This window comes from Diadema antillarum, unplaced genomic scaffold, assembly GCF_040938485.1.
Source record: "Diadema antillarum isolate AM-2024a unplaced genomic scaffold, OU_Dant_1.0 seq00000821_RagTag, whole genome shotgun sequence".
Lineage (NCBI taxonomy): Eukaryota > Metazoa > Echinodermata > Echinoidea > Diadematoida > Diadematidae > Diadema > Diadema antillarum.
This window is the reverse complement of record NW_027271698.1, coordinates 1042248-1186426: the sequence shown is the minus strand read 5'-3', so window position 1 is coordinate 1186426 and position 144179 is coordinate 1042248. Positions and strand designations below refer to the sequence as shown.

Here is a 144179-nt window from a genome sequence, read left to right as displayed (position 1 = left end):
GTTATCCGAGGGATGCGTCTTGAGTTTTCAGGAAAAAGACAAAAAATGTGAAAATTAAGCCTCCTTCCTACCCACTCACCTTTTTGGGCATCCCTTCATCTGTCATTGTAAACTTGAGCCTACATCATGCATTAACTGTATTTACAGTACGATCACCATAAAGATGCTATGGCCAAGTTTGGTGAAAATTCGTCATAGATTTTTCAAGAAGATGGAGAAAATTTTGAAAATCCTCCTCCTCCCTCTGGTTACTTTCTCGTTGTTCCGAAGGTTCGTTATTCCGAGGCTCTTTATTCCTAAGATTCGTTATTCCGAAGGTTCATTGTTCCGAATTTCATTTACGGATTAACCAGTCTTCGGAATAACGAACCTTCGGAATAACGCCACAAAATTTCGGATTAACGAACCCTTTTTCATTTTCGGAATAACGAACCTCTAGGTATAGGGACTTTGCGTATTTCGGATTAACGACCCTTTGGAATAACGTACCTTCGGAACAGCGAACCTTCGGAATAACGAACAGCACCCCCTCCCCCTCATCCTCACCTACCCCGATCAGAGCACCCCTAGACCCGCCGTAATCAAACATGAGATTTCGATCATTAATGTCTTTACAGCACTAACTTTTTCGGTTCGACAGAAGTAAAAAACCAATCAAGAGAATAGGGACTCTGAGGGTTCAACCCCCCCCCCCCCCCCTCCTCGTCGGCGGGGGGAGGGGGGGGGGGAGGGGGATCAATTGAAAAAAAAATTAAGATCGAATCACCATAAATATACTATCTGCCAAGTTTGGTAAAAATCCGTCATACATTTTACAAGACTATGCAGAAAATGTGGAAAATCCCCCTCACACCCCTTATCAGCGCACATCCTGGACCCGTCATAATCAAACCTGAAATTTTAGTAACTGTAGTGTCTTCATATAAAGTACAATGTAGTTCCATATTCTTCGGTAGATTCCAGAGTTTAGGGGACCTAAAACTTCAACTCCTCCTCCCCCCCCCCCCCCCCCCCCCCTTGGCGGTGGGAGGGGGTGGAGCTCATTTTACCATATAAGACCATATCACCGTAAAGATGGTATCTGCCAAGTTTGGTGAAAATCCTTCTTGGGATTTATCAAGAAGATGCAGTAAATGTGGACAATCCCCCTCCTCTCCATCACTTCCCCTCCCTCCACCCCAATCAGGGCACCCCTGGATCTGCCATAATCAAACATGAAATTTCAGTCATGCAAGGCACTAACTTAGCTCTATCTTTTTTTTGTTCGACAGAAAAAGATTTTTAAAAACCCAGAGTTTAGGGACTCTGAGGCTTCAACTCCCCCCCCCCCTTTTCGGCGGGGGTGGGGGTGGGAGGAGGATTGGGGGCTAATTCATAGAGATCATATCACCGTAATGAGGCTATCTGACAAGTTTCGTGAAAATCTGTCCTAGACTTTTCAAGAAGATACTGACAATGTAGAAAATCCCCCGCGATCCGGACACCCCTGGATCCTTCATAATCAAACATGCAATTTCAGTCATTAATGTCTTCATAGCACTAGTTTAGGGACTCTGAGGCTTCATTTGAAGACTCCTCCCCACTTATGGCTCCGTGCCCTGCATCCCTGGATCTGCCATTAAACGTGAACTCCTGTCATCAATATCTTTAACCCTAAAGGGCGGGGGGGGGGGGAATCCGCCCCCCCCCTCGACGTTTCGCGCTATAAATCTGAAACGCGAAAGGCCTCGTCGCGAGGCTTCTTGACTTTCTTCGTTCAAGTCTCGCGCAACTTTTGAGACCAAATTTGCAACGTCCGCGCATACTTTTGCGAAGCCACGCCCATTTTTGTAACGTAATGTCGCTCCAAAACGGGCACAATTTTGTGATTTTGTGTACATTTCCTATGGAAAACAATGTTCTGTCATGAAAGTCATAAAAACCTGATTTTTTTACAATGAATCACTTTCATTTATTAATTTCGTGCTGATTATGGTAGAAGAGTGGTCAGTGACAATTTCCAATGAAAAAACAAAGAAAAAACAAAAGTTTAAAAGCAAGGAAATACATAAGAAATTCTGAAAACAATGAAATACATGAGAATTGAATGAGTTTTGGAAGTTTTTGTGATGTACAATTGTTGAATATGCAAAAAAGATTTACAGATCAAAAATTAGACTCTCAATGCTTTTAATTAGGCTAAAATATCATCTTGAGTTTAATTTGCATAATTAATTAACTAAAATTAGAAATTGATTGTTTCAAAAAAAATCTTATGACACAATCTTGTAGATTATGACGGCGGTGGGTCTCACGCATGCGAAATTTCATCGCGATCGCACCACCAATGGCCGAGATCTCATGGGGGGGGGGGGGGGCGGAATCCATTCCCCCCCCCCCCCCCCCCCCCTGTCTGAGCATAGCCAAAAAAGCCCGGCCCCTTTAGCGTTAAAGAACCATCCTAGCTCATTCTTATTTGGTTATATAATACATTAATGGTGAAGAATTTCGATAATACCGTAGTTCTGGTATAGGGGACTTAATTGAGCCCCCTCCCCTTTTTCGGGGGGGGGGGGGGGTGGCTACTATATAAACAAATTGAGATCCCATTGCCATAATCGTGCTACCTGCCAATTTTGTTGAAAATCTGTCCAGGATTTCATTAAGAAAATCTAAATGGTGGAAGTTCATGGGCAGTTTTGATAAGGAGTTTATCTACTATCTTTATACACAATATCGCTAAAGTAAATGATTTGCACATTTCCCGGCGACGTTTTGCACATTTCCCGGCAAAATTGAACTTTTGCACATTTCCCGGCGTCATGTTTGCACATTTCCCGTTGATGAAATTTGCACATTTCCCGGCGAGACGTTTGCACATTTCCCGGCGTTTGCACATTTCCTGGCAAGACGTTTGCACATTTCCCGGCGTTTGCACATTTCCTGGCAAGACGTTTGCACATTTCCCGGCGTTTGCACATTTCCCGGCGTTTGCACATTTCCCGGCTCCACAGGCCGTCGCATCTTATAGTGGTGTTGTATAACGACAGTAAAGAAGAGGCGGTAGACGTTGCTCACTGAGCTGCCATCCTAGCATACACACAACACCTCACTGCAGCACGCCTAACTCCAATCACCATCCTTAATGTTTCGGTTCCCCACAACCGGCTGCCAACTGACTGCCGGCATGTAACCAGGCCAAATGTGAACTGTGCATCTCACATCTCTTGATAAAGGGCAGAGCCCGAAAGCTCGAAGTAAAATCAAAGTGTGAGGATTCAATAGCAACGTCTACCGCCTCTTCTTTGCTCTCGTTATGTACATATATATATATATATATATATCCGCTAGCGTTGAGCGTAAATCTTTAAGTGAATGTGATATTTTAACAGATGATCAATTCGGGTTCCGGAATCCCCCCCCCCCCCCCTCCGAAAAAAACAAAAACAAAAACAAAACAAAACAAAACAAAACAAAACAAAACAAAAAAACATGCAACCATCCATACTTGATTATAACTGGCTGAGAAAGTTGCGAAAGCTACAGACACAAAGTTGCACACAGTCGGTCTGTTTCTGGACTACTCCAAGGCCTTTGACACAGTAGATCACGAAATTCTTCTGTACAAACTAAATCAATATACGGTATTTGTGGAAAGGCCTTGGAGTGGTTCAGAAGTTCTCTTACTGGAAGAAATCAATTTGTTACAGTGAATGATCATGGCTCTGAAATAAACTTGATTTGCTGTGGTGTTCAAAAGGGCTCCCTCTTAGGTCCTCTTTTATTTATTCTATATCAATGACTTCAGCAACTCATCCTCTGATGTATTTTCTTCTGTTCGCAGATGATACAAGCCTTTCTTATTCTCACTCAGATCCTCATGTATTGCTCGATTCCTTGAATAATGAACTGCAATTGATATTTAAGTTGATTCAGGAGCATTAATTATCGCTCAAGATAAATAAGACTAATCACATGGTTTTCAGTAACACATTAATGTATCTTCCAGGTTTAGTATCAGTGAATGGATTGCACCTAAATCAAACAAATTCAACAAAATTTTTCGGTATGTATATTGATAGTAATCTTTCATGGAAGGTTCATGTTGATTATCTATGTATGTTGTGTAAAAATGTTGGAGTTAAATGCAAGAGAATATTAAGAAGAGGGGTGAAGGTTGAGATTTGAATTTTCTTCAGTTTGTCTCCCTCTACCAAATGAAATTTGTAAGATCGCAACTGCTGATCTGTAATTTAACAAACATGTCGGAAAAAGGGAACTACAGGACTCGAACCTGTCATCTACTGCTTTCCAGGCAGCGACACTATCACCAGGCTATCCCTGGTTGCCGGCAGTGACACGATGAACTTACACGATAAACACGATGAAAAAAAAAATAGCTTATTCACAATGATGCCTCGCTCGGGTGACTTCATTTGTTTGATCAAATTGCCATTTTATTTAGCATTGGTGCCTTAAGTTTTATCATGAGCATTACAATATTTTGTACATTCCGTAGATTATACTTTCATCTCGACATATTGTATCATTGCATGTTTAGTCATCTTTCGTAATTAGCATATTGTACTCAATGCTTACATTATAACTTTGGAACCTACATCCTATTTAAAGCCTTACTTTTTCGTAGATTCCTCATATTACACATCATTTATATGTCCTTAACATTTGTGCAATTTCATCTCAAATTGACTGTTGTAATAAACATTTTTTTTTTGGGGGGGGAATCAAATGGAATATATAATTTGTACGTAATGTGGAATTTTATTATGGAACAAGAATCTTTAAAATGAAGAATTAAGTACCTTTATTACCAATGATTACACTTTGAAAATAAGATATTCAAATCTTTTGTGAATTACTTATATTGTTTGACTTACTAATACCAAAAAGTCATGGAATTAATGGAAACAGAAATTGTGCACATTCGTAGGTGACTAAGAATTCTCTGAGATACACTCAAGGGAATATACGTGAAATTTATGCATGAAGTAGTCTGTAGACAATGGAACAGTTAATTTACAACTAACAATACTGCAAAGATACAGGTCTAGGTAAAATTTAGTTTAGACTCATAGTCCAAGGCAATTAGCCTCGGCTATGTCCTACTTTTCCACATTTACACAACACTCAAAAAGTAATAAGATCAATGTTAGATGGCCAGACAACATAATCATGTATTGCTGTCTGAGAATCTAACTTGTTACAACAGTAATAATATTACTGTTATACTATAGTCGAGATATAACTGTGTTATAGTCGAGATAAAGGGAACATTCATAACATGACAGGCCTAACGTTAGTTCACTATTATTATACCAATATGTTGAAATTCCGAACGGGTCCTAATTCTGTCTACAAGAATCTGAGGCAGACCTAACCAGAATAATGATAGTATTAATAATAATGATAATGAGAAGAAGAAGGAGAAGAAGAAGAAGAAGAAGAAGAAGAAGAAGAAGAAAAAGGAAGGAGAAGGAGAACTCCAAATGCGCATCCTTGTTATAGACGAAACCCACCCAAAAAATGAATAAACTTCAAAAGAAAGAGATTAATATTCCCTACAGAACAATACAGAAATGACGAAAATCGGATAAGAAATAAGAAAGATAGGATGATTTAAAATTTCACATTTTTTCAGAAAACATTTCTTGACCAGTCCTTATGAAAATTCAAATCAGCAAGTTGACAATGTCATGCTCTCACAATTTCTTATTTATAAATATAAAACTTGCCCTAAAACCACCCAAAATTACAAAAAAAGACCAATGTTAACTCTGATATATGTTGGTATGGGAACATGCTTTTACTTGTATTATAGCTAAGAGTAACAGATTTTGTAAATGTCATATATAACATAAATGAAAAATTGAGAGGGTATGACATCATCAACTCGCTCATTTGAATATTCATAAGGACTGGTCAAGAAATATTTTCCGGAAAAATGTGAAATTTCAAAATATCATATCTTCTTTTAATATTTCTTATCCGATTTTTGTCATTTTTGTATCATTCGGTAGGGGGACACTTTTCTCTTTCTTTTGTAGTTTATCCCTTTTGGGGTGGATTTCTTCTTTGAAATTAAAATTCACGTTTTGTGAAAATTTTTTCACTCTCTTTTCACACAATTAAGTCTTAAATGTATGAAAAACGTACTTTGATAATTTTAGTGATATTCGGTGTAAGGGCCCTAAAAGTAGAATCAGACAGCAAACACTCCAAAGTCTAAAATATTAAATTGATCAAAAATACAACCCCTTTCCTAGTTGACACATTATTACCTAGTTGTTCAGACAGCTTAAAGATATTATAGATTAGACAATTTTAAACAGCCATAAAAAGAAAAATGTTTACATGCAAAAACTCTTCATTTTTTGGCACAAATGTTAGACAATATCAGAGAGAACAATAAGTATTGATCACGATTAGCACTAATGAATGCATACTTTTTGTTAATCCAAAGACACACACAAAAAGGCGGCTTCATTTTTGTTACGCATCCGGGCATCGTATATTAGTATTCGCCATCCTTACGTTTGATAGATCTAGAAATCTACATGTAACGTGAATGATGAAACACATTTCTCACTTTCCTGGATCTTTTGGAAATTGGAATAATGATAAACCTGCTGATGATTTGGTGTAGTTATTGGTGCAGTTAATGCACTGCTACAATCTTTAGATTTACTCATGATTCTTTACAGAAAATTCCTTCTTTCTTGTCTTAGCCGGTCTAGACCGTCTTGGTCTCCACAGATGAATGCAAACATATAGGGAAAGTACAGCTCACCTGGAAACTTTAACTGCTGACCGCTAGTTGGCGCACTCCTTCAAATTCCCACAACTCCAAGCGTTTCAATTTTCGACTGAGAGTTGACCATAATGCTGCGTGTAGGATCTTTGATATGTATGGTAACAGTATACTTTTGTTATATTTTTACCTCAATGTATTGGTCCAAATAGACATCCGTGCTCCACATTTCCCTGAAAACCTAATTCTATTCTGCATGGGACCTATGATTAAACAAACTTGTTTTATGTAACCCACCGTTCGCGTCAATTAGAGCAACTTTGTTTACTTTTTTTTTTGGGGGGGGGGGGTATCTCAGTCATTTCAAAACCGATTTTCATCGAATAATCGTTGGATTCCTCTTAAAATTGTACCCTCTTTGATATTTCATCTAAGTGGTTTCTGACTATCTCACAAAAAGCTAAAACTTGAATCCCGCTTTCAACCAAATCTATATTACCATCCCTTTAAGGTTTCACCTATACAGGTACTTTGTAACTTTGTATTGTATAATTGTAATTTTTTAATGACATTTTTGAGAAGTATGAAAATACATTGAAATTGAGGTATGTATATATATATATATATATATATATATATATATATATGTGTGTGTGTGTGTGTGTGTGTGTGTGTTTGTGTGTGTGTGTGTGTGTCTTGATAGACAAATATCTAAATCGCGTGAGGAAGACCGAAAAAAGAGGGTGAGATTGGTTGAGGGTGAAAGCGAAAGATAGAGAAGCAAACTAGATGGAGAGGGGAGAGATTTTCTACTTGTTTTAACACTCCCAGGTTTGCCAACTCTGCATGCTATAGCCTTTGAGTACAGGCAGGCGGCCGGTGTAAGTGAAAGGGTTAAGGTAAGAGATTAATTTCATACAGAAATATATATAAGTACTTCGCAAGCATGAAACGAGAAGTACAACCACTCAAGCTCGAGTGATTCAGCCTACAGTCTTTTTCTTTCCTAATGTACACTTCACGCTACGCATCATAATGATCTTTACCACTTGACATCAAGAACAACAGAATCTCAATGCTTAAGTAAATACTTTGTCCGAAGTTGAACACATGCAGGGTTCGTATTGCAAGGGTATATTGACACCCACCCCCCCCCCCTCCCCGACTTGGACATATATATGGAGTAGAACGAGTATAGGGCGCCTGAAGAAAGCCTATCAGCTCACATGATTTAATAATGGGCACCGTGTTCGAATAAGTCGGCTTACGAATCGTATTGCTTTAATCAGGGAGGTGAGTTCACCTCCCTGCTTTAACTTGATAGTTCCTACTGACTGTGAGCTCACGCCTGATGATACAGACGGCAGCGTCCAATTGAATTAGTCTGTGATATATACATTTCCTTTTATACACCCCAGTCCTTTCATTGCGCCGATGCCGAACGGTGTAATCGTTGAGCGGCCACTTTTATCTAAACAAAAGGGAAAGGAAAACAACAACAACGACAACAAATGTCCTATCATTCCAGTGAATCACATGTGTGTGCACCGACTAACTTGTCCGTGGCGCCTATTTGCCTTTGCGAGTGACGTGATATGTGATACCGAGCACAGATAGCTCGCGAGTGGAAAGCCGCGAGTGCATCCGAGCAACGTGTTCGACCGGTGTACTATTGGGAGTTTTAGCTATGTTCTGTTCCTTCAGTATCCAATTACTCAAGGCGAATATGTAATACAGCCCCGCAGAGGCCTAGTGCGATTTCGCTTCTGTGTAATTAGTGTGCGTGTGTGTAATCAATGTGTAATGAATGATCTTGCGAATGGAAAATTGCCGTAGGAACCTATTCCACACTATGGTAGAGGTTTTTACATAAACATACACGCACACACAGATGACATATATCTACTATCTCTCTAATTCTCTATATTTTTCTAATGTATTTATTGTCTATCTGTCTGTCTGTCTTTATGTTTAGATATCATAAAACATGTAGGGCCTATGTGTAGCTACATTTAATCTTTCTTAAACGAAATTCGATGTTACTATTTTCATGCCTGCCTTATTTATTGTTACTGATGTCTTTGTTGTGCATTTTATGAAGTATTACCAAATAGCTTTGCGTAGATAAATAATTCATAGATAGTTCTTTTAATGTGTTTTAGGAGAACTCACCAAATTTGCACAAAGCAAAAATGTGTCAATTGTTGAACTACAGCCAAGTTTATATCCGGGATGTATAGTATGTTGTTCTGTGAAATAGAGATGATAATCTAATGCGCTCAATCTTGTTTCAGGATTAAAGAAAATGATTATATACCTAGATACCAGATTTAGATTCAAACATTCTGTTTTGCTCAGTATCTGCTCAGAAGCGAGACACATAATCCGAGTTTATGTTTTCTTCTCACATCAATCATCTGCAAATTGATATGTTTTTTCTTTTGCTTAAAGGGACAGTGTCACTTGTGCAAGGCAACCTTTGAGAGATGATCAGAAGTGTATGAGTATGTTCTGATGAACTGTAGGTTGCAAGAGAGCATTAACATGGAGAGAATATTAATGTCTCGTCATTCGACTGGGCTGTGGAACGTTTTTAGTGTGTGTGTGGGGGGGGGGGGGGGGAGGGGGGATGAAGCCCCCACCCTGTCCCCATCCGCTCCCTTGCACGAGGTGTTCTCATTTTCGTGAGCAATGTCAACGCCACGCGAGCTCGTGTGCCTTGTGTTACAGATCGAGTTGGGCCTCGTTATCAATTCGTTTGGTGGCGACCTCGTAATGATATATATTCATCTTTCTGAATGAAAATGCAATTTAGACGAGACATGAAAACTCGTCACATTGAGGACGAGTTAGGTGATACGCTTGTGGTCATCAGATGACAGTCATCTGTGATCGACAAAGAAAAGAATGTGATATAGGCACCTTGAAGTTATATTGAGCGTGCATGCGAAACCGTTTCTGTAACCACTCGGCCACGGGTCATCCACGGAAATGGTAAGACAAAAAAAAAAAAAACAATGTATAGATATAACAGGGGGAAAGTCAATGCCCACTCAACTAACGTGGCCGTGTGAACATCTATTGCATTGCTAGACGGAAAAGCGGCCTTGTAACGACTGAGGTCGCTATGCCATTTCTGGCAACTTGGGAAAAATACGTCCCGCAGACATAAAACCTATAATCGGCTGGTTTTGATACCTTGCCTTTAATCACAATTTTCAGTGTAATGACGTCATCAAATTACAAAACAATGACATCGTCTTGAAAGACAATTGTTCAAAGTACAACACCTCAGTCGTCGTCATTACATACTATGATCGGTTTGACAAAGTCAACCTGCAAAATGTTGCTGTGCCAGTCGAAGCAATGTGGTCTCCAACACACAAAAAAGAGGGATATGGCGTGTGTGTGTGTCTGTGTGTGTGTATAGGTGCGTTTATATACGAACGTGATTTCTACATGGACGAATATATAATACAAATTGAAGAAAAAAAAGTAAAATAAAAAAAAATTGTTTCGTGATCTTGTGGGGTTCGAACCCGCAACCTCACGTCTCTGAGACGGCGCCTTTAACCACTCGGCCATACGTCTCGACGAGAAAATATGGGGAACGTAAACTTATGTATATGAAAGATACATGAGGAATCGTTTTGTCCACATTCCATTTTCATTTTCAGTTTTAAACTGCAAAATTGTCAATCTGATGAGGAGATTTCAAAGAATAAAATGCATGATTACTGCAGCTTATTGTCTCAGCTACAACATACTAAAGTTTCAGAGGAAATGAAGCAAAATCAGCTGAGATAAAGGTGCTTAAACGTTGTTAAGTCAATGCATGCTTTTAAAAAAAATCACCTCCCATAGACATAACACGTAAACTTGTCCGATTTTGCATCTTTACTTTTAATCACAATTTAAAGTATGATGACGTCATCAAATTTCAAAACCATGACATGGACTTGAAAGGCAAATGTTTAAAGGACAACATATGTGAATTTGGGATAATATTGAGCTTAAACAACAGAGATACGAGCAAATGAATGTCAGAAACAGTACCTCAAAAAAATCAATTCCACTTTTTTTATTCAAAATGACGATATGATCACTTCATCGCGTTTTCCTGGCAATATTGATACTAGGAATGTTATTTACAATTCATATGCTTTTGTAATATGCAATAGAAATATCGGGTCAACGGACGATTTAAAGAGCTATGGCGAAATAAACAAAGACATGTTTTTTCACTATATTTGCAGAAAGACGCGCGCGCGGAATTTCAACTTTGACGCCAGTGCATTCCTTTGTTATAGGTCAACATCGATCGGAAATCAGTGGATATTGTTACTCAAAGTATCAGGAATCCAAATCAGTCAAAAAAATTGCATTTTCATGTTGGTTACGCCCTCTGCGCGTGAAATTGCGCGGACGGACGCGCACGCGAGAAAATGTTTGAAACGCTTAAAATTGTCTGAAACTTCGAGATTTCCCATTGGGAAGTCGTTTTGAGCCTTTTAAAATTTTGACGCGCGCGTAGGCGCGCGTAATGAAGACCTGGGTAACTAGCGTTAAAAAGTAAGATAGAGCGTGACCTGAACTTTATGTCCACCGAAAATGATGCAGAAATGACATCTAGTTATGAAGTTATGATCGATCATGTGACAAGGTCCGAAAATCACAAAATGGCGCCTAGATGACGTCATAGATATGTTACTGTCATGAAAACCTTATTGTGGCTAGATATTGTTATGAGACATGTTGACTGAAAATTTCATGTCATTCCGTAATGTCATTGTTGAGATATTGACGACACAAAATTGTCCAGAAAGAAAGAAGAATAAAAAAAAATAAAGAGAGATTTTGACAATCACAATAGGTGATACGCTGATAGCGTATCACCTAATTAGTATTCCCAGGTTACAATCGAGGTGATGTCAATTTCGTATGCTATTGAGAGCGAGAGGTCGAGACAAAAAGAAAAAGGAGCAGTGGAAACCATGTGGAGGTTTGATCGCTTATCAGAATTGAAATTAGATTGTGTACTAAATGATCTTGTCATCGTGGAAAAGCATACGCATATAACTGTAGCATATTAGTTCAATATTCGATTACGAAGAGCAATAATTATGCTAAATTACACCCATAACCGCCTTCTCATCTAATGTGCACTTTATTTAGGGTATTTACACGAAGTTTAAAAAATATAGAAATGAGAAGAGTTGAATATTTTATTTCGATTTTTATTTCAATCTATTTTTTTTTCTCAATGAAAAAATGCATGAAATATAACAAAATGATACATAATATCCAGCTTGGATATAGCTAACGTTGACAATATCATCAGAGTTTCAATCTAAGTAAAAATACTATAGAATATGATTTTATTCCCATTTCAGTATTATTTGAATATATGAATATAGATACTAGAATATATAGAATATATAGATAGAATATAGATTATTCCATTCAAAATGCATATCATTTTACGTCTTATGTCATATATAATGAGATAAAAAGTGTAATGGGAAATGGGTATACACATTTTAATGTATATTTGACTTGACATCACCACATCAAAATCATCATATCTCAAAATAATTTTTGTTAGACGTCATGTCACATAATGCAGTTACAGGTAACCCAGAATACCAGTAATTGTGTTTTGTAATTGGATATCTATATAAATTGTAATTCAATGTATGTTGTGCTATTATAGACAACGAATTAAATGCATTTGTATCTCTAATATGGAATGCGTATGAAACAGATGTATGTGTGTAGTAAGGGTGCAATGTTCTCTGAAATCTTTCATCCTTCCTATTAAAAAACAAACAAACACACAAACAAATAATAACAATTTCAACACATCCTATCATATCGCACTCATTACACCCAACAACATCAAAGAATGCTTGTATCTATGTCAATCGTGAGCATTTCTAAGATTAATATTGACTTACATGTTTCAATTGCTTTGCAATTTACATGAAGGTTGTTGCACTGAAAGAAATGTGGTCGACTGTCACTGTATATTGTTCGTATCATGGAGACAATATAGCTGGAACTGGGTGATCTATTGAGGAATGGGTCGCCCTTTACAGTATAATAAATACCCACATGGCTGTTGACGCACAACTCTCGAAATCTCTGTTATGAGTACAACCGAAACATATCCCCTCGGTTGTAAGTATTTAGGTTGACAAATGACTGAGGGGGAAACATCCTTCACGTCATGCTTTATATCACAGACTTAAAGTGTAACTTTTAGCGAATGAATTGTTTGGGATAATTTCCACATTTAGGAATATTGCAAATGTACCTAATCTGACCCCGGCGTTCTTTGAAGGTGCATATTGCAGGTGTATATTCACAGGGGAATGTTATTATCATTATTATCATTATTGTTATCATTATCTATTCCACCAAAAACAATGCAGTATATCAGTACATCTAGAATACAATACTGATACAATATAATATAATACACTTCATGAGACATGTATTGATACAGTATATACACGCAAATTTGTATTTAATGGTCTAGTATTGATGCATAGAGCTAGGACGGTTAAAGATCATGTCAAACAATCATTCTTTTCTTTCTTTTTGTTTCAATTTCAATTTCTATCACAGTAGGCAGGACAGTTACAAGGGAATGGCATTCATGCCATGTATATAGTACTTTTAAACTTCCGCTGCTGTATAGAATGCCTTCTATCAAATAAGGCAATATAATCTCAAACGGCACCGTTCAAGTCGAAATGAATATCTAGATAATTACATAGAGGTGTCGATACGTAAATGGTGTGATTAACATCAAACTGGTCTTTCCCTATTGCAGAGCCTGTAAAGTACCCCTTTAATTACTCGCATACTCTTGCAATGTCAAGAAGGCGCTTATACAATTTCCCCGATTGCAACCCCGTGCATCCCCCACATTAGCGGAATCATTCCGACGTAATATTTCGCATATATGATCATTACTCAGTACTCTCGGACATGCATGATGAGTGTATGGTTATACCCATCGGATGTATTCTTGCATTCTGTGGTGGGGGTGGATGTCGTCCATGCAGACTCGATCAGCTGAAGAGGGTTGAGCGAGCTGGGGCAAGAGATCACAACGCCAGCTCGAATTTCTCGCTAATTGCGCCGTAAACTTGTCGAGAGGCGATCCGGTTTTTCTCCGTCCCAACATTTCCGAGAGCGAATGCATTTATGGATGAACCCGGGTGACCACCGCACTGTTCAATCTACTTTTACCACTGTGGTAGTGAATATTACATGAAACTTTCAAATGAAGGGAAGGAAGGACAGGGACGTAAACAGATGGAATTATCAAATCAAGCTTTGCAGAGATAGATTGAGAGATAAATTGATAGATAGATAGGTAGGTAGATTGATAGATAGATAGATAGATACATACATACATACATACATACATACAATGAAGATAGATAGATAGATAGATAGATAGACATTGGTAGATAGATAGATAAATAGATAGATAGATAGATAAATAGATAGATAGATAGATAGATAGATAGATAGATAGATAAATAGATAAAAAGATAGGATTAAAAGAGAGATGGAGATAATGTAAATCACCTGAGCACTTTCAGCTGTGTTGCTGCAATACGAAGGTCAAATGTGTCAATGATTATCTTACCCCTATAATTGTTTTTGTACGTCATGTTGCTTTTGTGCTTTACAGTTGTCGTAATCTCCAGAAAGCCAAAATTACTTTATTAAAAAAAAATGTTATGAACAAGCTCCTCTCTTCACCCTGTACAAAAAAAAAAACGTAAGTGAGTTAAGGTTAACTTTAGACACTTGAGAAATATAGAAGAAGGAGGAAAGGGGATGTGTATTTTCAGACGAAAATCACAAGCGATAATCCAATTTATCAATATTTCTTTCAGATCTGTTCATTTTTGAATATCATTGACAATTGCATATATTCTCTATGATGACCCTTATATCGTAAAAGAATATGATAACCGATACGTTTGAAATGACAAGATAAAAATTACATAGAGCGTTTGGACACAATGATACAATAAATGATGGACTCATCCTGAAAAAAATTCTAAAAATCTGGTTGATTCCAAACTTGAACTAGATATATCGCTACGGCGACTGATATGCCTCCGCCATAATGCATGGTTCTCCTAATAGGTCTATAGTACAATGTCTTGACAATGTGTGATGACAGTTTCACACAATTGGCAAATATTAAAATGACAGGTGTGACACAATGGTGCTGAATGTTCACTTTCCTAGAACTAGGTTCAATTGAATGAATGATTAAAATGTCAGAGTGCAGGTATTTGGGGAACTGATGATTTTTACTTGACTTTTGACCCTTTTATAAGTTTATGCATTGAATAATTTTCAAGGTATTGAGAAAAAGTATAATTTCAGTATCAAATGGGAAAAAAGCATTATCTAAACCTGGCCTTTGACCTTTGACCTCACAGTTCCAAAGAGCATCACTGTTAGGTTGAACATGCATAAATATGTAAGTTTCATGATGATACCTTGAGTAACTTTTGAAATATGGAGGAAAAAGTGCAATTCAGCACTTTCACTTGGCCTTTGACCTTTTGACCTTTGACCTTTTGGCAAGAAACTTCCCACAGAATATATATTGGGTAATACATGTATACATCATGTTTAAAAAAAAAACCTTCAGGCATTGCATAAATATAAGGAAAGTAGTGATATTTTGAGGAGTTGACCTTGACCTTTGACCCCCTGACCTTTGAACCATGACCCCCAACTTCCCTAGATAATCACTGCCCATTGGAATAAGCATAATAAGTTCCATGAAGATAACTTGAACCATTTGCGAGATATGGAGAAAAACATGAATTTTCAACCTTTTTTTCACAAAATAATCTGTGACCTTTGACCTTTGACCCCGTGACCCTAAAATCCAAACAAAGTATTATCCCCCCAGGATATACCCTCATACCAAGTTTGATGTAAAACCACCACACGGTTCTTGAGATATCGACAAAAACAAAACGGGACGGACGTACATACGGACGGACGGACGGACGGACGGACGACCCGAAAACATAATGCCTCCGGCCACTTCGTTGGCGGAGGCATAAAAAGAAGAAATGAAAAGAATTGATCAGTTTGAGATTTAAGCAGATTAGCAGGATTGAAGAAATAAGAACGTTGTTATTGCACCATAGATTAGACAAGATGAGGATATTGATTTCATATCAACGGCAAGCCGTGTACAGATATAATTCATTTTGATAAAGAGAGTAAAATCCCACAACATATCGGTATAAATTTTGTAAAAACATAAAACTCTTGTTATGTATTCCTGTCCTATTCATTTCCAATCCTGATGAAACTTCAGTTTCTTGGGGCGCTCTTCTCAATGTTATGATATAACACCAAGAACCACATGTTTAAGATGATTGCATAATACATTATATAGAGTCATCTTAAAAATGGCGTATGGTACACGTGTATAACACTTGGACAGCCGAATTACAGCCATAGGATCACAGGTATCATGAACGCTGGTCATGTGTTCGTAATGACACGTTGGATGTCTTGAATCATTGTCTGAAGTTAGAGATGATAATTGGCAGACGTCGATTCGGCCTCGTTGCCAAATTTGTGCCTAGGGTTCATTACAACTGATTGACACTGGAGAATGAACGACTACAATTCATAGATCAGTTTTAAGTCGAACTAATCACTCTCAAGGAAAGTCTATTTAAAACTACATTGTAAATTAGATGAAGATCTGAAATGAAGACGTGATAAGTATTGTTTAATGATGAGATCATGATCTGTGCAATTGCTTGCAAATTACTCCGATTCCATTGACATTGCAACACATGTGACCCAGACAGTGATGTGTATACGTCTTCACGTTCCTTATTAAATTCATATTCTATAAATAGTGTTTTCTTCTGGATCATGCACACACAACTAAAATTTTTCTTCCACAAATTATAAATTTATAAGAGAATTACAAATGATCTTGAGTACACATTCATCCACTGCAAAGTGAAAATTAAAAATGATTAAGGAATTGAAAGCATTATAATAGCTTCAAATATAATAACTTGTTGCATTATCAATGTTCTTTTAAAAAAAAGACAACTGAAGGATTAAAAAAAAAAGGTATTCTTCTTGTAAAGGTTCCAGATTTAAAAAGATTATATCATGTGAAACTTGATCAACAAAAATTCCTTTTAAAATAATCCAAGTGTAGCAGTGAAGCAGTTACAGTTTAATAAGTTGGACTAGCGAAGGTAATTGATTGCCTTTGAATTTATCAGTACGTCATGCGTGACATTTAACAACGATTAAAGGTATTGCTGACTGTGTAGGTTGTAATGAATGTAACATTATGTATTTCTTTACCAAGACAGTTGACCATGAAAGTTTTCAGGACAGGAAAATGGTTGACGATATCTCCAGAATCAAATCAAAGTAATAATTTAAAGCTCAATGTGTCGAATCAGCTGATGTTAGGGAGAAATTGATATCTCCCCAAAAGGATGATAAAACATTCCTCAAGATCTGTTTACATACAACGCGTTTAAACCTTGCTCATTGCACTCCGGAAATATTTTGAAGTCCAAGATTATGAAAATCATTTTCTTCTTTTCTTTTTATAGACACAGATGGAACATTTTATTGACTCAAATGACCCCTGCTATTTTAGACTGTCTACTAAGTTTTCCATATAGGGAATATTCCACTATTCTGCAGGTGTTTTGCAGAGAGGTAGACTCTGAATGTACAAGATGATAATAGACCACTATCTGATTATAAAGTCAGCAACAATTACAAATGTTTCGTTGATTATTCGGAAACGTTGGATTATATTCCCTTTTGATGGTAATCTCTACCAATTATGACTTCCGTGTCATATGATCGGGGTTTCCATTTTTAACCGTCACTAAAAGGTACATGAAAATCCATCGCAATCGCCCAGTTGACCTTAAGTTGTTGTTTTTCATGTGGACATTGTATTTACTCAAATCAATCACTGATTTTCTCGGAGTTAAACACACTTACGCACACAAAACACACACACACTCACAGAATTTCTCGAAATATCTTTCTCTACAATTTTACAAGATTAATCTCTTGTAGGTTGTAACATGCATATCTTTCTAGCAGGAACGAGCAAATCTGGTTTGAGAGGTCGGCACGTGGTCGGTACACAACTCGGATGCCAGAGTTAATACACCGATCACGACACATAATATCCGCCTGGCGATATAAGAGATATCAGTTTCAAAGAATTTGCCACTTCAGTTCTGTTTTCCTTGCATTATAGTTCTTTCAATCCCATTGCACCCATATGAAACACTTTATATTTCGGAATATCGGAAAGTATACGCACGACTTTCCTGACATCTTTTTTTTTCCTTCTTCTCTTTCTTTTTTAATGTTGGCAGCCCCGAGGATGACCAAAATCAATTTCACATGACACTATGTGTGTGTGTTGGTGTTGGTGTTGGTGTTTGTGAACGCGTGTTTATTTCATGCACACCTCTGGGTTAGACTGGGTATAAGAGAAAAACCCGACACACAGGCTACAATAGTGCAACCTCCTTCAAACACGTCCACCCCTAAGCATCAGCGTCATACCACCATCTCTCACTGTCATCCATCATGAAAGCAATATCATGGAAAGGGACAGCACCGGACAGTGTGAATGTCACCCTATATTCTTATTGCCCGAAAACAGATTTCAAAAAAAAGAAAAACACATGAAGAAATGAGATCAAACTATATCCGCGCTATACGCCTAAATTTCAATGGAATCATTGTCTAAGGTTTCTCTGCATGTTTGGCAGATGTTTTATCCGCACTCTATTGAGGAATTTAACTTTCCCCAATTCCCTTCGCTTTTACACTCAAACAAAGTTTTCGTCATACCGCATTCATTCCTTTTCAAGATGTGACGTAAGGACAGCTAGGCAACGAACATGCTTACTTTAGTCGTTTTTCCTATATCATTGCTGGTTAGCTGAGTTTGTGCTGGAGAAATAAAACCCTTTGTCAAGCAACCGGCATCACGGTGATTAGTGCATGGTAATGAACTTACTTTCAAAATACTATACAACAGGGTCATTCGTCCGTTTTGGGTACCCTATCCTGAATTCTTTATCCCTTGAGAGTACTCGTTTCTGCCATATTATATTCCCCTTTGTTGTCCTCCTCGGCTAAATGATGTTGAAAATACCCGAAGTTCAGGTTGTTTAATTGTGAGTGTGTGTTTGTTTCTTCATTTAAAATAAGGGACAATTATGAAGATACAATTATCTCACAGAGGCCATGATTCTAGTCAAGTAGACTGCTTATCGATAACGGTCTCCACACTCTGGTGTTTGATACCAGAAAATAGATTACGATGAAATGAAATGGATGTTTATTTTACTATACACGTAATCATATCTATTTCTTTTATGTACCCTTGTTCCATTTTGATATGAACATTGTTCATTTTGTCATAATGATTTATTTTTGCCAGTGAAGGAATAAAACAAACTGAAACTGAAATCATTTCATTTCCAGACCCCCTCCCCTTCCATCGCTCTCTCTTTATATAATATCGTCCCGAAACACAAAGATGCGATTTTCCACAACCATTTTTTAAAAATGCAATGAATTGATATTTGAACAAAAGAAGTAAAAGTAAACTTGAATTATTTATCAGAAGGTTACTACTTTTGTATTCATTTATTATTATTACTGATTTAAAATAATGAACGTGAACGGTGTTGAAGTAAACACAAAGGGTAATATCGTTGCCATAAACAGTGCGGTTGCGGGTGATTATCATTTTAAGCGCGAGACACTACTATTTCTTGCCCTATCGAATGCAACTTTGTGGTGAAAGTCGCGGTAAATATAGTACCTCAACCTTGATTCGAAAACCATCCTTACTCCTATGTCTTCTTTTTTTTTGGGGGGGGGGGGGGACGGAGGTGGTGAGGAGGATATAGTTACAGGATCTTGTCAGTACCCCGGTAGCCTGTACGTTGCGGTTGCTACCTATCCTTGCCACATAATGGAAGTTAACAAAATTATCAAACTTTCGCATTCCACGTTTGCACTTTTTAGTGCCTTGTATATCTGTTCTTAGGCTTCGTGCACAGTCTGATGAGATATTTTAAGATCAGATACGGGAAATGACACTTATGCCTATGATCGAATCATAACTTATTTTATTAATGTTATTTTTATAATCATTTATATCGTAACTGTAGGGCCTACATTATCAATAAAGTGATTGGAATTAGTTTGCCTATAGAACGGTATTTATAGTCATGCGAGTTGTGAATATAGTAATAGTGATAGTAATAGTAATAGTAATAGTAATAACAGTAGTAAAGGTGGTAGTTAGTAGTAGGTACAGTGGTGGTATAGTTGTAGTAGTATGTGGTAGTAGTACATGTAATAGTAGTAGTAGTAGTATAAGTAGTAGTAGCATTAGTTTGTTCAACCCCATTTCGATTTCGACCAGTTATCATAACAATTTGCTGTGTTATTACCATGTACATTGTTTTTTGCACACATTGTTGACAAGGTAAAAGAATTTGTACTATTATTTCTGATATAATATTCATAAATGAGAAGTATGAAAATAGATGAAATGAATCGAATTGAATTGAATATAGGGCCTGTATAACACCTATTGTTCTGTCATTATTTGTTTTATTATATAATTATTGCTAAAGACACCTTCATCATTTTGGCCTGACATTATAGTAATGTACGTTGCCGTTGATCATGTTCATCCTCATTATCATTAAGATCTCTATAATGTCAAGTGTAGATAGACTTATGAATTCTCTTCCAGTCCGTTTTATGTGAGAGAACTAGAATCAGAATCATATCTAAATTTGATAATTGACATAATCTTATGCTTCATGAAGATTTCGAAATGACATCTTAAATTTTCATGAAACCATGGTTTTCTAAATTCCTTCAGTGACCATCAGCGCGGGAGTTTAAACCACGCCAAATATTACCAATCTGCATATTGAACACACGTACTCTTAATTGAGTGATTACCGCAAATTTAATGCAGCGAATAACCTTATAATCATATAGTGCGCTGTTTCGGCAGTGACGTGAAATATATCATAATACATGCCGCTATACTCTTGCCTACACAAAGAGCCACTGTACTGAACACGTGGAACCGAAGTTCTGCTTGTTGCTGTAACACAAGCAAAGCTATTCTTTATTTTCTTTTTTTAAACAATCATCACTTATCATTAACATGATAATAATAACAATAATTATTATTAATATTATTATTAGTAGTAGTAGTAGATGTGCATTGGGTATAATTTTTTTCATTTTTCAATTTCATTTTTTTTTCAGTTTCAATTGAATTTCTTATTTCTCGGTGAAAAAAGAATACATCAGATATAACAAAAGAAATAATATATGATATCCAGCTAGGAAGCATAAAAGAATAGAAAGTTGGAATCCAAGAAGAAATGCTGAAGTAATATGATTGAAGAGCAAGTTTGTCTCGACAAACTATTGGTCATCCATGTTCATGCACTCTTATTGTTCATGTTTAGGCCTACTTTTGTGATTATTGTCTTTTCATTGATAAAGCATTTAAAAAATAGAACTGCGGCAGCAGACCAGAAATATCTGCAGCCATCTGAAGATAAGCTTCATGCACCTTTTTATTATGAATAACATTATTATCTGAGCCAACAGTTGCAGAGTCAGTTTGGCGTGCTGAGCGAACGTTGCCAAGCTTTTTTATTACATGTATTATTATTTTACTGCATAATGAAACAATAACGGCACTCGTGACTCATCAATAGCCTGATAAAAATGGAGCACGGACATAATTATGGCCTGTTTATTGTGTATATGGCATCATTGTTTTTTCTAAGATCATGTGTGTGTGTATGTGTGTGTGTGTGTGCGCGCGCGCGCGTGCGTGTGTGTGTGTGTGTGTGTGTGTGTGTACGCAGAAAAGAAAAGAAAACAATGTCTTACACCTGATATGGACGATGGAAAAACACGACGCGCGCAACAAAATTCTAGATTTTGTTGATGCAAAATGTGCACGTCTATACATGATTAACTCAACCGATCATTCCTTTCTTCCCTCCTTCTTTTATTCATTCCTTCTCTCTCTCTCTCTCTCTCTCTCTCTCTCTCTCTCCCTCTCTCTCTCTTTGCCCCTTCCCATTGTTTTTTTATTGTTTGTCCTGTCTTTGTGTCCCCAAACAACTGTTATCACGTGTGTGCGTGTTCTTCTGTGTGTTTCCATTACTTTACTCTCTTTTTTTTTCTATAGTAAATTCCTTTAATTGAGTGGCCCACATCTCTACAAGTTTGTCTTTAACGTGGGCTTTACCTTACCAATAATACCATGATTGTAAACAAACTAAATAGTGTCATATTATGTATGCTGATATATTTTTGTATTCCTTTTTTTTTGTAACTGTTTCGGATTTAAAAAAAAAAATATTGGCAATAAAATTTGATCTGAATTTGAATCTATCATGAACGAGCCCACCTCAGTGAATCCTTTCTCTCTCCCTGTCTGTCTGTCTGTCTGTTTGTCTGTCTGTCTATCTCGGTCTCATTTTCTTATTTTGTTTTTCTTTCTTCTTTTTTCTTGGGGGGGGGGTCAGCTGTATCCTTCTTGTCTGGAAATCTCAAATTCAACGAATTTTTAGTGAGATATTTGTATACCCGCTCGTCATTGACTGTGTCACAATGAGAGACTTACAAGCGTCATGCTTATTTTGTCAATTTCAATAAACGGATAACAATTCATTTACACCGTATATGAATTTGCTTAAAACGCATTCCAGTAGCTTTCGTTTCACTGTGTTTAAAAAAAAAACTAAATTGTGTGTAAAAGAATCTTGATGTCTACAAACACCTTCTGCCCCATTCTCGTTGACAGGTCAACTCAACACCAAACATCGGGCTTATGTAGGTTAATAACCTCGGAACTGCCTGGCTAGTTCAACAAGCAGGCCGCCAGGGCCACTGGGCCCACGGAGCGTTGATGACATTGCTCTCGAGTGGTTTCCTGATGGGAAGCACTTGGTTGCAGTGAATGGAGACCCTGACAGCAGCGCCCATTTTCTGGACGAGTTTTTACTCAGGTTTGGGTATAAGACAGGGAGTACGGCAGTATGCCAAGTTGTTCGTTTGCGATGTAGGTCATTGACAGCAGTTCAACATCTACCGAATTCAAATCGAGCGACTCAAACACTTACAGAGGGGACAAACAAAGACTTTGAGTCTCTGTATATTATACGCTCAGAATGATTTCTCTTATAGCTGCTGACTCTAAAGATAATCACTCACTGACGGAAATCCACCACCTTGCGTTGCTCATTTCCACGGGATAAATTTATCCAGGGAGGTGGAAGATTCCATGCACCTCCCTGATTTATCTGCGTCTAGCATTTTTAGCTACAGTGCATTACGTTTTATGTCTTCTAACTGCACTTTTTGCTCTGTCTACGGTCATGATTAACACCTGTACGCAGTTTTATTGGGAACGGACAGGTTTCTAAAGAGATGTGCTAAAATAATATCGTAACAGCAGCTGACACAGTAGCTTCCCTTTAATTGAACGCTCACGTGGACGTGGATGGAGTCACCCTGATTTCGCCGTAGCTCTGCAGAGTGATGCTGATAATAAACGCGATGGTTCTACTCAGCGCAGTCACGAATTGCTCACAGAATATTGGGGAAACTTTCATCAGTTGGGTACGTTTGTAAATGCGTCAGTACAGACCATTACGTGTCCGTGCCAGCAGCCTATCAAATAATCACTTTAGTACCTCAGGTCTGAATTTAATTAGTGAAATCCGCGAGAGGGAGTGTAGGTGTGTCGCTTGCGAACCGAATCAGAATAATCTAACTTGTATCTGCGGTCAGGCGAAGCATATCTCGGGGTATTAAAACGTTTAAGTCTGTCCATCCGAATCATAATCGGTCGTTATCCAGTAGTAACCCTTATTCCTTCTATCCGCCCTGTATTAGACTGTTCGAGCTGGCGAGAAAGCTTGCAGCACGTGCCGCGAGGTAAACGCACGCGCCGCACGTGTTAGGTCAACGCAAGGTCCCAGAAGTCGTCGTCTGCGTAGGAACGCGGTAATCGTTTCGAGCGTTTCGAGGATAGAATCGTAGAACGAAATTTATGGTAGCAGACGACATCTTCAGGATACCTTACGCTCGAGTTCAGAGAGCTGCTGCCTTATGTACGTGTTCTTAACATTCATAACGGGAATCCTGGAATGATAACGACATGAGTTTGTGCGGCAACCCGAGATATTAGTCATCATTCGTTTCCTAGTCGGAATAAACGGATTTATGCCATCACCGACCATTCTGCGTGATGTGTTGTGGAGATTCTTCTCAGGTTGACATTGTGTGACTAACGCGGGAAAAGTCTGTAGAGAGCGGTAGCTTGTTCGCGGATAACAATTCTCTACCCAGCCTTCTTGCGGTCCCGGGCTGGGGATCGGACCGCGTCTTGTAGGGTTGCTGTCACGATGATCGGCGACGCCACATCTCATATTCCATGTACGGCATTTGGCGGGTTCAAATCCACTCTAGCAACATATCGAAATTACTTCAGCATGTTCCCCAGTAGTACACCACTCTTCAGCTCCAAGCACCGGAAAAGCAAAGCAGGTAAGTAATCCAATTATTGTCTGAATTATTTCAATAGCAACATCGCTCGAAGTCTCCGATGTAACAGCTATTTCGTTTGTTTTCTATATGAAATTACTAGCTATAGGGACTGCAGGGTTCTACATGAACTATACACAACACGTTGTAGCGGTTCGGTTCGACACTCGACAGTAGCATAACAATGTTACGAATGCACGTCAAATATTTATGAGTGGCTCTGGCTGGTATAGGGATCATTTAATCGTACGTGACATTTACAGTCCCATACGTACGATTCGTCGTAAATCTTGTTGCGATTATGAGGGAGAGACGGGACTGACATAAGTCATTAAACATGATTCAATGATATGTCACGTTATATTACATATCTTCACCTCTCTGCCTCGCTTTACGATGTTGCATTTACGAGATAGACAACAGTCAAATCATATAGCATAGGCCTGTCATGCGGACGGAAAATATTGATTTTCAAGGCGTCTTTAAAATTCTCACAAAATATGACAGACAGATGATTCAAAGTAAATGTCCGTACGTGAAAAATTGTTATTCATTGATTTATTATTATGCATGAGTTAAGTTCATTTTATAGGTCTACCTTGCATGCAATTATTACAATATCGTTTCCTATACATGATATCATGCTTTCCCAATGAACAGTGGAATAAATGTCATCGTAAACGCCAATACGTAATGATAATCATATTCCGATATTCGCATGCTTACATAACTCACCTTGTAAATATCACACGCGTTCATCATTATTTCATCCCATATACTCCTGAAGGGGAAAAACCTATTTAATAAGGCGCAGGGAATTTAATGAGATATCCGTGCTAAATTCTACAGATGATGCAATCTATGTATGTGATAGTAACTGTATGGATATTGATTAACACCTCGCAGTGATTTTTTTCTGTCAGAACATCCTAATGATATAGATAAGATAAGATCCTGTTTAGCACTCCACGAGAAAGTCTATGCCAATGCTAATCATGTCATTGGCACCCAGCACCTACTGAAACTATCATTGCTAAATCTCCATGTTATCATCAATCATTGGCATCTAAACCGCGTAAAAGATATCGAACGAATTATAGCAGTCATACCAAATCTTCTATCACAGTAACATTATGCCACCACTTAGCCATATTCCATTTCCCTGATTACAGTTTTGTTGTTTTTGCCGTCAAGGGAAGATAGAATTTCCTGTTTCGCTTCGGTATAGCTCACTGCTTGAATTCACTTGTGGTTGACCAAAAGAAAGAATAGAGCCAGAAACTGATCTTTAACTCCTTGTAGCCCTCTCATTCCCTACTCTCTTTTATTTTTCTTTTCTGAGCGCCAAAGTGCACCATCATTGTAGGACAAAAGGGAAGAGAGAAAAGGATTATAGTATTGAACATACAATATAACACACAGACGTCCAAACGTGAAATTTATTATACGACGGCGGGAACGTGACTGTATGTCGCATGATATTTCCCCCATTCCAGTTTACAATTGCATCTGGCTGCGTTTTGCTGTAACTCGGTTACTCAAGAGGACGTTAATTCCAGACTACATTATCCCTTACGAACCTTATAAAATTCTATTTATGACGACTTATTTTTGACGATTACATCAGGGAAGAGATCATGGCATTGTGGATGAGACTCATGACTTTCAATCGTAGGTCCCGAGTTCGATTCCCGCCCAGTGCTTACGGTCCTTGGGCAAGATGTTTTACCAGGGAGGTGGGTCTCTTCCCACCTCCCTGCTTTTACCCACCATGTCCCTCTCGACCCAGGTGTACAAATGGGTACCTAACAACGCTGCAGGGATGATAATAATTGCAGGGCCTTCTGGTAGAGAAATGGCAACACTGAATAGGCTGAAGACCCTGGATAAAAACATTCAAGTATATTATTCTAAAAATTTTAATGATCATACCCGTTACGCAACACGTGTATAGCCATTGATAATTAAAAAAAAAGGAGAAAATGATGCAAAATTAGAATAAAACAAAGTAAGCGGTCATCTTAACTGATCATGAACATTTCATGACATGCGTCAACATGATTGAATTTAGGCTTGATCAGCTTGAGCAGCCTTACTTGCAGCAGTATCCCTTTTTAAAATACATTGTACATAAAAAAAAGGTTTGAGAGGTGTGTTTTTATAGAAAGAAAAACCCTGCTAATTTTACAAGGTCCTGGTCTATTCGTAGCTTGATAACTTCCTTTCGTCGATGGCAACGATCGATATTCACGATAAGGTGGTCGTTGACTTTACAGATCTGCACGATCTTACAAACATAGAACAACAAGGCTCAGTTTCGTGACTAGGCGCGAAGCACGTGGGTAATTGAGTCACGTGGCTTTACCATGCACCTGGCGACTTTCATAACTGTCACTACTTTTTTTTCTGGCTCGCCCTGGAAATTGCGGGCTTAAAAATAGACAATTCTTATGCCATAATGGTGTCATCCTTCATTCATCGAACACTAACATGGGAAGGTATCAATCTAAATGAGCTTATTTTAACGGTTCGGCGCATTGTGGTAGAAATGTAAAGATAAAGACGATGATGATGATGTTGATGATGATAATGATGGTAACAATGATTATGTATAAATGATGACAGTGATAACAAAACATTGTAGGGCCTACTGGTCATAACAATGATAACACTGATATTGACAGTAATGATAACTATTGTGATAATAGTTATCATTACGACGACTTATGTAATGTTAAACGCTATATCCATACAACTGTATTCCTATCCCGTAAATTGTGCTCACAATCATTGCATATCTACCATTCACGTGAGAAAAATAAAACACTACAATTAAAAAAATGAAACGTTATTCAATAATGGATCACTTTTGCTATTGGACAAATGAATAGTTCGGGTAGACTGCCAAACAAGAATAGTAACTTAGACTATCAACAGGGGAAACGTGACAGCGTTGGTGAAGTGACCAATTTGATATTTCAGCTGTGACTGCACAAAAATACGTAAAGTAATCATATCCGCTCATTTCTTGTGGTTTGTATTCATAATCCAGTCATTTGTATAATTATGTCATGATCCGGTTTTGACACAATGAAAATATCGTTCGAAAAACAAACAGGCTAAATACCGCGCCACTACATCACATGCATATTTAATGTGACACACAGCATGTTGCCATGTTTTTACACGATTACGTGTAAAGATTAGCCAGCGCTAATTAATGTATGCACAATAACCAGAATTAATGTAATGCAATGTCACGAGTCCAGACGATATATTCCGATGTAATTCATCAACCACCATCGTCAGCTAAACTGCTAAAGTAAATAATAGTGCAGTGTCCTTCTCAAGGGATAAGGAAGCAATAACGGAAAACGTTGGGAAAGTGTTCCTGTTCACTACACTGCAAACAAGCCGACAACATGATCTCCATGTCCTTGAAATATCAATCTGTTGTGGATGGAGATCTGGTATGAGTATTGTATCAAAAGTGCATTGCATATTTCTTTTCCAAGATATACGTGTATGTGACACCGTGTAGATGATGATTAATTCTGCTCATTCTACTCATAATTCTCTATACTTACCGGTATACCATTAGATTCATGTAGCACTCTTCATTTAATTTTGTTTTCCTTTTATCCCATTTATTTCATTTCCAACCAACAAAAGTACAATTACAGTATATAGGACATTTGATATGCATGATTGCACATAATCAACACAACATTGAAATGCGGGAAGATACAATGAAATGAAGTAAAATAAATGCGACTTTTTGACGATAAAAATAAATACAAAAGATCCCAACTTCCCTCCCGATTTTGTTTGTATCCTCTTCGTCACGAAGGAAGAAGAAGAGAGAACGAGAAAGAGTAGGGGGAGACGTAGGGGAGGTCACGGGGAAAGAGAAATTGTAGGGTCATCTGAAATAAATGCATTTAGACGAGCAGCAGACGTGTATTTAGGTTATCTCCCCCGACACCTTCTTGACAGAGGTGGAGTCGACATCTCAACTTCAGCTGCGCATGATTCACAGGTGTTACGTAAAGCGCCACGGCGACGACTCGGATGAGCGTTCGGCCCGTCATAGACGAATGCGTCGTTGTATTATGCATCGAATTGTGGGTGAGCGCCGCACACGTCACAGAAACGCGCAGACGAAGTTAATGAGTTCTCCGTTCATCCATGTGGTATCATGTACAACGTCATTCAAACATGATTAAACGTTTCACAAACATGTTAAAGGTACTCTTTCATGTGAGATTTTCTGTCTTTAAAGGGATCGTATAGTTTTGGTTGAGACCTAACTTAAGGGGCCCGTCGCATAAAAGTTACAATTATGGTAACTTTGCCATCCACTGGTAACTACCATGGCAACAGTACTCATCAGCCAATCAAAATCAAGAATTCCATGGAAGTTACTATTGGATGGCAAAGTTACCATAATTGTAACTTTTATGCAACGGGCCCCGGGTTTCTAACATTTTTTGGTGAAATAGAGAGAAACCTCATATGAAATATGAAAGAGTATGTAATTTCACTAGGAATTCAACTTTTATTTCATGAAAATTGGTTTTGTAATGGCTGAGATATCCAAAACAGAGCAGTCGTAATAAAATGTGGGACCCACCTTTTTACGATCGCTTTGTTTTACTCTTTTTTTTATATGCTTCAGCCATTCCAAAACCATTTTTTTTTTCAAATAAACTTTGAATTCCTCTTAAATTACTATGCTCTGTACTATTTCATAAGTGGTTTCTTGGTGTCTCACAAAAAGTTTAAAGCCCACTTTTCGTCTCCACCAATACTATACCATCCCTTTAATCAAGGCTTAACATCGTAATCAATAGCGTCACAGTTTGTTAAGTAGCTCCACATTGTACCTACTAATAACATTTTATGATATCACTCTAATAGATTGAAGTTAGATTAACACGAATGAAATGTTTTGATATTTGGGGGAATTGCCTTGAGATGATTTTTGTTATTGCAGGAAGCAAACTATCTCCCAAAATAAACTCTTAACCACAATTATCAACTTTAACAGTTGATATTAAGCACGAACATAAATTATTAATCAGATATATACCACCCGGAGGTACATGTATACCAATAACCATAAGACACGGATGAGAGGATTCACAAATAGTAATTTGCGTCTTTATTTCTCACACGTAATAACCTTATATGCGTGAAAGTCCCTAATTTCACATAATTCATTTGCATATGATAAGTTGGAGGCAAGGTAATATTTCAGATCAAATCGCAAAAAACAAGAACAAAAACAGCAACAAACAAACAAGCATTATTTGAATTTGTGTATTCTTAGAAGTGACGAGAAGTCTTCACGTCACTCTTGGTGTGTGTTGTTAATTTTTTTTTCATTATTCTAGTGGTGTTAGATGACTTTTACATAAATATTCTTCCAATCCTCAATGACAGTTGGCCTATTCATATTATACAGATCCCGCTTCATTCATTCATCGCAAAGAGCAGGGTGTTTAACCCGGTGAAGTGGTCCCACCTCACATCCAACTGGACCCCATAGAAGACCAGCTTAACGTAGCTGAATATGGGCTATCCATCCATCTTCTCAGATTGAAAATGAACAAACAAACAACAAACAAACAATACACGTCATACAAAAACGCTCTGCCTTTTCAAAGTTTCTAAACTGATAACATATATGGAGAAACGGGAGCTTCGCAAAATAAAAGGTCATTATGAAGCAAGATGGAAAAGAAAGTGCCAAAATTATCTATGATGTTAAGCAAACTAGGGTAATATATACATTATTTACATCCGTGATATATCGTCGGAAGACATGGACGAGAAGAGCATGGAAGTGGAGAAGAAAATTACAAGCATGATTGACATTTGACCTTTGCATCATAGGACAGCTGAATCGTGGTTACGAAGTCTTGCATGATCTAAATTTCATCGAAATGTCATCGTGCGTCAATTTGTATTTTTGTTTTTGAACCATATATCATAGCTATACTATTCCAGAATCCCAAGACTTCCACAATATTGTATTCTTGCTTTTACCTGACAGTATATTTTCTTTATGAAATGCCTAGAAGTGAAATTACCTTTCATGTTCAAGTTGGCCTCAACACATACTGTAAGATCAAGCAAACATCGTGGTTAGAGTTTTTTTTAATCCAAAGCAGACAAAGATAAAAATCTTTGTCTACAATGTCTACATTAAACGATGCATGTGATATCATTTGTTGGAATCACAAATGCAAATTAGCTGAAAGATGTCTCTCATTAACCTGAAAACAAAATCTTCCCTAAAATGAAGAAACACAGAAAAATAGATCTTTAGCATGTAATAATCTAGTCTGCCAATAATGCCTGTTGAAGATGATAATTGTAGTTGCTAAATAATCAACCAAAACATGATTTTCATTTTTTTTTAAAGTATGATTTAAGCTTTAGTGCTAAAATGTGAGTTAGGAACATGCAGAAACAATCAATGTAAAAATGTTAATCAGTATTATCAATGTTAAGTATTATCAAATAGACAAAATGTGAACTATAGTTATATAAAATTGTTTATAGAATAAACCGTCGACAGTTATGGTTTATTGAGAAAAATATTGATATCTCCTTATATTTTGGGATTTATCGCAAATTTTTTGTATATGGTAGGATATTTTGTTATACAACTGTTGACCTACATACACATCAAAATGTGATTACTTGAGCAGTTTAAAATCACTACTCCCAGTGGTAAACAAAACTCTTTAAACCAATGAGATATCAGTGAAGTGATAATATTTTTACGACTATCTGTTTCATGAAAACATTCTGATATGCTATACTTCAATTACTTTCTTTTCTTGTGCCCGATTTTGATGAAACTTCTGTCATTTTTTTTTTGTTAGATTTTACCTTTTTTTTTCAAAGTCATCCCAAGGGGATGGTAGTTTTGGTTGAGATGGGGAATTCAAATTTTAACTTTTTGCGAGATAATTAGAAGCCACTAGAAATACGAAAGAGCATGTAATGCAATTTAGATTCTAGGAGGAATAAATTTATTCAAAGTTTATTTGATGAAAATTAGTTTTTAAGTGACTAAGATATCCCAAAACAAAGTGGTCCCAATGAAAGGTGGGTCCCGCACCTGTTGTTAGGACCTCTTTGTTTTGTGGATATCTCAGCCATTTCAAAGACAATTTTTCATGAAAATAAACTTTGAATTCTTCTTAAAATTGTATGCTATTTCATATTTCATAAGTGGTTTCTCATTTTCTCAAAAAAAAGTTGCAATCCTGAAGCACTATCTCAACAAAAACTTTCCTATCCCTTTTAAATGGTGAGGAATTTTGTGTAAATTTGACACTTCATCAGAGCAATCAGTTAGGCAATCAGTTAGGCTTCCTTCTCTATCTATCTTACATCTATTTATATATCTTCTTTTTTTGTCTCTCCTTTCTTTGAGCGGACATGTTTTGATAATTTAGATGTGTTGCCTGCTGATTTTGTTTGTTCTCAGAACAGAACTTCAATTATGAAGATTAAAGGGATGATGTATTATAGTTTTGGTTGAGATGGGGCTTCAGTTTCCACCTATTTTGTGAGATGATATAATGAAAAACCTCTTATGAAATATGAAAGAGCATACAATTCTCTGGGGGATTCAAGTTTATCTGATGAAAATTGATTTTGAAATGCCTGAGATATCCAAAGACAAAAAGATCCTAATAAAAAGTGGGACCCATCTTTTATTAGGACCACTTGTTTTACTTTGGGGTTTTTTCTATCTCAGTCATTTCAAAACCGATAGTCATCAAATAAACTCTGAATTCCGCTTAGAATAACTGTATGCTCTTTCATATTTTATATAAGTGGTTTCTAATTATCTCACAAAAAAATAAGATCTGAATCCCCATCTCAACCAAAAACTATACTATCCCTTTAAGGGTCAAGTTAACGCTTATATAAGAATCTTCTCCAGACCAGAGCCTCAAAACTCCGTGGGTATTATGTCTATCACAGTGTGTTTGCTTTGTGTTTGGTGAAAATCTCCTCTGTTTTCGTTTGTTTTCGATTTCTTTGTTATCAGTAAACTGTTGTGATAAATTGCTATGATATAGGAATGATTTGATTGCAAACAGGAACCAGTGAAAATGTGGACGGCAATATCGAAAATATCGATAATGTCAATTAAAGGGAAGAAATGTTCTGGTCGTGTTGATGATCACGTATTGATGTTATCAGCATTGTTATATTCACGTTCTAACCATCTTGTAGATCCTGTGTAATGGATTTCAAAATAGTACCAACGTTGACAATAGACACGTCAGAGATAAAAGACTTTCCTGGAAATTATCTTGAATGAATCGGAATGTAAACCCTTCCGTCTAGCATTTTTTTTTTATCAAAACAACAACCACAAACAGCTGTGGGTACAGCAACTGTACACCAAATGATAACTTTGAAATTATGTAGAACATGACCTGACATTGTCGTGCGTAATGTGCGTGCAAGAATATCAGGATATGTAATCAACTCCGTAATGCGGTTTGTGTGTGTGTGTGTGTGTGTGTGTGTGTGTGTGTGTGTGTTTGTTTAGGTCTGGTGTCTGTTTTGCTTTTGTTTGGGTATATTATCTGTCATTGCTAGGAAAACTTTACAGGAAGGAAGTTCGTGAATTTTGATAGCATCCTCGTTATCATTTAGCATTTGATGAGGTTTACTGGTATATGCACAGCTAAAAGAAAAATAAGTCAGTTCGAAATTGGCGCATGTGCACATGGGACGACACGACAATTGCTCCTTCTCCAAGGACTTAAGGAGTTGTGATAGGGTTTTACGTTTAGTTCGATGTGAGGATCAGGATCAGGATTAGGTTATGTTTGCGGGTAGAATTTATGTTTGGTTCAGCGTGAAGATATTTCATGGGAGCAATTGTCGCAGGAGCAAATGTCATGGAACCGCACATGAGTGCAATGACCTTTCCTTTTTTTCTCGGTTAGTTATGCACTTCGCTCGTTTTCAAAGCGACAAAATGCATAAGCTTACCGGACGTAATAATTTTTAGAAGTCATCAGTCATGGTCAAACAAAGGATGAACTTGCGTAGACCAGGTGACTAGAATGATCAATAAATTAAGATGTCACTTGGGAAAGCATCAATTTCATCATTTTAAATTGAATTCATTAACAATCTTTGTCTATTGATATTGCATTGCCAAATACCACTTTTGCTGTCAGGTGGATGTGCTGGAAAGCACCATTAGATCGCTTGAATAATCATTACATTACAGATGCTTCATTTAAAAACCAACATGCCCTGTTGATACTTAATGACCTCTTGATGCTCATGCGCAAAGTGGAACCCCGAACAGTGGCTTAAATATTCTGATACCTGCTGTAAATTCTTGACTTTGATGCCACCTTCTCTCCGATCTTCACACGTTCTGCGGCCCGATGTCTCCGTGGGTGTTATCGTCGCGTATCACTGGTCCTGCCCCTCTGAATAATGCATACAAAGTGTCACGACCACTGACAGCAAGCACCTTCGAGTTCGAGTCGTACCCGATAAAAACCTTGGACTCCCAGCTCCCCTTCGCATGCCCCTCTCTTAACACCCCATTGACATAATGAGGAAGGCGACAAGTGCTGATCCACGCTCTGTCGTTGACTTTGAAACTTGTATGATTTAGATAAGGGGAAATATTAATCAAGTGACCCTTCGAAGAAAGAAAGAAAAAAAAAACCCTCAAAATATTCAAACTAAATCGTCCCGTAGGCACTAATTTACAATCTATGTATTGTTACCATAATTATTATGGTGATTTTGGTTACAATGATGATGATGATAATCAATACCATTTACTATCTATTATTATCAATCATTATCAATTATGAATATTATCATCTCTTTTCGGTGTTTCATTTCAATGTAACGAAATTATCATGTTGGCGGCAAATTAATGTCACCACTAAATCACTGGTCCTCCACTTGTTAATAAGTTGAGATTGAGGCTTTACTTTCCTTACACTTCACCAATGTGCGTGTTATGCCGTCATCCTTTCGCTTTCAGAGCTTAGTTTTGAAAATATCAGATGGCGCCATCATCATCAGAGTTATTTTCAATGACAAAAAAATTGTGTATACAGTGTATATTAGAATAGTAATGAAAATGTCACCCGTGTGAGTGTTTGCGTGTGTATGTGTGTGTGTGTGTGCGTGTGTGCGTGTGCGTGTGTGTGCGCGCGCGCGCGCGTGTGCGTGTATTTTATTTTTTGGAATTGTTATATTTTCAAAGGAAATGGAATTAATAAAAAGATCATTGCAAACAAAAAAAGTGTGTGTGTGTGTGTGTGTGTGTGTGTGTGTATGTGCAAATACAATATGGGCAATCCTTGCCCCCTTCCTTTTCGTTTACTGGGCTTTTAATGAATGCTCTTTTGAGCGCAAAACAGCGTTTTGCCCTCATGAAAGTCAAGGTGACTTGTAATTTGCACTTTACCTTCATTGCCCAGTCCTCCGAAGGCGATCAGAGGCCATCGGTCACGTGGTAGCTTTCACATTAACATTTAACTTCTTTCTTAATATAAGCCCGTCGCACGCTATACGACTCACGACTATACGACTGACAGACTTTGGATCCGAAATAAATCACAATAGCCTCCGAATAAACACGCTTGTTTATTTCAGATGCAGACATAATACACTGATATAGTAAAAACCGTTGCTTCTAACACTGGACATGAGTACGCTGTTTTCAAAAAGCTGATGTGTCAACTCTTCAAAGCTGTGGTCTCCTATAATAGGGATATAAGAATTTTCATCTCTTAATGTATGATAATGATTTTCCTTTCCTATACCTGAATGATTTTTTGAATAAACCAAGATGTAGGTCTATAAGTGGTATCAAGGTCTAAGATTTTTGAGAGACTATACTCGTGCTTCCTCTCTAATAAGCACAACCTTTTAATTGTTCTGCTCAAGGGCGTGGTGTACATATGGAAACTGATTCATTTCATTTTCATATGTCTAAACGAATATTCATGAGCATGTTAACAAATACAATACCATTCAACAGACGCAATGCAATACAAGCATAGATACAATGAGACATATGTTGATACTATATGGAAACTAAAATTATAATGATCAGTTTAGGACTATACGTGTGTAAGCCAAGATGAAATTGCATGATTTATGTCCGATTGCTTATCAGTATCACAAAATTATAAAGATAACAGGTAAAGGCTTACATTATTATAGGTATGCATGCAAGATTACGAAAATTATACCAATGTAATGATGATTATGAAGATGAAAATAATAACGTTTACGTAAGAGCGTTATTTATCAGTAGAAACATTCAAAGGCGCCCAGCTCTCTCTCGCACATTGCGAAGTATAAAAATGTTTTATTATTGTTATACACTTAAAGTTTAATTGATTTTATGACAATTAATATTGCCATTAAACGCAAACATGAAAGAAACTGTGTACCATATTATTAAGGCAAAGGTAATAGAACAGATAATGTTCAAGTTCCTAATGAAAAAGAAAAAAAAAACTCTCTGCTCTCCCTCTTCCTCTCCCTCCACTGAGCTCTCACTCACTCTATCTATCTATCTATCTATCTATCTATCTATCTATCTGTCCATGGTGTTGGCCCTGTCGGCGTAGAATAGTCAAAGTGAGCAGACATCTGATTATCAAATCATCGCGTTATCATTGCCGCTCCATATTGATATACTCTCGTGGAGTTTCCTTGCTCGAGAGTTAATGACTTAATCCGTTTAAGATGTGCAGTAATTATGGCAGCTGTAGGGTGGATTTATTTCGGGCTTTCTATGCAGGAAGACGTCGATGTAGGATCCGACATAGCGACAGGCAGAGACAAATTTGCAAGGACTTTAATTTTTTCTATCTCTTTTTTGTTTTGTTTTTGTTTTTGGAGCATGGTTTACGGAGCAGATATAATTCAAGTCATTCCGTATATCAGCAACAATAAACGCGCGGGGTGTATACAGTGCACTCCCGTTATAACGAACACGGTTATAAAGAAATTCCGGATACAACGAAGTAAAATATATTTAGATTCCAACATTGCCAGATCTACGTTCTTTATAGTTTACTTGTTCGGTTATATTAACGAAAGAAAACTGCCGGTCCCGAGCACTTTGTTATAACGGGAATCCTCTGTAACAGAAATGGTAAATTGGAGAGGTATAGCGGTATAGAAGTCGAGGTATAATGACAGTTTTGTCGTTGACTTACAGTAATATCAGGGAGATGAGAGGTCTCACCTCCCTGGTAATATAGAGTGAAATAGTTCAATTCTTTTTCGTGTAATAGTCATAGACATACGTAGTGGTTGTACAGGGCGTTTTGCAGTGTGTGTGTGTGTGTGTGTGTGTGTGTGTGTGTGTGTGTTTTATCGCAGTGGACCTCTTTTGAGAATTTCATGAAAATCAAGTCATAACTTTTCAAGAAGAAAAACCCAATCTTAACAAACAAACAAACAAACAAACGCAATCAAACCTCAGAAAAAACAACAAAAATGAATAAAGACAGAAAGAAACAAAGAAACAAACAAACAGAAGATATTACCTTTAATATTCCTGGCGAGAGTAAAAAGGATTCTTGTCGTGTTCGTTGCTCTGGCGTCTGGGAAACATCCCAAAAGAGCACTATTATGCAATAAACGACCTCGCAAGCAAAAAAAGAGGGACAATTCCATACATCTCATTGGTCGTATGGGGAGTGCATGGATGTCGCAGAGCAGTTAAGATAGTATACGTCAATGTCCGTTGCGTATATTGAACCACATCTTGTTAAATACAGATCATCTTGCATGCAGACAACATGCCGTCTGAAACATTACAATAATAACTGTACATCGCTCTCTATTAGATACTGGAGTGTCCTATAGCTGCCTCACCCTGCGCTACTTATACCACGGCAAATGAAGCTGAATTACTCACCTATTACCGTTAATCGTTCTCCCGATGCAGTTCAAGTGGGGGTGATTATCGCAGGATATAGGCTGAAGAGTATGGGGGGGGGGCGATAAGACTTGGGGGGGGGGGGGGGGTTCGTTGAGCCTATGTCATGGTCATCCCGATAGTTCAACAGGAAGAAATGGATGATTTGATTTTGTAACAATTCGACCAAAGCTGTTCAAGGCAACGTTGTTTGTAAGGCGAAGGGGATTGGACCCAAAATGTTGGGCAATGTTTATAAACGATGTTTTGAATGTTAAAGGTCAATATGTTTAGTAATGTCCTATAGATTCATGAACATTTTAGTAGAGCCAAAAATGGTGCGTTTAGAAGAACTTATGGATACAGTCATGTCATCAAACGAATCTACATGACACGATATGAAGGGATCATGGAAGATCAAGACTGCAGAACCCTATAATGAATAACACGCTTAATAATACAGGTACAATGTAAACAGTGTCGTTCTAATGCATTCTAACTTGTCTCATGCACCGCGGATCGTATCCACAGACTGTCACTGAAAATGTATGCTCAATGATACAATGTATATCATAAAATGGGCTTTAGAATCTCTGCAGTCTGATTGGTCAATTTTACCATGCATTGATTTTTACTGATCCACACTGAGCCATGCATCCGGTGAAATCCAAACGAATAGCTCAAGCCTTGTGTTGAAGGTGTATCGGACACATGATGGGGAAAGGGTTGAATTTCATGAATTTACGAGCCCATTTTATTAAATGAATGATGTACATTGTACATTCATATCTCGTGGATCAGTGAGGATTGGATGCGCTCTCTTTGGAAACAGCTCGTGGATGGGTTTAAACAGTTCTAAGGTTAAACTCACGCATCCAATTCTCACCGATGCCAGAGGACATACTGTGGTATCATTGTATGCGCACTCGGTACTGAGTATCTCATTGCATCGTGGTTTTGGAATACAAAATTACTGGTTACCTGGAAAACAAAACTAACAGTATATTCATTAAGTTGTGTCTCGTAGTTCTTTCATTATAGACACATTCAATGCTGGGTAGCTGTGGCATAGGGGATAAGATTCCCGACTCCCATTTGGAGGACCCGAGTTCGATTCCCGCTCAGTGCTACGTCCTTGGACAAGATGATTTTACCCACTATGTCCCTCTCGACCCAGGTGTATAAATGGGTACCTGGCAACGCTAGGTAAATGATAATGCAATGGCTCTCTGGTAGAGCAGTGTCAACACTGAAGAGGCTACCCAGGGTAAATATGGCATTCTTCTTCTTCTTCTTCTTCTTCTTCTTCTTCTTCTTATTTTTATCATTATTATTATTGTTATAGTTGTTGTTGTTATTATTATTATTATTATTATCATTATTATTATTATTATCATTATTATTATTATTATTAATATAATTATTATTATTATTATTATTATTATTATTATTATCATAATAATAATAATAATTATTATTATTATTATTATTATTATTATTATTATTATTATTATTACTATTACTATCAATATTATTGTACGTTGCAAGAAGATTTCGGAGAACTGAATTCGCTGAAAAATAGAATGTCGTTAATTGACTCCCGAAATTGATAACCTGTATAAGCGTGCTCAAATCAACAGATACATTCTCTCTTAATTTCTAGGACTTAAATTTTAAATCTTTCTTACGACTTAAAATATTTTAAGTCTTTAAGACTTATTTTAGGTGGCTTCGATTAAAAGTTGAGTGTCGAAGCTGTTCGCAATCTAAATCTAACAAGGACTTAAACTTTCAGCCAATCAGATGACTTGTAAATGACGTCATGCGCTATCTTGAACCGCCTAAAACCGGAATTGGCGCTGGCCGTCACTTTGCTTCATGCGATGCTAGATAGCGTAGTCATACACACACATTCAGTGCGCAATATGTACATTGTACATGTACTATAGTACTTGTACCTACCACCATCGACCATTTGCAAACAAACGCTATTGACTCGAACAGTTGAGTTGGTCTTGAAGGCAGAAGTCATGCAGGCCGGAGTTTTTTGAGGGCATGATCTGACGGAAGCTTGACCAAGTTGCTTAAAGGTGAGCATATTACTGTATGAGTGCTTAAGAATGTGTTTGATAACTCTGGGACTCAGTAACCAAAGACAAAAGATGTTAAGATGTGCACTAACCGCCCTACATTTTTGGCGAGTTTAAGCCTTGCCGCTGTATACAGCGCTGTCCATCCCTGAAGCGCCAGTGCTAACGTTAGCTGTTCATGGCTAATGTGTCTATCCAAACATTGTAACAAGTTACATGTAGGCTAACGTTATGCTAGTATTGTGGGGGCTCTATTTCGGTGAAACTGCAAGTACAAGTGTAATAATACAGGGACTCTTATAAAGCGCCCATTCTACCCAATGATTTACGATGTTGGTGTCTTGACTGAAAGGTAAAGCTATGGGCATAACAGGCTACTGTAGCGTAGGCCTAACTGTCGTCTAACACTGAGTAACAGTAACAAGTTAGTGTCAGTTCACCCCTTCTTACACTCTTGTAAGGTTTAATTTATCAATTTCTACGTAGAAAGGCACAGTTCTAGGCCTTATCATGCCCCACTATGCTGTGATAAAATGTAGGGCATATGCTGTTAGATGGGTTTTATTTTTAACGTTGTGTTTAGGCCACCAATAGTACGTAGACCCTATGGGCGCTACAATAGAACTGCGACCAGCCCAAACACGAAGCCCCCTGTGTGATGAGCGCCCCAGGGTTTAGGGCGCCAATGTTGCAATGCCAGTGCAGTGGCGTCAAGCTCTGAACTGTAAAAACTTCTATCGCATGGGCCATATTGGCTGACATCACCAATTTCCATTGACTCCCATATTAAAATAGGGGGTCTACAATTAATAAACAGTTTCTGTTCCATTGCATGACTAGGTCTACTGAGTCTGATGTCACAATAAACAATTACCTTTGGCGTGTGCACTCAACACTCTTACTATCAAGCGTGCATCATGTCACTCATTTTACTGGAATAATCAACTTCAATGCTACTTGCACTCGGCTGCGTACATGTGTATGTAATGTGAATGTGCTACTGATTTGCATTCCATGAAAATACTTCTACTATTATTACTACCACTCAGTAGTAGGCCTGGACACCTAGGCCTTATGGTTGCCATTTCTGCACTGAATTCAAGACTCTTTCTTGAACTAGTAAGTCTGTTAGTGTTATTGTTGAAGGCGTTGTGTGAAACAAATAATGTATGGGATTAACTCGTGCAATGGAACAAGATTTCGCACCTGGATAAAGGTATTCTACTCCAGTCTTTCTCTTTGTAGCATAATCAATGTGGTGATCTGTGTTTGAGTAGAAGGATCTAGACTTAAAAATTCTACAGATCTACACTTCTGGCTGAGATGTATGCATTAAGCATCACATACATCAGTGAGAGAATGTAGTGAAGTTTTACAATATATGAGGCCTTTTTTTATTTTTTACTTGTAATATTTTTTAAGATAAAGGGAATGCAAATTACCTGTTATTTGTATAATTTGTACTCCAAGGAGTACTCTGTCAGGACTATCCCTTCTTGGTGTTTAGATACTATATGCAAGACATCCCTGGTATTTCTAAAATTGATTTTAACGATAACATCTGAAACAAAAATCAGAGATATAGGTCTCATTTTTTCCTCCAGCATGAAATACAACCCTCGAGACCAATAAGAAATAATTAATTACATAAAAATCTAGAAATGTGGCTATGGCGACCGTTTATACCCCCGATATTTGTTTTCTTCCTTTTTTTTTTTTGTCAAGCGTTTCTGTTTTTCATTTTCCACTTCCTGATCACTGATATTTCACAGTTTTTGTGTTTATTTTCACATCAATGCGGACTTTGCCCAGTTGTACCGAGAAAAGTGCAGGAGATGGTGAACAGATGGGGGCCATTTTACGTCAATAGAATCTTGCACTTGCCAAGCGAAACCACCCTTAGTTGCAAGACATCGTAAGAAGATGTGAAGACATGGATGGAGACAGTAAGTCCTTCCGCCAATCCTCATAGATCTTGTGGCATTGATTATACAACTGGAACAATTTCTGTCCAAAGTGTGAGAGTAAAACTTACTCATTTGTTTATGCTTCATTGCTATTACACCTTTCAGGAAAGTGAATGTGTACGAGTTTGCTCTTCATAGACTGATATTGATAATAAGTCGAAAACTGAATGTTAGGGATTGTCAGAGCTGATACAATACGTCATATCTAATATGTTAAAGAGAATGGGTGAAATACTTAAAGTTGAAAAAAAAAATTGTATTGTGTTCCATTCTATAGGAATTTTGTGGAATGTCACTACTTGCAGCGATGCTTCACAGACCCAACATCCCCATGTAGAAGAAAGGGAGAGGACCTCTCATGCTCCCGAGGGATGCCCAGCAGTACCTGGTGCAGAATGACTATGTGCCTGTAAGTACAGTATATGCTTAATGTTTATAGACTTGAAATCAGTTTATGATCAAATCATTGAGCTTCCAATTTTGAGAATTATCAATATGCATGTTTCATTGGGCTTTTAAGTACCAGCTCATGTTTAGAGAAGAATATTTGAGCTTCGTATCTTACAAAGCAAGACTCGTGTAGAATCTGCATGTACTCAGTAACAGGTGGAATTTAAAAATCTGAATTTCTCATGCTGTCGTGAGAAATACAAAGTTTTCTTCTCTGATATATCAGTGTTTTTGAAGCGATTCTTCTCAAACAAACTTTAGAACATTCAGCAATGAGTATTGTGTAGGGGTATCTACCGTGTTTTGACAGTTTTCTTTTAAATTCATTAAATTACGGATTAAAAATGCATGCTGACTTCTATTGATTTGTAATAATATGTACATCAAATATCTTATGAGTCTGAAACATGTAAATATCAAGTAGGCCCCACCCCGATGATGGCAAAAAGTAATCTGATTTCTGGGAACTTTTTTGAAGGCTTTGAGGTTTACCAGATGAGACAAAATGTTTTAAAATAATATGTTCCGAAATATATCATAAATATTTACTTGTACATCACAAACTAAAAGTTATGTGATGAATATGTTATTAGTACATTGTATTTAAGATCAATATGTAAAATTATATCTTAATATTTTTTCCCTCCAGAGTGCCCTCTCACTGAGAACTTAACTTCCCTCTATGTGATGCAAAGTTTATTTGATAATAATTGTAGCCTTTGTCATTTGCTCAAATGATTCAAGTGAAATTTAGTTCGAAATATCAGTAGTGCTATACATGTTTAATCTCTTTTCAGGTAGGAACCAATGTTCATGGCATTGCTGATGCAGAGACTCCAACCCCAGCCCAAAGCATCTTCTGATCTGGAGATTCTCCCACCTGAAAGCCCTAGCAAACGGGAAACGCCAAGTTGATCCGCGCGAAACATATACATCACGAGCGAGAAGCGCGAAGTTCAGTGATGCTAAAGATGCCACCTTCAGCCAGCCCTGCTTAGTCAGATAAGGGAGTGACTAGACGTACATCCAGTATTTTCTCATCCTGGACAAGACCATACTAAGTCCAGGCTGGAGATGACCGGAAGCAAGAATTTGACAGACTCTTTAAAGCCCACTGTGTCTTCATCGTCAAATATGCTTGGGTGCTTGAAGCATTCTTTGATTTTGTGGCGGCATATTCATGTACTGCTACAATCCCAAGTGAGGGCTTCGTTCTGGGCATTAGCCACGAACTTCAAGAACACGTCAGTGTATGATGCTAGTAAGATTTTTGTCCCCGCCGAACGAGTTCGAGCAGGGGACTATGAAACGGGCTCCGTACGTGTGTGTGTCCGTGTGTACGTCCGTGTGTGATCAAAATCTTCAATTTGCTACTTCTCTGTCATTTATGAGCCAATTTTGATTCTGTTTGCTTTATATGATAGCACTACATGGGAGCTTTGAAACTTCTACACAGAATTTCAGTCGTGACCTTTGACCTTGACCTTTGACCTATATTGTACATTTTGCTACAAAATGCTACTCCTTCGCCATTTCTAACCCGATTTCGATTCCGTTTGCTTTATGTGATGGCACTAGGTGAGGGCTTCAAAACTTCTACACAGAATTTTGACCTTTGACCTTGATTTTTGACCTATATTGTACATTTTGCTACGAAATGCTACTCCTTCGCCATTTTTAACCCGATTTCGATTCCGTTTGCTTTATATGATGGCACTAGTTGAGGGCTTCAAAACTTCTACACAGAATTTTGACCTTTGACTTCTTTGACCTTTGACCTTGATTTTTGACCTATATTGTGCATTTTGCTACAGAATGCTACTCCTTCGCCATTTCTAACCCGATTTCGATTCCGTTTGCTTTATGTGATAGCACTAGGTGAGGGCTCAAAACTTCTACACAGAATTTTGACCTTTGTCTTCTTTGACCTTTGACCTTGATTTTTGACCTATATTGTACATTGGCTACAAAATGCTACTCCTTCGCCATTTCTAACCCAATTTCGATTCCATTTGCTTTATGTGATGGCACTAGGTGAGGGCTTCAAAACTTCTACACAGAATTTTGACCTTTGACTTCTTTGACCTTTGACCTTGATTTTTTACCTATATTGCACATTTTGTTACAAAATGCTACTTCCGGCGGGGACATATGTTACGCACCGCGTAATTTCTACTTTTCCTTGTTCGACATTGTGCCACAAACCCATGCACACAAGAAGCATATCTGACTTGCCCTGATGTGCAGCAAAGTTTTCTTAATTTTCGGTGAATTCTTAAATCAAAGTAACACAGGTAAAATGCTGCAATGTTTCCTTTGAAGATACTATCATGCATAATGTTTGACTCATGGATATTGAGTTATGTTATGTGTGCCTCACTTTTCCATTTATATTGAGCTACAAATCCATGCACACAAGAAGCATGTCTGTCATGCCCTGGTTGTAGTAAAGTTTCCTTGTAATTTTTTTTGTGTGCATTTTTAAATGAAAATAACACAATAAGGAAAGTTAATGCCGCAATGTTTCCTTTAGAGGTGCTATCATGTATGTGTGTGCCTCACTTTTGCAATATTTCAAGTTTTTATACATGTCCAGTTTCAATTTATTTACTGTTCATCTTTGGCTTGTTTTCTGTATATTATGTCTGGTTGATGATGAAAAAAAAAAAAGTAATGCCAGATCCGCATTGATTTAAATTGAAAGAAGAAAGTTTAAGTTCCCTGAACACTTTTGTAATTGTTCAACGATTACCTAATTTTCATCACTCCCACAGTGTTGTTGAGCCATTGTCCATCACATTTATTGAGCGCTGATTTGTTGCTATTTTCATTATGACGTTGTGGCTAAACACTTTAATATGAAACTCTCTATTTATAAAGAAATAAACTTTGGTTTTCCAGCCAAAATATGTGCTTGAACCCATGAGGAAGGATAGATTCAGCGCAGATGGGCACCTTAAACAAATTTAGAGCATTTGACTTGAAATTTGGCACACATGACCACTATGGTATATAGATATGGAAACAATGTGGTGAGCAATGCGTTGCCATGGTAACAGCTTTTTTTAAACCAAAAAACATACAAAAATATTGTGGATTCAGCTAACTTCCTTTAGTCTTCGAGCATTTAGCTAGAAATTTGGCACAAAAGACCACTGTGGTATGTAGATGTGTAAACGTATTCTTTCGTAAGTGTCGATCAATGTGTTGCCATGGTAACGGCATATTTTGAATGAAAATCATACAAAAATATTGTGGATTCAGTTAACTCCCTCACTCTTTGAGTAATTGGCTTGACATTTGGCACATGCAACAACTTTAGCATATAGATGTGCAAACTTAATCTTTCATCAATGGTGAACAATGCGTTGCCATGGTAACAGCATCTTTTCACTAAAATGCATACAAAGATATTGTGGATTCATGTAACAACCTCAGTCTTTGAGCATTTAGCTTGAAATTTGGCACACCTGACCACTGTGGTACGTACATGTGCAAACTTAACCTTTCGTCATTGTTGATCATTGTGTTGCCATGGTAACAACATAGTTTGAATGAAAATCATACAAAAATATTTTGGATTCAGGTAACTCCCTCAGTCATTGAGCATTTGGCTTGAAATTTGGCACATGCAACCATTGTAGTTCAGAAATATGCAAACTTCATATTTCATCATTGTTAAACAATGTGTTGCCATGGTAACGGTGCATTTTCAATGAAAATCATACAAACATTTCGATTCTCCTGTCTCTGTTTAGAGCATTTTGGCTTCAAATTTGGCACATGTTACCTCTACATTACCTAGATGTGCAAAAAATCTTTTGTCAGTGTGGAAAATGTGTTGCCATGGTAACAGTGTATTTTGCATGAAAATGATACACTAATGTGAATTCAACTAAACCCCTCACCCTTTTAGCATTTAGCTTGAAATTTGGCACATATGACGGCTATGATATAGGGCCTATAGTTGTGCAAACTTCATTTTTTTCTTAATGTCCAACATTGTGTTGCCATGGTTACACAATTTTTAGTAAAAACCATAGAAATCGTCAGTTTATTTATCTTGCTCACTCATTTTTTGAGCACTTGATTTGAGAGGTGGAACAGTGCATTGCCATGGTAATTTTTTTTCTTTATTAAAAAGTAAGAAAAAATAATCCTGGTTGAGCTAATTCCCTCAGTTGTGGGTGGGGGTATATTAATCACAATGAGTGATAATTCTAGTTAAAAATTCAGATTGCATCACTTCAACATAGTGCTTTGTTACGAGATATGACATCAAAGTAATTAAGAAACTAGTGGTCCATCTCACTTGAACAGTCTCTTGAGATGGTTCCCTGTCATCAGTTGAGATGGATTCTTAAATATCAATAGATTAAGCAGGAATTTGTATATTCTTTTGTCAAACATTTTGTCTACCAAAATGCAGTATGGAAATGTACTTATGTAAATCCATTCCAGACAATCGATATTCAAGGAATTTTAGAAGTAAGTTTAGAATGTTAATTGTTATTTGAGCTTCTTAATGTTTTAAGGTGAATTTACTTCAGAGTTTACATAGATCTTGCTCCCTACTGTTGTATGTAATACAGTTTGGATTCAATTGTAAATTTTCCCTATGGAATAGTGGAAAAATTAGGGAAGTCTGGTAAGAAATAAGGAAATGTAACACGTTTTCAGAAAACATTTCTTGACTAGTCCGTATGATATGCAAATACATGCAGGTGAAAAGTGTAAAAATATTTTGAAGGAATGACATCATCAATTCCCTCATTTGGACGTTCATAAAGACTGGACAAGATCTGTTTTCTGGAAATGTGTGAAATTGAAAAGAGGCATATCTTCCTTATTTCGTAGCTGATTTTCATAGTCTTTACACCATTCTGTGTAGGGAAATTTCTTCTCTTTTCTAATGTGATTACACTAATTTTGGCCTTTACTTCCCTCTTGATTAAATTTATACTATGCATCATTCCAAAAAATCAAATAATTCTTTAAATTGCATGCATGGGACGTACAAAGCGTGTAAATCTAAACGTCAACTTAATGGAGGCTGTATTATTTATTACACGGCATCATTTCTAAAATTTAAGTTATTAGAATTCATATATAATCTTATATTTGTTCATAGTTTCCATCTTACGACTTAACGATGCTCACCAGGGAAAGAAATACATAAAATGAAAGTGAATCGAGTCGTATGGAGTCATCTTGCAAGATTAAAAAAAAAAGTGAAAAAAAGTAATCTATTTGGCAATGAAGGTTCCAGTCGTCTAGTAACTTGTTTACAGAACACAGTGAAAGAAGCATCAGTAACATGAATGTGAAGATGTGACCATCTGAGACTATTGCAAAATATGCTCTGTTTTCATCATGTGGTATTTCATTTTTTCTGGAGCCTACATGTGTATGACGATCATCTGTATATTTTGTAACTTATCGTTGTTTGTGAAAAATGCATCAGTTTGAGTTTGTTAAAATAAATAGACCTTTACATGTGAAGAAAGTGCATCAATTGGCTGTCATTTTCAGTAGTCTGAGTTTAAATCCATGATGGATTTATTTGAAATAAATCCAAGGAAGGCTTAAAATAAGTCTTTCGTCGTTTAAATCCAAGCTGGATTTATTCTAAAAACAAGTCTAAGAAAGATTTAAATGTAATCTAATAAGACTTAAAAAATAAATCCTATAGACTTGAAATTTAAGTCGAACATAGACTTAAATTTTTAAATCCTAGCTAAGACTTACTTTTAAGTCCTAAGGTTTTGTCTGTATTTACAGTCCGCTAGGACTTAAAGCAATAAATCCTTAGGACTTAAAAATAAATCCTAGAAATTAAGAGAGTTGTAGAAGTGAGAACATTAACAAAACAATTCATTGCCAAGCATGAAACTGAAAAACTCGAAAAGTGTGTTATTCCATTTCTAATTTCACAAACGGTTGACACTAGACAAAAAAAAATACACGAATTTGCATTCATGAAGGCGGCTATGCACAACATTACATTACCAATATTAAAAACAAGATTGACTGATATGGAAAAAAACGATACTCTAATATAGATGAGGTGTATGCGTGGACAATGTCATGGTAGCCGTTTTGGCCAGACTGCTAGCCCTTTTATCAAATTCCATCAATAATATTATCGGGAACTTGACAACCAACGTATCCTTACAAAGAACAACCACTTAAAAAAATGTCCCTCAAAGATGGGAGATGCAACCTCTTTGCAGCACATCCGCATTCCATTATTTCTGTCCCTTCCTGTACATGATTACGTGAAATATCTGCACTTTCGATGCCAATAGATTGCAGTGATGCTGCCCTCCTTTGAATTAAGTTCTGGGAGAGATCAAGGGATCTTTCTGTCTTTCACCACCTCCTCTCTGATCATGAGTTCTCCTTTTTGTCCATGTCGAATCTTCTCTCCTCGACCTGGCCTATATAAATGTTTATCCGTCTCTATCTGATCACGCCGCTACAGGGTTCGGGGGGAGAGCCGAGCTCCGCCGAATTCGAACGAACCATAATCATACGCGATGCTGTGCCGCGCAGCTCCAATGATGCGCAACCGAATCATTTAAAGGGTGACTTCAACATTGGTTTAACTAACACGCAGGAATGCTTAACTTGACACCAATAGGCGTCAAGTGCGCGAAGTGATGAACTCTCTTGATCTTTTGATTGCATTTATCAATTTGACTAGATTCAGTGATTATATCGACATTCAAACTATATACACGTATTTTTTTAATTGTACAAATTTATCTCTGACGACTCGGCACAATACCTTACACAGGGCTCGACACTAGCGGTGGCCCGATGGCAAGGGGCCACTGAAAATTAGTGTTAGGGCCTCCAACGTTTCATAATTATACAAAAATACTTTGCCTTGAGTGTTTCGAAATTAGGCAAAGTATATTTGTTTTATATTTTGGATCAAAAATTCAAACAAAAGAAGAGGAAATGCAAAGCGATCAAGAAGTCGTATGGTGGATGCGATGTTGAAAGGGATCCTACATTGACCGTATAGCGCACCATATATATAAGAAGCTTGTCGCTGCGCACGATGTCAGAACCAAAGAGCGTAGAAACGCTCTTTGGTCAGAACTGCTAAGCGCGACGCACGGTTAAGGTGCGAAGCGGTGCGAAGCAATTGGCAATGTCAGAATTGTTTTATGACGTCACAATCTTTTGGTAGAAATTGATGTATTTCACAGGTGACGCACGGTACGAGCAGTGCGCACTGTCAAAATTGCTTTGTGGCGTCACAATTTTTTGCTAGAAATTGTTACAAAGCAAAGCAAAGCTGCGCACAATTTCAGAATTGCTTTGTGACATCATTTTGCAATTAGTATACTATTTGCAAAATTACGTCACATACTATTTGCAAAATGCCGTCATAGAAGTGACGTCATTTTGCAAATAGTACTTTATGGACTGTCAACTTTCTGAAATAGCTGAAAATATCTATAATCACGTGAAGCTCTTTCAACCAATCGCCAGAGGATAAATTTTTTATCCAAAATAGAAAAGCATATATTTTGGTGTTCCGATCTGGCAACTAATAAGATTCAAAACAGCATTGCTATGTTTCATTTTTACATATATAGGGACCCTGCATTTTTTTTCGGGCCACCAACATTTCACATTTAATGATATTACTGGCCTGAACGGGCCATCAAGGGGGAAAAAAGAAAGGTACGGAGTTTCGAACCCTGCCTTATGTACTGTATGACTAATACCATGCATTACTTGTTTACTGATAACAAATTACAAGAGCTAAAACGTTTCTTTGTGCTTTGTTCTGATGCAAGTCGCACCAATGAAAGAAGAAAAGAAAATGAAAACCATTCTGTTTGTTAATGAAAATATACTTCTGAACGGGTAGCAATGAATTAATCGACGTAATAGAAGTGTGCCTATAACCTTTCTTGTGAGGTATCGAACGAAATGGCGTGATCACTACGGCTCAATCTGATTGGTACTTCTTCGTCAACGAAGCTTACCGCTCTGTAAGATTTTTTTTTTGTTTCAAACAATATTTTATTTCGATTCCATCATCCATCCTTGATTACAATTGAACATTTAGTTGTTGTTGCTAGCTGCGTGACATTTCAAACATATTACAAAATATTCTTCTAAGTAATTCTTAGGACTGTCATTGTGTCAATTTCTGATTATTCTACTACACTGTTGTATACACAAATAATACACAGTAACTGCTTTACAAAATAAATAGTCATCCCCGCAATAATTATAAGATCAATTTTTGATAATGGGTCAGCAAAACCAATATGTATGTACAATACACAATAAAAAAATATACCCATTAACTGCGTTCATATACTCATCACAGCAGTAATTATTAGGTAATGAAATTAATAATTGTTAAGGGGTCAAACAAAAGGCCTGCATACCTATGTATCAGGGGTCAACAAAAAGCCTACATACCTATGTACACACATACATACAAAAGCTTTACAAATGTACATGATCAATGTCTGTACATAATCCATATCTATAAAACATTACCCCTCCATCGCTCACCCGAATCACCTCATCAACACTTCCCCCTCTAGGCATACTCACAGGTATACCTCACTCCAGCACAGATACAAACGCATATTTAAGCACACACACACACACACACACACACACACACACAACACAGAACCTGTTCACCAAACAATCAACCACATAACAAACATGCACAAAAAGAGAGAGAAAAAAAAAGAACAAAGTTGACTCGTGTATATCGAACTGCCCAACCCCCTAAATAAAATGTTACCCCTTCGATCATTATAAATCATATAGTAAATCATGGATATGACTTTTGTATACATACAGCTCTCCGGATATAAGAAGCTCACCGCATACGCTCTCTCATTAGCCTTTTGTCAAGGCCCTCTCGCTGTATGGTGAAGAGAGCCCAGCTGAGTGGGGTTGCGCGAGGTCGCGCTCGGCTGGGCTCGCTTCGCTCGCCTTATTACAGCGAGAGGGCCTTGACAAAAGGCTACTCTCTCATTAGTTCTCTTTGTTAGAAGTGTAGAATCATACTTTATAATCTGTACATACAGTGGACTCCCATTATAACGATGTCCTTGGGACGTGCAGTTTTCTTTCGTTATATCGAATTTTCGTTATAATCGAAAACACACACACAATAAAACACATAGAACGGATAGTGTTGCGGCCTGAATTTTTACTTCGTTGTAACCGGAATTTCGTTATAACCGTGTTCGTTACAACGAGATTGCACTGTAATGTGTTGATGACCATGCAGTCTATTTCTTTATCTTCTGTCATGATCGAGGGAGGTTATAACTGCTCATCGGCGCAATTTACAGCTGCAGGTGATGGCCTCTTGCTTCAGTGAAAGACTTCATAAAGAAAGAACACTTGGGACTGCTTTTAGGGAGTACCGAAGAAACGCGCATGCGCTCACTTCAAAAATAGAGCCAGTTCTTGTGTGTTATTTTCTTCAGTAATCATTACCGGATTTCATATTTATAATCATTGCATAATTCAAAAACATTCATTTGAATGTGTATGAAACAGACATATGAAACCTTCACTGTAATTGTCAATCATTTTGATACAAATTTACTTACCTCATTATGCAAGGATAATTTCTGAAGAATAAAATCAGTGATCAAAACACAGTCTGTCCATTTGTTATCATGGTTGAAGTTTCACCCTCATCGCATGCACTGCCGGCTGTCACAACAGTGAAGAGCGGGGAAGTGCATGAGGGCAGCAGACAATATAGCAGAGTGAGGCTGAGGAAAGAGTATAGAGCTCACACCTGTAAATAAAATGGAATGTCCCAGACCCCTTCACAAATTCGTACCTCAGATACCAAAATAAATGAAGAAAAGAAAATGATGAAAAATCAATAATGCAGTTTGGCCAACAAAAAAAAAATACTGAATAGCTGCAAATATTGAGTATATAAATTCCTCTACAAACTGCATTTTGGTTGGAAGATGAAAGCTTTTCTCATGGAATTTGAAGGGACTATTTCATTGGGTGCATGTACAGAAAATAGGTGATTTTTTGAGTGAAAAGAACTCGTAGTCTGGCTTTGCGGACCCTTGGACAGAGTTTGAGCTGAAGAACCCGCCTTGGGAATTCGGTGGATAAAAGGGTATATCTCACTTATCCAGGTCAGTGAAGATGAAACACCTCATTTCTCCCAGCTATTTTAGAGAATTTTTTGAATTTTGAATTTTAACACACGTCTCTATATGGGGAATTATTTACCCGTGTGAGCCCTATGCATGTAATGGACACAAGTCAATGGAAAGTATCCATCCCATACAAGTTCTGCCGGTTTATGTTGATCTATTCTGTCAAATCCCTCCCCCCCCCCCCACCCTCCTCTATACCCCCCAACTCTGCTTAACTACAATTTGCTTTCTTATTATGTTCTTGTGGTACTAGATCTTAGTACATAGTCATCAGTATCACACATGATTGTTGTATTTTAATGTATTTCTTTGTTTTGGCTACCACTGAAACAGCTCAAAATACAGAAAGTTAATCTGTTTGATAAATCAAAGTCTTTCACAGTACTTTGCAGGCAATAATGTGATGATAACCCCTTAATCAAGGATAAATGCCTGCATCTATGTATTCATCTTATAAAGAACTAATCAATGCTGCAAGATTTATTTTTTTTTAAACCCCAAAGGGCATCATTTTCAAAAGTGTCCCTTTGAGAAGCTTTACAACCCTTCAATGTGCAATATCTCATATGATGTATGGGCAAATATAATCAAAAACACATTTATGATGTTAAAAACTCAATTAAGAAATGTGACCTCTACTATAGAGGAAGAGAGGAAAGGACAGCATGCAGGATGGGGGAGGGGGGGGGGGGGAATGAAGAATGAAGCATGGCCGGCGCCACGTTTTCAAAATTTGGGGGGGGGGGGGGCACTTCAGACTTCTGGTGCCACTTCCGGGTTTCATCAACTAACAAGCAAAAAAAAAAAAGTCTTCAGCGCAATGCATGGTGTCACTTCCGGGTTTCTTCACCTGACACGCAAAAAAAAAAAAAAAAATGTCTTCAGCGCAAAAACAAAGGCCTTACCGCGCTCACTGACTTCAAGGTTTCTATATATTTCTTTCTAGTACCACTTACGCACTTTCCGGGGTCAAAAAGGTGGGGGGAGGGCCCAAAGTGGTGGCACCTTTATATGTATTCCTCTGTATGGTGCAAAAAAGGTGGGAGCCCGAGCCCCGTCGCCCCCCCCCCCCCCCCCCCCCCCCCCCACCCCGTTCCGCCAGCCCTGTGAAGTGAACAGTAAGAGTGGGCGAATATAGAATGGAAGGTGTGGGAGTAATATTGGAGAGTGAAGAATAGAATAAAATGAAGAATATTGTAAGAGAGGCAAAAGAGGTTTCATTCAGCACTATGTGGGACAGTGAATGAGACTCCCCACTCCCGATCGTATAGGACCCGAGTTCGATTCCCGCCCAGTGCTTACGTTCTTGGACAAGATGTTTTTTACCCGCCATGTCCCTCTAGGGTATAATGATAATGACAGTGCGATCTAGTAGAGCAGTATATGCAGTGGTACCACTGAAGACGCTACCCTGGATAAGGACGACCATAATTACAGGGCCGGCGAAGCGTTTTCAAAAGTGTGGGGGCCCACTTCCGGGTTTCATGAGCTAACAAGCAAAAAAAAAAGGTCCTCAGCTCATCTCTCCCCTTCCACTTCCGGGTTTCTTCAGCTGAAAAGGTCTTAAGTGGAAAAACATAACCTTACCGACTCACATTTCAAGATCTCTATCTATTTCTATTCAGTGCCACTTACGTACTTCCGGGTTAAAAAAAAGTGTGGGGGCCCAAAGTGATGACACCTTATGTATTCCTTTGTATAATGGTGCACAAAAAGTGTGGGGGCCCGAGCCCCCACGGCCCCCACGGCTCCGCCGGCCATGAATTATTAATATAATGTTGCTATAGCATCAATGTCTTTGTCATTGATTCATTCTGTCAATAGATTATTCGTCCCTAGTTGATCTTGTTTCATTTTCAAAACATTAAAACATAACTTTTTAATCGGGCATCAACCCTCTGTCTATGGAACTGGTTCCATAAGTTGCAGAGTCATGAATACATTCTGTATTAATTTCAAAATCTTGTTCAAAACAGGTTTACAAGACTCCCATTGATCTGCTTTTATTATATTATAATCTTCACTAAGTTTCATGTGTAAAACGATGTTAAAAGGGTAAATGAAAAAAAAATATTTACGTGATGTTATCACGGCATTATACATTTATTGGTTCAGCAACACTGGCTTTTAAAGGGGGATGTTGTTCTAGCTGGCAAATTCCTGACCGACAAGATGTTTTTATAGTTTATTACATTATAGCAAACCAATGGGTGAGTTCTGAGACGGTACCATCATCCCCACATTATGTAATTAGTATATGGCACTATCTATATTGTCATTGAGACATTTCTTCTTTTTTGAGAATATTATACAGAAAACTGAAAAAAAAATAAAGATATTGCGTGTTCTGTGTGCCAATTGATCCAGAAAAGGCCATAGCGTTGTACCCACTATTTAAAGTCTCTTACACAGAAAAGGTTAAACGTATTGTTTGTTGATTCTATTGTATTTTGTCTTTTCCAGTGATACTTTTTTTTTTAATTGTTTTAAGAATACATGTTTCACAGTATCACTGTACGTTGTTGTACATGTATACCCCATGTCTACGAAGAGTAATGCGTGAACAGCGCCATCTATCAGGGTTTTTTTTTTTTCTTTTTCGTTAGAGAAAAAGAGTAGAAGTTTGGGTATTACATTAGAATGTATACAGTGTCCGAAGTATAAGTTTGGTGCATTACTTTAAATACGGAGAAGCTCATAGATAGAAAACTCATATAAAAGAATAAGATACCATGATAAATTTTCTCACCATGAATTCCGTATTCTAACCTCTAACCCATGAAGTATTGTATTTTCGTTTGTACATTGTATTCTTGAAAAAAAAGTAGAAAATAAATGAAGTGAAATTTGAAAAAAGGAATAAGTCATATACTACATACAAATGACCCCAGTTTCGCATCACTATATATGTAGTATTTTATCTTGTATTGTTTTGAGGTCACCATAACATGTCTTCATGATCAAGCTTTGCTTGTTATGTCGGTCTCCCTTATTATTTTGTTTTTGTCGTTGTTGTTCTGTGCTTTTATAATGCATTAATGTAACGATATTGTCGTTACGTTATAATACCAGCATTTATTTCCGATGAAGTTATAAATCAGAAGTTCCGATAATCATTGCTTTATATATCCACTTATGTTTAGTATGTCATTTCACTGTTTTAGTGATTCATGTTATACATAATTATTGAAGTTCGCGCATAAATGCAAAAAATAAAACAAAACAAAACAAAGAAACACACACACACACACACACACACACACACACACAATGAGCTGTCCGAATCATTCTTTCTTTATCAATAAATCATTATTTATTTTTTTTTTTTGGGGGGGGGGGGTAAAATAACAATTTCCGTGAAAGAGTATATAGAAGTTAACCCGCAAACCTGACGATAGTCATAATGTTGTGTTTTTTATACGTGGATGAAGTGCCATGATTATTCCAACAAGTAATATTTGAATCGTTTTGTCTCTCTGACATGAATTAACCTTGATGTTATGTTTGTGAGTTTGTTTATTATAGTTGAAAGAGAAGAATGCTGATTTTTATTCTTATTTATCTATTCCGCTTTATTGACCTATTTTCACAATGTAGCCCTTCTAGTTATACATAAGAGCAACGCAAAATGCATACAAAGTTACATACAAAAGTGCAGTCAAATAATGATTTATAAAGTGCATGATATTTACAAGCGGAATACAAAATCTAAATTATGATAATTAAAAACCCAATTACATTAAAGGCGAAAACATGGCTCAAGAAATGAAGATGATTTCGAAAAGAAAAGAAGAAAATAACTGTCATCGACGTAAGAGATTTTCTTCTTAAAGTATATAGCATGTCATATCGTCATATCAACGATTGTTCTCGGAAAGGGATATTTTACACTTGAAGCATGCACGAAAACAAAATTTAGGAAAAGACGAATGAGAGAGCTTTTGTACAACTCCAGTTTATTGGTTATATAAAGTTCACTCACATAATGTGACTCGCTGTGGTTGATAGGAGTTGGAAAGTTTGTCTACAAAGCCTCCCCAAATATCCTCCCCCTTTGTTATGACTATAATGCTTTTTTTTTCATGGTTTAATGATCAAACAGGAGATGAAAGTGTCTATAGGTATCCATAACGTTTCCACTGCTAAACGAGAAAATAATCCGTTTTCTAAAGCGGTGTTCCAAATGATTATTTATTATGAAAAAAGAAATACACATGTATCAACAAAACGGCCGAAGCCCTCCCCTTTTAAATACGGACGCGTAGAAAATTACTTTTGCTCTTTTTAGATTTGTATAGACTTGCAATTGTTAAAGTGCACAGTAACAACAAAAACAAACAAACAAGCAAACAAACCACGAAATAAGGAAACAAGAGGTGTTTCCGTATTTTTAGCGTAACATCATAATTTGTGGCACATACTCTACGTTTACGTTTGGACGCGAGGTTACGCGTGACGTCACACTACAATTCCCTATCGCCTAAGTGCGCCATTTTGAAATGAAACTGCTGGAATTTTACTCTAAAAACATCCGTACGACATCAGATCCATCATTTATTTAGCAAGAGCGCTAGGGTACTAAAAATTAAGTTGAAAGGATACTGGATATCCTTTGGAGCTTATTTGAACCCAGCGCCATGGCCGGTGAGTATATTTCTGTTCGACGTTGTACATATGCACTGACATTTGAATGACCCAGTTAGCGGAAGAGCCCGCGATTTATGGGACCCATCGAATACTGTAGAGGTTTGCGTCCCGTAGCTAGAGGCGCAGCGGTCGGGAGACAACCGTGTGCTGCGAAATGGCCCACTGTGCAATTGGCTGTGAAGGGCGTATCGACAGACTAGCAATGAATCACTGTTAGAGTTGATCCTCAGCCTATTAGATGGTCTATAAGTTAATGAGCTTGTCTCATTGAGTGACAATGTAATGTGGTAGCTAGATAAAGTGCATTACAAAGTTCTTGAGAGAAAATTACCCTAAAATATTAGTGTTGGAATCGGATTCAAGTTCGAAGTTGAAGTTTTCGCGGCTCGCTCTTGCCCTTTCTTCTGCCAGCCACTGCACTGGCCACTCACTGGCACTGTCATAAAACGCACACCTAACGCTAGTTGATGTTCACATCACACTGATTCACACTCACAGTTTTGTGCAGCTACATTGTTCCAGCGTTTTACACATGTTGCTGCTACCAATACTCTTTGCTGCAACTAGGTAAAGTGCAAGAGCAGCTTTGTAGTGTTGGAAATTATGTCTAGTCAATAATAGTAAAATAGGGTTGGTCCTACTAAACTTTACTCATCGACCGCCTAATTTTTGTTTGCCTGATAAGAATATTTAACACTGAAATTCATGTAAAATTTTGACCTACGTGATTGAGAAAATCCAGCACTATCAAATGCTGTTGTTCCCTTTTCAATTCGAAGTTTCAGTGCAAAAATATTGCCGTCGAACTTGAGTGCCCTCTTTTCAGCTCCCAGCGGTGCCGCTCCTTTATCGACCGCTGTTTTTGTAAATTTATTGACAATGCACACAAACCGAGTTGTATTGGTGAACACTGTGTTGTACCAAGCTTTTTAGAAAATGCATTGACATTACATTATGATTCGGTTAAAGTATTCATTCGAAATTTTGTCCTTATGACTCCTTGATTTAAACCATTAAATGAATAGTGAATTTTCGTTTTCCCCACACTGCCTCATCAACAATCAAAGCCAATAGTATGTGCTCTGCGTGCGCGTGCAGTGTGTAGGGTTGGGGGTACCACCTATCGTCGCCCTAAGGATCTGTAGCTTGTTTATTCTAAAAATATGACACAAATCCGCCTAATTCTTGCCTCAAATATGCCATGAATACTGCAGTTTTGAATGTTGTGACCGTCTCGTTGATTATGAATCTCCGTTTTAAAATAGCGCAATTTTAGTGCGTGCGTTCCGTTTTCTTCGCGCTGCTAAAAAGGGAACCTTGCGATCGGCACCCCCTCCCCTCCAAAATACACGTGAATTTCACAGCATAGGTATTACACGTGAATTTCACAGGCCATAGGTAATACACATGAATTTCACAGACACGCGTCGTTACTGAGTGGATGTGTAATTTTTAGCTTGGTTTGTTTGAGTTTGATTTTCATTTCTTCGTTTTTATTGTCTTTATATATAGCTCATGACACTTAATCCCGCGCGTACCTTTTCATTCTATACGCAAACAGCCATGATACGCAGGGTGCCGATGGGAAGGTGCCCTGCAGATAGGTTGTGCCCCAACCATACTAAGTGTTCTGTGCGCCAAAAACCAGTGGTCGGTTTCAAAAAGGGTGGTCGATGTGTAGTAGAGTTACCATAGTCCATACTATAAATTTAGTCCATCGTTAACGTTAGACATTGAATATTAGCAATGATTAGGAGGGTCTATAAAAGGTACCGGTATTAGTATTTAGAATCTATCACCATGTGATCACTGACACTGTTGACTAATGTTGGTAAGACGTTACCAATATTAAATAACAATTCTAATGTTACACATTTTGTGAGCGAGTGTAAACGGTTAGACTCAGTAGGATCTCACCTGTTGAGTGTAATGCACTTGTCAATGTAATGACTCACCCCACTACCCCCGGACATGGGTGCGTCATTTCCTCGTTTGGTCCGTCAAATTTGTGACCCAGGTGTTCGTCATTTTACCAGCTTTGTCCGTCAAATTTTTGACCGAGGGGTGCGTCAAAATCCCATCATTGTCGGTCAAAATTTTGACCGAGGGGTGCGTCATGGTACGTCACTTGGCTATGGAAAATAACACGCATTTTTGCACGCTACAGGTCCCGGATACACGTACCGCGAGTGAAATTACAGTGAGCGCTTTCCCGCGGCAAGTGAAAATCAAAGTCGGGAAGCGTTTTGGAATAAGAGGAAAAAATGCTTGCCAGAATCTAGCAAGCAAAGAATTTAAAAGCCACCCTTTCTCCTTACATTTTCCCTCCAACAAACCCATGAAATCATGCATACTCAATCTCAAACCAGGGACTGTTCAGCGATGTAACAACTTAGTTCAATCTTTCCTGTCGAAACGGCAGCAGAAGAACTGCTTGCCGCATGCCATTTTCTGCTCGCGGGATAGCCCGACCAGCTGGCCAGACGCGCGCGCGACGCTGTTATTAGCTGTGCGAATCTCTACTACGTACCGCGACTTGGCTGTAGTTACGCAGTACTCGAGCGGGAATATGAATGCCGTGGCGTGGTGTGTACCTACCTGCGCTGCAGCAGTATGCATCCACCGCACTAGCAATAAATGGCCGCGCACACACAGCGCATTCTAATTCTGCACACATGTGATTGTCATGGATGGATTGCATGCACAGAACTTACATACTACTGTACGGAATATCGTAGCAGCAGCGCGATGTACGGTGAATGACAATACGGTGCTTACATGGTAAGGGAAACTTGCCGAAACTTTTACAAATTATGTGTACGAACCAAAAGAAAATGAAATTGCTTGAATAAAACGTATGCAAAAATCGTTTCAGTATTTACGGGGGTGCGTCAAATGTACCGAGGATGTCCGTCAAAAAAGTGACCGAGGTGTGCGTCACTTTCAACGTGTTGTCCGTCAAAAAAGTGACTGTGGTGTTCGTCACTTGCAGCGTTATGTCCGTCAAAAAAGTGACTGTGGTGTCCGTCAAAAACCCCGTGTGGTCAGTCAAAAAATGACCATGACGCACCCATGTCCGGGGGTAGTGGGGTGCGTCATTACATTGACAAGTGCATAAACCCGGAGATGCCCTGTTGCAATTTAGTAGAACCTCTATAGACACGGCGTCTACACAGAGTAAAAGTTTAATAAAACCTCCAGTTTTCGGATACTTAAGCTTTTCTGCAATATTGTTCAATCCAAATGATCTAGTTCTAGACTAGACCTCTAGGCCCTATATCCAACAATAAATCTCAAGACTCAATGTTGACTTTGTTTTTTATAGATGTCTACAGTAGTGCATCAAAAAATTTCAAAAAATCCCAAAATATTATCACCTTGATAATCCCCCAGAATCCATCCGGCCTCTCCAGAATTTGGACGAGCGCTAACCGTGTTCCATGTCAATGTGCGTACAAGACCGCTGAAAAATACGCCGCGCGCCATACCTTGTTGCCGCAAAGTTGCACTGGGGGACGTTGCGGCGCCCGTTTGTGTCCGAATTCTGGTGACTTGGCACTTGCATTCAGCCCCTGTAAAGCTGGTGACTGGGCACTTGCATTCAGGATGTTTTTGAGGATACTATTACACTCTGAGCTTCCAATAAGCAAAATATCTTGCAACAGAACGGGGTAATTTTTCAATTTTTAGCGCTCTTTTAGGCAACCCTAATTCTTAACACAGGATCTAATTTGCAAAGTTGCGCCAGTTCCGCGTTTTTGACAGCGAAATTCGGGACTTTAGATGGATTCTTAGAGGTGACTCGGGCACTTTCCTGTCGTGAATGAGTGTGCCAGTCTGTGAAATGATGTGATACTAAAGTGTGTGTTGTGACAATAGAATTTGCTGGCTTGTGATAAGTGTCCAGATTCTGGAGGCCGGCTGAGAACTGGAGGTTTTACTCTATACTGTGGGAGTGCCCTTTTGAGTCAACAGAGTGGTGTCTCTGACACTGTATGATGAAAAAAAGAAACACAAAGTTAAGCACCTCCAAAAGTGCCTTATTTTACCCGCAAATGGCTTACAACACTAGCATGATTGGGGTAAAACCCCCAGTATTCGGTCATTTCAGCTTTTCTGCAATAGTTTTGAAACTAAAATACTACATACAAAATCATATCTAGAACGCAGTGATGTAAAACGATCCTCTATATCAAATTTCTTAAAGGACAAGTCCACCTTCATATAAATAAGGATTGAGAGAATGCAGCAATATTAGTAGAACACATCAGTGAAAGTTTGAGGAAAATTGGACAATCTGTTTAAAAGTTACAAATATTTTAAGTACATTGTGTATCTGTGCAGTCACTGCTGGAAGAGAAGACTACTACAGTGTATGATGTCACATGCGTACAGCTATAATGAAAATAAAAAGAGAATTTCACAAAACTTTACTTTTTGAAGTGCACAGTTCTTCGACTTGCTACTGACGTATGTTAAAGGTAGGGGATACCTTTTACAGACCTTCCAAAATGCAGCAAAACATTAAATATGAACCTCAGGGGACTTGTTTACGTAGGCCACTGCTGAGAAATTTGGAAGTCGACAGTTATCTACAATTTGAATAATGCACAAAACTCAACTACTCAGTAGTTCTGTGTGTCAGCCACACTGAAGCCTTTTTGTTGCAGTCTTCTGTATTTTTTATCTATAAACACAAATCTTAAAGTATAAGAGCTGATGTAATAACATATAGAGTGTGTGTGGCAATATAGAAATGTTTGTAAGTTTTTATGAACTTTCTTCACAAAATATACATGATGGACACACATGCAGTGCATGGGTCTGCAAAGCTAGCCTAGTAATGTACTGGAATTTACGGTGAGCCCCGAAAAAAATTCAATTCAAAATCTAACGGTCAATAAAAATGTACTAAATGTTACCTTCCACTTTCAATACTTTATGGGAGTTTCTAAAATGATACTCTCTTCAACATACCACTGTATATTGATATACAACTCTTCATTTAAGGAATGCAAATGGGATTCCCTACCTTTAAGGGTAATATTATTCCCCCTGCTTTCTGAAAGAGAGAAGTCGAGTGTTCTTTTTTTATGAGAGAAAAATGGAAATATGTTGAATTTTCTTTATTCTTTCTTTATATCGTTGTACTCATGTGATATCACAAGCTATAGTAGTCTTTTCATCCAGCCGTGACTGAGCAGAAACTTCAAAAATTCATAACTTTTTAACGGATTGTCCGATTTTGCTCAAACTCTCACAGATGTGTTCTACAGCTGTACTAATATTGCTGCATTCACTCAACCCACATGTCTGTGAAGGTGAACTTGTCCTTTAAATCTCAATTGTTATTTTGTTAAAGGCATATGATCGTCATCCCTAATGGTACGTAAACTCCGAACGACCGAAGTTTGTGCATGCAATTGCGCAATGCCAGACTCGGTGTTACATGTTTATCCATATTAAAATGTGTGGGACAATGCTGCCACTGAGACACGTGTGTGTACGCATCTTACACAAACATTGTCACCGCGAGCTGCGGTGATTAGAGGAGACAGGCCAGAAGACGCGTGGCTCTTTTGGCCTCTCTTCATGCGCATGCGCACTGAGAGTGTGCGTCCATTCGGAAACTCCCTTGGCTCGCTCGGACAGCCATTTTGGGTTAGGAGATTTTTAGCACAGAGCTCTTGTAGTCTAGAGTGTTGTTCGCTGACCCATTGAGCCAGCGCTATTCTCATTCGGGGTCACTACATTTGATACAGAATGGGGGAGGCAGCGTGTTGCGTTCGTCTCCGTGCCGCACAAACCACTCACCACGATTGTGTGCCTGTAAATACATCATAGAATTTCACAAAATCTGAAAATATATCACCTTGAAAATCCCCCAGAATATACGGTCACTTCGATCAGAATACGGTCAGGCGTTCAATGTCAGTGAGCATTCAAAGGCGCTGAAAAATGTGCTGCGCTGCGCTAGGGTCTATATGGTAGGTGTCCAACACATCGACACTGTACCTTGAAACCGACACCCCTCTATGTATGCTTTGCGCGTAAAGAACGAACGTTCACGCATGAGACTGCATGCAGCGATTTTCTATTCTTCACTGGAGATTTGAATTGAATATTTCAAATAATTGCTGAAAAAATGGATAATAAGCAATAACAACAGCAAAATGGATACCAGAGATTATGAATACACGTAGGAAAAGCATTACTCTCACTTCACACGTATTGTCAATCTGAGGGAGAAGGGGTGTCAGTTTCAAAATTACTGCACAACTGAGTGCATCAAAATAACACCCACGCGTTCAAAGCAGTTAATCTGAAAGCATGTACCTCAAATCGCATTTTTGATATGCGCTTGCAAATTTAGAGTATTTTCTTTACATGTGAGTAAAATTTCAGGCAAATTGTGAGATATTATATTGTTTCTATTAATAGAAAAACGTAAAGGGTGTCCACGTATTAGACACCCATCCATACCTTGTTGGCACAAAATTGCATCATGGACATTGCGGCGCCCGTTGGTGACCAAATTCTGGCAAGTCGGCACTTGCATTCAACCCCTGTACATTGAGTCACTGCATCGGCACGTATGGAGATTTTGTTTTTCTGTTGCATTTTTGTGGATACCATCACACTCTGACCTTGCGATATAAGCAAAAAGTCGTGCAAGAGAATGGCGTATTTCTCGATTTTTAGAGCTTTTTTTGGTGATGTACAATATGTATGTACACACATGCCAGTGCATATGTTTGTATGTCTAACATTATGCATATCCCTCCTTGACAAACCTCAAGCTGAGAGAGAGTGCAGTGATAGTGGTTGCTGGGTGTGCATGCAGTGTGTTGAAGGGATAGTGTAGTTCTGGTTGAGATTCAGGATTCAGGTTTTAGTTTTTTGTGAGAGTAATATTACAAACAATAAAATATTAAAGATCTTACGATTCTAAGAGCAATTCAAAGTTTATTTGATAAAATCGGTTATGAAATGGCTGAGATATTAACAAACAAACAAAGTAAAACCAGTTGTTCTAACAAAAGGTGGGACCCACCGTTTGTTAGGACCACTTTGTTGTTGTTTTTGATATTTCAGCCATTTCAAAACCAATCTTTATCAAATATACATCCTTCGAACTGCTCTTAGAATCATATGCTCTTTAAAATCCAACATTTAAGTGGTTTCAAATTATCTCTTAAAAAGTTAGAACCTGAATCCCCATCTCAACCAGAACTATACCATCTCTTTAAAGTGTGTGTGTACTACTAGTAGGGTGTCTGGAGTATTTTGGTAACTTTTAATAAAGCCAATTATAAAAATCATATTAAAGGGAATTGTCATTCAAGAGATTTCAATTTTTATGGCGAAATGATGTTTCTATCTTGAGAAGATAAGCTTTCAAATCACGGTGGTATTGCCACTTTTTATCGCCAAAAATGGTGAATGGCCAAAAAGGGGTCCAAATCATGTTTGCAAATAGCGCCGAAAAGCTGCATGAGTGTGCAGATCTCCAGTGACTGGTAAAATGAGTGTACAGCAGTTAACTAAAACACGTAACCAGCGCAGAAGCCACTCCCCCTTGTGTCATACTCTTTGGACTGTGTGCGCATACGTGCGGTGCTCACTTGCTGCCCTTATATTTTGTTCATATTAGCAGTCCAGTGCCATACTATGCCTTTATGAAGTTATCAACAGCTATTTGATCATTACCAATCCACACCCAATACTTGTTCTCCGTTTTCGAACCGATTAAAGCCAGATACAGTATGTAGTTTGTGAGCGTGACTGTATCCATATGCGCATTGTTGTAGAGCTATCGCAAGCGACAGCTCAAATTTTCTGTTTAGGAGTGAATGCAGTGGCATGAGTATGGATGTATGTACACATACACACACACACACACAGACAGACCTAGCTAGCTACTGTAGCTCACTGCATACGCATGCAATCTAGCTTCGCGTGGCAAATGCCATGTGACTGAGATGTGTGTTAAATTTACATATTATGCATTAGCCTTTTGTGCGAACATTACTATGAATTCTTGCATATGAAGCCACGCCTATTACAAAACATTCACTGTGATGAAAAAATATATATATATTGCAAGGGGTGTTGCCAAGGCAATATTCTCGCACCAAGACATGGAGCTAGCGAAAAACTAACCTCACTATCAGATTCAGTATATCCTTATTACATGGCATTTCAAGTACTGAAGCAAAGTAATGCCAAATATTCTAAAGCCTTTTTTCTCACTTACATTTGTTTGCTAATTCTGGCTGTCGCATATAACTATAAAGACTCAAGCAGTGGTGGCGGCGCTATTTACTTTCCATGAAAATGAGTCCACAACAACATTGAGCCAGTGCACAGCACGAGCTGTATATGATCATACATGTTTAACGGAGTGCAGGTGCATATCTCGAAACTACGACAGTTTTGTAGGTGTTCTTGGAATAGCAAGTGCTATGTGTTGGGTAAAATAGATATCAACTGTAAGCTTTAAAAATGCATTTTTCCATTATGAAGTGAGAATGCTTCAGTCACGACAAAAAGGGGAAAATATGATTACTGCATAAATGCGCTCTGCCCATGCCTGCGGCATACAGTAGTATAAAATTCGCATTACTGGAAGTGTATGAGGGAATTGGGTAAAGTGTGACTCTGCGTGTTGCACGTGGGTTTGTGAGATCACCACATTCCTTTGCATGTAGCATACGGCCAGCGTATGGACCTGACTGCTAGCGACTGATTGTGTACATTTACATGCGGTCCATCGAATCCATTGGACTGACTTTACTGAACTGCTAGTCATTGGGCAAGTGCTATTAAAGATTGGACTCTTGATTAGCAAACATCAATGTGATTGATGTCTGAATATCTTTTGTACAGAAAATGACTCACAAAGTTTATTCATGCTCACATGTATACAATTGTACTTGTCCATACAATACAAGTACACTGTACAATATGTAGTAGGAATATCATGTGGCTTGGTGGAAGTGCTTCAATGCTTTGACTACTGTTACGAGTGTGATACAATATAAATTGGAGAAAGTGTCAAATGTTTCGTTAGTGCAGTGAATATGGCAAGAATTATGTATTGGTAGTAATGATCTTAGAAAGGATTTATGGTGTCCCTTATCAGTGTGACATGATAATGTACTAAATTCCTGGCTTTTCCCTCTTCTTTTGTGTCTGCAGTTTCAGGAAGCGGCGAGGTGCAATGGTGCTTTTCACAAGTCAAAGGAACTGTGGATGATGATGTTACTGAAGGTAAGTAAAATGGGTTTAAAGGGATGGTATAGTACTGGTTGAGGTAAGGATTCAGCTTTTAATTTTTTGCGAGATACTTAGAAACCACTTCATGAAATGTTAAAACAGCATACAATTCTAGAAGAATTCAAAGTTTATTTGATGAAAGTGGTTTTGAAATGGCGTAGATATCTAAAAATAACATAAAACAAAGCGATCCTAATAAAAGGTGGGTCCCACCTTTTATTAGGATCGCTTTGTTTGAATATCTCTAGCTGCTATGAAGTCTAATATAAAGTGTGCCACAATATATAAAAATATGGCAAAAAGAAAAGAAGATTACATGTCGAGGTACACAAAATATATGAAGTGTATCTGTTGACTTGTGCAGTTTTCTTCTGTCAATTAAAAAACATTGTAAAATTTTGTAATGAAAACTTCATGTGTATCAAAACGATTTTGATAACTGTCCTTTTTTTCGTGGGAAAGTTTTTTTTTTTTTTAAATGCTAATTATTCTCAGAGCACTAGTTGTAATGAGCAAATACAAATATGCAGTATAAAGCTAACATGTTCTTGTGTGAATATGAAATGTAATTATGTACAGTGCGTGTACAGTATACACTTTAAAAGTGAGAAATGAATAGTGCTGATACGGTTTATCTGGCACCACAATTTGTCATTGGGATGACATTGGTACTGTAGCCCTGATTAGAGTCGATGGAATGACCTCAGGAACTGGAAGGCTGTGATAATTACTCCAACTGGCTTTACTTTTGAATATGCATGTACACTTGTACGTGTACAGTAGGACCTTGATTATCCGGACTCTCTGTTATCCAGACATCAACTGGCTGATATTTTTTTGAAATGTTTTCATGTGTTTACGGTGCCAACTCTCAATCAAACAAACACACGTTCAATCATAACTGTGTGAATACACGATGGGACATATTCTGTAACTGTAACTTTGTTACTGGCACTGAGTGCACAGCAGTGCTTTCGGTACAATGTACACATGAATGTACAATGTAGTGACAGTATTCAACAAGTCGCAGTATTGATCTTATTGTCAGTCCATATCAACCAAACAAATAATACATGAAAGAATATTTTTTGTGTATTTTGTTTTATTTCTGTATCATTCAATTTCTGATGTATGAAACATGGCATTGCCATGCAGATAAACATAATTTCAGTGAATTGGTATAAATAATGTGTATACCCCGAGCATGATACATGCTAGATTTAGAAAGTGCTGTTGTTGAGCATATCTCTCTTATCTGGCCATATTGAATATCCGGACACCTGCCGGTCCCGGCGTGGCCGGATAATCGAGGTCCTACAGCAGAACAGCCTTATATGTTGCCTTCATGACAAAAGTTGTTCATTCCCATGAGTTTGTGTATGATGGTAAACCGACGAAAAAAAAAGAAAAAAGACAAAACAATGCTGAGACTGGGAGGTTCCTGTGTGAAGTACAGGTTTGAATATGAGATGCGTCACATAGCATGAGAAAGTGTTTCATCTTCTTGAAATATGGTGGGTGGTGCATCTGTAGTTTCTGCCCGAGGCATTGAGAGGGGATGATATCGATAGGCATCGCCCACTGGTGTAGTTGTGAAGTTACAGTATGGCTTGTAGAGTACTACTCGAGAAATCTGCAGGATTATGCTAAGTAATTGATCTGCTGCCTGAGAATTCCCACATCCCATTATTTAAATTCAATGATTAATATTGAAGAGGGATCTGAGTAGGCGTTCACTTGGGTATTGAAGTTTCTGTAAAAAATACATTGTAAAGCCCTCTGTTTCTTCTCATAGTTCATTTTATAGACATTAAAAAAATACATATCAGCTACTTAAATGTAAAATACACTTCTACTAGACATTCTGTATGTATGTACACTTTGTATGTGTATATGTGCGTGTTTACATGTGGGTGTTCATTGTATTTCTTAAACATGAGGAAATCTTGAGGTATAATTCTATTTGGTTGAATATCTAATCTTTCCTATAATTTTGTCTGATATTGAAAATTGTGGCAAAACAGTTGTATTTTCCTTAATATGTACATATGTACACCACTGTACATATTAATACACTATGTTACAAGTGTATGTACAGTACATTATCGTGTGATTGTTTCCTTTAAAACTGCATCACCGCTTTCAATTTCAAGAAAAATAGACTGAAGCTTTATGGCAAACACGTCAATTAGGCATATTGTTAGATGACCATATTATAATGGCGCATTTCCTCTTGACTCTTCATAATAAGGAATTGGCAATTTCAGCACATTCACAGTGTCCTCCAAGCGGTGTGTAACCAGGTCTAATCCAATATCTGCCATGCATCAAAGGCACACATGACACAGGGTTGAAGGGGCTGCTTCCCCCACACACATCCTAAATGTCAAAGTGGCATAAATAGATAAAAAGCGCTTCCCTTCTAGTGCGTGCTGCAGCAGCGTATATAACTATTCCACTCTGCCGAGCAAACTCCAGGAATTGGAAAAAATGGCAATGAGAAGTAGGTCGAAGACTGCTGGTGTAGCCCACTACTTTGAGGGCGCCGTGGAGTTTATAAATCTGCAAGCGGCATCATGTTGATGGGTGTCTTTGGTGCCGTGAATAAATGCATAGTTGTGGAGGTTGATCTCTCAAAGGCTTGTTCTACTTTAATATGCACATGCACAGACTTGTGGCTACAGTGTACGTGCCCCATGCTGTAAATTCAATCACACTGTTTGTCTACATGGAAGACAGTGCAAACATGGCATTTTTTTGGCATAGATGTAATTTTTGTTTTGTTAATCTCTTTAAAACAAGTGAAATTTCACCGAGGAGACTTCATTCTGGAAGGGCTAAAAACAATAATCACTTTATCGCAGCTTGTGTCTAAAAAAATCATAGTGTTTGTCAAAAATGATATAAAAACCAAACAGACAGATGATGGGATCTGATACTGTATTGCCTCTGCATCAAAGTTGAACGAAGCATCCCATTAGTGCATGTATACAATCACATTCACAGTACCTTTTGCTGCCCAAGGCAACTGCTCTTGTGATCTGTACAAATGTCTAGAAATGTCTCTGATTTTGTTACTAACTATACTACAGTGTAAAGTATTTACACACCTCTGTAATCTGAGTTATTAAACCTGTATGATGTAGGAGCAACAACCTATTTTTTTTTTACAAGTATTTCTTCTTGAAATCTGATAAAGAACATGGATTAATGGTCAATGGAAGTGAGAGGCATCAATGATGTTAGCATTGTAGTAATACTTTTTACAATAATCTCTTAACGGTTTTAGTAAGCATGATAATTAAAACGTGCACATGTACTTCTTTTGCAAAACTAATGGTGTACAGAAATCAGTGCATTTGTATTTCATGCTAGCAGTATTTATATTACTAGTCTTTTTATATAATCAAGAGACACGGAAATGTGAGAATCCCTGTGATCTGTCTGTGTGGCATATGAGTGTGCTTGGAAAGTGAGGTCGAGCGTGTGATCTGTGAGCCAGGGTTATATCACCATATGGATACATTACAGTATACATTGTGTACTTCCTTCACTGCCTACCTGTGCATATTTTGCATTAGGCCTTGAGTGAATGCCCACTTGGTACTACATTTCGTAGAGCAACCCTCCTTTTGCCCCCCCCCCCCCCTTTTTCTCAGTCATCTCTGGTGAACTGGAGCACCATTCCCAGGGTAGCTGGTAAGCTGTGTGCCCACCCACGCACTATAGGACTTCTGTTATGAGAAGGAATATGGGGTTCGGTGCTGCAGGATTGCTGACTCCGTACAAGTACTGTACATGTACATGCACTGTATATTTATTCTGCCTAGCATAAATTGTCATCGCCATCGTAACACATGTACCTGTGAGGTTTCATTGGTTGCATAGTAAACTACAGATGTGCATAGAAACACTTTGTAATGTATGTGTACACTTGTACAATGTACCATGTAGTAAAAAAGATAAAAATACATCTTGTATTCAATCAATTTGCGTGGTATACATTTACACGGTGTTGTACATGCATCAAACTTACTTTTGAAACCATGTGATTTGTGACTGCGGCTCAGTTGTGGCTGTACAGCTGTACCTGAAATACAGTGCACATTGACATGGAATGGCTAACAAAATGTCAGGCTTCCGCTATCATACTGGGTGACATACAAATTTGTCAAAAATTTATACAAACATGTATGTAATCCTCTAGCACGGACGGGGTTTTCACAGACTTTAAATATTATGGATCATTGATGGAAAAAAAAAAATGTTGTTCTGTACAATGTAAGAAGTGGTACATGTATATATGTACATTGTATTTCTCAGAATGAGAAGAGGAAAAAAAAAGAAGTAGAAGAAATGTCTCCAGGATATGAAAAGTAAATAAACTTCAACATAAAAAATGATCTGTATTTACAAACTTTAGCAAGTTAAGATTTCTTTGGCAAGTATTAGTTAACAAGTGCTGTGTACATTACACGCTATTCAGTTGAACTCTACAGTGTAAAGGCAATTGCCATGACCAAAAGGCATTTCATGCATCACTGAGCTGGCTCCGATATTGATATGCAAATGTGATTGTCTTCATAAAGCAATGTTTCTGTTTATCTTAGTCCTTATTAAATAGTGGAAACTGTACAGTTTCCTCTGTTGTATACTAATGCACTTGTCAATGTAATGACGCACCCCACTACCCCCGGACATGGGTGCGTCATGGTCATTTTTTGACGGACCACACGGGGTTTTTGACGGACACCACAGTCACTTTTTTGACGGACATAACGCTGCAAGTGACGAACACCACAGTCACTTTTTTGACGGACAACACGTTGAAAGTGACGCACACCTCGGTCACTTTTGTGACGGACATCCTCGGTACATTTGACGCACCCCCGTAAATACTGAAACGATATTTGCATACGTTTTATTCAAACAATTTCATTTTCTTTTGGTTCGTACACATAATTTGTAAAAGTTTCGGCAAGTTTCCCTTACCATGTAAGCACCGTATTGTCATTCACCGTACATCACGCTGCTGCTACGATATTCCGAACAGTAGTATTTAGTATCAGTGTATGTATTCTGTGCATGCAATCCATACATGACAATCACATGTTCCCATGTGTGCAGATTAAATGCGCTGTGTGTGCGCGGCCATTGCTAGTGCGGTGGATGCATACTGCTGCGCAGCGCAGGTAGGTACACACCACGCCGCGCCACGGCATTCATATTCCCGCTCGAGTACTGCGTGACTACAGCCTAGTCGCGGTACGTAGAGATCTTATTCGCACAGCTAACAGCGTCGCGCGCGCGCGCGCGCGTCTGGCCAGCTGGTCGGGCTATCCCGCGAGCAGAAAATAGCATGCGGCAGGCAGTTCTTCTGCTGCCGTTTCGACAGGAAAGATTGAACTAAGTTGTTACATCGCTGAACAGTCCCTGGTTTGAGATTGAGTATGCATGACTTCATGGGTTTGTTGGAGGGAAAATGTAAGAAGAAAGGGTGGCTTTTAAATTCTTTGCTTGCCAGATTCTGGCAAGCATTTTTTCCTCTTATTCCAAAACGCTTCCCGACTTTGATTTTCACTTGCCGCGGGAAAGCGCTCACTGTAATTTCACTCGCGGTAAGTGTATCCGGGACCGGTAGCGTGCAAAAATGCGTGCAGTTTTCCATAGCCAAGTAACGTACCATGACGCACCCCTCGGTTCAAAATAATGCGTGTTATTTTCCATAGCCAAGTGACGTACCATGACGCACCCCTCGGTCAAAATTTTGACCGACATTGATGGGATTTTGACGCACCCCTCGGTCAACAATTTGACGGACATAGCTGGTAAAATGACGAACACCTGGGTCACAAATTTGACGGACCAAACAAGGAAATGACGCACCCATGTCCGGGGGTAGTGGGGTGAGTCATTACATTGACAAGTGCATAACAATGCTTCAACCTCTGCTGCAAGTTTATCCAACAAACTATGATTGCAAAGTATAGCCCCATGCCAAAACTAATTTCAGGTGACATACATTCTTCTTTTGCTGTTTTCTGCTGCTGATAACATAAGATTGGTAAGTAAAGCGCTGTACATTTGGGAACTGTATTTAGTATTGTTAAAAAGACATTCATATTGGCAGGTAAACAAAAAAAAAAATCATTTAGAATACCAGTAGCAAGCATGTCAAAAGCCACCTGAAGAGCTGCCAGTTAAATTTAATCATACTGATATGAGCATGGTATTTCTACGTTCTTGTGAAGCTTGTTGTGATGGTATATGAAGAATGATGACCACAAAGAAATCATATAATTTGTTGTGCTACTTCCCCTGGATGTTTGGATATCTCATTGCAGTCATGCACACAATCTGCTGCCAGTCAGCCAGGCTGTTTTACAGCATATGGCTGTGCAAAGTATAGATGAATCTGACTTAAAAGAGCACTGTAACTCATGCCAGCCATAACTGGGGAGCTTCCAAAGAATAACAAAAGTACCTGCAATTGGTTATGCAATGAGCCAGGTGCGTTGCTATGTCAGTGCATAAATTATCTATTGTTTGGCATACTTTAAGTTCCTGGTGAGAAATTATACTAGGACCTTTTTGTAACCAGAGACTTTGAACATCACTGGGCACTGTACGTCAGTGTTAGTGGCTCGAATGTGGGCAGGATGTTTTTAGTGATTACAACATTTTGCTGTTTCAAGTACAAGGGTTTGTACATGTTGTATGTGGCCAGTACCACTGTCCCTTAAAGAGGGAAACAGAAAATGTACAACTTTTTCTCACTTCAGTTTAGTAATGGTGATCTGGAGACTATTCTGTACAGGATATGAAGCCATTACCAGAGACTCCAACTCTCCCGTTTTCGACGGGAGATCTCCTGCCGAAAACCCATTTTTGCAAAATCTCCCGTTCTCCCGTTTGAGATTTAATTTCTCCCGCCCTGGCTCTTTGTCTCCCGTTGGAAAGGATTTCTTGCATATTTCTATCGTATGTTGAAAAAATAAGCCTTAGATAGCACCAGAGAGCATCTAGAACCCTGGAAATTTCGCTCTTCGCACACATCAACTTTGAGTCTCCCGTTTGCTCGGGGTTTCAGGCGGGAGAATCTCCAGATCAGAAGGTGCTTTGGGTTGGAGTCTCTGCATTACACAATTGCAGAGTAGAAGACCAGAAGATATGAGATAGGGCATACATGTTGAATTTTGTAGCCTGTAGGTATACATGTACCATAGTTTTGCCCATGACTATACAGTACACTGTAATGCATGCTGCGCAATGGTACATGGCATACAGTTCTGGTCCATTGCACTACACAGGGAGGGTATAATTCACGATGCTCATGAGACTACTCAATGAGAGTCTGAGCTTGTTTTTGTTGTCTGATACATGTACACTGTACCTTGTACTGTGTAGCAGTTCACCCTGTGACAAGTTGGCACACAGGAGGGAAAATCCCTAACTGTTAGAGTACAATTTCCATGTCACTCAAATGGGCATTGCCTTCACTCCAGGATTTATTATGTAATAAACAACCTAGGCATTTCCAACTTCAGCATGATAGAAATCCCTTTAGTAGTACATGTACATCGACCACAGTTTACTTGATTGCTATTACAAAGATGTATAGCCTACAGTGTACCTTACAATTACAAACATATTTTAATCAAATGATACATCTATATTTGGTATGTTTTCAGCAGATCGTACATTTAAATTGATATTAAGCAGGTTCAGTACACATTTGATGCTGAAGGTTATTTCCAGTTGAAAAGACATCAGTAATAAAAGAAAAAAAAATGTGCAACTATAATGTACTCTGTACAGAAAAGTACTAAAATACCTTAATACAATTTTGTAGGTTAGGACATTTGACCTCTAGATAGTGAGTAGACCAGTAAGTACATTGTAGGCCCTCTCCCAGACTGATACATTGTGTGCTTTAACTATTGTGATTAACAACATTACCTGCTTACATACAATTTGTATTCAAAGCAACATTTCCAACCTCACAAATTAAATGTCATCGTGAATGTTACAGCTGTTGCAAATTACAAGTGAATGAACCATGAACCACACAGTTTTACATATTATGTGTATGTGTAAAACTATCAAGCAACATTATTGTTATAATACCTGTACACTGTACATGTATACTCTTACTTTGATACAAAACTTGCTGTAGTGACCATTACCCCTAAATTTCTGTTGATCCTGTATAAGAAATACAAGACACATTGTCACATCTCTGTGTTTTATCTTGCCAAACAACAGGTACAGGTACATTTCATTTCTAGCATGAGAAAAAAACAAAAACAAAAACAAAAACAAAAAATCAAAACAAAACAAAAGATCATGTATGCATGCTGGGCAAGTTCAGATGTGCTCTAATGAAACTACATTGTATGATACACTTGTACATGTAATTCTCAAGTGTATGCCAAGGATTTATTTTTTCTCTTCTTTTTTTAGATAAAGTCTAAATGGCTACCGGTACATGTAGGCTGATTAGTACCAGTGAACTGCCAAAGGCTACATGCCTTTGTGATTTAGAAATATCCACCCGGAAATTAGACCACTGAGGTTTATCACGTTCAGTACAGATCATATTGTATACAATGTGATATGCAATGTGTTTTACACAGGACACACATACAAAGTATACTGTTTCTTTTCATTTCAATAGTGTTGGAGGAAAGATTTGTATGTTGGAGGACAGATTTGTATGGCTGCTTATCCATGAGTTGTCCTTGTATAAAATATATGCATAAATGCTCTGTGGCAAATTTAGACATTATGCCTGGTATAAAGATGAGATTCATTTGGACCAGCAAGGATTAGCGTACAAGCAATTGTATTCCAGAAGCATTTTCTATGTCATTTTGGTAGTGTTATACTACTGGTACTATTCCTCATGAATTAAAAACACATTTTGAATAGTAAGCATCAGGCAGTGGGATATTATGTGTGTCACAGAACACGCACACATTGCTGTGAACTGTGTTGCCCTTTAACATTGTAGTTTCCTGCACAACACATTGTACAGTGGAACATTATCAATGTAAACATATGCTTGAATCTACCTGTTCATGGAAAATGAGAGAGATAGGAGAGATACATAGAGGAAGGGAGAGAGAAAGGGAGAAGGAGGGATAGGAAGAGAGATAGACAGATGGAGAGAGAACTGGAGAGATAGAGTGAGGATATTCTGTACATTGGAAGGCAAAATAACAGTCAACCACTCTCTAGTTTGTGGTATTGTCAAGAGACATGTACACGGACACCAGGATGTGCCGATCTTCCTCAGGAAATGAAAGGGTGCTGTTCCTGTGGGTGTACAATGTATTGTCAGAGAGGTGTTGGGGGTTCAGTGCATGTACTGGCTCAGGAGCAGATGGTGTGAAATTTTAATATGAACTTCATGTCCTGTCATCTTTATAATAAATCCTGTTCCTTTGACTACGTAGGATGTACAAATGGTGTACCTACAGATATGTTTTCAGGGGTCAGGCAAAGTTTTTGTATTTATGATCTGTTACCATGTATGTAGTCATGACTAATTTGGAGAGGTCATTAAACTCTGTGTCAAACTGGGAGATATATCTATAATAAACATATTTCTTTTGAGGAGTGTTTCATGATGCAACTCATCTGCCATATACAATGTACATACAATGTAATACATTGTATGCTTATGTCAGTCGTTTGTTTAAGAAAGCAATGCCTGTGTTACTTTTGGATGATGTGGCTATAATGATTTGCATTTTTTAAGTCATGAGGCATAGTAAAAATACAACAACAAACAGTGAAACGCGATAGTTACCCCATTGGGTTAAGAGCACCGCAAATGACAATTTCGCTGATGCCGGATTGTGCCCCTGATGCGGCGAGCCATAATGGTATGCCAGATGGAGATAATAATGCAAAAGCCCTACACAGATCTTTATGGCTCCACAATCCATCAGACACTGGCCAAAGTGTGTGTCATGCATGCACACACATACTGTGCCTTATCCCAGTGTATATAATCATTCAGCAACCTATGCTGCAAGAACTGAAGAACACTAGTCCATTAACTTTGATGTATTCTGTATTCCCTGATATCCCTAAACTTCTCTTTTCTATGCAGGTGATGCTGTTACCATCTGCTTCCCATCTTAATACTGTCATGATTTTTTTTCTTTTCCCCTTGCAGCTGACATAATTTCTACTGTAGAATTCAACCATGATGGAGAACTACTAGCAACAGGTGACAAAGGTGGACGGGTAGTTATATTTCAACGCGAAACCTCTGTAAGTTTGATAAAACTCATGTTTCTGTGCTTGTCTCTTTTTAAAATTGTCTTCCCCTATGTGGCACATTTCATTAAAGGGATAATTTACCATTTGCAGATGAAACAAAAACCCTCCATTAGTGCTTCAAAATAGTTCTAAAATGTGAGTTAGGGATAAAACCAACCAATGTAAAAATTTGAACCAGTATAATTGATGTTAAATATTGTTAAATATACAAAATGTGAACAATAGTTAAAATAAAAATGTTTTCAGATTAAACCGTGTGCAGTTATGGTTTAATGAGAAAAATAGTGATATGTCCTTATATTTTAGGCTTTAGTGCAAAAATTTTCAATATGGTACTATTGGTAGGATGTTTTGTGATACAACTGACCATGCATCAAATGTCATATGTTGAACATTTTTTAAATCACTGCTCCCAAAGGTAAACAGGACCTTTAAAATGGAACTGCAGTTCAAAGTGGGCAATGGTTCTATGGTAGATTTTTTCTGCCTAATGATTTCCACACAGATTGAAAGGTAATGTTACGACTTCTGGTTTATGTGAAGGTTAGGAGTTTGTGCAGGAAATGATACATGAAACACTTGAAAACTGAACTTTGATTGACAGTCAACATTCAGGGATGCAGCTGAAATTAATTCAGACTTTTCAGTCCAAATTACGTTATGATGCCCGAAACCTGAAATGTTTTGAAAACATGGCAAGTGAGACCGGGGACTGCTAATCACTCCTTTTAACAGGTTGAGTTGAAATGTGTAGATCGGTGTCCCATTGTCTTGCCCGCATTCACTTCTTGAATATAATATGTGTTCTAATCACCGACTCTGAACCCAGTGTGCATGGCAGGTAGTTTGTGGTGTAAAAGGGGACGGTTGTGATGAAAGCTGCCCGGGGCAAAAGGATTTCCTCATCGGAATCCTTGAGTACTGGGACACAGGATGGCATAAACTTGAAGGCCAGATTGATTGATACATAAGCCACGAAAGAAGTAGAAAAAGAAGAAAAAAGAACAAGGAATAGGCAGCCCCAGTCAGTGAATTATCATATGACATTTCATGCTGCCCTAGATGCCTACAGTGTGGCTGGAAACTGAATCATAATTAAAGTTTTTTGTGCCCGGCTCTTGTCATATTTGGCATTTTCCGCTTTTCAAGGAAATTTCCCTTGTCAGAAAACCTGCGACTACTGGCGCTTGTCATCTCTGAAGACTTTCTCCTGTCTTCCCCTCTTCGTCATTCTTTCTCAGTTAGGATTCTTTGCTTATTTTGCGTCAAATTTGTGAAGAATATCTCTGGAAAAAAATTCCCAATCAGCCAAGGGGGGAAGAGAGCAATAAAAAGAAAGCTTACCGCTCGGTGATAACACACATATTTAGATGTGTTGATATCAGAGAATGAAAGCTTTTATTCATTTCATGAAGCACTGTCTTCCTGAGAGATAGATAAAGAGAGAGAGTTTCATGGGTGACTTTTCCCGTGAATCTTTTATTTGACATTTTTTTCCCATAGTGCTCTACATTTGTATCATCAAAAGTGCAGCAGCAGCTACATGAAATTCTACAGATGTACTGTATGTGTCGTATATTTCGTGAGGTTTGGGTTTTTTTTTGCAAATTTCGCGAGTCAGGTGCTATTTGTGAATTTAATAACACACGAAAACATTAACTCTTGTCCTGACATGGATGCAACTTGTGCGCATACAGTACATTGTACATTTCTCCATTCATGACTGCACTCGCTGATCGTGAATTTAACCTGTTGAGGACGAGTCCCGAGTATACTCAGGCAAGGGTCTATGGGAAATGCATGTTATAGCAAAATCAAACCATCCTCAACGGGTTAACCACTCATAAAATTGTTGGGAAGTCCTGATTCAAGAAAAATTACACTCACTATATGGCATACATGTATACTGTATATTTCTGAAATGCCTTTTTTGTTGAAACTTCAATCATAGTAATTGATTTAAACTGTAAATGTGAATTCATTATTCATTATCTTTGAATCAATGTTACAACTTCTGTTTTTACTCTTTCATTTGCTACTTTGCATGGCCAGTCCAAAGACGCAATACCACCTCGAGGTGAATACAACGTATACAGCACCTTCCAGAGCCACGAACCAGAGTTTGACTATCTCAAGAGTTTAGAAATAGAAGAGAAAATCAACAAAATCAAGTGGCTTCCGAGGCAGAATCATGCACATTTTCTTCTATCAACAAATGGTGAGTTTGCAAATATGTACTATTCCATAGCTTTAAAGACACTCCGTCGTGGCGAGTGGTTTGTGCGGCACGGAGACGAACGCAACACGCTGCCTCCCCCATTCTGTATCAAATGTAGTGACCCCCGAATGAGAATAGCGCTGGCTCAATGGGTCAGCGAAAATACGGTAGGCTACAAGAGAGCTCCCTGTGCTTATCTCCTAACCCAAAATGGCTGTCCCGAGAGCTTCCGAATGGACGCACACTCTCAGTGCGCATGCGCATGAAGAGAGGCCAAAAGAGCCACGCATCTTCTGGCCTCTCTCCTCCAATCACCGCAGCTCGCGGTGACAATATTTGTGTATGATGCGTACACACACACGCACACACACACACACACACACACACACACGCCGCAGCGTCTTCTGGCCTCTCTCCTCCAATCACCGCAGCTCGCGGTGACAATGTTTGTGTATGATGCGTGCACACACACGCACACACACACACTTGTCTCAGTGGTAGCATTGTCCCACACGTTTATGGATATAGCACCGAGTCTGCCATTGCGCAATTGCACGCACAAACTTCGGTCGTTTGGAGTTTACGTACCATTAGGGATGGCGATCGGCTGCCTTTAATATAAAAAACAATGTGTGATAAGGCTGAATATGATCTGTAAGCAACTTCCTTCAAAGTATGATGTTTCAAACGTGCAATTGTCCAGTCAAATGCAATGTACAGTGCAAGTCATCATTCAGCAGGGTGGCAGAAGTGTAAACCAGTAAATGCACTTAAATGTAGAGTTAGGATAAGCTGTGGAGTTTAAGAACTGAAAGTAAAATCTAAAGTAACTTGCTGTCTGATTCTTCATCTTATGGAAAAGTTTAAAACATGATTTTTACTATTCATTTGCAAGAATGGCTCATTAATCTTTTAACACTAGAAAATAGGATTGTTTTTATAGTTCCCCAGTTAATATAAAAGGATACATGCTAAAAGGGCATGTCCTCTTTCAGGGGCACTAAAAATATGTATAATGGAAGAATCACAGAGCATGTTGTTCTAGAGTCATGAAATGCTACAAACGTTATGTATCAGTTACATGTAGTAGCAATTAAAAAGAAAATGTATCAGTTACATGTAGTAGCAATTAAAAAGAAAATGTATCAGTTACATGTAGTAGCAATTAAAAAGAAAATGTATAGTATGATGAAAGTGGATACTGGCAAGGTACGTGTACAAGTAGGTATTGTGAAGTTGGAATATGAATTGATTTTGTCATGACTTTGCCAAAAAAAAAAACAAAAAAATGTTTTCCAGCTAAAAGGAAAGGACATGGCAAACCACACAGATAAAGAAGGAAAAAATTGTGAGGAACACATTTTTGACAATGACTAAATATGGTAGGGAGTTCTTGATGCATTTTGGCAGGTCTGTGGGGTGAACTAGTTGAATCAAAGATAGTACATCTGGTTCGATATGTCAATCAATTCTCCCTGATATCTGCTCTATACCAGGCCACAAAGGTTACCATTCATTATCAAACCCAATTTGCATTCTCTGTGGAATGAAGAATGAATGACATTGTGTGTGTTTGTGTATGTGTGTGTGTTTGTTTGTCTGTGTACAGTGTGTATGTAGATAAAGGGTTGTCTAATATTTGATTAACAGCCGTACAAGAAGTAGCATGACACATCTTATGATTATGAAGATTCTATCATGACATAAGTGGAAATAGGGGTAAAAAAAAACAACAACATTAGTGTAATAGATGCATATTATTTTAACGCAAATAATTTAGATTTTATATAAAGTTTTGCCTGTATTAATATAGGATTGTCATGGAGATATCTAACACTCAGCACTGTTAAACTGCACAGTTTGCAATACCTTATAATCCACTACATACCTTATTATTATTTTTTTTTTAACTTAATCAGTATGATTGTGGCTGTGATAAAGATAAGTTAAATTGTTATGTTTTTCCCATCTTGTTCAATGTATAACTTTGGTACATTTTGTGAACAAGAATGAGGTAGACACAGCAAAGAGTATGTGTATGAGTTACAGAAAAATAAAAAAATCTTGAGCCAAAGACAATTAAAACTCATTCTCTGTTTAATACTTTATCTCATATGTCAACCTTGGCAATCAGAATAGATGTCCTTGAGTTATCTAACCTGTCAAAAGCTTTCAGTTTCTGTCTCTAGACAGGGAATTTTTGTTTGTAACATTGTCTTCCAAATTGGACCAATTTTCCGATCCTCAAAATAGGGACAAGCACATTATACTCTTGTATTCATTATGTTTCAGTTACTGGAGTGTGGTTCTAATCACTGTTCTCCTCTCCTTCTTCTTCAGACAAAACGGTGAAATTATGGAAAGTGTCAGAGCGAGACAAGAAGTGGACAGGGTCCAACCTGATGGGTGAGGACGGCGTGCTCTTGGACCCAGCTGCCATCACCTCACTCCGGCTGCCGGCGGTAGAGCCCATGGAGCTAATGGTAGAGGCCAGCCCGAGGAGAGTATTTGCCAACGCCCACACCTACCACATCAACTCAATATCCGTCAACAGCGATGGCGAGACGTACATTTCTGCCGACGATCTACGGATCAACCTCTGGCATCTAGGTATCACGGACCAGAGCTTCAGTATCCTTTGCCTCACATCGACTGTCAGAAATTGCATGAAAATTTTGAAGAATCATCACTTTCTGAATTCATTTTTAATGAGGAATAAGGCTTTTAGGGACAGAGGTTGTGTACAGTGTATGTGAAGTTTATCATTACCTCCGCGAAGGAGGTTCTGTTTTTCTCGGTTTTTCTTGGTTTGATTGTCAGTTTGCTAAGTAACTGAAAAAGCAATGAATGAATTTGTATGAAACTTAAGGAAAAGTTGATGACAAGGCACGGAACTGATGATTTGATTTTTGTAGTGATACGGTTAACTGTCTTGATCTAGGATACTTAAAAAAAAAAATTGAAGGATTACCATTGGCAAATAAGGCCAACAGAGTAAATGAGAGAGTTCAAGGTGCTCTTATTTGAGGTGTGCATACGCGCACTGAGTGTGCGCTTGAGGCGCAGTGTGCAGTACAAGCTGCTGCCGGCTTGTGAGACACCAACAGAAAGGCTTCTTTGTCATTGGGAAATAGTAACGAGCGATTTTCAGCATGAGAGTATTGATGGAAAATGTACTGCTTGGAGGAGGTCCGCACTCTCCAAGTACTTTTCTAATTTGAAATGTGAAGATGTGGTTGTGCCATTCTGTTAGGACGTAATGGAAAGACGACTTAACATTTGCAATGTAATTGTGGTGGAAGGGAAGTGAGACTAAAACATAATTTGCAGATATGATTACTTGGGTTCCTTAATTGATAGGCAAATGATTATGTACAATATTAGATGTACATGTATTTCATTATACATTGTATGATATGGGATCACGTTGGTTGTAGAAATATGAATCTATTTATATGTACGCTTGCAATTAAAGAGAAGTGGATATGAAGTATGTATATAGATACCATCATACGGTATACTAATCATTGTAGTACATGTTACTGACTACTGTGTTTCAGGATATTAGGCCTGCCTTGTTGTTTGCAGAGAATCTTATCAAATTCTTATGGATAGAGTATTGATTATTTATCATTTGTAGTTAGTACAAATAGCAGGAGAATAAAGCAATTAATTGTTCATCTCTTGTTTGCACAAGACATTCAAATTGGCTGTAAAAAGGTTAAAATTCCTGTGCATACGTACTGCGTGTGGAAAGCCACAAGATATTGTTGTGCTTTGTCCTTAACCCTCTGTCCCTCAGACATTGTAGATATCAAACCTGCCAATATGGAGGACCTCACGGAGGTCATCACAGCAGCAGAGTTCCACCCAAAGGATTGTAATTTATTTGTGTATAGCAGTAGCAAAGGAACTATTAGGTTATGTGACATGCGCCAGTCGGCACTATGCGACCAGAGCTCAAAAAGTGAGTACAAGCCCTAACCTCCAAACCTTTTAAAGATGTGGGGACATGTTGAAATGGTATTACAGATACTGTACGAGCTGAAATTTTCGTGTACAGATATTTTCGCGAATTGCTACATGGAGGACATTTTCGCGTGTTGTTAATTTCGCATTTGCGAGGGTCTAACTGAACTTAGCTATTCGCGCATTGTTATCTTCGCGTGTTGTTATTTTCGCGGTTCAAAGGCGATTCGCGAAATTCGCGAAAATAAAACCACCGCGAAAATTTCAGCTCGTACAGTAATAGATAAATAGAAAAATAGGAATGAATACAAAAAGTTATGCAAAATATGAATCACCGACACCTATATTGCTGACCATCTGGTTACAGCCAAAGACATTCTTTCACTGAAATTTATTTCCAGCATACTTGACAATTTTTCATATCAGCTTGTTTCAGTAGAAATCAGTCTTTTTTTTTTTCCAGAAAATCATTAACTACATTCAAATGTGTGTTTTTATGATAGTCATGCTGATATTGTATAATGGTTCTTGATAGTGATTTGATGTGCTGTTAAATACATTTTGGTGTGTGTTTTTCATTTTATGAGGGACAGTAAGTGTTAGGTAAACATGAAATGTAATGAAATGTTCATTTCCTAATTTAGAAATGATTCATAGAGAAAATTATCCAGGAAATCACAGAAATGTGAAGAGATGTTATGTGATTATATTTTATTAGCCTCTGAAGTTTTAATCATACTGGAGTCAATATTCAATTTTAAAAGCACTGTAGATAAGAAAATATGAAGCAAACTTTTTAGTATCTGTTTATGCTTGAATTAAGCACAAAATGATCATTAGAATGGGGGGGGGGGGTATTCTCAGAGACTACAAGCTGCCACAAGGGAAGCTGAAGGTAGAAATGCTGACTTTCAGCCATCAAACTATATCAACTGAGAATACCCCCCCCCCCCATTCTAATGATCATTTTGTACTTAATTCAAGCGTAAACAGATACTAAAAAGTTTGCTTCATATTTTTTTTCTACAGTGATTAATTGAATAGTGACTCCAGTATGACTAAAACTTCAAAGGCTAATAGAATATAATCACATAACATCTCTTCACATTTCTGTGATTTCTTGGATAATTAATGTGCACGGTCACATATGTGACCATATATGTGACAGTGCACCTCAAAACGAACATAAAGTCGCACACACTGATTTTGCGTGAGGACTGAAAATAAGTGAAATGGGTCAACCTAGCCGATCTTGACTTTTTCATATTTTCTGAAAGAGTGGGTCTTCTTTTACATTATGCTAAAATTTGGTATCATAAAACGGGCAGGAAAGTGTGTTTTTTAGCAGTTTATCTCGAACATTTTTGGTAGAATACTTGGATCAGGTGTGTCTTTAGAATCCCTTTTTCCTTTCTGAAAAACCTTGTCCACACTCTTCACTTTCAACTCTAATAACTTTTGAAGGGATAGAGCTACTGCTTTGAAAGTTGGCATTAAATATGGACAGAATGTGTTAATGAGGCATGGCTAATTTCAGTTTAATCTGATAATCCCTTCATTGTTGTTACTCTGGCGGTTTACTTCCTGTTTTTTGTCCCATTCATCGCACAGCCAGCACGGTTTGGTAAAGATTAAGCGCTTGAATAGACACTGTACTTCAGAGCCTCTTTTCTCAGTTCACACTTTTCCTGAGTTTGTGCTTTCTTTCCAATATTTAGATAGGTTAGGAGAGTCCATTTGATTTGAGTTATACATCATTTTAAAGCTTAAAGTCTGCTCTTTCAGAATATGGTCTTAACTTAAAATTCATGTCTGACGACTTTTTGTTTGTTTTGAGGTGCAGAGTCACATATCAAAAAATCAACAAAGTCGCACACCCTGATTTTAAACAGGTCAACCTAGTCAATCTGGAGATTTACATGTTTTCTGAAAGAGTGATTCTTCTACGCTATCCGAGTTTGGGATCATGAAAGAAAAGGAAAGTTGTGTTTGTAGCAGTTTTTCTCAAACACTTTGTAGAATAGTGTAATTGGGTATGTCTTGGAGACCCCTTTTCATTCCTTGAAAATCCCTTACACACTCTTTACTTTCAACTCTAATAGCATTTGAAAGGATGGTGGTACTGCTTTGAAAGTTGGTATTTGTCATAGACAGAATGTGTTAATAGAGCATACACTGTACTTTAATAGGTTACAGCTTATTCTGATAATCCCTTCATTGTTGTTGCTACAGAGTTACATCCTGTTTTTGGTCCCATTCATTGCACAGCTAGCAGGGCTTGGTAGTAAAGATTAAGTGCTTGAATGGACCCTATACTTAAGAGCCTCTTTTGTCAGTTCACACTTTTCCAGAATGTGTGCTTTCTTTAGAATATATAGATAGGTTTAGGAGAGCCCATTTGACTTGAGTTAGATATCACTTTAGTGCTTAAAGTCTGCTCTTTCAGAATCTGCTTGTATTCAGATATCTATGTCTGGTGACTTTTTGATGGTTTTGTGATGCAGAGGTCACATGTTATATCCCACAAGGCATTTGCTTATATGTATTCATTTTTTTTTTTTCAGTCTTCGAAGAGCCAGAGGATCCGAGCAATAGGTCATTCTTCTCAGAAATCATTTCATCGATATCAGATGTCAGGTTCAGCCACAGCGGACGCTACCTTATATCCAGAGACTACCTTTCTGTGAAGGTTGGTGCTGCTTGTTTTTGCAGAATTCTTGCAAAATTTGTGGACAGCTTTATACAGAAAACATCATCGAAAAGGACTATTGAAGTGCTTCTCTTTCTGCAGTAGTCAGTGAGAGTGGCTTGCTACACTTAACTTTATGATAATCTCTTTAACTACCAATGATTATGTATTGTCCTGTAGAAGGATATTTATAAGATAGTGTATACACAAAAGATTGTTTCCTTAGATGTACATATAGTTGTACCCTGTTTGTGTATAAAGATAAGGTTAAGGTTCAATAAAGTTCCCATGCACTCAATAAATTTTCTCACTATGAGAGAGCTGTGGCAGTATTTTAACCCGCTGAATATGAGCTGATTTTGCTGTAGCACATGTTTCCCATAGACACCTGCCCAAGTATACTCGGGAATAGCCTTCAAGGGGTTAAACCTCCAGTGCATTTCAAAAGGGCTATGTATGTCTGACTTTGAATTGCTAGACATTGTGTTGCATACATTCTTTGTAGGTATGTATGTGTATGCATGAGTGTTTGTATGTTCATGAATATGCATCAAATAATTTATTGCTTCAATTATGAAAACCAAATTACAAGAACATGTTTGGATTACAATGTATATTATACATGTAACCTCCTTAATATGAAATGCCATGCAAGAGTGTAAGTGTAAATTGCAGTATATATGGTGAGCAATAACAACTGTGTATCAAATTGTTGAGAGCTGTTTAGAGAGTTTTAAACCATGTAAAACATTCCTCATACTGGCTGACTAAACATCAAAACTAGTGTCTAATAGGACCATCTGCCCCCCTGCATTGACTATAAAAAAAAAAACAAAAACAGTATATCCTTTGGCTTTCAAATGATGGCAAGGGTTTGTGTATTGTCCTACACACCCATCAGAGCGTTAGTTTCAGAATCAAAGGAAGGAGGCAGGAAGAGCTCCCAGGGTAGCCGTGTGCTATTTAAAGTGCCTGCTAAACCTCCATTGTTTTCAGAACAAAGGGTACTGGTGCTTGTAAAGCATGGGAGTTGTTACATGCAGACAAGTTCAAAAGGTAGAGATCAGTGCACTTTTATTTTGGGCTTGAGGTAGGCACAATGGCACCTGGTAAATCTCTTTTAAAGTAGTGCAGCGGATTAGAAGCCAGGTACAGTGTATGAGGCAAACTGTGCAAGTAAAGCATAATGGTTTGCCTCAGGGTAATTAAGTAATGAGCATTTATAGAGTTCAATGAGCAACATATGGTTTCAAAGGACTGAAACCATAGAGTCTTGACTGTAAGAGCACTCTATGAATGAGCAAATTGGATGTAAGTTACCAGCTGTCACATAATGTTGATGAAAACATTATGTACTGGTATCCTAGTGGCCACCCTACTGTCAAAGTGACAACCTGTCTTTCACTCCCTGAAAACAGTTGATGTGTGCAGCTTGTGGCTGGCATGTAATTTGTCCCCCCTTTGGGCATTACTTCATTTTAATGTAGAAACTACTGACTCCAAACTGAGCCTTAAACAGTAGATTTATGTGTACGAGTTACTAGGTTCTATGTGACACAATTTTTAGCAATTCGCATGACTGCTCTTCTAAGAAGAGAAGGCATTTGTAACCAAGAGAACAAAGATTTACAGCAAAGAAAGAAAAAAGGAAAAAGAAGAAGAAGGTAAATCACTGAAAATCAAATTGTCTGCCAACCCGTCCACAGTGGTCAACTGTCTATAGAGACCTGTTGTTATGCCTCCCTGTAGTGATAGCCATATGGTGGTTTAACAATATGTGACCCGCGACAACGGTTTCAGGCAAAAGTCGCAAGAGCAAATTCCCTCCTAGGCGGGGTACAAAGATTTTGACCATTATTTTTGTCGATTTAGGTTTTTTGCAGAAATCGAATCTTTGATATGTTTTCTACATCTACACTAAATTTCATAGCATAAGACTAACTTTTTCCTATCGAAAATGGAATTTAAAAAACCCTATGTTGGATCGCACTCGTCAGTTTCGAGCTTCTTTCGAACGCCGCGCCAATATCCCCAGCGTTGCTACGGCGCAGGGTCTCGCATGCGATTGGCTGGTGCGTCGCATACATTTACATAATTCGGCTTTCGGAGACACCAGTTGCAGCGTTTGGGGAATGCTTTGTCCACGCGTGCACGATTACACGCTCCATTGTTCTTGCTATAGTGGTTTATATACGTTCGCTCTGTAGTGCGTGCTCTTCGTTTGGCTTTCTATCCAAACTATTCTACCACAATGTTCGACAACGGAAGTGACACAAAAATCATGTAGCATGACATAACCGTGTGAAAAGAAAACTAGATATTCTCAAATTTGTCTACTTGTACATGTAGTAAAAATTATGACAGCAGACTGACTCAATGGAAGGTAGATGAGAGGAAAGGAGCGGTCACATGTGACTAATTATATTCAAATACTACACGTCAAGATCACTACACCAAACTAACGAGTCGTGTTTGTTCGTTTGTTTGTTTCAATTTAATGAGCACCACCGAACAAAGCAGCATATGCATGTCTTGTAAAAGCAAAACAAACAGGAAGCATGACCCTTGCCAGCACTGGCAATTTTTTGCCTTCAAAAGAGTCGCCAATGATATCTATAGACAAATCAACCACAATGAAAACGCGATTTGTAAATGTGTGGATTCGCCACCGCTCCTGTTATATTACATGCACACGGTCATGGCGTGTGGATGCCATTGCGTAATGTGTGCACCAAATACACATGTACATGTACACTACAGCTGTACGTGCAATTGTCATATTCGCCATCTTGAAAGACGTACTGTAAACAAACCCGAGCGAAACGCATTGTTTTTCGGCTCCATACGCTGAGCTCCAAGGAAGGTGCCCGGGAAGCGTTTTTTTTTAAAGACGGCACAGATTGGGGCATGGCGCGTGTTAAACCTATGGGAAAAACGTTGGGTTAGGGTATTGGTTATGGTTATGGTTAGGGTTAGGGTTAGGGTTGGGGTTAGGGTTAGGGTTAGGGTTAGGGTTAGGGTTAGGGTTTGATGGTTAGGGTTAGGATTAGGATTAGGGTTAGGTTTAGGGATAGGGTCCCCGATAGATTTTTAGTTTCCCCAATCTGTGCCGTCTAAAAAAAACACGCGCCCGGGAAATTTGACTCTCTCAGTGAGCCAATCAGAAGGCGATGTGGTTGCTAGAGGCGGAGCTTAACATCGATTGGCACCATCGTACGGATGGGTGATTCTCCCCTCGTATCGCCGCTCGAACATTGTCTTTGAGAAAGAGGTGAATCTTCAAAGCCTGTTTTCTCGCAATTTTGTCAAGCTAACAACTTAAAAAGTGCATTTTATTTCTCTTTCTATGCCCACTTATGGTGCCGAAGAATACAAGTGTTTTATATCAATGCAAAGCTTAGGAAATGGGCAATGTGATTCAGTGAAAAAATGAATTTTCAAAATTCCCGACTTTTGCCTGAAACCGTTGTCACCGGTCACATATGTGTATGTGGACAGGGTTGTGATTCATAACACTCTTTTGTCCAGTATACCTGTTCCCCAAAACGACAACAATGAAAACAAAGTATCACTGCGTGGTTTCGCTGTACTCCATGTACTGTAAAAGTGAGCCAATCAGAAGGCGATGTGGTTGCTAGAGGCGGAGCTTAACATCGATTGGCACCATCGTACGGATGGGTGATTCTCCCCTCGTATCGCCGCTCGAACATTGTCTTTGAGAAAGAGGTGAATCTTCAAAGCCTGTTTTCTCGCAATTTTGTCAGGCTAACAACTTAAAAAGTGCATTTTATTTCTCTTTCTATGCCCACTTATGGTGCCGAAGAATACAAGTGTTTTATATCAATGCAAAGCTTAGGAAATGGGCAATGTGATTCAGTGAAAAAATGAATTTTCAAAATTCCCGACTTTTGCCTGAAACCGTTGTCACCGGTCACATATGTGTATGTGGACAGGGTTGTGATTCATAACACTCTTTTGTCCAGTATACCTGTTCCCCAAAACGACAACAATGAAAACAAAGTATCACTGCGTGGTTTCGCTGTACTCCATGTACTGTAAAAGTCGATATTTACGCCCTACTAATTTTTCGTGCTCGACCGGGTAAGAAGAGTTTTGCGGGCTTTTAATTCTGCGGAATCAAGACATACAACTACTGGAACATATGGCAAACAAAAATATTCTTGTGCTTTTATTTTCGCGCTAGTTTCTGGTTGCGCGAAATGCACGAAAATTTCAGCACCAAGAAAATTTCCACTTTTACAGGATACTTTCTTGGATGAGAGTGTGGTCTGAAAAAGACCTACTCCATATCTATGTTTGGATTAGCATGTTCTTCCCACCCTTGGGGGAAAAGTGAGTGGTTGATAAGAATGAAAGGCTATATATACACATATACAAACTGTGACACAACATTTGCTCCAGCGACAATTGCTCCAGCCTTATTCTTTCCAAGGACTTTTGGGTTGGGGTGAGGGTTGTGATTAGGTTTTAGGTTTAGTTTGATGTGAGGATTTACATAGAATTAAGGGTTATGTTTGTGGGTAGAATTTATATTTGACTTGGCGTGCAGATATTTCATGGGAGCAATTGTTGATGGAGCAAATGTTGTGGAACCATACGTACACACTGAGGCGGGATCCAAAGAACACGGGCTCCCTAGAGAGCATGTCTCTGATTGGCCAGATCACCACCCACTAAACGTTCTGTCACGATGGAAACCTTCAAAGAATGTAAAATTATAATTGATTCTGTTGTTCTATCCTCCATGGTAGGTGTGGGACCTTCTGATGGATACCAAGCCAGTCGAGACCTTTCCCGTCCACGAGTACCTACGGAGCAAGCTCTGTTCCCTCTACGAAAACGACTGCATATTCGACAAGTTTGAATGCGTCTGGAACGGCACAGACAGGTAAATTTTCCCTGTGTGTGTGCATCATAGGCAGCTTAATGCACCTGCTCTATAGAATGTTTTTCAATGATGACATTACACTATTTTCTCCATGCCTTTGGAAATCACTCCATGTATACACTCCATTTAACTTGCTATGTATATGCATTACTGCACAATGATTCTGTTGGGAAAGATTTGGGCCGTGGGGTCAAAAGGTGAAATTAGAATGCTGAAATCCACAATAATTGCTCTCTGAAACACTTTCACCATCCAAATGAAACTTGGTTCAAGGAGCGTATAGCTGCTCAACACATTGTTGGGTTATGCTGTCAAGCTTTCAAATACGTAATTTTATTTTTCTTACCATCATGTGAAACTGTCATCTCACATTGAGAAGATGTGCTGTTGACCTATTATGAGAATAATGAAATACAGCAGAGGCACACCATAGCAACATTTGTAGATAATTGACTGACCCACAGACAGCTGAGTGTCAATATTAAACATGAAGTAAAGTAGGAAGAAGAAGAATTCAAGATTGTGAAATATGCAAGTACAGTTTGATGCTTTCAACAAGAACAATTCTTAGGATTTTAGTGATCTTTGTTGGATTCATGATATAGAGTTAGAAGCTTGTTTTGCACCCTTTATACCTCACCATAATTTTTGGAGCCATTTCTGTACCTGCTTTACCTTATGTTATTTATCTCTTGTTTCCTGACATTAGTCTTCAGTTAGATGTCTTTAAGTTTTATTATCAACCCTCTTGTTTTGAATTCTATCTATATAGTTTCTCATCCTGCCTGTATAGTCCTTACTTTCGTTCTTGTCCTTGTCATAGTCCTTTCTTTCTATCTGCTTTCGCCTGACGTAATGAAATCAAAATTTACATGCATGGAGTCCTTGGTGGATCTTGAGATACCCTTATCTCCCAGAGTAATTCACAAAATTTACAAGCTATGCTTTCTTGTGAATGCCTCTTTTCCATATAGTTAAAAAATAAAGTTGTATTTGCTTGTTTATTTATCAAAATGTAAAGTTGATATTTCTTTAATTGTATACAATGTCTTGTTGAAGCTTGTGTGATTCATAATTCGTAAAAATATTCTGTACTCATTAAAGGACAAGTTCACCTTCATAAACATAAGGATTGAGAGAATGTAGCAACATTAGTAGAACACATCATTGAAAGTTTGAGGGAAATCGGACAATCCGTTCAAAAGTTATGACTTTTTGAAGTTTTTGTGCAGTAACCGCTGGATGAGAAGACTACTGCAGTGTGTGAATAACTTAGATGTCACATGCGTACAACAATATAAGGAAAATATAAAGAGAATTTCACAAAATTTCATTTTTTGAAAAAAGAACGCATTCCCCCGACTCGTTACCGACAAATGTTATGGGTAATATTATTCCCCCTGCCTTTAGAAAGAGGCAAGTCAAGTGCTCTTTTATTATGCGAAAAAAGTGAAAATATGTTGAATTTTCTTTACATTTTCTTTATACTGTTGTACGCATATGACTCACAAGCTGTAGTAGTCTCCTCATCCAGCGGTTCCAACACAAAAATTTTAAAAATTCATAACTTTTGCATCGATTGTCCAATTTTCCTCAAACTTTCACTGATGTGTTCTACTAATATTGTTGCATTCTCTCAATCCTTATGTTTATGAAGGTGAACTTGTCCTTTAAGCATTATGTAATATTACTTTGTATCGCTTTATATTGAAATGAAATTCATTCAATTTTGAATTTGAATTTGATGCATTAGAAGAATCGTTAACCTGTACAACTTGTCTTTTGTTCTTCTCTGGCGCGCAGTGCAATCATGACCGGGTCGTACAACAACTTCTTCAGGATATTCGACCGCAGCACGAGCCGCGACGTGACCCTGGAGGCGTCCCGCGAGAACACCAAACCGCTGCAGGTGCTCAAGCCGCGGCGCGTCAGCACCGGCGGCAAGCGCAAGAAGGACGAGATCAGCGTGGACAGCCTGGACTTCAACCGCAAGATTCTGCACACGGCCTGGCACCCCAGGGAGAATATACTGGCGGTGGCGGCCACCAATAACCTGTACCTCTTCCAGGAAAAGCCACCCAGCTAAACCAGGGCCTTATCACCGATCCACCTTTATCGCTGTCTCTCTCTCTCTCTCTCACAGCTATCATTTACAGCATAGGATGCTATCTCTTTGTAGGGTTGTTTTGCAGAGAAACGATCCTCTGAGCGATCGGAAATGGAAGACAGAGAACAACTTTGGCTATTTCCATCTCATTTTTTTCTTATTTTTTTTAATTTTTTTTATTTGGTACTGTTGTGAGGCGAATTATTTTGACAAAAAAAAAAATTATAAGAGCCTGAAGTGAGTTTCTTTGGAAGTCTCTGTTGCAATATGAGATTTGATGTGTTCAGGAAGAACATTTTCGAGTGATTGTGTATGTTCTATTGAGAGTGTATTCCAAGCCACTGGACTTGACCATCTGACCAATGACATGCATGTTGCTGACCAGGCCGTAATTGTTCAGGTGGGACTTTGGCCATACAGATACCATCAATTAGGAGGTTAACACCAACACCATTTCTTTTCCTTGAAATCACTCGTATACAGGGAGCCTTGAATATTGCAGGCAAGGGGAGTATGGAGAAGATTTGGGAATGGTTTATTCTTATTTCTAGCTCAATATAGGATAGTTTTAGGGGTTTCCCTTTTCCCATAGATATCATCAGAGTATATTTGCCAAGACTCCAAATACAGATATGCAATGACGACAACCTATTAGAACCCAAAGTAGGCCAGATAGTCCAGACAGGTTTTTATACTTATGGCATGAAAGATGATAGCGATTTCAACTTAGCTTGCATTTAGCATCTCATGTTAAGCAGCGGGGAGTCAAAACCCGATTGCTTTCACTTTCGATTGCCGAACAGGTTGCTAATTTCTGGAAAGTGTTAAGCAAGGGACCACAGTTTTTGTCTTGTACGGTGTATATCTGTGTCCTCTTTTAGTGCAACCAGAAAACCTTTCATAGTCATGCAGAACCGATCACGTGGAAGTTTGATGGCAGAGGGTGAGATAATGCTCAGCCACACACCAGCTGGTCTTCTTACAAACAAAAGAATGTTATTAGCTGTTTGTGTGGGCTCTGGAGCTTACATGATGTGATATTGACTAAACAGATCCAGAGGTATACAGCAGGGGGAAAAAAGGAGGGGGGGGGGGTTGGTGGGGCAGAGAATATGGTAAGAGATATACTGGGGTTGTGGTATCTCTTTGTAGTGAAAAATCAACCAGGGATTTTAGCTAAAAGGTAATTGAATTCTTTGTTGGTGAGAGCCAGTGTTTCTTTCATGCAACGTTGAGAGCTGTCATTCAGACTTGCAGATTTGACAAGAAAAGGTATTTGCAGTCAGCAAAGTGTTGGCGAAGGGAAATAAAGTGGTTGCTTATATTGGCCATTATTATTGTTGAGGTGCTATTGATTTCACGTTCGTGGTAGTCTTGGAGCTTTAAAAAGAATGCTAGCCATTTCCACCTGTGGGCTCTTCAATTTGATGTCAAAAAAAAAAAAATCACTTTGTTGTCAAAAATTACTTTGTTCAAATGTAAGCTGTTTTGCCTGTTAATCTGTACCTTTTTTATTTTTGTTTTATTTTCTTATTCAAGCCAAAGACTAGAGTGGCTTGTGAGTGGAAGATGTAATATTTATGTCTGTCTCATTTCATTTATAGTTGTCGGAGAAATCAGATATGAAATGGATGTCGTTGAAGCCTTGGTTCACACTTGGAAATGTATATTTTTAAATTGAACTAAAAGTGTACTGGCCTGTAAATTGCTAAAAAGAAGATGTAAATTAATTCTGAGATACAAATTAAGAAAGAAGAGTTGTGTTCGGTATATTGCGGCTTCTCGAATGTGTCAGAAGCATGGTCAGTGACGGAAACCAGGAATGTGTCGCAGGAATGATAACTGTTATTATAGGATGAATATCAAGTTTTGTACATAGCTGGAAGATGAAAATACTTTCATTAATATGAATCGGAGGAAACCTGTGTAGTTCCTTCGAGGCAATGTCATTTTGATCATGAATATGTGCTGTAATATGTCCTATCTGGTGGGTCAACCACCAGTCTGTGTACCTGCCCTGGGTGCCCTCGGAAGTTGGGGGTACGCGGCAGAAAATTGTTCGTCGGTGATACGTAATGATGAAAATTTCGGTGTTGACCAATGTCTCTGTGCAGCTATTTGAATGGAATGTTCATTTGTTTTCTTTCAGTTTTATCAACAAAAAGGAAAAAAAAGACAGAGCTTGTGGGAAACAAACTAGTGCACTGAAGTGTTGAGTTTTATGTAAAATGTGTTATGGTGCATTTCAAGGTGTATAATTATATGGTTTGCGAAGTCGTCCCCAGAGCACTATCGTGTGGTTATATACCCGCGTATGGACTTCTCAAATCTCTGTCTTTGTGCCAGGCGGCGGGTCACTGCCAGGCTGTGGCCGCGGTAGGCTATGCCAAAGATATATGACACTGTGCCCTCTCCCAAAAGAATCAAAGTATTGAATGTTTATTTCAACCTGCGAAATTTTGTCCATAGTTATTCAGCCCATGCACATCCTACATGTTTTGCAGTGACCGTGAAATACATACACTCAAGTATGCATACTAGTGGTAGAAGAAACTATTTCCTTCTCCTTGCACCCCCCCCCCCCCTTTGCTTGCTAACACATAGGCATGAAATGTCTCTGAGATGTTTGAAGGCCCTTTTGATCATTGTAGCTGTAGCTCTATCATCATTCTAGTGCATGTTGCTTTCTCATTGTATTTGCACTGGCTCACTTTGCAGATTGTCATTGCCGATAGTGCATTTAATGTACTCTGGAACGCATTCAGTTGCACTCCTCTTATGAACAAATGCACATAAATTTAATCCTCCCACCTCCCCTTTGGCTGAAGATAGCAGTAAATGACTTTTGCGGATGCTGTATTTTGCTGTAGTCTGTCCATTTTTCCTTGGCCTCATTCTTTGTTTTTGTTTTTGTTTTGTTTTAATAGAGAAAGCCATGTGAGATTCTTTCTAGACAGCATTCTTAATCAACCAATGATATCATATTACCCACTGCTGAGAAACTACCTGTCTCTTTCTGAGGATAATACCATGATATAAGGATTGATTTCAAGCCACGCGGGATGGCTCTTTTCTTCCTATTGTCTAGTATTTCATACAGTATTCATTTATTAAAGAGTCATATTAAAGTGATATCTCCAACCAACCTACCCCCCCCCCCCCCATAGATAGTGAGTTAAATAATTATGTAGGAGAGTGACATTTTCAGCAGCTGTCACAGGAATGTGTCTGTTATAAATTATTTACCTAGGAAAATGTAAAATCTGACCAACTGGATATTGTATGAATTTTACCTCTGAGGTGTTATTGTTTCGTTACCCAAACAGATACAGACAATCTTTCCTGCTTTTCTTCCCCCCCCCCCCCCCACCCTTGCTGTGGTTATATTTTATCAGCATGTAGAACAAAGTATTAAACATGCCTTGTGTATGTGAGTTCTGAAAGCAGTCAACATAATTGTCAACGTTGACCTGACTGTTATGTCCTGTTTAAAGAGGATATTTCCCAAAGCTGTCCTGCTAAAAGTATAGGACACTTTACCTTTTTGTTATAAATGTATGTGTTGTCAGTGCATGTTGAATATATTTTTTTTTTCTACACCACAAAGTGTTACCTCTCCTAAGGGTACAAGAGTGCCATCTTGCTTCTCATCTTTGCTTCTCCACTGACTGGCCAAGCCCCAGGTGAATTCGAAGATAAAGATCTAGCCAAGTCCATTAAGTTAGTTTGCATATTGAAGACCTGGAAGCGTGTGGGGAGGAGGGTGGCCCGATTAAATTGATCCTCGTTCGCTGCCAACTGTGGTACATTCGAAAACTGCAACTAACACAGCCTGCTTGCCTGTCGACGAAAATATGTGCATTGAAGTGTACGCTCATCGGCAACGTTCGACTGCGATTGAGATTCTTTGGCTGTGTGTGCACTCTATGGAGATCAGTGGTAAAGCCAATGCACTTAATTACGGGGTATTTGAATATATCGTAATTGGACCAGCCTTCCTACTGGATGAATCCCCATGCTGCTAGGTTTTTTTTTTTTCTTTTTTTTTTAACACAGATTTAGTATAAAAGATCAATGAAATTGAGTAAAATCAGTTGAGTAGGACTTCAACTCTAAAACATGGAAGGAAAAGCATGATATCAGTCCTTCCCAGTTCATGTCAAGTAGTGTACACTTGAATTATTTCATGTTCCTTGTTTGATGTGAAGTTGGTACGACGGTGAGATTCGGTAGAATTAGAATCTTTGTTTCCAGCTTTTGATGTTATGTCACGTATTGTCATCAGTAGTGATCTTGCTTCTTGATGGAAGTTAGTTTGTGAACCTACTTTTTGTCTTGCCCGACTAAATGCACATCACATTTATTTCGAAGCTGCAGTTTAAAGGCAATTTACATTACAAATGCTATTGGTTATCTACGTTCACCATTATATAGGGGAAAAAAATGAATATTCAAACAAATAGATATATGGCAATGTTTGACATTCAAATTTAGAAATGAAATTTCGGTGAGTAATGTTTGTGTTTGGTGGCACCTCTGTTGCATAAAAGCATGGACATAGAATTGTATGGGTTTTTTTTTTTTTTTTTTTTGTATAAACTAAGCTTAACTGAAAGTTTTGGGGCCTGTGAAATTTCTTTGTGTAACACTGGAAACAGGCTTTCCATTTTGTTTCCCCTTCAGATATGTCTTAGCTGCCAAAAGGGTTCAGGTAGTCCAAACAATGGGTGTTGCAATGAAGTTCTTTGTGTGTGTCATTCTTTGTTGGGAAGAGCTTAGCCAAAACAGCTTTAATGTTTGGCATCAGATAGAAAGAAAAGGAGAAGAAAAAGACGTAAGAAGAAAGATGTCCTTGTGATTCCTCAATGTTTAGGAATATGAAACATACATTGAGGAAGATTTACATATTTGTAAGAAAGGTTAGCTCATCAAGATTGTCCCTAGAGTTTCAACTGAGTGGGCTTGATATGTACATTAAGCCAGAAATACCTTGATTTTTTTTCCACCATGCAGCTTTCAAAAAGAGGAATGCTCCTTGATGAGAAAGTTTTGTCTTACAAATGTAAAATGAAGCTTTTAATACAGACAGTATTTGTTTTGTTTGAAATATACAGCCAATTCTGCAGATCTTAAAAGTCACACAAGTCAAATTAATTTCTACATTACTGGAATTGTTAGACAAAAATGGGTTAATCCCATTATGCTGATGGATTATTGCCTAAGCCAAGGAATATTTCTCAGCCCCAATAGACTAGACAAATGCAGAGTTGACTGGGCAAAATTAGGGAAATGGAATGATACTGTGACAAATTTAGTCAAATGGATGATATTAAGACCCTTTGAATGTCTGCTCCATGCCTAAAATGCAGCATTTGCATTGCTATTACGGTATGTAATTTGTGTTGTCACTGTTAGGTGGTTGCACTGCACTTCTGTTCAGTTCAAATATTGCTGAGTATTTAGCAGAAACTTGTGTTTGAACTAACATTAATTGAAGTGTGTGAAAGTGAGTCTGTAGCCCCCCTCCATGTATACATTATATTGCTTGCAACATTTTCCAGACATTTAGACAAAAGCTTATACCCCCTCATGATGGTCACAAATGTTAAAAGCGCAATGACCTTCCAAGACTGATGGATAAGCATATGATTTTCATTTTTAAAAAAATAAGAAAGATTAATAGGAAGCTCACGAAAGTCCAAATGTGTCCAGTTTGAATTATGCACTGATGTTGTGTATGAAGAGATGCACCTATTGATGGCTCTAGCATATGGAGTCACGCCAGCAAGAAGCCAAAATTGGATGCTTCATAAGGTTCACTGTGGCACAAATTAGTCACAGCAGACCTACAAAGTGTTGGGCACTTTGATTGATTGTGTTGTCGATTAAAATTTATATTTCCTTGTGTCAGTGAATCGAAAATTCTGGAAATGTGCTGAAGACTTCATGGTTAACAATGAAAATCTGGCACAGTTGTGAGTGTGCAGGGCATGTTACATTAGGGAGCTTTAGATTTTGACGCGCAGACGTTTGAGCCGACGCTTGCGCTGGACGTTCTCCTCTCCCTGCGTCGTGTGGAAAAGTAGCTTTAGATTACGCTGGGACGCAACGTAGAAAAATTAAATCGCGCCCCCATATGATCGGTGCATGAAGTAGCTCTCTACGTCGCAAACTGTGCGGACGTGAAAATAGCCCAGTACGCCTAGTACACAACTCAGGCAACGCAAGCTAAAAATAGATTGACTTTACGCGCGCTACTGCGCAAGCTCAGAACATGTTTTTTTCCTTTGAACGTCCGCAAGTCTAAAATCTAAAGCTCCCTAATGTCAGATATATGAAGTAGTAGGTCCAAGAGCAATTTGTTTATTTTTTTTTTTTTAATTCCTTATGCATGCAAGTTGTTTATTTGTAACATGGTGTTGTGAAGTTGAAAACTGTTTGCTCATGATGTCCAAGATCTATACTCTGGCTGTAATGTGATTGAGTCAGTGAAATGGTTTATACTTCCTTGACCTAACTTAATTCGCGCTTGGTCAAGATATTACATTGTATGCTGATGTGGCAAGTCATTGCCTGTGTGTCATGCTTGGCTTATTGTTCGATATAGTTTCTGTATGCTGTTTGATGGGACTTTGTGATGAATTTCCCCTCAAATTCATAAGGTCAATTTATTCCAGCAGACCTAATGCAATTACAGTCAACCTTGCCTGAGTCAAATCTATTTTGACTGAAGAAATTGCTTCGACTTCGAGAAAATTCAACTTATGAGGGATTAATGTCAATAGAATATAAAGAGAAGAGGACTTGGAAAGACCTTCAACTTAGGCGATCGTTACAATTATGTCGCCTGACTTAAGCAAGGTTGAATGCATATGTAGGGTAATATAGAAACCTTTCCATCCAGTGTGTAAGAGCAGGCATTTGTGAGGCATTTAATCCTTCCTTGATTTTTTTTTGTAAGATGTAGGTATTGATAGAATTTAGGAAACTATCTACAAGGTTGCATCCTTGAGATGTAAGATTAGGATATTCTGTAGGCAAATTAGGGCACAGAAGTAACGAGCTCATCTAATCTTGTTCAAAGTTTTGATGGTAAAAAGGCCATAATGATTATTTTGGCCTCAGTGTTATAATAACACTGCAATCTCCATTGGCAGGATTTAAGGTTAGAACCATGAGTGCTATGTTTCTCCAAGATTCTCTGGTAAATGAACTATGACAGTACAGATATTATTTGACTCTATTTTATACATTGCCTTAGTGAATTCACGTATGAAGACCTCTGAATTCTTTACTTATCTTTGTACACCTCCAATGTATGAAGCTCAGTATGCATTGAATATGAAATTGTATTGTTGCATATCATTGTTCTTGTCTTTGTTTTGACGCAAGACAAAAAGTACACTATTGAGAAAATGCAAACACTGTCATAATTGTGGCAGGAAAGGTAAAAATATGTTTTTTTTTGTGTGGTAAATATGTAAAATGAAGAAAAAACTTTCATACAGAAGTAAATGCAAGATGCCCATTCCAAGTGGACACAGGTGTACTGATTGCATATTTTTTGTGTAATTCTTGTGCTGTAGAAGTATTGTTTTCCTATTTTTGAACAATTCTCTCTCTCCCTGTTTCTAAACAATGAAAATTGACATTTCTCTCGTCTCATTAATAGAGACAATGATCTCTAAATGTATGCATGTGTGGTTGCTTTACGTATGTGAGTGTGGGAGAGGGGAAGGAAGAGAGGGTGGAGAAGATATATAATGAGAAATATATACATTATATAGTCACATTTTCTGATTTTTAGAGACATTTTAGGTCATGAAAGGACAAATATATATCTTGATATAATACCTCTTGACCAAAGTGATTATAGCTTTTAATATATTTGATATACAATAATGTAATATCTGTGTGTGTGTGTGTGTGTGTGTGTGTGTGTGTGTATGTGCGTGTGTGTGTGTGTATGTGTGTGTGTGTGTGTGAGGCAGGCTGGATGGATGTACAATGTATATGTGTGGATGATGGGATATGGCAAAAAGTTCTGTGAAGGTCTGGGAAGATTTCTATGAAATGGTACCCATGTTTCTTGCAGTGACCTGCAGTAGTGAATTAGGAGTAACGCTTTAGTGAGTGTGCATGTGTTGTGTGTTTGATTGAGTGTTTACTTTATGAGTAATAGCACACTTTGTAGTATGGTGTGTGATATGAGGTATATAGATACAATTAAAATATCAAAATAGCAGCAGTATAATTATACTGAGCATATAGAAATATGCAGAAAAAAGAGAAGAGTAAAGACATGTAGAATGCTGTTTCTGATTTGAATTGTCCATAATCATTTTCTATATGCTAACAAAAATTATGCAATGTTTTAGTACAAGTAGGTTGTGATGGGTAACTTTGTAAGGCCACCTATGCAATACATCTGCTCATGTGTATGTATGTATGACTTCGCTTTGCGAACTAAGATTTAAGGAAAAAAACTAAATCTCAGATTGGGTAGGGCAATACTGAACACATTGTCAAGAGGTAGACAATACAAACATACTGTATGTTGCTGTTGAAATATGGTGCTGTCACTTAGATTTGATAGATAACACATATATACTCAATACCTGGTATATAGTTTCAATCAGCTATGAGTTAAAGGACAAGTCCACCTTCCTATACATTAGGATTGAGAGAATGCAGCAATATTAGTAGAACACATCAGTGAAAGTTTGAGGAAAATCGGACAATCCGTTCAAAAGTTCAGAATATTTTAAGTATCTGTGCAGTCACTGCTGGATGAGAAGACTACTACAGTGTATGATGTCACATGCATACAACTATATGAGGAAAATAGAAAGAGAATTTCACAAAACTTTACTTTTTGAATAAAGTGCACATTTCTTCGACTTGCTGCTGACGTATGTTAAGGGTAATATTAATCCCCCGCCTTCTGAAAGAGAGAAGTCGAGTGTTCTTTTGTTATGCGAGAAAAATGGATATATGTTGAATTTTCTTTAGCTTTCTTTATATCGTTGTACTCATGTGATGTCACAAGCTTACTTAGTCTTTTCATCCAGCCGTAACTGAGCAGAAGCTTCAAAAATTCATAACTTTTGAACGGATTGTCCGATTTTCCTCAAACTCTCACTGATGTGTTCTACTAATATTGCTGCATTCACTCAACCCACATGTCTATAAAGGTGAACTTGTCCTTTAATTGAGGCTGTACAAAAATCCCTTGCCTAGCAGTAACAATAGAAAATGATAGGTTTCATACTGTATAATAATGTGTGCACAGTGTGAATAAAGTGGACCCCCCCCCCATGTGCATGAACAAATGATGCTATTAATAGAATGAACACAATAATTACAGTTATTTAACAAATGGAATACCCAATAAACCGTGATGAAGAAGTATATGCACATTCTTTGCAACTCCATCTTGCCTGGAAGGGGAAAAAAAAAATTATTTCTTGGGAGGAACTGAGATACACATAACATATACCATGGTGTTCATTCTCTCCTGTGAAGTTTTCAGTGTATTAAAAACAAAACAAAAAAAACCCATTAAAACGACGGACACCACTATTAAACAAAACAAAACAAATATTACAGTAGTTTGATTTTAAGACCAATGTGGGGAGTTTCAGCATAGGCGGAAAAAAAAGAACACCCACACAAAAACAAACAAACAAACAAACAAAGATTTTTTTTTTAAATCACAGAAGAGAGTGAAGTTTGAAATATTTTTTCCTTTGAAAAGAAATGATAAATGACATCAACATTCATTAGATATGAGGTTTACAAGTGTTACACTTTATGACCTTCACGATCAGTGTGCATGTACAGACATGTATGTACTATTAGATTAGTGCACTAATTACTATAAGACATTTTGTGAGACATTTTGTAGCATAATTTTGACAAAGGCCCTCAGCCGAGACTTCGTGTGTGTTATGTAACTTATGTTGGCTTCACGGTGCTTCCCCGTTCATCATGTTGCAGAATCCTTCGCCAATGGAGGAACGGTCAGACCGCATCCGTGCAGCTCCCGATAATTCACACGAGCAGTAGTGGTTTAGAGGAACTCCCGCGTGCCCACTCATACTTTCGGGTGCGAGGTTGCTATACAGAACACCCCGGAAGTGGAAGTGGCGCTCTTGGCATGCTTTTTTAAATGGCCCGTACTGTGCACATGTTGTATGCACTGCGCAATAAGTTGCAACGTGTTGGACACATACCGCGCGAACTAACAGACAGCAGGAACAAACGTTGCACGTGGGTGACCTACAGAACAGAACTTGGGGGAGAACGAACTGCGACCGCTTCTTCTGCTCAGTCTGCTGCATAGTCGCCAATTATTTAATCACCTACTGTTTAACAGCACCAAAAAGATCGAATTAAAATGGCAAAAGAATATTTTTGGGGTGAGTGATCCAGTGATACCTAAGAACTTGACTTGTAAACAATGGTAAACTACGATAATCCTGTACTAGATCTAGTAGTACTGTTCTGATCCCCGTCTACTCTGATGCCCTGATGCCGATGGTGATAAACTGTATCAGTGGAGTGCCAGTTGGTCTGTGTAATGTCATTTGTGTGTGGCTGGGCAGTGTTGTGTGTGTGCTGTTGCAGGCTGAGAACAGTGAATCCAAAAGGGCAATTTAGGGCCCCTATATTAACGATGCGAGATTTTACGCTAGCATTGTAGCAGTGCATGCAAATTCAAGTACGGAAGTAGATTCTAAGTTTAACATGTAACTTATCACTCAGCCAGGCACCGGGGATTCGACAGCATGTGTTCCAGTACTGTGAGCACTGTGTGTATGTGTGTGTGAGATTTCACGGTCGTTGGTAAGTTAGGCTCATTCAATAGAAATCAAAAAATGTTCTACGTTCTTCAAAAGAACTCTCATTGCAAAGTAAAAAACCACAAAATCATACCTTGTGCTTTGGAACTTCAAAAATATGATTTTAATCAGTAAAAACTGACCCCGAAATTTGATTACACTTATGCAAGAAATTACGTGTTGATTTTTTGACCACAAACCACTGCTGATATCGCGCGATAGCTGTGATCGAACCTTCTGCGTTTCCGTATTTTTAAATGTGCGCTCTGAAGTCTACGTCGTCTGCTACGTCACCGCTCAGCGCCTGCTTAGATAGTGACGGGTGCGCGTCCACGGCATCAGGGAGTCCCGTTTCGCACAAGGCATCGCCTGAAGTACCGGCTGGCAGACTATGCTGTACTCGTTTATTTGCAGGGTGGCCTAGCGGCGCGGCGTTCGGCGTCATGCGATGCGTATGTCAAAGTCAAATCGCTCATTACCGATATGCGTGCATGTGCCAACGGCTACCCATGTAGGTGGAAGGAATTTCTGAATAACTAATGTTAGACTAAGTTAGGTTTTTTTTTTTTTGTGGTGGAATTCAACAAATATAAATTAATGACGATGAAAAGGAGGCAAGTTTGTTGCATGGCATTTGTACGTTTGTATGCAAACTTCAACGTATACAACTCCTATAGACGCACGCACGGGTTTATTCCCGCGCGCGCGGAGAAAATGCAACAACATGCAAACTTTGACTCGAGATCGACTGAAAATTGTCTTGCAGTGCCCTACTTCCAGCTGCCACATACCCGTTGCGCTGGCTGGCGCAGCTTAGGTTTTGCATTGAAGAAATTGTTCATCACCTAAGCTTTCCAAAAATGTCAAACGAAATAATGAAGTTTGCATTTAATATAGGTAAATAGACAAACAAAGACAAAACTTAACGAACTTTCGAATCATCGCAATTTGCGCTGAAATTCCGGCTTTCCGAAGGCAACTGTCACCTTCGCTGGTAAGTGAAAATCCTGTATTTTCGATACGTACCGAAAAATGTCTGTTCACACAAAGTGAAAACTAATATCCTTCCACATTTCCATTGACACATGCACTAAAAATTCGCAGTGATAGCACAACGATCATCCCGCATACAACACGTATTCCTATGGGGATACAGTGACGCACAGCGCACATTGAATTTCAGTGCACATATGCGGCAGTGGCAGCTAGGGCCATTGGCAGTGCCTATCGTTGGGATGCACTGTATGTATCATGTGTCAACGTGACTCGTGAGTGTGCGTAATGAAAAAAGGACGGTACGCCACATGACATTTTCTGCTCGGGTGATTGAGAAGAGACAAACAGGGTACTGTGCATTGCCAAGCATTGGCACACAACGGAACGTAACCAGTGGTAAACGTTTGTCCTTCATGATTTTAAATGAATGGATCATGCTGCGTTTATCTCAAGCAAGGGGATCAATAGTTGACCTATAGCAAAGGACATTATGTTCACTGCCTTGGCAAAATCATTCTGTGAAATAATGAAAAAAAGAATCCAAAATCTTATACCGATTCGTCAGTTTGTTGTGTTTATATCGTCTACAAGGTTACCGATTTACTCGCCCGATCGGCCCCAACCAGACGCCGTGCAAAGCACGCACTTGTGTACATTGACAGGGCTGTGTATCACACACGCAAGCCTCGCCCACGTGGGTGGTTTGTGGGATGGATGACAAAGGCATGAAAATACGTAACTGTTGTGGGTAGACAGGATATTCGCAAATGGAAGCTGTTGTATCACAGACTTACTGCCAACTTTCTCACATTTTGCGCCTGATCATGGCAATTTTCTGTGATGTAGCATTACAAATGTAAAGCTCGATAATCGTGCAGCGGAGAGCAAAGGCACGGGATATTGCAATCGCACAGTGTTCGATGTGTCAGCTAGCTCCGCGGAAGTGCAGTAAGTGAGGCGGGCTTTTAGTGACTGTATCACTTGTCAAACGGCGTTTCATACAGCAAGAGAAGATCGCCAACTGCTCAGTGCGCTGTGGTTCATGGGATATCACCTTGGTGTACGGGGAATGAGGTACCAATAATTTAGGGCTGGAGAGTGCACAATTGCCGTGAAAAGACTATAATTTTTTAATTCACACCTTTATATTTCTTTACTCACTGTATTGCTGAGATTCCAAGTTATGTAATACTCGGCAATCCAGGGTCACGGGGGGGGGGGGGGGGGGGGGGGGGGGTCTCAAATTAAATCCAGGAAACCCGCTCATGACGGGGGCTCCTGCTCTTAAGTCATTAAGGATCCCTCCTCATGGGCACCTCGGCCATGCTCAAGAGGCCTATATGAGCATGGCCAGGCGCTCATGAGGAAGGATCCTTATGGGCAGGCATTCAGGGGGAGATGCTCGCGAGGCCCCCTTCCTGTTCACATATCATCCATCTCACGTCTGACATATAAATTGTCGCAAGTTCACACAGTGATTTTTTGTTCCACAATCATGTCCACTCTCCATGATGAAAAGGAGAAAAATTCTGTCAGCGCTTTTGGACAAAAATCGAGTTTTAATCAACCGATTTGCAGCGACCCACCAAAACAGGGTTGTCGGCAGGTTTGCTCAATGCACGGCTGCCGCACCTATCGGCCAGCTGATCCGACTTGAAATTTTTGGTGCTTTTTGCTGCGGCTCTCACCTCTCCACGCACAAACAGCCCCGTGAAACTGAAGTCTGACATCATTTTACAAATAATCGTGAAGTGTATTTGGGCTGTGGATATAAGGAATTGGTGTCTCATATGTAGTCGCTTTGCCCATAAAATTCAACATCAGAATTTGATTTATTTTGAATTTGAATACGTACAGATGTAGTTCAATTGTTGACAACTCGTGCTGCCCAAAATTTTGTTCCTCTAACAGTCCCTTCCTTTTCAAATTGATGATTTTTCTTTAATTCGGTCAAGCGTGAAACCATCTGTAGTTTGACAACTGATCCACTTCAACCTGTTGGCAAATACCCGTGCACAGGTTCCAAATCCTTCAAGTGTACTAGAAGGATTTGATTTTTAGAAAAATGTCTGGATTTTTGTTGTTTGGTGACAACTCACTCATGCCATGTAATAGTGCTGTAAATTTTCCTGTGTGTGGGCAGGGTCATGATCAGGTACTTGTGACAGGGGCTTAGGACTCATTGAATGTCTTCCGTGGCCATAGCAGATGGGTATTGGAGCCATGTGCCTCCAGTTCCCCTTGTCAAAAATCATTACTGTTGTGCAAGTGCCACCAAGTAGAGTCTAAGATTCCTACTGGTATACTGAATACGCCATATATATATCTAAATTTTCATGAATTGGGAATTCCCGATGATCTCGCGAGTGGTTAAATTCACGATTGTGGAGTCCTGTACTGAACAGAGAAATGTACACGCGTACGTCACATACACATCAGGATCAGAGTCAATATTTTCGCGTGTCTTTAACATCGCGAATAGCACCTGACTCGCGAAATTCGCGTAAATAAAAACCTCGCGAAATATTTGGCGTATACAGTATACTCAAAAACATTCGTTTCTCCTCTTTCTCTCTTTGTGGCAGGTGCCAAGCTGTCTAAGGACAAGAGAATCTTCAAATGGGACCCGGAAGCTGAGTATGCCGATGATGAAGATGATGATGATTCCATTGTGCATTTCCTCTTCTTGAAGCAGGTAGGGGACATTAACCCTTTGTGAAATTTGAGTGACAATGGGCACACTCAGAAAACCCCACATCATTCTACCAACTGTCCAAAGTCCTTTGTACTAAAAAAGGGTTAGGCCAAGTAAAAAAAGAAACCAGTTTCTCGTCCTCGCGCGCATCGATTTTGGCCGCCGCATCGATTTTTTTACTATTTACTATTTTCAAAATGGCGCTGAAAATACCAAAAAATTCATAATTCTCGTCCCAGCCCGCTCCCCGCCCGCATCGATTTTCAGTTGCCGCATCGACTTTTTTGATATTTACTATTTTTTCGGCCGCCGAAAAAAAAAATCAACAATTCACTAACCAATCGTGATGTCTTATTTCTAATTACGCTAGTGCGTCCTCTACTTAGCTGTAGTACAGCTGTAGCTTCTGTAGTGCGTATGTAATAACGCATGCATTTCACACTGCGAGCTCGGCAAGAAGGAATGACAAAGCAGTTGAACTGTAGTTTAATGGGCGGGCCTGGGCTGTGATGTACAGCGCACTCGGTACGTCGTGATGTAGACAGGACGTTGAGCACCTTTTGTACATTTCTCTCGTGCTGTTGCCTGTTGCCCGCTTCATGTGCTGCTAGATTGATTGCGCAATGTAACCACAAACCCCGTTATAACGAGATCCGTGGGACCGGCGATATTACCTCGTTATAACCGGTACCTCGTTATAACCATACTCATTAAAAACAAAGATAAACATAAGCATGACGTCATATACCCATCAATGAAACTTAAACATATCCTTTGCATTGTTATTACACAATTATTGAGCGTTATTATTGAGAGAATAAAGGGAGATTATTTGTGAATTAGACGAAGAAATAGAGGCTGAAATGATAAGTTAATTCTTTATTGTAATTCTTGTTTGTTAAGCTTTTTCTAAACACCAGCGCAAATATGGGGGGCAAATATATAGTGTAGAGTAACATACAGGCCTTGTTTACCGTAACTTGCTAGGTATTTTTACGCTGTTGGTGCCCACCGGGAATGCGATGATTTCATGAATCATTTAGGCTGTAGTCTTGTACACATGTACAATGTATGATCGTTGCGCCCGAATGGATTAAAAATTCTTTATTTTCTTCCGAAAATCTCTTAGCGTTTTGTACGACCGTTCTTGAAAATATGTGACAGGATTGAATGTGGGAGGTTGTTATCCTGTTTACGCAAATCTGTACCAGATCTATTCAAACTAATAAATGCGTTTGTTTCTTTTTCTGATTTAGGTTAACATGCGTCATTCAACTTTTTTTACGCTACTGTCACCTGGCGAGATCGCGATGATTTCAGAGTAACATACGTGCGTTGTTTACCGCTAACTTGCGAGGTATTTTACGCTGTTGGTGCCCAGCGGGAATTCGATAATTTCATGAATCATTTGGCTGTAATTTTATACAATGTATGATCGTTGCGCTCGAAGGGATTAAAAATGCGTTCTTTATTTTCTTCCGAAAATCTCTTCGCGTTTTGTACATCCGTTCTTGAACTGTTGAATGCGTTTGTTTCTATTTCCGAGCACCGATTAAGTAGGTTAACATGCGTCATTCAACAATTTTTACGCTACTGTCACCCGGCGAGATCGCGATGATTTCATTCATTATTTCGGCTTTAATCATACACACTCATATTTAAATTATCATTCGTTAAATGATAATGAACACATCCAGATCTATTCAAACTAATACATGCGTTTGTTTCTTTTTCCGAGCACCGATTAAGTAGGTTAACATGCGTTGTTCAACTATTTTTACTCTACTGTCACCTGGCAGGATCGCGATGATTTCACTAACTATTATATTTCTGCTTTGATCATACACACTCATATTTAAATTATCATTTGTTAAATGATAATGAACAAATCCAGATCTGTTCAAACTAATAAATGCGTTTGCTTCTTTTTCTGAGCACCGATTAAGTATAGGTTAACATGCGTTACTCAACTATTTTAACGCTACTGTCACTCGGCGGGATCGGGGCGATGATTTTATTATTTCGGCTTTAATCATCCAAAGTCATATTTGCTTAAAACCAGCAAAAGAACTGGAAGTCGGAACTAAAATTGGAAAGGACATAATGATGAGTTGCACACGCATTCCAATTGTCCATTTTTGGTCAAATTTTATTGTCGCTATATGAAAAGTTTTTGAATGCGTTATCTATTTTTTTTCTCGTTGCGCTGTGGTCTGACCTCATAAAAAATCACGCACGCGTTTCTCGCGAAAAAGAAAACCGAATGATTATGTTTAATAATTAGTAGGAACATCGGAAGGTGTTCCTGTGTCTTATCGCGTGATTAAGAAGAAAACATGGAGGGAACGGTTCTCTGCAAAACGGGAAAAGACGTGGATAGCGAGATTTCGGTTTCCAATGTTTCATTTGTCGCGTGTTTGAAAGCGGCAATTTGGTATAGAAATGGAACCTCGTTATATCCGATCAAATTGCTTATGTTTTTCTTTATCAAGATTTACCGAAATTGTCCTCGTTATAACCGGAATCTCGTTATAATCGAACACGTTATAACCGATTCGTTCTGTCATTACACGCAAAGGAAAACGGGACCGACGCGATCACCTCGTTATAAGCGGTTCCTCGTTATAACCGAACTCGTTATAACGGGGTTTCCCTGTAGTAGAGGAGACCAGCCAGCCAGCATAGCATGCGTTCTGGAGCTGGAAAAAAAATCGTGGAGTGATGGAGAGAACCGATCTCAAGCGCACGTGTGCACAGCGAACGGCTTTAAATAGTGAATATATAGTATTCAACTGGTTCGTATTCTGTCTTTCAGTAAAAAGGAAATCAGGTGGTTGTTTCACAGGGTTGACAATTGGCAGTACTGTCTGCGGCATTTTAAATTCTTGAGCGAATACAGCTGTAAGTTTTCATATGAGAAAAGATTTAACTCAGTAAGTTTGTGTTGTGTTGAAAGGCAAAAATAATGCTATGCATTTTCAGAGGAATGGTTGGATTCATAGGTTCAACAAGTGATGCATAAATGTGTATACAACTGTATTTTATGTTAAAAAAACGTGTTTTTTTCCATACCCTTGATATGACTGAATGAATACAGTCAAAGTGTAGTTAAATTGGTATACTTGTCATGCATAAACAGCAATATACGCAGATTTGGTATTAACTTGTGCATCACTCAAATGATAAGTTGTTTATATCACACATATAAACACATATTACTTTCATTTTGACAATCCCCGAAAAAATAGTAAGATATCAAATAGTAAGGACCTCCCTCATCGCCTTGCTCAAAAAACCCGGACGAGAAACTACTTTCTTTTTTTACTTGGCCTTAAATCTGTTGAATTTATGTCAGTGAGTGGTTGTATTCCATGCCTAGGTCGCACTGTGAAGAGGTGCTACATTGTATATCATTTGTGATCATGCATCTCAAAACTAACAATAAGTCACACCCTTTGATCTTGTGTGAGGACTCAAAATATGTGAGATGGGTCAACCAAGTCAATCTTGAGCTTTTCATGTCTTGAGAGAGGTATTCTTGTACAACTGTACATTATTCTTAACCCATTGAAGACTAGTCCTGAGTATACTCGGGCAGGTGTGTATGGGAAATGCGTGTTGTAGCAAAATCAGCCAGTCCTCAACGGGTTAAGTTTGGGATCATAGAATGAACAGAAAGTGTGTTTTCAGCAGGGGACTCATCATGGCTTTAATGTGGGATCAGATGCTATGAATGTCATATCATCAGGTGAAGGTGGAGATCTTGTATAACCAGTCACTTCTTATGTGAATGGACACTTTGTCAAATGCCCATTTGTTGATGATTTAATGGTGGGATATTTGTTGTATCAAAAAGATTTGGTATTCCTCGTTCAAAAGCCAAGGATGAAAGGTAAAGCTTCAGGGACATAATTTGATTTGGTGATGATCAAAAAAAAAAAAAAAAAAAAATGTAAAATGGAATGAGTCTCAGATGAACAGGCAATCAAAGAATGAACTATGAGTGTGATTAACCCATACTGTGCTTTGTTTCCTTAACTGGCATTAATGTCTAGAAAATACTAGTCAATGTGTAGAGTTAACCTATAATCCCTCTGATCCCAATTGTGTCACAATGGCCTTCCTGTTCGACTTTAAAGGGATAGTACAGTATTGGTGGAGATGAGAATTGGGCTTTTAACTTTTGCGAGATACCTAGAAAACACTTGTGAAATAGTACAGAGCATACCATTTTAAGAGGAATTTAAAGTTTATTTGATGAAAATCGGGTTTGGAATGACTGAAACATCCAAAATCAAATTAAAACAAAGCGATCGTAATAAAGTGTGGGTCCCACACTTTATTAGAATCGCTCTTTTTTGGATATCTCAGCCATTTCAAAACCAATTTTCATCAACTAAATGTTGAATTCCTCATAGAATTACATGCTCTTTCATATTTCATAAGAGGTTTCTCATTATCTCACCCAAAAATGTTAGAAACTTAAAATTAAGTCTCAACCAAAACTATACGATCCCTTTAATGATAGGTGTCGTAGCTATGCCAGAGAGGGGTTGCTTTCTTGGATTTCTTGGATAAGTAGACCTCCTAAACATCTCCTGTGGAGTTTTAGCTGGAGGTTGCATAGAGGATGGACTTTCAGAGAAAGAATGAGAGGGAAGGGTCCTCAGACAGGGCATGTTTGAACTTAGGATGGTCCTTTTGGGACATAGTAAATGGAGCCAAATTGTTCCATGCTTTTACAGTGCGTGGAAAAAAAAGAAAACTTGTAGACATCAGATGAAGTTTGATCTAAAAGGAGCTTTAAACTTAATATAACAAGTCAAGTTTGGAGGGACGACAGGGTACTGATGAAAAAGCTGCCAGGGAACATAAAAATGAATAATGAAGAGCCAACTTCTCTTGAAAGTGGTCTAGCGCCATCTCTTGGTGCTTGAATTGTATTCAGCATCTAGTGGCTCACCTCAGATACTTGCAAGGATAGCTTGTAGTTGACATGATTGTGGAATGCAGTGTGTGAGTATACAGAGTATCTCTTTTTAAGTCCTATAATAAAGTATTCATGGAATATGATAAATCAATGCTTATTGTTGATTCAGATTCTTTTGTGCGTTTCAGCAAAGAAAGATTAAAAAATATATTTAGGTTTAAACTTATGCTCAAACAGTTTTATTTCCCATTTGTATCATGCAAAGAATACATGATATAGTTGACAAATTTTGTGTTTGATTTCTTCACTTGTCTTTTTTTTTTCTTTTTTTTTGTGTGTAATGCGTGATTATGTTCTGTGCTATAATCAAAGCAACAAAGAATTAATTGGAGGAGCAGTAACTTGTGTGCAGATACCAGTTGCATGTCTTTTGATTATCTTCATTATTTGAAGGGAAAATGTAATTTCCTGGACACAGAACTGTTTATCATACTGTATGACAGCCCAGTTGTTATGTTGATTGAACAATTCTGTACTTGGAAGAAGAAGTGAAGAGAGGAAAGAGCTACTGTAAATCATGCAACAAAAAGAAAAAAAAAAGCCCCCCATTATTATCTGTACACTATTGTTCACTTCCAAGGTATGTAAATGCCAAAATTTAAAGTATTCAGATAGATAATTTGCCTATGCCTATGACTAAAGGAAGGTACCGGTAATCAATTTGAATGTTTGGAGATAATGTATGATACAATGTAGATTGATTGGCAACTAAAGCCCTCTGCCCCTAGGGGTGCCGAAAGAGTTGTTTGTTTGTTTTGTTTGTGTGTTTGTTTTTATTTGCACATGCTTGATCCTAAAGTTGAAGGCTGTCGTTCGCAGTTCTTCTGTCCCTTTGTAGGAAAGTCTTGCACCTGCCACAAAAATGTATCTCTCTCCCCTACAACCAGACCCGAGAGATTGATGTAAAAAGCTTACTTGGAAGGAGCCGAACTGCTGCTGGAATGGCATGATAATATCATAAATTGAAATTATCCAGAGGGATGTCCAGCAGCTCTCATCGAAATCACAGATTTGATTAAATTCCTCCGTTTTGTTGCTGTTGAATGAAGGTATTCATTCACACTGTGATTTGTCTTCATCATCTTTTTGTTCTTTTTAACAGGCTGTTCTTGGCAGTGGAGCCAAGGAAGGGGAAAGGAATATCATCGAGGTAGAGACGGTAAACTTTGACGGAGAGCCGATAAAACAACCGCTCCTGTCCCTGAAAGCCGGTCTGAATGAAAGCGTAAGTCGTCAGGTGGGGGGACTCCAAAGCTAGAAAGCAAGTTTCATCCAGTTGCAGATTTGCAAGTGATTCGGGGCTGAAACAAGAGGAGAATAGGACTCTAGCATATTGAACAAAGTTTGTCAAAAACACAGCTGAAAATTGCTTACTGTAAAGCGAGATATTTTCACGGTATGAATTTTCACGAATTGCAGCTGACAGTCTTTTTGGCAGCATGAAATTTTTGGCAGCTGAATGTACTAAACATTGAGTTTCCATATCCGACCAAATCCCTTATCCAGATGAGCATCAGTCCCAGCATGTCTGGATAGGAGAGGTCGGACTGTTTTCAAAATTTGTTCACCACTATTACATTGTAACTCTAAAAAGCCAGGGGGACATCATGGCCCCCCTCTGAAAATTTGGTGATAACTTCCAGAATTAATAAGATCTCACTGCGAAACCTCTTGACTTTTTTCTTAAGAGTCTTACGCATCTTTTGATACCTAATTTGCATATATACCTGCAGCGGTTATGGTATTACGTAACATTTTATGGTCACATGTCAGTCAGAAATGGCATATTTGTATGTGTTAATGTGTAAAATGAATGAGGTTTTGCAAGGTTCTAATGTGTTTCTTTTGTTTTTTTTGCACAGTCTGTTTTTCAGCTTATATAATATAATCTGAAGTTGAAATTAATTGGTCTGAATACAAAAAATAAAACAATAGAAAACATAAGAAATATAAACAGTAACTAACATAAATTCTGAGATATGCGAGTTTGGTATGTATAACGAGTATAATTGTTTAATCAATTACTTAGGTTTTAGTCTTAGACAATACGTTTTCTTACAAATACATGTTAAACAACTTCCTTTCACATATTTCACTATTAAGGGATCACTAGACAAACATATCGGCACAAAAAAAAAGAAAGAAAGGTATGAAAATTAGCATATTTGCATAATTAATTAGCCTTAATTAGAAAATTATGATTTTTGTAAAATTAACTACGCATTCTTGTAGAGTACGTCATAAACTAGGTGCGTGCCGAATTTGGCGACAATCGGACATTACATGCCTGAGATCTTGGGGGGGCATGATATCCCCCCCCCCCCCCCAGGTCCTCAAAACCTCTGAAATAGCCCCATCTTTTTAGGGTTAAGGCTGTTTAACAGTCATATCAGGTTCTGGTTTTAGGTTGTTCAGGTGTTTTTGGTTTTTTTTTGATTGTCAATTAGATTAATTTGTGAGTGATGTTCTCATAATGGTACAAATTTTTCAAAAAAAAAAAAATGTGCAGGGAACCATGAAGAAAATATGATCAGTGCAAGAGGGGGGAATTAATGCATTTCTTATTTTCTTTTCTTTTCTTTTCTTTTTTTCTTGTGTTACCTGTTCATTCTTTTTCTAAGTGTGCAAGCTGTGAGTAGTGCATTATCATTGAGTAAAGGAATCCTTAGGTTTTCAAGATGAGAAATTGTTTGTGTGGATTAAAAAACAAAACCAAACAAAACAAAGTTTGCATCCACAATCCCCCAGTGCCCACATTGGACACCAAGAGTGAAGACTATTTGTTATTATTATTATTATTATTATTATTATAATTATTATTATTATTATTGTTATCTCTATCTTCACAAGATATCTCTTGGAGATTAATATCACGTCAAGTTCCATCCTGGAACCTTAGACTTCCAGTACTTTTCTCAGGATTCGTGCCGTCCCCAGCAATGCTGCTTTTTGGAGCGTTTGCACTCGATTTGGCACACCAACATCGTCCAAGTGCCGTCGCAGCTGCTTTGGCGTTGTTCCGAGTGCTCCAACGACAATAGGGATCACCTTCGTTCTCATATTCCACAGGCGGCGAAGCTCTCTGGCAAGGTCTTGGTACTTCTCTATCTTTTCCTTCTCCTTCTCGGCTACTCTGCTGTCTCCCGGTACCGCGACATCGACGATTGTGCACATCTGTCGAGCCCTTTCTACGACGATGATATCCGGACGCCTGTGCTGGATGACATTGTCAGTTTGAACATCGAAATCCCACAGGATTTTAACTTGATCATTTTCAGAAACTTTCTGTGGTTCGTGCATATACCATTTGCTCTCACATGGTATTTCATGTTTTCTGCAAAGCTCCCAGTGAAGGACTTGTGCCAGTTTGTCATGTCGTCTTTTGTACTCCTTTTGCGCCAATTTACTACAGCCACATACGATATGTTGCACTGTCTCGTCTCTTTCTCGGCATATCCTGCATGTGGCATCCACATCTCTCTTCTGTATCTTGGCTTTCAGAGCATTTGTTGACAGTGCTTGCTCTTGGGCAGCGATGATCAGTCCTTCTGTCTCCTTCTTCAGTTCTCCTTTCTTCAGCCATAACCATGTGTCATTACTGCTGATGTTCTCCGTCTCTCTGCAAAACTGCCCGTGCAGCTGCTTTTCTCTCCACTTTGCAGATCTTTCTGTTCGTTTCTGGCTTTTGAAAGTAAGTGGATCAATGGCGTTTACATTATTTCCACTTTCAACCAGAACGGCTCGAAGGAGTTTTTCCTCACTGTTGTTTATGTAATTGTTGAGGCTGATTTGCTCCATTTCAACGCAATCTGACGCACTCACGAGCCCTCGGCCTCCTTCTTTCCTTGGCAGGTACAACCTGTCGACATCAGCACTCATTTGGTGGGTTTTGTAGATCAAGAGCATCTTTCTTGTCTTCCGATCCATACCAGCCAGTTCCGCCTTCGTCCATTCGACCACTCCTCCTGTGTATCTCAAAACTGCTACCGCCCAGGTGTTTAGAGCTGTGATCACGTGTCCGCCATTTAAGTGTGATTTTAGTACACTTTTTACACGTGAGAAGTACTCCTTCGTCACAGACACTTTGATAGCATTGTTCGAGACTTCATCAGATTCCAACACTCCGAGGTATTTGTAATTCTCTCCTTCCTCCAAACTCTGTAGTATTCTTCCATCAGGGAGTGGTATTCCTGCACTCTTCACTCGTCTCCCTCTCTTCATAACCAGGGTAGCGCACTTGTTGATGCCGAAGTCCATGCCGATGTCTTTGCTGACCAGACGAACCGTTTGAACTAGCTTGTCGCACTGCTTCTCGTCTTTACAAAAGAGCTTAAGGTCGTCCATGAACAGCAGATGATTGAGGGAGCCATGATTTCCTCCGAGGTCATAACCGGCCGATACATTTCGCAGAACGCTTGTAAGTGGAATGAGTGATATAACGAAGAGGAGAGGTGACAGTGAGTCCCCTTGGAATATTCCTCGTTGTATTCTCACCTGACCAAGATCTTTGCCATTCGATGTGAGGGTTGTGCACCATGCCTTCATAGAATTTGTCAGTAAAGCTCGGATGTTATCTGCAAGTCCGAACATTTGCAAGCATTCATCGATCCACGAATGAGGCACCATATCATAAGCCTTCTTATAATCGATCCAGGCTACACACAGGTTGGTCCTCCTTCTCTTGGAATTTCTCATCACCATTTTGTCAATTAGTAGTTGGTCTTTAGTTCCTCTGCACCCTCGCCGCCCACCTTTTTGTTCGACAGGGAATAAGTCCTTCCCTTCAATGAAGCAATACATCTCATTCGCTATGATGCCAGTCATTAACTTCCATATCATGTTTAAACAAGTTATGGGTCTGTAATTTGAGGCAACATTACCTTTGGATTTGTCCTTCATGATGAGGACCGTCCTGCCTGTGGTCATCCAGTGGGGAACCTCCCCGCTCTCTAGAGCAAGCTGTAGTTGCTTTGCTATTCTCTCATGGACTGCCGTGAAATGTTTGATCCAAAATCCATGCACTGCGTCTGGTCCTGCTGCTTTCCAGTTCGGCATTTTGCTCAGTTGTCTCTTCACTTTTTGTGTATCAATGAAGATGTTTTCTTGTTTCTCGACATGCTTGAGCTGTCTCTTGACATCTTTTAGCCATTGTGCATCCTTGTTGTGTTCAACTGGAATACCCCAAATCTTACCCCAGAATTGTTGACATTCGACTGGGTCTGGATGTTCCTCCTGGTGATGTCTAGTACCACTCAATTCCTCATATAATCTCTTCTGGTTCGTCTTGAAGAGTTTGTTCTGTCTGAATTGCGTTACACGTTGCTGGTATCGTTTTACCTTGGCAGCCTTCGCCGTCACACGCTGCTTGAGCTCTTCAATGACGACAGTCCTCCCTTTTTCTTTTACGTTGTACCTTTTCTCAATTTGAGATAGTCCTCTGATTTTCTTACAATGCCTCTTTTCGCTCTCAGTCAGTTTACTTATAGCAGCCCTCATCTCCGTTATTTGTCCCTCCAGCCGTCTTTTCCACCATGGTTCAGTTTTATTAACTTTCTGCTTAGAATGAACTTTAAATCCAAGATCTTCAGTTACAACTTTGGCTGCAGCATAAAGTAGAGCGTTTGTGTCTGTTATGCATGTGGTATCGATGGTGTCCAATACTTCGTTAACGTCCCTAACATGTCCCATCAGCTTGCGTTTGTCTACTGAATTGAGAGCTGGTAGCTTTCTTCTTTGAGAATCTGTCATATATTCCAAGATTCTCGACCTTATTGTTGTTTTTTCTTCAGAGAGTTCGAATTCAATTCGTGATGCTTCCGTATCTGCCCCCATCTGTTCATTGTCCTCATCACTAGCGTGGAGCGTGGTATTTGGAGCACAGTTATCATTTATGGGTCTATTATTCTGCAATGTATCGTTATTTGTATCTCTCTGCTCCACCTCTCTCTTTATCTCCTCCAACTCGACTTCAGAGAACCATCGATTTACTCTTATAGCTCTGACTTGATCAGCTAATCTCTGCTCTGATATTGCAAAGAGTTCTTCCTCGTCCCAAAAGCGCTTCATGCGCTGTCGATAACCTCTCTTCCTTGGCTCACTTTTAAAGTAACACTTCATTACAACTTTGTTGGTTGTTCTACTCCACTTTCGTCTCTGCACATTGTCAATCATTTTCTCATGTTGATCATGGTCAGTGTTTTGTTTACGTCCAGGAGACGCCTGACCATCCACGTCTCTCCCATTATAATTATTATTATTATTATTATTATTGTTATTATTATTATTATTATTATTATCATTATTATTATTATTAAAAAGAGAGAAAAAAGAAAAGGGGCTACATTTCAGAATGTTTCTTCTGTATGTCCAGAACTTAGCCTAATTTTCTATTTACTAGTAATAAATTATTGTATGTTAATGCTGAGTAAACATGGTAAGGTGAAGAGAGAAAATACTAGTAATATTTTGTTTTAAAGGTTTTTCTTGATGACCTGAAAATTTGTAGGAGACATAGAGCGTGTTTCTACTGAGAGCACCTCACATCCCTGGTATCGCCACGAATTTTGTCCAACGCAGCACCTCGTATGTTATGACCACTCGAGCTGTTTCTACTGAGCGATAAAATACGAGATGATGCAAAGGTGACGTGCAAATGCGGCGATTCCGGAAGTCAGGTATTTTTAAGTCACAGATTTGGGTCACGCGCGCACTGCCTGTTAATACCATCCGAACTCTGCCTGCTTTGCTACAACTGCGTCGGCTATTTTTTGATTAGCCATTTCTCTTCGTCTTCCCATCCAATATACCCCGAACTAACATACTGGTATCCTGCCACTGACTGATGAGAAATCTTTGGAGATCGAGGGTCCAGTTGAGATTTTCTCAAGGCTGCGACATACTAACGTGGTACTCTCGCGATTCGAGACAATATAAAATGAAATAACGCGGTGTAAAATCAAGTAAGTGATGAGGGCTTAGTAATGCAATAAGTTAGGCTGTTAATCACGCGAACAATAGGCGATGAATGCCACAATTCACATGTAACGTAACGTATAGGGCCTATAACACATACACAAGCGAGTTGGTACCAACAAAGCATGATGCGAACACGGTTGCTGTGTGTACACACGTATTTTGTACACATGTGTGCGATGAACCGATTGAAAAGCGCGGGGAGAAATTCTAGACGTCCGATACACCAAGAATTTCGCTACCCGGTGTGTTTCTACTGAGAATCGTCCTTCGCGTCACCACGCATCGACCACCTCAATAGATGGACGACGGAGCACCTCGCATCAGCCGGCATCGGCCACTACCAGATCTGTTTCTACTGAGGAAAAATTCGAGGTGTCACCACGCATCGGCCGGTATCGGCCAGCATCGGCCGGTATCACCACACATCGGCTGGCATCACCTCGAATTTTCGTCGCTCAGTAGAAACACGCTCATAATCCACCGCAAATTACAGTTTAAAAGTAAATCTCACTCTCACAGATACACAATTGTATATGAAATAGATTTGTGCTTGGGAGAAAACATGCACAAGAAACAAATTTGGCAACATCAATAAATTGGAATCAGTAAATTGGAATTAGTGTCTCAAACTGTCACAATAATTCAATTCAACAAGTTCATGGAACACTTGTGCCCAAACTTTAAATAGCAGCAGGCATGCAGGTAGGACTATTCTGAAAAATAGCTCCCTCTTGTGTTGGATTTTGTGTCTGGTTTTCTCCGTGGTGTGATGAGGCCCGGAGTTGAGCTAATTTAAAGTCTTCTTTAGGACATCAGTTTTATAGCCCCTTACCTAAAGGTGCCAGAGGCATTATTTTGAAAGATTCCCTCACAATAATGCCACTTATCTTGGCAGGAATGTGCCAACAGATCCTCTTCCTAATGGTATTTCCAGAAAAAGAAATGCCTGCTGTTTCTTCTATTTCTTTGTCGGGCTAGTATTGAAAGTGTTATGAATGTTTGTTTGATAAAAGAGACAAGAGACAGTTTAGGAGATTCTGTCAGTCTAACGCTTCAGTGTTGATAGACCAGTTTTTGTCATCGTAGATTATTGGAAAAGGGGATCTTCAGACGGCAGCAGAAGAGACATTTAGTCCAAGTGAGTTTTAGGAGATCTGGCTTTAGAAATTGCTCCGAATGTTTACGGTTAAATAAAGATGCACTGCTGCATTATGACGCCTTTTAAACAACATAAAAGGTATCCCTGCGTGATGTATTACATAGGGACTTGAAAGTGCTAAAGAGATTATCATGCAACAAAGGGTAATTGTGCCCTTCTTTGGATTGGATATAATGCCCCCACAAGCAAGCTAATAAGGTGTGATTAGCTGACACACAAACAATAGCTCCTTGTCCGCTGAAAGAATAAAGAGAGAGGGGCATGAGAGGAGAAATATGCTCCGCGAATTTGAATCCAGATTTAATAGTACCACTCCCTGTTGCGTCGCTGAACCTGTGGCCACAAAATGAAAAGGGGAAGGGGAAAAAGGAGAGGGGAAAAAAAGTGAAAGCTTTATTTGAAATGAGAATGAATATGAGGCAAGATGGAATGTTTTGCGTGTGATTGAGCAGTGGATCACCGCTGGGCCCGCCTAATCAGTTTTTCTGCATGGCCGAGCCCACAAGAGGTGTCAGCTCCGCGCGCTAATCCGCAGACGAAGGGGTGAGACATGCCGCCGCGAGCCGTTCCTCCTTGCAGTGGTCGTCTGAGGACAGCGTATGGAAACGTGGTTTGGAGCCGAGCACAATACCAACCACTGCCCCAACAACAATGAATATAGTTGGTTTTTGTCAATGTTAAAGGGAATAAGGAATTTAGGATTTAAAAATCCAGCTCCTTCCCATGGTCAAGTTAGCTTGAAGAATAAAGAAGTACCTAAGTAAAGATCAGTGATAGTTTACCAGTTGAAATTGCAATAAGAAATAGATAAATACATAAATAAATAGATAAGTAAATAAATTAATAAATAAAAATATGACAAAGCTACTGAATTAAAATGTTTCTTTGTTGTTCTTCGCAGAAATTGTGAAGGTAGTAGTCATAATCTTTGCAAAAGTCAATGAAGTTGTGACATACAATGTAATTTCATGTCTTATTTGGATTGTGCCTGTAATCAATGGTGGTCAGTTCCATTAAGTAGGGAATTTAAAGTAATTATTTTCTTTCTTCCCCTTCATTATACAAATTTTTCTTTAAAGAAAGACAATAACAGTTACAGCTAGAAACTTTACAAATGTTAACTATCACAGTTTCGTTCATACGAACCAAGGAATGTTTTGTCCAGTAATAAAGAAACTTAAACTAAGTTTTGTACAACGTTGAGAATTAGCTACAGGTATGTAAAAGGTCTTTTAACATATTCCAAAATTGGAATATTGTATTTCATTAAGTTGGTGATTCTCACTGAAAGGGACATTTTACAGGAGTACATTATTGATTCTTTCTGTGTTTGCATTATTGCCCTGTTTAATAAGTGTTTTATGAGATAACTTACATTCAAGTAATTTTTGCTTTTTAGCACACAAGAAATTCAGTTCAGTTATTAAAAAAAACCTGCATTTGACTTTCCAAAAGCACACATGTTAAGTTAGAGTCGTGTTATGCCTCTTTCCACATGTTTCTTTTGTGGCTAAACTTTTCTTATTCTGACAGGTCAAAATCACTGTAATTTGTAATTGGTTTGAGCATCAAAATAGTAATTATTATGATGCCAATACTACACTCAACATAAAGGCAATTTTTTTTTTAAATTATATTCTTTCTGGCATTTCATTATGACTATCACATTGATGGAGCTTACCTTCCATGTGAAGTTAATGCATATAGTACTGTAAAAAAAGTTATGAACCCCCAAGAATAAAAATCTATGATTGTACAATGTGTAGAAAGAGAAAGAATGGTTGATTATTCAATTGCAAGCTCCTACTAAGTTTCACTGCAAGTGTCAATGTGTCCAGTGTTTACCTTGGTGAACCTAATACATGTCATTCATGATTATCATACTTGGTTTTCATGATATGTGATAGGCCTATTAGTAGGCTCTCCTTCCCCCTCCCCTCGTACCAACCACATCTTGTGGAATGTCCTCCGGGAGGGGAATTTGAAGATGGAGTATCACCCTCCGATGTTAATCAGATCCCAGCCTAACCACTGGAAGCACTGATCAGGAAACCACAAACACCATTACAGCATCCATTGTGCCCACAGACCGCTGCCTCTCTCTCTCTTTAAAGGACAAGTCCACCTTCATATACATAAGGATTGAGAGAATGCAGCAATATTAGTAGAACACATCAGTGAAAGTTTGAGGAAAATTTGACAATCCGTTCAAAAGTTACGAATATTTTAAGTATCTGTGCAGTCACTGCTGGAAGAGAAGACTACTACAGTGTATGATGTCACATGTGTACAACTATATAAGGAAAATAAAGAGAGAATTTCACAAAACTTTACTTTTTGGATAAAGTGCACATTTCTTCGACTTGCTACTGACGTATGTTAAGGGTAATATTATTCCCCCTGCCTTCTGAAAGAGAGAAGTCCAATGTTCTTTTGTTATGCGAGAAAAATGGAAATATGTTGAATTTTCTTTATTCTTTCTTTATATCGTTGTACTCATGTGACATCACAAGCTATATTAGTCTTTTCATCTGACTGAGTAGAAACTTCAAAAATTCATAACTTTTTAACGGATTGTCCGATTTTGCTCAAACTCTTACTGATGTGTTCTACTAATATTGCTGCATTCACTCAACCCACACATCTATGAAGGTGAACTTGTCCTTTAACGCCCTGCACCCCACCGATCCGGTGGTGTTACCCCTCCTTTACCCTCTGCAATAGTGGAAAACTCTGATTAAGCAAGGTGTCAGCTTTCTCCATAAAGCAGATTTAGTTTCCTTCCTCTTCAAATTTGTCCACAAAACCAGGCCTTAATTAATTTCCCCTTCGACCTCTTGTGACGAGCAGGAAATTATCCTCAGCGCTCATGGTCTCTTCTTTTTTTCTCTTTTTTCTTTTTTATGTAATCTGGATGAAACTGGAGGCCATCATAATAGTAATGGCTGAACAAGATTTGCGTGCAAAACATCATTTTCTGTTCCCTCCTTGTATTCATCCGTTACTTTGACCTTGTTGTATTACAGTTTATTCTCCACTGCTCCATGAATGGTCTTATATCGTCATTGGCAAGGTCAAACATTGCTATATATTTCACTTGTTTCCAGGGAATAATTTTCCTATTATCGCATCACAATTTGCTTTGCATTTTTCCACCACTGCTACACAAACTATCTTTTGTGTAGCAGTTTTTTTTTTCCGTAGAAGTGTACAGGATATCATTTGAAATATTGTTCATCTGTTCAAATTGCTAATCAAATTTGAGTTGGAAAATTATTCCCTGTGTTTCACATGAACTTTACTTGATAATCCTTTCCTTGTTTAATAGCAAGCCATGTTACAGTTGAACATACACACGTAGTGCAATAAATGTGGAACATTTCTTGAAGTCGAAATTTGTGCACTTTTTTTGCTCTTTTCACAAACATGAAACTACAAAATTGGAAAATATTTCTTTACCTTTTTTTTTTTTGGTCGTGAATTGATACCGTCGCTAGTAAGTGCAGCGAGTTGCAAGAAATAAACCATTATATGCAAATTATAGGTTATACAGTGTAAGACTTGCTGGCCTGGAGAAAGCGGCTGCAACATTGGTGACTTTTGCATCTATTTAGTAATAGTTACCACGTAGTGTTACGTCTTAAGAAGCTCACCTTGAGAAAAGAACATTTAATTATCAGAAACTTGCAAGGCCTTTAACACTTTTTTTTTAAAAAAACCACTGCTCTGTGAAAAGTGGCTGGTGCCATGGAGCCCGTAAGCTGTAAATTGAGATTTGCAGTGGAGACCAGAATAGCGTTGCTGTGAAACGGTTTGAAATCTAAGCCTGTAATTGGGCTTCTCAGGTTTAGCTAAGCTGGCACACTTAAACGGAACCTTCAGTCGGGAACCATGTGGACGATGTGAGGTTTCTTTGAGGACCCCAATACAAAAAGCTTTGATGAAAATAAAGGGAAAATGTGCACACACAGTGGGGAAAAAAATTCTATTTACATATAGGTTTAGAGTTTGCATGAAAATCTTAGTGTTTGAAATTGCTGCAGAGTTACAGTTGTAGGATTTTCTTGCCCTTCAATGAAAAGGTACACACAAGTATTTTGATGATTTAGAAGCGCTAATTGCGGAATTGAAATGGTGTCAGTTATTCACGCCACATTTTCCAAGGGGCTGACTGCCTTAAGGATAGAGGGATAGTCATATTGTCAGGTTGTATTCACTTTTATCTTTTTTCCTTTTCATGATAAGTGTGTCTTTTTTCTTCTCCTTGGGCTGTTGATTTATTTAGATAAAGCCCTCAGTTTGCTTGGTTACTCTTTTTTTTCTTTGTACATGTTGGATACGTAGACAGCCTGACTGCGTAATCTGTGTCCAAATTTCAGCAGATTTTAAACATCAGTGTGCATGAGGATGCTATTCATAAATGAGTGATAGTGAAATATTGGCAGCCATTTGTACCATTCATTCTTTTAATATTCTTGGCGAAGATGACTGTAGCATTGATGATGCATTCAGCTTCAGTGGTCCATGTGATAATGTAGATCTGTTACTTTACTGATGTATCAATAAGTTTAGGATTTTTTTTTAATTCTCTCTCTTCTTAACTAGTGTTGAACAGAACATCTTACTTGTTCTTATCTACTTCTCGTGATGTGGAATTTAGTTTGAATATTCTAGTTGCTATGCTGGGAAAGACCTGCTTTCTTTCTTTTTTGTCAACCGCAATCTTATGTTTTAAAGTCTTGACACATTAACATTGTGTATTCTTGACAGCACTGTGTAGGGATAGAGATGCTGCCAAGATTAATGTAAAAATTATTGCGTTAGCTCGATGTTTGTAGTTTGCAGTGCAGCAGCAAAAATGGCATACAGCAACAGTTTGCAAGTGCTGTCCAAATCTTACATAAGATTTATGAATTTAATGGCAGTGTTTCACCTGATTTCACATATTATGGCTCTCGATCTCACCAGATGAACACAAACTTTGATATAGTCAAAAAAAAAAAAAAAAAAAGACTTGCAACACACCTAAGCAAACACGTTGCCCCGATCTGGCAGCTCCTGTCTGTTGTAAACAGCAACTCTTGTGATACTTGTCTACAGTCCCGCTACATACAGATTGTACTTGCGTGTATTCAGATTGTGTACATTATGGACTTGTTCCCTTTTTCCAGGCACCACTGGACATTGGTCTGCAGCCTCCTGTCACATTCAGGCTTTCTGGAGGAAATGGACCAGTCTTCCTCAGTGGACAGCACGCATTAGGTACTCAGTAATGTTAAATGGCACAAACACCTTTATACACTTGTTCCCATGGTTACTGCCTCCATCACGTGTCTGCAGTGTGAGAAACCAATAGCAGTTCTCCTGTTTCAGTAGCTTGTATCAGATGTAAAAGGGTACCACCAGGCAAAAGCTTTGTTCTTACTATATCCTAGGTATACCACTCAAAAACATACATCACAACTATATTTTTATGTTCGTACATCACATACATTTGTGCAGTCTTTTGATCAGTTGACTCTTTGTAATGATACATTGCTTGATGCAATAATGTAACATGCAGTGTAGAGTGATATACAGTGTATGTGTCGCGGGCCCGTATATGCACCCGTTTGCAACTACTGTGCCTCCTGTACATACATGCATGATGATATAGCTACGGGTGCAGTCTATACCTACTGTACATTGAGTGTGTGAAGTAGATGCTTTACTTTTATCAGTACAGTAGACCCAATAACCTTGAAGCAATAGGTGTATTTACAATGTAACTTACATGTATCAATGAAATGCTCAAGTAGACACAAGTTTGGCCCAGAATTTATATACTTGATCAATTCCATTATTGCTGTTTATCATTTTGTGGTTTACTTTTTGCAGAAATCGTAGCCATGCTGTAGATATTTCATCTTATGTGTTTTAAAGCAAAACAGTTCAACCTTCCTAAGCTAGTAATCCTCTTTGACATTACTCTAGAAGTGCACATGTATTTTTCTTGCTTTTCTCTGTCCCTTAGAATGAAATATTCACAAAGATGTTTTAGATGTAAAACTAAAACTTCATGCCATTTTGAAGATGGTTTGCAGGATGGAGCAAGCTCTCTGGCAACATCCCAGTAGTAATCTCTCCATTTTGTTTACGAGCAGATCTCCAAGAAGATGAAGACTTTGGTAAGGACTTCAAGGATGATGAGGACCTGGAATTAGAAGCCTTTGAGGATGAGGAGGAGGAGGATGAGGAGGAGGAGGAGGAGGGAGCTGACATCTCAGCATCACCCAACCTCAAACCAGCTCCAAAGGGCAAGGATAACAAGAAAGCAGCTGCTGCAGCAAAAGCTTCAGCAAAGGTATGTGATCTCCTTCCTTCCTCTCTCTGTCTCTCTCTCTCTCAAGCCCCATTTTAACAGAGCCCTTCGAATCAGGGTTACTGCGACTTTTTCCGGACAATCCATTTTTACCCTGCCTGTTAAGACGCTCTAATGTTGCTCAGATGTTGTTACTGTAACTTGCACCAAATGTTACCCTCGGCCAGCTAGGGTAATTACCCCAACGTTACCTTTACATTACCCTGATATTACCCCAACATTACCCTGACAACTTCCTTACAGTTCTTCTGTTTAGACACTGTTGGAGGTTTTACATACTGGCGACGTCATCTCTTTTGAGTGTTTCCATGACAACATAATGATGGAAACAGTGTAGTGGATATGTGAGCCCGTCTTTTCATCCATCTGCGATTAGTTTCAACCGAAGGTATCTTCCTGAAATGCGGTACTTGAATATATCATAGCAGAAAGATACACAGAAACACATGTGCTTATGACAGTCATGTAATTGTGTCTCCATTGTTTGAATCTGCAGAAGGCGGTCGAGAAAGTGGAAGATGAGAAGCCAGCGGAGGAGTCAAAGGATGCAGGAAAAGGCAAAAAAAGACCAGCTCCCTCAGCCACTGGTGCTGCCAAAAAGGTGCGTTTAATTGCCCCTCCAACCCCCACCCCAAAATGAAGAGTGCCTATGCCTCAACTTCGCAGTGTATCAGAACTAGTGGTGATATGTAGTGGACGTAGAAAAACTTCTGAGTGTTTAATTGTCTTTACTGATAAAATGTGTGGTCAGTCATGATGTTGGTCATAGAGCTACCTACTGGCATGTTTCATCAATTCTTAGAATGTGTTTGCTTTATCACAAATAGGACAATGTCTTATGAGATGGATTTTTTTTTTTCCTGAAATTTGATGTAGCATGCTTGTTATGTGCAATTTCCATATTTAAAACCATATTATGGTTCTTGCCTTTAAAATTTTTTTTTCTAATAATCAACAGAGGTTGACAGCCATATGTTCAATCTTATAAAGGGAACAAGAGCTCTGTTTCAGAATATCATTTGTAGCGACACTTGCACTGACATAATCATGTGACCTAGAAACTTACAGGGCAAAGGGACTTATATGGGACATCCTTGTAAAAAACAAACAAACTCACCAAAAACAAAAGCAAAAAAAAAGAAGAAGAAATCTTTACATCTTTTGTGAGACTGATCTGCGTTGGTCATGCCTGACCCTCCGGACACACACTAAATAAATCCCGCCACTAAGATGGAATAGTCCAACATTAGAGGCAGATTTGATGCTTGAATGTAGTCAGAGTGTACACATACCTTAAAGCTTGTAGGAATAGTTTAAAGGGTGTAGACAGTCGTCAAGCTTGTGACTACTTCTGAAGAGCAGGTGAAGTTTGTGCCCATCTGCATTTAGGTCTTGTCATGTGCAGTCATAAATTTTTAAAATTTTGTTATGTTTCCTCAGTTTTCGTGTGCATCTTGAGGTTGTGCCAGGAATGCCCACTGAAGGAAAAGATTGTGAAAACTTTGGATCAAAATTGGAATGCAGATTTTTCTATTTCACTCTTTCATGGTCCTAGCATGTACAGTCCTAGAAAATTCCTGAACACTTATGCTTGTTTCTACAGTGTTTGTATGCATTTTGAAATTGTGCAATGAATGTCCACTGCGTGAAAAGATGATAAAAAACTTTCTACCATATTTGGAATGCAGTTATTTCTATTTCCACTGGGATATCTGCAGTATAAAATGTTATGTAACATGTAACTCATATGCTGTTTGTGTTTGCTTACAAGTTCGATTGCCTTGCATGTTTTCATTATTATTTTCTCGCTTATAAAATTCAATGCATTTTGTTCCTTTGCTGTCACATAACTTGACATCACTTTCGCCTTGTCATATAATCAATGTTTCTGAGCATCGTTCTTTTCTGCGGAATGGACGTCAGTAGCATTCTTGTTGCCCTGCCACAATTTGCAAGACAGGTTATCTGGCATTGATCTAGCACTGTCTAATGTTACCTTTACTGTTACGAAATTCTGCCGTTACTATGGTTACCTGTCTTTTGGTCTCTTCAGTCACGTGTTCTTGATGAAAGGATTTTTTCTTTTTTTGCCATTGAAAGCCAACAAAGAATAATTCCAGACCTAAGAAGTATAATGTTAAATGACTGGGGTAATGATTCATGCAGATCAGTAAACATATGTGACATATGAAACGCACTCTCACAGAGGAAATAGTAAAACGGTCGTAATCAAACAATTTTGCTTCTTCCAACTCAAGATGATTAATGGTAACACTTGCTCTAACTTGAGTAACTGTTTTACTTTTGGTCAATATGTTGAAAGAAACATAATAACAGCAGTACTCACAGACACCATTAATTATAGTTTCCCATGAAGTTATATCATGTCTGGGATGTTCTTGTGGAGCAATTTGTGATTTATTTCATTTTTTTCTCCAAAGCTTGCCAAGCCCTCCCTAGACAGCATTGATGATGAGGATGATGATGACGATGAGGATGATATTGACTGGAAGGTTTGTTCTACCAGACGATTTCCCTTTCTGTTCCTCATATATCCTCTGCCGCTTTTCACTGGAGTATGTGTGAGCGTATGGCAGGTCATTAGTTTGTGTTTTTGTGTGTGTGTGTGAGCCTATGTGCATTTGTGTATGTAAGTGCTTTCAAATGGGGACCGTTGATGGAATAGACAACTAACCATGGATTCGTATCCAAGTGCGGGTGTCATAGCTATCCTTCAAGTTTTTAGGAAAGGCTTACTAATGATAGTGAAAGTGAAGTTGCTTCGTATGTTGCTATAATGTGCTTTTCTTGGACTTTTTCCAGAGCTTTTTATTTTTAATCTTTTATCTGCAGCTCCTGGCTTCAATATCTAGATGTAGCTATACCTATGTTTCAGCTTTTTCAAAATATCTGTCACTCCAGTTTCTGTCTTTAAAAAAAAATAATAATACAAAATTTAAAAAAATAATAAAAAAATAAAAATAGCATTTATAAGTGTGTACTTGACTAATTCACTCCAAGATCCTGGCACAGTACATATTAAAGGGTGTGTACAGTTCTGGTCGAGATGAGGATTTAGCTTTTAACGTTTTGCGAGATATTCAGAAACCACTCTATGAGATGTCAAAGAGCATGCAATTTTCATCAAATAAATGTTGAGTTCTTTTTAAAATTACATGCCCTTTTATATTTCATAAGAGGTTTCTCATTATCTCACTTAGGAATGTTCAAAACATGAGTCCCCATCTCAACCAGTACTGTAAGGTCCCTTTAACATTATATTAATGACCCTTGGCTATTCAGATATCCTTTGCACCACTTTCATCATACCCAAGATATTTTAAATGCATCCCAATCATGATGTATCTTTTTTAAAAGAAAAAACAGCAGCAAGATCAACAGAATTATCACTGATCTATATGTAGTGTTTATCTATAGTTAAGGTTTTAATTATCCTAATGAAAGTAAGTCTTTACTTGATTTTAACTGCTTACCAGAGCATTCAGTCCAATAATGTTACAGAGATGTTCATGATATACACGTATATATGTGACTGTACATCACAAACCCAACAACCGCCATTGAGGTGAGCCCTAGACTTGTGGGTCTCTCGTTATTGATTTCAACTGGATAATCTCATTCAAGATCCTTGTTTATGTCTTCATCGTAGAAGAGCTCTTCTTTCTTGGACCATTTTCTATTAAACCGTCTTTTATACAGCAGCATGATTCATTCATTCACTCTTTCATTCATTTATTTTCATTTCAAAACAACATTTACAAAAATCAAAATACAATAGCCTTGGTATACATTATACAATTTGTGATGGAGCATCTCTTAAAGGGGATGGCTAGTAACTGATCAGTGGGAATGCTGGGGGATGATTGTTCCAATTCCTCTGGGATTCATTTAAGAGTACATTGTATATCTATTGTTTTGTGAAAATTGTTTGCTTCAGAACGGTCTCATATTCAAGTATTGTGCAGTTTAATGCCCCGTCACTGTACAGGCATGCTAGCCTGGAACCATTAAACTGCACATTACTTGAATACGAGACCATTCTGAAGCAAATAATTTTCACACAACAACAGATATATAATATACTATTAAATGAAACCCACAAGAATTGGAACAATCATCCCCCAGCATTCCCACCGATTTCCACTGATCAGTTACTAGCCATCCCCTTTAATACAATCAGAACGAGACATGGAAAACATCATCTTCATTGTGATGGGAAGAGCGAGATACATGTATAAAAGAAGTTTTGCACCATCGAGCATGGGTCTGTAGGAGTGGTATTCACCAGGATTGTTTCTCTTCCTACGTACACATATTCTCTACTTACAAGAGATGTTGGATAGGACTGCATTGATGATGACATCACGTCATCTCTCCATGCAGGTCAACAGAATGTTCACCTTGCGAGGATTCTCCTTATTCCTTTGTTTTGTTTTTGTGTGTGTTTCTTATGATCTGTTTTCCTCATTCAGTGAATTTAATCAAATTCTTTCTCTTCTGTCTGTAAATGTGTTTTAGCCAAATACCATCAGCCTACAGCCTGGAGAGATGTGATAAACTGTTTTAAAACAATGAAAAACTCCCTCCGTTCCAAAGGTTTCAAAGTCTAAGGTTTCTGTTGGCAGTGGACATGGCTGACCGGATGACCTGGCAGCATTTGGGGCTGATAGAGCACCTTGTTTAGAAAAAAAAAAGAATGTTGCACACAGTTTGGCAGCAGAAAAGTAATCACTTGGCACCTGTGTTTTCTCTCATCATTGAAAACTATTCTATTCCTCACAGAATTTACAGGAACACGGGATCATCCTGAGGATTTACCAGTGCCACAAGGAGAAACTGAGTCTTTTTTTTTCCCAGAGAATTTTAAAGCTCACGAACGATTCATTTAGCATGTCAAGCCCTCTTGCTGTGTCACACTCTCCAGCTAGCCAAGATGGAGAGCGGGAAGGGCAAGAATCAGGAGGGCGGTGACAAGGTGACCAACGGTCACGCTGAGCCCAACGAAGACGGCAATGAAGAAGATGACGACGATGACGATGAAGAGGACGAAGATTACAAGGTCGACGAGGAGGCGGAGGACGGCGAGGATTCCAGCGAGGAGGAAGAGGAGGATGAGGTCCTTGAAGAGTTTTTAATCACTTGCTGATGTCAAGTTTTATTTCGTCGGTGTACATATTGAATTTATTCTAACTCACATATCATGACCCTTCACTTTACTATGTTTATTTTTTTTCACTGCATCTTTGAGGGATAGGTATAATTCAGGTCGCAGGTAGTATAACTCATTTTATCCCACTTCACTTCAGTTTGTTTTCATCTTTATTCTGAATTTACAATTTCATGTGAATGTGTTTGTCAATTGAATATATTGTTTCATAACCTACTTATAACTATGTCCACACAGATGTGAATTGACATGACGATACACTTGTATAAGGTCATCATAAGGTGGTGAAAATGTTAAGCTATCTTCGTCAGTTTGTGTGCTATTGTGTTGTGCAAAGACGTCAGCAGACATTAACTGTTCTTGAAATATTTCAACCTTGTTTAACCCTAACTTACCTGGGGGGGCCATAATGGCCCCCCCCTCGATGAATTCCAATCATTCCGGCGCGCAAATTTTTTTGACCGCGCCGTTCGCTGACTTTTTACTTTCAAGTCTCGCGCAACTTTTGAGACCAAATTTGTCGCGCCCGGGCATACCGTTCCGAAGCCACGCCCCTTCAAAAAACTTTCGTCAACCCCAAAATTGCTCAAAAACATGATTTTGTGTACAAAGTCAATACAAATTGTGTTTTTTCAATTGATTCATATAAAGATTCATATTTTTAATTTTAATGGCTGAAATCAATTTGTTTTAGTATAATTATGCTTCAAAAAATGTGTATGACAAATTCTGCAGAAAAAACAACAAAAACAAAAGTTCGAAAAAACAGAAATACATTAAAGAATTGATAAAACAATAAAAAACATAGGAAATTAATTTTGATACTGAATTTTTTTTTGCGCCCAAATGTTTGGAATGTCACTAGGAATATTTACACCGAAAATCAGCATTCCATAAGCTTTTATAAGCCAATTACAGACGAAAATGAGTTTTTTTTACATATATTTGCATAATTAATTGATTTAAAATAGAAAATGAAATTTTTTTGAAAATTTAACTTAACAGTCTTGTAGATTACATCCGGCTTTATGTTCATGCAAAATTTTGCGGCGATCGCGCGATCAACGGCGGAGATCTGAAGGGGGGGCCATAATGCCCCCCAGGAATTCTAGCTCGCTAAATAGCCCAGGTAAGTTAGGGTTAAGTTGTTCTGTAAGCCTTTTCACAGATGGGTTGAATTCTAGTCATCGAATGTATGATTCTACTTCAACAGTGCTGAGTTCGTATTAAATATTTTTGACTTATGAATTCTTTTAACCCACAGGTTTTCTTGAGAGTGACTGTGTGAGAAAGTGTGTACATTGTACATGAAATCATAATCATTATGTTGTGATACCTGTACTCTGTTCAAATGTGCAATATCTTAACCAAATGTCTCTGCATTAATGTTTAATATTATTTGTCATATCAGATGTTGTTGATTGTAATCACAATGTTATACCATTCACATTCTTTTTATTTTTGCCACCCCCCCCCCCTTCAGATTTTAGCTATCTCCATTTTCATTTTAATCACCTTGCATTTGGATGATTGTTTTTGCACAATTGGGAAATTAACATTTTGTTTGGGAATGAAAAGGATTTTTGTGTAATTTAAGATAAAAAGCAATAGATTACCAAAGTGACATTAACTGAGATATTTAACTGGCCATTTGGGAGATTTTGAGGTAAACCATCACCCAATACACTTGATAAACAGGGCGGAGATTTCAGTAGTGTTTAATAATCGACACGCACTACAAGCACTTGCTGTTCCTATAAAAGTCTCTGTTGGAGACATAATTGGAGGGGGATGGTTTTAATCATGGGTGATCAATCTCAACATGCTAAATTGTGCCCCCTTGGGACACATGTATCAGTGGCCAGTAGTAATGGTCAAACAGTTTGACCATGCCATATAGAAATGTAAGTTTCAGCTTGTTTGCATTGGAAGGCAGAACACTATGGGATGTGGAAAGGCTAATTCTCTGTAAGTGAAGGATTTGTAGCAGCTGTATGTAGGGGGTTACTGTGGATGGGTGGCTGCTCAGTCATGTTCGACATTATTTGTCGAAAGGGTGTGAATGTTACAAAGAGTGTGACCGCATCGCTGCCGTGTGTAAAGTAGATAAGTGTGTCAGCCGGTCCGTAGAGAACTGACAAATAAATTCCACCGGTCTGGCCTCATTGTTGTATTGATCGTCTCTGACGCGTTTCAGTATTGGAAACATACACCTTTTCCTTCCTTTGTGACACTTTGTTGGCACGTACCTATTACTAACACTGCCTTTCTTGTGCTACACATAACACTCTGCAATATGTGTTGCTCTCTTGTGCCATGCTAATCAGTTCCACATCTCTATTTGACCAACTTCCTCTTCCTGTGACTATTAATGCATGCTGGGTAATTCCATTGTCCCTAAACCCCCTGCCATTTTAAAGGGGCCCTCTCGTAAGCGTATATATGTGTTTAAAACTGTTGTGATCAATTATACCCCCCCCCCCTCCCAATAAAAAAGAGACATTGCCATTGCATGAATAGATTATGCATTGAAAAGTAAGATTACACTGTAGAAGTGTGTACACAACTGATTGCTGAATAACATCCTTTTCAGTATGTATGTGCTGATGGATATACTACTCTATCGGCACTATGCCCTCCATTATTTTAATGTGTCATGCACCGATAGTTAACACCCTCGTACTTCAAACAAATTGGGACAAATGCGTAGTGGGATTGGTTTTGATTGTAAAGGGTTTATGAAATATGCACTGTTTTACTCTGATTTTCCCACACATTGAAAAACTAAAACATTATATAGGACTTAGTGCACGGGATAAAAATGAAACTGAAAAATTAATGACTATGTATTAAAACAGCTCTGCCATTAACTGGCTTGTATGCTGTTTTGAGGTATAGTTTTCTGTTTGAACCCCCTGTAATGTCTGATGTTTATTGGATGATAAACCGAGTCAAATTTTATATTTCAGGGATAGTTACATTTTGTGTTTCTGAGGTAATCTCTTGTGATATATATTAAAGGAACACAGGGAAAAAATGTAAATGAATGCATTAACCACAGTATTTGGATGAAGAATTTATGATTTCTTTTTTTTTTTTTGGTGGGGTTGGGGGGGGGGGGGGGGAGGGGGTGGAGGGTGGGGGAGGAGTTCAATTGTATGATTTTCTTTCCCAAACATAATCAGGACCATACCATATCTGCCTGCTCTCTCACATTATTTTGTCATTATTCATTTATTCATTTATTTTTTCTTTGGAAGTTGACCATGCTCTAAAACAAACGCTCACAGTCCCTTAAACTAGTCTGAGTCCACTGTGTAGTACCTTTGTGGAAGGCAAGAGAAATGATTCTGTGTGAATGATGTTAATAATTTTGAACCAGACAGTGACACATTAAACAATAAATCCTGTTTTTTTTCTTTCCCTTCACAGATGGCTCTTGGGGATGATGACGAAGATGACGATGAAGACGATAGGTAAGAGAACCAAGATTTGTGCTCCATATTTACATGTGGAATTGAGGAAGGGAGGGCATTTATACTGCTGAAATCATGTTTAAGCTTTGTTTTTTCACCCTGTGTTTTTATATACCTTCAGTATTTTTCCCTTTGCATTAAGATCTCCCTTTCACCCCCACCATGCTACGATTTTGTTTCAAATAGTTAAGATTAGCCCTGGATTCTTCCTACTCACAACATTTTATGATTCATCCCTTCTGCCAGGGAGAGAAATGGTCCGTCTCGCGGAGGAAATCATTCTTGTCTGTCCAATTTTGAGTCCATTGATAAGATGCTTCCTCGTCCTTGGGGATGCTTCTGTTTACCGTTAGCTCGCTGCTGATTGCTCTGGCCTGTGTCTGCCTGTATACCCAATAAGACCGCCGTGTCTGCCACCAGCGTGTTGGAAGCAATATATGAGCAACATGTGGCATATTCTACGAGGAAAATCTGACCCAAATTGCGACAAGATTTCCACTGGTACACGTAGACGCACAAATCGCGGTACAGGGCTTAAATCAAGTCCTAAGCTTGTATCGTGGCTGTGTTGAGTGACACAATCATACAAAGTTTTCTATTTTTAAGCTTGTTCAAAAATTTGAACCTCACCACCTTTGTGATGATTAGTCTCATTCTTCAGACTTCATTCTGATGTGATGTAAAATAAACAATATATTTTGCATTATCTACTTCTAATCGTGCATTCATTCACATGTAATATCCGAAAGAGAATTTCTCCTGGTCAGTGCTTTCTTCCATCAACCTTCTAGAATTTTTCTCTTTCTTTACTCTACAAAATATGTGAGATTAGTACAGGTGCAGAGATGTAAAGAGTGAGAAAGAAAACTAGACATGTACTAGTGTACATGAATGAAATTTTTCATGAATGTTTTGAGCATGACAGAACCGCGCTTTGTGACCTTTTGGCAGGAAAACAGCCTCGCTGCTTCTAGTGAAATAGTTGAGTGACAAGGTGTAATTCACAATGCAGGGACAAAATGAGAAAGCAGTGTTTAAGAAAGGAAAGGGAGAAGAGGAAATGAATGGCATTGCCAAAGAGTTCATGTTTCCAAGGGTTGGTAAAATCTTAGCTAGCCAAGCTAACTTGTAAACAATATTAAATTTCATCTTTGTCAAGAACTTTGAAGTCTGTGTTATTGATTTTGCTTTCTAACTAGACTAGGGAATATGATGCACTTTCCTTATTTTGTAATCTAGATCTATTTTTCTTTTTTTTTTAATAAAAGTTAAATACTGTATAGCACACCTTATGAAAGTGTAGATTAGTGGTAATGCTAAGTATTATTCTAGATATGAGTTACCATCCTACCTGCTCTCTAAGCCAGCAATAGACTTTATTTAGCTTATACATGTACATGTTGTAGAGGCTCATCGGTTAAGATCTTCCTGTTGATACAGAGCTTTTCCATTTATGAGGCATTTTAAAGCATAGATATGTCAACTCATGGATGGCATTACAACATATATTTAGAGCAATATAGAGTTAATGTTGCATGCTGTGATCCAGACTGATACTTATTCATGTACAATGGTAGTCCACAGCCTCATTTGATAGACCACGATCTGACTTTTCATCTATATGGTTTGTATCTGTATGAATTTTGTCCATGAATTTTGAAAAAGAAAGTAGTCTGTTTTTAAAAAGAATTTCTCGCAAATTAATTGAATGCTAATATTCTGTCAGTCATTGTACATGTATGCATATGTTAGTAATGACTAGTGGGCTGTGCTTGTTTTGTTTCATTCATATTGCATGACAAATGCACACACAGAGCTTTGCTAAGTAAACTGTGATGCCACATTAGTCTTTATTTAAAAATGATTGTAGCACCTGATGCCAATAACTTTTTTTTTCTCCTTGTAGCGAGGATGACGATGAAGACATGGATGAAGATGATGAGGAGGAGGATGATGAGGAGGAGGCGGAGGATGAGGAGTCTCCAGAGAAGCCAGTGAAGAAGGCAAAGGTGAGAAAGCATTCCTTGAACTTCTGTGATAACAACCTTTTGAAATACTGACATCGTTTATTACATGTGGGACCACATATATGCTCCCCCCCCCCCCCCCCCCCCCGTGTCATTTTATCGTGTGTAATGCAACAAGAACTTGCAGAGTTTGAAATGCCATCCTGATTATATGTTGCTTTGTATGAAAACAGAAAAAGCAGGGAAGTAGATCATTGAAGGAATTCAACATTTTCACACAATCACTGATAATCCATGAGTTTGAATATTGTTTACAGCAAATCATTAGATATTTCTAGTTTGATTATGTGATTGTATGATTTATAGTGAGAAGAAAAATATTAACAAATCATTCATCATTTGGAAGAATATGTTTATGTGTGTTCATAATGCCATTATTGAGAAATTACCAATGAAAATTCTTCAAAATTCATATTCATTGTAAGCATATTTTATGGACTAATTCTACATTGACTAACCCGTTGAGGACGAGTCCCGAGTATACTCGGGCAAGTGTCTATGGGAAATGCGTGTTGTAGCAAAATCAGCCCATCCTCAGTGGGTTAAGGTTAAAGTGATTTTAAGTTGGTTTTGTCTTTAATTTAAAGAGAATTGAATTTCAGAAAAAGAAAAAAATATTGTATCCCGAAATGTCAGTGAATGTTGTAGTATGCTGCTCACATGACTATTCTCGAGTCAGCCCCAGCAGCTTTCTTTCTTTTTTTTCATGTTGAATTCTCATCATTCTAAGATATCCAGTCTACAGTGTCTTTTGTTTGTTTTGTATTTGTGTGTGATATGGGATGAACCATCATTTCGATGTGTTAATGCTTCCAAGACATTTTAAGTTTTAGCAAAGAAATGTGTATAAATTGCCATTTATTGGGTGATGATGTTGCCTGCTTCAAAAAAAAACAAAACAAGAAAGATAAAAGATTTAACAGTACAATGTAGAGAGATTTTCTTAGGTGATACAGGTTCAAATCCTGTGGTTGTTCCGTCTTCTTCATTTGGTGGTCATAATAATGCAGATTAAGCATACAAACTAATTCATGGCGAGAAACAGCCCCCCCCCCCCCCCTACCCCCCCCAAAAAAAAAAAAAAAATTCTTGTGGCTACACTCTCTCCACAAAATAAAAATGGAATAAAACAAAGCGAAAAAAAAAAATCCCCAATATTCTTAAAGCAGTGTTCCTAGTTAATCCTGTATTAAACTGGAGCTTGTTTCGTGTGTCTGTGTATGTGTAGGTTTACCTAACTTCTCCTTTAAGAGAAATAAGTAAAAAGTAAACAATGTTTTTTATTCTTGTTTGTTTTCCACATGTCTATGGTATTGCATATTTGTGTCTTATTTTTGCAGTATACCTCCATCTTGATTTTTTTTTCTTCAGATTTTTTAATGCCATGTAACTTGCAGACTTACATTCACATATGTGTGTATGTGCATATTTTCATGTGTGTAATGTGCATATTTTCAAAATGGTGAAATATAAATGATATTAATCTTGAACCTTTTCATCTGTTAAAATTTGAAATACTTCATCCCTTGTATGAAATCATGGTTGAGAGTATGGAGTGCATGGCTTGCCATACTCTCTTGCCTGGCACAGAGTGAAAGACTGCCATCTATGGTGAACTTGCTACAGTGAGTCTGCAGTGATTCAGGGTGTGTGCGGGGGTGTTTTTTTTTTTTTTTTTTTATTGAATCCCCTGCACAGGGTTCAAGTTGTGACAGTGGGGAATGCTGTCCTTGATGGGTATTCAGTTTGAAATGATGAATTGTTACACAGGCTTAATACTGTCTTGGGAAGCAATGTTGCTTTGCTCGAAAGAAGAATGCCAGGTATTTGATTTTCATAGAAAAGTTGACTGCGAGTACAGTGCATTGACTCCACAAAGGAGAGCTGGCTCCGGCACACGAGACAGTTGTACTTCGGCGTGACCTCTCCCAACAAATGCCGTATTTGCTACATTTCAAACAAAGATCGCCAAGTTAGCAACAAAATATGTATTTAGCGTTGTGAAAGGGAATATGGGAAGAATTGTTGCGCTTTTTGCAATAGGGAGAAAAAGAGGGAAATATCCAGTGTATGGGTGATACGGAGTCCTCCTGTTTGTAGGCTAATGGTTGAAAATGATGGAGTGCGTCAATATAGACTGCTGCCAGTTCGTGGGTCGGACAAATGAAAACCAATGCCGACTTGCTCTCGCAGCCATGCCGATAATAATCTGTCAATGTCTAGAAGATAGCTGTTACCTGCTTTTTTTCTCTCATTTCTTTGTGTATTATTTTGGTCTAGGTGTGTATTCTTTCATTGTCAGGGAAGAACTGTCATTTTGAAATGCTGGTATTCACATTGATGTACAAGTCAGGCATGACTTTTGCCTCAGATCGCTACAAACCCATTTGAGTTGTTTAACAAGTCAGACTGCATATTTAACTGTGAGATAATTGTTATTTGTGGTCCAGTTATTGAATTTGATGAAAAGTGCAAGTTTTGAACTGTTTGTTAGCCCAGTGCTTGTGTATGCTGATACTATGCAGGAATAATTATTCCTCTCCTATCTGATAGAGAAAGGGAAACAAAAATAAAGATCTTGAAGAAAGAAATGCTTCATACCTCCTAGTCTCATATCTGCAAGATCTGTCCGGACTGTGAATTGTGTTTGCCTTCTTTCAGAGCAAAAACATGGTAGGAAAACGATTGTAATGAGTGATATATCTCATCAGTTGTCAGTACATTGTAGCAGAGTTCCAGTTTTCTGGAAGATATTGTAATTTAGCATAGATTAATCTGATCGCTCAACTGAACTGAAAACACAATTCTGATCAGGTGGACATTGTTCAATCTTTGGATGGTATGTAGCGTTTATTCCCAAGTCTTGTAGTGACAAAAAGGAATTGAGGCGGAGTGATATTGAGACAGAACTGCAATGTACAGCATACTCAATCAAACAAGTGTTTCCACCAATCATAAGTTGAGAACTTACATGTACATTGTACTTGATGTCTTGAGCTCATGAGTGCAGCGACAAGACAGTCAATTGAACATTAATTTTGTCCTTGGTACTCTCCCTTTATTTCTTTTGTTTACCTTGTGATTTGTTTTGTTTTGTCTTGCAATGATGATGCGTTTGATTAAAAGCTAAAAAAAAAGAAAGAAAAAAAAAAGATGACTTGTTACTTCATTATCATTATCATGTTTTCTTTAGCTGTTAAAGCGTTCCTGTCCCAATTTCATATGATTCAAAGTCTAAAAGAATTTGTGTGTGGCTTGCAAGATTTCCAAAATCCAAGGGTCAATTTTTGACCTGTCATCATTGACAGTATTGTTATGCTTTGCATATGATTAATCCTAATGAACATTGATTCGTGTGATGATGTAACGTGAAAAATCATTGAAGAGTCTTATGGTGAAGCAATATCACTTTTTTATTAATGTATCACAGTATTCATCTGTGACTCATATGAAATCCCCACAAGAGGAGACTTTAGATTTCACCATCTTCTTCCATTTCTCGACCCTTGCATATTAGACCTGAGATTTAGTTTTAGAATCACTATAAGTTATGCGAGCCATATCTGGGGGTAGGGGGCTTTGGAAATAAGAAGAAAAGATGATTTTAATGGATTAGGCAATGAGAATGAGTCAGGTGCATTGCCATGTCTGTGAATAAATCAGTTATTGTTTGGTACAATGAAGCCCCCCAGTTATGGCTGAAATAGACATTGGTATAAAAAATATTGGTCAAACCAAACAGGTCTATTCATCAAGATAATGATGAGGAGATATGCCATCATGAAGTTTCCAGTATCACCACAAGTCTACCATGTTGAAATTTGTCCTTGCCACTGGCAACCGAACTGCTCGAGCTATCGATAGTATTTCAGAGTTGCGCTTGGAGGGTTAAGGTTTTGATTTTTTTCTTTTTGTCCCTGGGATGTAGGGTTAAGGAATATCTACTGCGGTTATTGTGCTGACATTGTGTTTTAGGTGTGAGGGGACCGGGGTAAGTAAGCAGGAATACACATAATGCCTCGAGCAGAGCAGGTTCGATCCTAATGTCTCGTGGTGTCTTTGCAAGGCTTCCGGCCCGTTGAGCAAACCTCTTTTCGAGGCCAGTCGAACATTGGAAATCATGGGTGGCCATGGAAAAGGTGTTCATAGGGGGATTGCTTGGGGGGGGGGGGGGGGGGGGGGGAGTGAGCAGCAATTTCATGATGAACTGATATGTGGTGGCATAGAAGTACAATGTACGTACAGGCTGTGTTTGTATGTAGTGCATGCTGAAAGTGCAACCTATGTAGACTATGTGTAGATAATCATAATATTCAATAGTGTGTTACAACTTTGAAAAAATATCCATCTCAAAAGATGTATTTTTCACTGATGGCATAAATAAGGGACTACATATAACACCCTAGAAATAAAGAAGGGGAATTATGCAATGTGAATGATTTAAAAAAGAAAAGAAAATTGCAGTTGTGAAATGAATCGGAGAAAATACATGAGCACCAGATAGAATGAGAAGTTTGGGCAGAAAGTGATGGAACAAAACTTGTTGCAAACATATTGTAAAAGTTAGAGGCAGTTTCTAAGTTTGAAGTGTGCTGATCACTTCCTTCTGACTGCTTTCGTGCAATTAGCAAATCAGAACTTGAGTGAATGTGTGGCATGGAGTAGATGAAGCATTTGTTGTAATTTCTTGGTGTTATATATTATTTGTCTGCTAAACTGCATGTACCTGTGTGGCAATGGCATCATAGGCATCAGTTGTGTAGGGTCTGTGGTTAAATCATTAAAGGCATCCGACTGGAGTGAAGAAATTCGAGTTTACCATAGACCATGGGATTGCACTATTTCTTTGTACAGATGTATGGAAAGCTACATGGTTATCTGTAAACTTACTGCATGGATTTTAACATAATTTCAATTTGCATTGGACCTGCGTTTTCCATGGCAAGAGTTACATCACTGAGTGTATCAGTCCCCAACACTATTCTTGGGAATTCAGCACAAAATGTAAGGAATGATAAGAGTAATAATTTTGAAAGAGTGGCACATTCAGAGGCATTTTCTACAATGAGAGCAGGTTTAAAAGCAGAAAGCGACTTTGCAGTCAGCAACATGCCCTTGCCCTGCCCTGTCCCCATGGTGAGTTCAGTCAGAGAGCAAGGCGCGTGCTGGGCTGCGTTCTGGGGTTTTGCGCTGGTATGGGGGATTTATAGGGACCAATTCACGCCATTGTTTGGAAAGGTTAGCGATAGCTGTAACAATTCTGGGGAGCTGGAGTCAATGACCTTATAATCAGACTTTCGGGGTGGGGGGGGGGGGGAGTGGTAGGTTCAAGTTTGCTTCCCCCTCAGCAGAAAAAACAAATCCTCCGAGTTTAGGAAATATACCGAATGCTGGAATAGTAGGCAAACGTATAACCAGGCATGATTCCTTGACTATTATACTTGAACATTTATATTAATGTCCAAAGGAGTCATTCTTTAACATCTTGCAGACTGTTTTGGGCTTGGCTTTGTTTTTGGTTCCACATGTATACATGATACAAATGTACTTTGTGTATCATTGTACTTCACAAGTCTGCTTTTATATGCTACTTGAGTAAAGCGTATTGTGATCAATGTCTTGTAAGTCAGAGCGAGTTTGACCAGGAGAGTATTCTGAAATATACGCAACATATAGTATCTTAACAGTGGAAGAGCAAAAAATAGGAACTTCCTGCACTAGAGACTTCTAAAGGGTCAACTAAGGGGTTCAACACAACTGTACAGCAACATTTATTGCGGCATAAAATTTTCGCGAATTGGAATCAACAACCTTTTTTGTTGCGTTCAATTTTCATGAATTGTCACTGGCATTCAGTGTATATGGTGTATTATATAGACAAGAACTTTCACATACACTTTACTTTCACGATGATGGCATGGCTCTCGCGAATCTTGCCTCTCACAAAATTCGTGAAATTAAAATGCACACGAAGGTTCCTAGTTTTACAGTAACTTTCTAAAATAACAGGAAATATAAAAAGTCATTTTGAATTTTAGCTGTCCTATCAAGCCACCAAAGGACAGTTTGAAAATTTGGTGGCCTGACATCAATTTTTAGTGGCCCTGGGCCACTGAGTCACTGAGGGAAGGTTGACTAGTTGCACAACTGAGCTCCCCAAACCTGGTGTGACTTTAATGTAGCATGAATAACCCCCAGGAAGATGGACATGAGAATGATTCTGGAATACCCTTAGAAGATAAACCCTCATTGTGCTGAAGTCCAGTGAGCAGTTGGGCATATTTTGTGTCTTTTGACCTAAAATGCCCCATAATTTATTATTGTCTCATCAGAAAATAACATCAACAACAACAATTGTAGAATTATGGTTTAATAGCCTATTGTCATATGTCTATACCTCATTTGCATACAATAAGTTAGTACACTTATATCCCCATTCTTCTTTTGGTTCTTTTCTATTTACATACACATACACAGGAGAATGAATGGTCTAATGTCATAAATGTCTTTGCTTCATCATGAAACAATAATTACATTAAAATCACTTTTTCTTTTCTTTATATGCACCTACAGGGGAAAGTGAATGGGACAGCAGGCAAGAAAGCTGAAACCCCCAAGACACAGGTGAGTTTTGATAGTTTGCTGCTCTTGTCGCTATGTGGGATGGTCACATGATTGGCAACTCCAGGTCATGTGACACGTCCAGCTCTTCTCTTGTTTGCCACTTGTCTCTTTCGAAGATCAGCTTCAAAGTCCTGAACCAAGGTTCCCTGCAGCTGTAAAGTGGGCATAGTCTTGGTGATGTGCATCTTTGTTTTCAACTCTTCCTCATGCTGCATATATGTCCGAGAAATTAGATGCTGTCATATTTTATCTCTAGATAGCAGAAGGATGTTGTATCCAAAAAAAAATGAGGGGAAGGCAATTTTTTTTTCACAGCTTTCTCAGTTTTTGCCAAATTTGCCCAAATTCTCTCTGATCTGTGGGTCTGCTCAACTGTTTGCATTCACTATAGCTTTCTTGCAGTGACTGATGTGCACAAAGCTCTCCATTAAAAGGGCCTCTAAAATTGAAAAAAAGAAAACTGAAATGGTTCCTACACTTGGAGCCAAAACACTGTTCTGTCATGGAAACAGACATAGATTCCTTAAACATGACTGCAGAATCAAAGGGTGTTGTGACATTTATTCACCAAATCTGTGCTTCAATAAACAGATGTACATTTCCAGTTTACAGTATGTAGGATATTTTTTT

General features: G+C 38.4%; 3 protein-coding genes across 3 annotated transcripts in view; all 3 read left to right on the top strand.

Annotated features, from left to right (window-relative positions):
• Positions 1 to 24138: 24138 nt before the first annotated feature.
• LOC139739844 (serine/threonine-protein phosphatase 2A 55 kDa regulatory subunit B delta isoform-like) lies at positions 24139 to 93281 on the top strand. Its single transcript, XM_071650438.1, has 9 exons — positions 24139 to 24442; positions 65952 to 66023; positions 76216 to 76313; positions 78375 to 78540; positions 80881 to 81171; positions 82343 to 82507; positions 85074 to 85198; positions 89971 to 90107; positions 91911 to 93281. Exons 1-9 carry the CDS (start codon positions 24301 to 24303, stop codon positions 92191 to 92193), a joined length of 1479 nt encoding a protein of 492 aa, XP_071506539.1. The 5' UTR covers positions 24139 to 24300; the 3' UTR covers positions 92194 to 93281.
• Positions 93282 to 102569: 9288 nt separating this feature from the next.
• On the top strand, positions 102570 to 126273 carry LOC139739900 (mitotic apparatus protein p62-like). The gene is made up of 5 exons (XM_071650501.1): positions 102570 to 102635; positions 106640 to 106749; positions 112842 to 112964; positions 125045 to 125135; positions 126017 to 126273. The coding sequence occupies exons 1-5, from the start codon at positions 102614 to 102616 to the stop codon at positions 126271 to 126273; spliced, it is 603 nt and encodes a 200-aa protein (XP_071506602.1). The 5' UTR covers positions 102570 to 102613.
• Positions 126274 to 126384: 111 nt separating this feature from the next.
• LOC139739899 (uncharacterized) overlaps positions 126385 to 144179 on the top strand; it is a 53762-nt gene continuing 35967 nt past the window's right edge. The window contains exons 1-6 of the mRNA XM_071650500.1: positions 126385 to 126396; positions 126731 to 126835; positions 128676 to 128747; positions 134855 to 134898; positions 136805 to 136907; positions 143499 to 143549. Coding sequence (XP_071506601.1) covers positions 126385 to 126396; positions 126731 to 126835; positions 128676 to 128747; positions 134855 to 134898; positions 136805 to 136907; positions 143499 to 143549 — 387 coding nt within the window. The remainder of the gene's footprint in view (positions 126397 to 126730; positions 126836 to 128675; positions 128748 to 134854; positions 134899 to 136804; positions 136908 to 143498; positions 143550 to 144179) is intronic.

Bases quoted from the DNA above. Each gene is read 5' to 3' on its own strand.
- LOC139739844 (XM_071650438.1), top strand. From the start codon at position 24,301: ATGATCGGCGACGCCACATCTCATATTCCATGTACGGCATTTGGCGGG. The intron at 66,024-76,215 runs GTAAGTAAAATG...TTCCCCTTGCAG, and splicing joins GGATGATGATGTTACTGAAG to CTGACATAATTTCTACTGTA. The intron at 81,172-82,342 runs GTATCCTTTGCC...TCTGTCCCTCAG, and splicing joins TATCACGGACCAGAGCTTCA to ACATTGTAGATATCAAACCT.
- LOC139739900 (XM_071650501.1), top strand. From the start codon at position 102,614: ATGGCAAAAGAATATTTTTGGG. The intron at 102,636-106,639 runs GTGAGTGATCCA...TCTTTGTGGCAG, and splicing joins GGCAAAAGAATATTTTTGGG to GTGCCAAGCTGTCTAAGGAC. The intron at 112,965-125,044 runs GTAAGTCGTCAG...CCCTTTTTCCAG, and splicing joins AAGCCGGTCTGAATGAAAGC to GCACCACTGGACATTGGTCT.